The sequence below is a fragment of the Capricornis sumatraensis genome, chromosome 10, assembly GCF_032405125.1.
Source record: "Capricornis sumatraensis isolate serow.1 chromosome 10, serow.2, whole genome shotgun sequence".
Classification (NCBI taxonomy): Eukaryota; Metazoa; Chordata; class Mammalia; order Artiodactyla; family Bovidae; genus Capricornis; species Capricornis sumatraensis.
Window position 1 is genome coordinate 4,060,380 of NC_091078.1, and position 102,965 is coordinate 4,163,344.

At 47.1% G+C, this 102,965-nt stretch overlaps 5 protein-coding genes across 5 annotated transcripts; 2 read left to right on the forward strand and 3 right to left on the reverse strand.

Annotated features, from left to right (window-relative positions):
• Positions 1 to 1,716: 1,716 nt before the first annotated feature.
• Positions 1,717 to 40,508, forward strand: GLUD1 (glutamate dehydrogenase 1). The gene is made up of 13 exons (XM_068983183.1): positions 1,717 to 2,170; positions 15,804 to 15,884; positions 16,436 to 16,491; positions 17,374 to 17,437; positions 21,296 to 21,390; positions 27,390 to 27,569; positions 29,618 to 29,755; positions 31,262 to 31,399; positions 31,650 to 31,730; positions 32,346 to 32,469; positions 33,571 to 33,662; positions 36,907 to 36,969; positions 39,131 to 40,508. Exons 1-13 carry the CDS (start codon positions 1,717 to 1,719, stop codon positions 39,248 to 39,250), a joined length of 1,686 nt encoding a protein of 561 aa, XP_068839284.1. The 3' UTR covers positions 39,251 to 40,508.
• Positions 40,509 to 56,301: 15,793 nt separating this feature from the next.
• Positions 56,302 to 59,012, reverse strand: FAM25A (family with sequence similarity 25 member A). The gene is made up of 3 exons (XM_068981728.1): positions 58,940 to 59,012; positions 57,506 to 57,568; positions 56,302 to 56,435 (listed from the first exon to the last, which is right to left on the reverse strand). Exons 1-3 carry the CDS (start codon positions 59,010 to 59,012, stop codon positions 56,302 to 56,304), a joined length of 270 nt encoding a protein of 89 aa, XP_068837829.1.
• Positions 59,013 to 66,496: 7,484 nt separating this feature from the next.
• On the reverse strand, positions 66,497 to 68,629 carry ADIRF (adipogenesis regulatory factor). Its single transcript, XM_068983188.1, has 3 exons — positions 68,532 to 68,629; positions 66,815 to 66,877; positions 66,497 to 66,611 (listed from the first exon to the last, which is right to left on the reverse strand). Exons 1-3 carry the CDS (start codon positions 68,590 to 68,592, stop codon positions 66,505 to 66,507), a joined length of 231 nt encoding a protein of 76 aa, XP_068839289.1. The 5' UTR covers positions 68,593 to 68,629; the 3' UTR covers positions 66,497 to 66,504.
• Positions 68,630 to 74,526: 5,897 nt separating this feature from the next.
• Positions 74,527 to 79,198, reverse strand: SNCG (synuclein gamma). The gene is made up of 5 exons (XM_068982906.1): positions 78,953 to 79,198; positions 78,122 to 78,163; positions 77,675 to 77,802; positions 75,000 to 75,071; positions 74,527 to 74,758 (listed from the first exon to the last, which is right to left on the reverse strand). The coding sequence occupies exons 1-5, from the start codon at positions 79,071 to 79,073 to the stop codon at positions 74,738 to 74,740; spliced, it is 384 nt and encodes a 127-aa protein (XP_068839007.1). The 5' UTR covers positions 79,074 to 79,198; the 3' UTR covers positions 74,527 to 74,737.
• A 1,004-nt stretch (positions 79,199 to 80,202) lies between these two features.
• Positions 80,203 to 101,968, forward strand: MMRN2 (multimerin 2). The gene is made up of 7 exons (XM_068982725.1): positions 80,203 to 80,381; positions 87,833 to 87,961; positions 88,048 to 88,154; positions 88,254 to 88,334; positions 89,050 to 89,214; positions 89,384 to 91,165; positions 94,159 to 101,968. Exons 1-7 carry the CDS (start codon positions 80,218 to 80,220, stop codon positions 94,542 to 94,544), a joined length of 2,814 nt encoding a protein of 937 aa, XP_068838826.1. The 5' UTR covers positions 80,203 to 80,217; the 3' UTR covers positions 94,545 to 101,968.
• Positions 101,969 to 102,965: the final 997 nt, after the last annotated feature.

The window sequence follows — 102,965 nt, forward strand, 5'->3', positions numbered from 1 at the left end:
TATTTTTCTGAAAGCTGTCGTTATCAAGAAGGAGATAGAGAAGTGCAATAAAACTAAGCTTTTAAAACACTTTCTTCAAACCATACCTAAGAATTTAATCTGAATTTCGATGTTTACTGATTCTAATCATTTTATTCTGATACTTTTTAAGGTTTTTGGTTGTTGTTGTTTTTGCAATATACAATAACACTAACCAGTGAAAAGGAAACTTGATACCTTAATCCTTTGACCAACAAGACAAATTCAGGATTCAGTCCAGAGAACAGTTACCACTGAAAACACAATACAAATATAAATGACTATTAACTGTCTAGCAAATAAGATAAAACATAAGCTCCACCTTTTTTTGTTTTGACAGTACACTGAATAGATGAAAGTAATTTAACTGATCTAGGCTCTCACCTTATACTTCACAGAAAATTGTAAGAATTGAAACATTCTCTTCCATATGCTAATTAACAGATGAATAAAGTGAATGTCAGGAGGCAAAGTCGTTTTGCAGGTCAAAAAGGTACTATTTTAAAATCACCAACCTACACTGGAACCACTTAAGTTGGTAATGTGGCCTTTGATAGCTTGTCTTAAAAACTGAGTCATCAGACTTTTACAAGCATCTAACTGTACCCATAGAAGTCTATTAACTAGCATTTCTCATCAAGTTTGTGTAAGTACATAATTAAACCCTGATGTCTTTTAACCTTTACAAATGCTATTCTGGACTATTAGTACATTTACTACTGAGAAAGAATATCCTGGAGTATTACTGCAGTTCTATAGTGTTGTTTTTTTAACTATTTCGAGAACATATCTCTGAAATGCGGAAACACTCAGTAAATTTCAGAAAGATAAACAACAATGATTCACATAACTATCTCAACCTCACGCAGTGGTTGAATGGGACAAAATTTAAAACTTAAAGCGGTGAAAACCAATAGACAAGGGAGTCCCCAGCTCCCAAGCCTTCTCCCTTCCATTTCTTGCAAGACACTTCAAAACTCCAACTCCAAAGACCAAAGTGCGTCTCAGTCCCAGCGGATAAAGACCAGCTCTTAGCCCAACCTCCAAACGGTGCTTCTCCCTGCCACCCGAAGACAGGCGCAGGGGTGACAGGATGGCCGCCCCGCCCGAGAGCGCGCGGGCGGAAAGGAGGGACACCCATGACTCACCCACCCTGGGCCCACCGCCAGGCCGCCCGCGGGCTTGGGACCAGACTCTTAGCGCCCCCACGAGGCGGGTAGGCCTCTCCCACGGAGGGCCTCCCCCCCCACCCCAGTCAAAACCCCTCCCCGGGAGAGGCCCGGGCTGCGCACAGACCTGCGGCTCCGGCTCTTCCCCGCAGATCCCAGCCCCGTGCGGGAGCCCTCGCCCCGCCCCCCCCCTGCGAGCATGCGCGTCCGGCCCGACCGCGACTGCGCGCCCCCGAGCGTCCCCGCCGGCTCACGCCGCCGCCGGGGAGGCCGGGCGAGGCCGCGGCGGAGGCGGAGGCCCGGCTCCCTGGGCGGTGCGCGCCCCCCGCCCTGCCATTCACAGGCGACGTTGGCCCGTGGCACCCAGAGTCCGTCCTCCCCGTTAGGCGGCTAGCGCCGGAGGGGAGGGGATAGCCAGGAAGGCAGGAAGCTGTGGCTTAAAAGGGCAGCCCGCGCCGGGCCCTTCCTCCCTCCGTCCGTCTCCGGGCCTGTGAGCGCGCCTCTCCTCCGTGGCCTCCGTCCCGCCGCCATGTACCGGTGCCTGGGTGAAGCGCTGCTGCTGTCCCGCGTCGGGCCCGCCGCCCTGGGCTCCGTGGCTGCCGACTCGGCCGTGCTGCTGGGCCGGGCCCGCGGGCAGGCTGCCGCAGCCGTCGCCGCCCCGCAGCCAGGGCCCGTGCCACCCGCTCGGCGACACTACAGCGAGGCGGCGGCCGACCGCGAGGACGACCCCAACTTCTTCAAGATGGTGGAGGGCTTCTTTGACCGCGGTGCCAGCATCGTGGAGGACAAGCTGGTGGAGGACCTCAAGACCCGGGAGACCGAGGAGCAGAAGCGGAACCGGGTGCGTGGCATCCTGCGGATCATCAAGCCCTGCAACCATGTGCTGAGCCTGTCCTTCCCCATCCGGCGCGACGACGGCTCCTGGGAAGTCATCGAGGGCTACCGGGCCCAGCACAGCCAGCACCGCACGCCCTGCAAGGGAGGTGAGCCCCTTGTGTCCTGCCCCGCCCCGCCTGGCCTGCAGCCTCGGGGGTTCACCGCTCAGCCCAGCCCGGGCTGGTACCGCCGCCCTCCCACGCTGTCCCCGTTCCCCCAAGTCCCGGCCTCAGCCGTGTCAGGCTCCGATGGATAGTGAATTTTCTGCTCCATCACCACCCCGTAGTTGGTCCTCCCCCCGCGAGCTTGATGCTGTATGCAGAAGACACTACATTGCTCTTTTGATCCTAGGCACTGTGACAAGCAGTGTGGGTCTTGACCAAGAGCACTTGTAGAAAAGAAAATGACAGCCCCATCTGTCTGCCTCTGCAAGATTTTGTGATCTTCTATGACTCAAGCGAATGCAAAGCATGAAATAATTGTTCTCGGATTTTTTCACTCTTCCACAGTAGTGACAGATGATACAGGAACACAACAAAATGAATCGAAATCTACAGTCTTACTAACTAAATGAATTTATTAATTATAGTCGAGCTTTTAAATTATTTTCCTGCTGTGGCAGCTTTGCGCACACACACAAAATGGTAATACATGAACAGTGTAACATCAGACTAACACCGAGGGTAGATCTGAAGGGTGTAGACTGCAAGACCGCCTGCCAGCCAATGGAATGAAGTAGCTGTGGGGGTGTGTACTGGTCCAGGCTAGCACCACGTTTGAGTTTGAGGGGGAAAAGTACTTGAAGAAAGGGGTTGAATCGGCTAGAATTTGATAGTCACCGGGTTTGTAGTAGTTTTTGAGTGTCTGTAGATTTGGCTTCTGCAGTCAGATTGCTTTTTTTGAGCAAAAAAGAAAAAAGGCTCCCCTCTCTTTTTTACTCCTTAAAATCGCACAGTGCATTTTTAATCGTGCTTAACAGTGGCAAAACCACTTTTTTCTACTAAAAAAATGTGTAGAATAAAGAACTCGGGGAGGTAGAATCCAGCTGGGGATTGCCTAATAAGCACAGAGGATGTTGGGCTGGACCCTTTGTCTCAGTAAATCAGGTCCAGTGTTCTGTTAATACTGCCTGACTTCTAAGGATGATTTTTAGAAATCTCTCTAGGAGGAAAGTTTGCGCTCTGCTGGCATTCTTAGCCCAGGAACAAAGGTTGCTTCAGACTGCTTAATGATTTACTTTTACTTCTTGCTAAATTTGCATTGACCCCACCCACTTCTAGGACTTAACCTTTAGAGCTTAATTATCCTCTAGCTCTCAATTTCCTCTTTTAAAACCAACTTTTGAACTTCTTTGATCTCTGATTTCCCATTGCAGCCCCAATGCTATATAAAACACACTCTGTCCATCTACATCGCCTGCCTTCTTTCTGTCCACTCCCTTCTTCTCAAAACCAGCAATTCACATTCCGGCTCCCTAGAGAAGCAAAGATGTTAGAAGAGGCCAAGTTAGCAAATATTAAACTGTAGTTGCTTCTGAAGAGTGGACATCACGTTTATGTGCCTTGTTGACGTTATTTTGCAGTTGCTTAAGAGATACGCAGCTAAGCCAGTATATTTGTTTTCCTGCAGGATCTGAGTCCATTTCTTTGAAGTTCTTTATATTCTGTTTCTTTATGCCATGTCCTCTCCTATGATGAGTCACAGCTCCACAAACTCACGAAAGCAACTGAAGTTTGCCCTAGTTTGTTAGTCCTCTTCATTTTGCCATAGTTTTTAATACCAAAACATGAATAAATTGCATCAGCTATAGAAAGCACTGTTATTGTAGCGCTTGCTTCTACTAGGTTCTAGTAACTGGAATGTTAAGATACAATTCTCTGTTCTTTTTATCCTGTTTACAAGAAGGTTTGCTACTGAAAGCACTGCTAAATCCCAGCATATAAACAGAAACTGGATTGCACCTAATAAGTAGTAGCAACCATTGCAAGATAATACAAAAGAAAATCAGCGTGTATAAACTGATGAGTATATTATCTTAAGGAATACAGAGGGAGCGGGATTGGGAAGGATTATGTAGCTATGAAGGCTCTTCAGCATATTTTAGATTGCTTAAGATAATGAACAGGATACTAAATAGATGATCTGCAAAACAGATGTACTATAGACATCCATACTTTGCTTTCATGACACTCTGGAATCTTCCTACCCATTTATCATCCCCATCTTATTGCAGAGAATGTATATTCCAAGAAGGACTTATTTTCACTGGGTTTTTCTTTTTCACTTCTAATTAAATACTACAAGGAAGTTATTAACTATTTTTAGAAATACAACATGTATTAGGTGATTGAGACTTTTTAAATGCTTTGGATTAGCCATGTGAATTTACCCTCCTAAGCACGCTTCTCTCCCCATCTTCACTCAACCGCCTTCTCAACCAGCTTGTTTGAGTTGGGGAGGACCCTTGTCTGCTCTTCATCGTCATTCTCTCCAATCCTCAGCTTTCTAATCTTTCTTCAAGAGCAACCTTACACCTGAGTTTTCCAACATAAAATTCTTAAGGTTGAAACAAAACAACAATCTAATTTATAATCTCTGTAAGGGAAACAAGTAGTTTTAAGAACTGAGGGTGGCTAATGTGTACCAAGTAAATATTTAATAATACAAATGTTTTTATGCTTCTCTTTTCCCACATACCATATTTAAAGGAAGCCAGTAGGTTTGCATCTGTTAAGGATTTGCAAAAGAGTGTGCTTCATGCTCTGACAGAAAGTTTCAAGAGAGGCCTGAGATATTTTCAGCGAAGATTAATCTTGTGTAATTTGCTTTGAGAAGACTCTTTCAAACGTGCTGAAAACATTCATTATCAGTGATTATTCCTATTAACTTTCTCAGAATAAACCCTCTGTGTTGTATTGGCTATGGTTCTACCTGAGATTAATGTACCTTTTTAGGAGAAAAATCATTTAACTCATTGGAGAGAAGCAGAGAGATTGATGAGAGCAGTTCATGGATGCAAGAGTCAATTTGCTTTCTCTCCTCTCCAGTCCTCCCATCCCCCACTCCTTTTAGTCCTCAGGCTAAAAATGTTGAGTCCAAATTCCTGTGACTGACTTTTCCTCTCAGAACTTTCTAAAATTATCATTTAAATAAAGCTGATGTAATTCTGATACATTGTCTTATTCAGCTGCAAATGTCGGCACCCAAAAAAAGTGTATATTAACCCATTGGCTGACTTTTTAAGAACCAAAATGCAAAAAAGAAACAGTAGGAGGTAGATGGTCTTTGTTGTTGTCTTCGGGCAGCTGAATGTAGGGGGTGGGGCAGGGAAGCCCTATAAGGGTTGGAGTTAATACAGTATTGAAGCCCCCTTCAGCCTTTGGGATCTGATTTTGTGGTAAATAGTAGTACTTTGGGGAAAACTGTAGAAAGTACTGATACTGTTTCAAAATGAGACTTCCTCTGCTTACACTGAAAAAAAAAAAGTTTCAGATTTATTTCTCTTAGGCTGAATTGACAACGGTCAAAACATAGGTAAGTTTGAATAAATTCACACTGGGTAGTATGTTTAGAGTGAGTCTGTGTCTATATATTTAACTCAGTCTGAAAGGTCATTTAGAGCACAGGTAGCTTATATGTCTTCTGCCCTCTAGCCCTTAGCCCTGTGGTAGTAGCCCTGTTGTTCTTTTTAATATTGTTTAGTTAAATATGAATTGGTGTTGCTGTTATAAGAGTCTTTTTTATTTCATGGAGCCAGATGCTTTCCCCAGAAATACTAGGGAATGAAAAGCCCTGATAATGGAGGAGACCTATACAAGAGACCTGACTGTCCTTCCGTCTTCCTGTCGCTTGGTGTGAATTCCTCTGGCTAGTTTGCTTTGGCAGTAAAAACCCTATATGCAGAAAGACAAACACTTACTACTTACTCATTATGCAAAGGACACGTTGCAGGAATTGGGGCATCAAAAATTTGAGGACAAACATCAATAGTATGTATCAAACTCCAGTAAAACTGACATGTAAATTGCTAAGTGTAGAGAATTACTTAGACTTTATAATTTATATAGTGGGAGGAAATTGGCTTTAGCGCTGTTGGTGATAATTTAGATTGCTTAATAAAATTGTTTCTTTTCCAGTTATGTTAAAGATAACTGAGGAATAAAGCCTAAAATATCAACTTCTGGATGTTGAAAATTCCTAGGCTATATAGTCTCTGACATGAGACTTTTTTTTTCCTGATTATTTTGCATAATAATTAGATTGTTATAAATAATGAAGGGAAAAACCTTTAAATAGCACTTTAATGAAGCATGTTGATTCATAAATGGGCCCATAACTGCTCCACCCTACAAATCCCTGTTAAAATACAAATGTTCTAATAATTTGTGAACATTTGTGAATAATTGTGAATAATTTTTGTGAATATTTGTGAAAGTTATAAAATGAAGCAGCTCTATTCCCAGTCCTTTCCTACAAGATAACCGTGAACAGTCTTCAGACCACAACTGTTATCTAAAACTGACCTAGCTATCCAGATGAATCAATGTTTTTGCCTTTCCAGAGGCAGAAATTAATGCAGATTGCACTACACACTAACAAAACTGAAGTGTTAATACTATTAATAAAGGCAGGAAAGGTTTTCTGAAGGGCAAGAAGACAGTCTGGGAGAGGGCTGCTCAGAATATTTCTGATTACCTTTCAAAAGGCAACTGTACCCGGGAGAGTCTGCTTTCACAAAGGTCAGCTGGCAAAACAAGGGGCTAGACTTTGTTGAGTCTTACACCATTCATTTCACTAAGAGCGTTTCATACATCACTGCTTTGATTTCTCAAAACCATGAATGCACTGTTGACCCAGATTTCCTGATGCAGATACCAAGGTGAAAGAATGTCTTCTTTGGGGGGAGTTCACGGCAGTAAGTAGTAGGCTTCAGTTCAGGTTCTAGCCATATGATTCCGGCACCCACCTTCTGAGTCTTTACTGTCTGGGTTTATTCATGTAAAAAGTTAAAAATTGAATCATGTAAGAGTTAATCAAAATTTGTTACTAGTCAGTGCAATAATTTTTAAAATAGCTTTCTTCTGGGTGTCTCTTCTATAAACTAAGCAAACTTGATCGTGAATCACTATTACTTCTCTTGACTGTTCCTGGTGAAAGTCTCTCAGACCCTCTACTTTTGCTGAATTGCTTCTTGCCTAGTTGAAAATGTGAAAGATGACACAAATGAAAATTATAAAGGCTGATTTTCCTTTCCTAAAAAGCGTTAGCTGTTCAGTCGTGTCCGACTCTGCAGCCCCATGGACAGTAGTCCACCAGGCTCCTCTGTGCATGGAATTCTCCAGGCAAGAATTCTGGAGTGGTTAGCCATTCCCTTCTCCAAGGGATCTTCCCAACCCAGGGATGGAACCCTGGTCTCCTGCATTGCAGGCGGATTCTAGTGACACAGTTGAAAACACTCTGAATAATATGTTGCTGCAGTAGGAGTTCAAGGAAGATGCCAGAGAAAAACTGTCTAGAGGTAGGTAAAGCTGGATAGGACTTAGATTGGGAAAAGGTCATTTCAGATACAGAGATGTCAAAGAGGAGGTGACCAGAGGTCTAGCAGGAGGCAGGACTGTGTGTGTTGGGGCCGTGAGGACAGACTGTGTTTGTCAATAGTGAAAAGTAGGGTTTTATAGCATAAATATTCATTTGATTACTAATACAGAAATTTTAAAACCCGTGTAATTTCCTGAGTGATAGGGGTTCTGAGCGTGCCCATTGTTTCAATATTTGGCCTTCGACTCTAGTTGCTAACACAGAGCCCCTGAAATCCTTGTAATTTCCAGAGTTATGGGGGATGGCAGGAGCATCCTATACAGAGTTCCTAAAGCCCTTAGAATTTCCTGGGTGAATAAGAGCACCTTTTGTTCTGATGAACCAATTATTGGCTCCTTGATAGCTTCAGGATTCCCCTGCAGGTAGGGTGCATGGAATGGAGAGTCAAAGATAACTCGGTTTTCTCCTCTGAGACACTGATAGAAAAACTGGTATTAGGGAAAGAAGTGTTACAAGGAAAGAGGATTGGACTTTGAAAATAAAGGAAATCTGGTGTAAAATGGTCCTTAGGAAAAAAACACAGGCATGTATTTTTCTCAGCTTTATCCTTGCAAAGTATAGTCTCTGTGGCACCTGTCCCTACCTTGCCTCCAATATCCCCATAATTCTCTTCCTCTCTTAAGATCCCTCTCAGAGATCTCCTAGACTTGTAAATAATAGATATGAAACTAGATATCTGAAAATGTGAGCCTTTACCTCTTTGAACCTTTTTATAACAAACTGTCTTTTACTAAATGTTACCTACTGTATCTTCACAAGTCTTACTAGCATCATTCCCAAGACCTATTTGGTATGAAGGTGTGACTAAGTTTAGTATTATCATCAGAGTAAGGAATCAGTAAAACAAAAATTAACAGAATCTTCCCTCCCCCCCTTAATGCAGATTCTTTCCTCCATCCGTTGGGCAGTAAGTTAAATACTTAAGCATAAAACAGAGCTATGTGTTCTATAGATATGCATGTACATAAATGCAGGGAAATGACTTGGGAGGATACATATACATCTAAGTTGCTAAGAATATTCACCCCTGAAGAATGAGGTCATAAGTGGTAATCAGGAGACATCTGCTTTTCCGTATTTGAATTTTGATGAAGACAGGCATATATGTTATATAATTTTGAAATTTCAATGGAAAGAAATACATTTTCCATTCCATTTTTTCAGCATCTGTTAGACATTCACTTCCAGAAGGCTTAGATTTATCTCTCCAAAGTGCTTAAAATAAAAATTTTGATAATAGGTTAAAACTGTGAAGTGTTCGCTGCCTTCTTACATGGATAATTTCAAAAGCAGTCCTTAGCTCCTGAACTAAATACTCCTTCCTGAGGCTGAAGGAATTTTTGTGACACTTTGGGTATTTTGTATGGCCATTACTTGCTGGTGGGTAGCTACTGGTTTCTCACTGGTTCTTTGCCTTCTCTCCTCATTTTAAATTAAGTTATGTTCTTTCATTGCGAATTAGGGGATTATATTATTCAGAAAATAGATTCTAATGAGTAAATGGCAAGTGTGGTAGTGCGTGAACATTAGTAAGAGTTGTAAGTCCTCTTTGCCTTTATAGGTTTCTATTTTTGTGATAGAACTCTTGGTTATTGAGTATAGTTTCTGAAAAGACAAAATACAGATGGGAATCGAATTTCTAATCCATAAATCAAACCCTATTAAAAGATCCAGGTTCAAGTGACATTTAAAACCATTTGAATTTACATGAATGTATTATTTAGTTAATGATTCATCATAAAAAAAACAAAGCTTCCTCAGTCGCTAAGAGCTTTTTGTATGTTTTGATTCTGAGTCAGCTAGGAAAAGGAAGAAAAATTCAAGCTACTCGGCAGTGGTTTTCGCTGCATCTTTTTTAGCGTAATCAGCTGGTGTGTTTTCTTTATCACCATAGCAACGTAGCCAGTTTTTGCTTTCGATTTTTTTCCTTCTAGAAAAACTTACTGTACACCAATCTTAGGCCTTGAAGGTAGTAAGGAAAATCTTTGAGAATTAAGTTAAAAGGCTGAGAAACATTTTGTGCTGTGTATGGTTTGCAGATGTCTGCATTTCACTGATGTTCTTTTCAAACATCTGGATACTAGTTAGCTCAAAATAAGTATATATTAGGTTAACTTCTCTGGAGAATCAAAGGAGTGATTACAAAGTTCTATTACCAACCCTTCCTCCAATGTTACTAAGTTTGATAAATAATAAACATTGTCCTGGGTGGTGTTTCTTTAGTCTACTCTGGTGAATTGAAAGCACAGATTACTGTGAGCCATAGTCCTTGACTTCAGACCCCCTTTCTTTCTCTTTTTTTAATTTTCGTTTTATATTGCAGTATAGTTGATTTGCAATGTTAGTTTCAGGTGTACAGCATAGTGATTGAGTTATACATATGTTTACTTCTATTTTCAGATTCTTTCCCACAGAAGTTATTGCAGAGTACTGAGTAGGATTCCTGTACAGTAGACCTACCTATACAGTAGGTCCTTGTCCGTCTGTTTTATATAGTGTGCATATGTTAATCCCAACCTTCTAATTTATTCCTTTCCCCACACCCCATTTCTTATGACGTTAGACCTGTGGTCCACACCTCCGTAATCACCCAGTTCCCTTTCTCGTGCACCCAGCGGTGGAGTTAGGCTTTCCATTGGAAGCATCTACCTCCATTATTACATCTGTTGTTCAAAGACCCAATTGCTCTCTTCGCAAACACTAGTGGTGCTAATGTCAGCGTAGGCTCTGAGACTTCAGGATACCCAAAAACTAACGAACTTTCCTCCATTTCTCTAATAAGATTTGTTCCTTTTAGTTTCTGTCCCTGTACCCCATCCACTCTGTTGGTCTTGCTTACCTTTAGCCTTCTCTGCCACAGAAAAGAGGGAAAGAAAGCCTTGGTTCTATAAAAAAAAATGAGAATATTCATACTGAAAATAAGGTCCTTCTTGCTTCATTTTGGTTTAAAATGTTTTAAGTTTTTCTGATTTTCTTTTATGCATGTGGGTATTTGGCTTTATGCGTAACTTTGTCTTAATATAGTATCTCCCAATCCACTGAACTTACAAATTTAGTGGAAATATTCTTCTTTGCAGTCATATTCTTAAACATCAGTTAGAATATGATGAAGAATTTGTCAGGTGGCAGTATATTTTTACTAATTTTCTTTGATTTGGAATCCCAAAGGAAGAAGAGTAACCAACTATCCCTTGGGTGTAGGTAATTTCCTGTATTACTGGAGTTTGTTAACCTGTTATCTCAAGTGTTTAGTGCGGAGTACTTGTTGAGGTTGTTTTTTTCCCCCTCAGATTAATAGTGTGAGTCACTCTGTACTAGTATATCTGCTGATTTCCAGAATTAAAAACATTCATGTATTACTAATTAGAAAGTTAAAATAAAAGCATGTGTCTTCTTTAGCCCAGGCACCCCTACACTGGTTTCTAGGTTCCTCTCTGTGTCTACCCTTATCTGTTCCAAGGCTTATTCCCCTGACTCCACTACTTTCCTTGTAGTCATCCCTTGCCTCAATTCACTGGAAGTCGTCATTGGTTCCTAGCCTGCAGAAAATGCGTGTGGAATGAGAGGGAATTTATGTAACTACTGTTCTTCAGTGTCTTGGAGCTGAACTCTGTAAATGGGTGTGGCTAGGAAAGAAAATTTCACTTTACAAACAGGAATTCCTGGGTGCCATCCAGTGGAAACATGTTTTTTCTTACATGCACAGTTTCTGACTCATCATTCCACGACTTCTGCAATAAAATAGACGTTTTGTTTACACCATGTAGAAAGAAGGATCTGGTTTCCAATGAGCATGTAAGTCTAGAACTTAAATTTCTGTATGATTTCTGAATGTTAATATTTCAAGCTGTTTTTCGTTGAAGGCACTAGTTATAAGCACTAGGAAGGGAAAGTATAACTTTTTCCCCACTTAAGAAAGGAAGGGGGGCTTCCCTGGTGGTCCAGCAATTAAGACTTCCCCTTCTAATGCAGGGGGTGCTGGTTTGATCCCTGATTGGGAAGCTAAGATCTCACATGCCTCCTGGTGAAAACACTAAAACACACAACAGAAACAATATTATAACAAATTCAATAAAAAAAAGTTCACATTTTAAAAAAATCTTTTAGAAAAAAGAAGTTCATATAATTTAGTGACTACTTGCACAGACTCATATATTTAACTTACATGCAGAGTACATCATGAGAAACGCTGGGCTGGAAGAAGCATAAGCTGGAATCAAGATTGCCGGAAGAAATATCAATAACCTCAGATATGCAGATGACACCACCCTTATGGCAGAAAGGGAAGAGGAACTAAAAAGCCTGTTGATGAAAGTGAAAGAGGAGAGTGAAAAAGTTGGCTTAAAGCTCAACATTCAGAAAACTAAGATCATGGCATCTGGTCCCATCACTTCATGGGAAATAGATGGGGAAACACTGTCAGACTTTATTTTTTGGGCGGCTCCAAAATCACCACAGATGGTGACTGCAGCCATGAAGTTAAAAGACGCTTACTCCTTGGAAGAAAAGTTATGACCAGCCTAGATAGCATATTCAAAAGCAGAGATATTACTTTGCCAACAAAGGTCCATCTAGTCAGGCTATGATTTTTCCAGTGGTCATGTATGGATGTGAGAGTTTGACTGTGAAGAAAGCTGAGCACCGAAGAATTGATGCTTTTGAACTGTGGTGTTGGAGAAGACTCTTGAGAGTCCCTTGGACTGCAAGGAGATCCAACCAGTCCATCCTAAAGGAGATCAGCCCTGGGTGTTCATTGGAAGGACTGATGCTGAGGCTGAAACTCCAGGACTTTGGCCACCTCTTGTGAAGAGATGACTCATTGGAAAAGACCCTGATGCTGGGAGGGACTGGGGGCAGGAGGAGAAGGGGACGACAGAGGATGAGATGGCTGGATGGCATTACCGACTCAATGGACCTGAGTTTGGGTGAACTCCAGGAGTTAGTGATGGACAGGGAGGCCTGGCGTGCTGCGATACATGGAGTCGCAAAGAGTCAGACACAACTGAGCGACTGAACTGAACTGCACAGACTCTAAAAGCACACTGATAAAAGGGCTTTATATATAATGAGAAAAATGCTGGTTCTTAATAGTGCACTACTTTACCACCCATAATGAATTTATCTTGAGAAGTTCAAGTCAAAATTCACTGAACTGCTTAAAATGCTATCCATTTAGACTTTTGAAATGTACATTTCTTTGCTATTTGCCACTACTTTGTAGTACTTATTATGGAAGTGAAACTAGTTGAGAGTGAAGTGTTGACCACATGCAGACACCGCGCCAGCTGCCTCATACACATTATCCCAAGCAATTCTGGCGTGAAGCCTAAGAGCATTGCTTATACCTCATTGCTCAACCAGGTGAGCAGGTGTAGACATCCATTGCAGTTGCTGTTTGGGTGGGGATTCACTTGTTAGAAAATGATGGGCACTGCACCCAACCCAGATTCCTGGCCTAGCTTAGTTTCCACTAAATGATATGCCTGCTGCTTAGTCATTTCAGTGACGTCCAACTCTGTGCAGCCTGCCAGGCTCCTCTGTCTATGCGATTCTCTAGGCAAGAGTCCTAGAGTGGGTTGTCATACCCTCCTCCAGGGTATCTTCCCAAGCCAGGGATCAAACCCATGTCTCCTGCATTGCACACAGACTACTGCTGAGCCACCAGGGAAACCCCATTAACATGCCTAAGTAATGCCTATTCATTCGGTTCAGTCGCTCAGTCATGTCCAACTCTTTGCGACCCCATGAATCGCAGCACGCCAGGCCTCCCTGTCCATCACCAACTCCCAGAGTTCACCCAAACTCATGTCCATCGAGTCGGTGATGCCATCCAGCCATCTCCTCCTGCCCCCAATCCCTCCCAGCATCAGAGTCTTTTCCAATGAGTCAACTCTTCGCATGAGGTGGCCAAGGTATTGGAGTTTCAGCTTCAGCATCAGTCCTTCCTATTCATTAATTTGTATAAACACATTTTAGTATTTAAGCAATTTTTTAGCTTAACCAAGGAGATAAAAGATCTAAGATGTTTGTGAAGGAAATTGAAGATAAAAAGAAGTGGAAAATATCCTATGTTCATAGATTGGAAGAATTCATATTAAAATGTCCATAATACCCAAAGTAATCAATGTGTTTAATGCAACCCCTATCAAAATCTCATAACAGTTTTTCAAAGAACTAGAAAAAAATAATCCTAAAATTTGTATGGAACCACAGAAGATCTTGTATAGCCAAAACAGTCTGGAGAAAAAAGAATAAAGCTGGTGGTATCATGCTCCCTGACTTCAGACTATACTACAAAGTTACAGCAATCAAAACAGTGTATTTCTGACACACAAAAGACACATAGATCAATGGGACAGAATAGAGAGCCCATAAATAAGCCCACACACTTACAGTCAATTCAGTTAAGTTCAGTTCAGTCACTCAGTCGTGTCCAACTCTTTATGACCCCATGAATTGCAGCACCCCAGGCCTCCCTATCCATCACCAACTCCCAGAGTTCACTCAAACTCACGTCCATCGAATCGGTGATGCCATCCAGCCCATCTCCTCCTGCCCTCAATCCCTCCCAGCATCAGAGTCTTTTCCAATGAGTCAGCTCTTCGCATGAGGTGTCCAAAGTGCTGGAGCTTCAGCTTTAGCATCATTCCTTCCAAAGAAATCCCAGGGCTGATCTCCTTCAGAATGGACTGGTTGGATCTTGCAGTCCAAGGGACCCTCAAAAGTCTTCAATTAATCTACCTAAAAGGAGGCAAGACTATACAATTGTGAAAAGATACAAAAATAAACTCAAAACTTAAAGACCTAAAGGTAAGATCGGAAACCATAAGACTTTTAGAGAAAAACAAAGGCAGAACACTCTGACATAAATCATAGCAATATTTTTTTGGGGTCTGTCTCCTAAGGCAAAGGAGACCAGCAACAAAGTGAAAAGACATTATCTACTGTCTGGGAGAAAACATTTGGGTTAAACATCTAAAGTGTATAAACAGCTCCTACAACTCCATACTAAAAAGACAATCTAATTTAAAAATAGAAGACCACAAATAGCAAATGTTGGTGAGGAACCAGAGGAAAGGGAACACGGTAGAGCTGGTGGGAGTGTTAATTGGTGCAGCCAATCTTTGGAAAACTGGAGGTTCCTCAAGAAAAATAAAGACAGAACTATCATATGATTTAGCTGTTCCACTTCTGGGAATGTATATGAAAAAAATGAAAATAACTAATTTCAAAAAGATACACGCACCTCAGTGTTTAGAGCAGCATTATTTGTAATAGCCAAAATATGGAAGCACTCGAAGTGTCCAACCGATGAGCAGATAAAGATGTGGTGTGCATGTATTTTCTATATTCTATCCATTTGAATATCTATATGTTGCTATTCAGTTGCTAAGTCATGTCTGACTCTTTGTGACCCCATGGACTGCAGCACATCAGGCTCCTCTGTCCTCCACTATCTCCCAGAATTAGCTCAAATTTATGTCCATTGAGTCAGTGATGCCATCAAACCATCTTATCCTCTGTCGCCCCCTTCTCCTCCTGCCCTCAGTCTTTCCCAGCATCAGGATCTTTTCCAATGGGTCAGCTTTCTGTATTGTTGGCCAAAATATTGGAGCTTCAGCATCAATCCTTGCAATGAATTTTCAGGGTTGATTTCCTTTAGGATTGATTGATTTGATCTCCTTGCTATCCAAGGGGCTTAAGTCATCTCCAGCACCACAATTCTAAAGCATCAGTTCTTTGGTGCCCAGCCTTTTCTATGGTCCAACTCTCATATCCATACATGACTGCTGGAAAAACCATAGCTTTGACTATACAGACCTTTGTGGGCAAATCTTTTTCTCTAAAATATCAGAATACTTGAATCAAATCCAGTGCTTATTCTGTTGGGGCATACAGGATCTTAGTTCTCTGACTAGGGATCAAACCTGTACCTCTTGCATTGGAAGGCAAAGTCTTAACCACTGGGACACCAGGGAACTCCATCCGTTACTGACTCTTTAGTTACAAGCTACTTTGATTTTTCTTTAAAAAGTGTGGACATTTTTAAGTTCTTGTATTTTTTTTTAACATGCTGGAAGGATGTTCTAAATACATCCCCTCTTTCTCACCCCATCTTTTTTTTTAAAAAAAAACAACCAGGTATCCGTTACAGCACCGATGTGAGTGTAGACGAAGTTAAAGCTCTGGCTTCTTTGATGACGTATAAGTGTGCAGTGGTTGGTAAGTGATCTCCTTTGTTGCTGCCTAATAAGAACTCTGGGAAAATATGTTTGCATACAAGGTTACTTTTAAGATGTTAGAGAAATATACCTTAGGAGAAGTGTTTGGTGTTTGTTTTGCTTTTTTTTTTTTAGGTTGTGAAAGACTTACATCATTTTTTTCTATAAGTCTTGGTTTACCTTTTTCTAAATGGGAAACTTTTTATAGGAATTAACTGAATTTTCCTAAAGTGTAGATATTTGTTTAAATCCCTTTCTATACTCTGAATAAGACCAAACATAGTCTTATTCATACTATACTTTTCATAATACAAGAAAAATACTTTGTTACATTTTAGAAGTAAGGCACTCTGATTAGATATGCACTGTAATTTGCATCCTCTTAGAATTTATATCACATCATTTGAGGAGAGATCATTGCGGGCTTATTTACTGAACTTTCCGAAACTAAAGCTAAAAGCATCATACTGTTATAGTGTTACATAGTGCTTTCTGCCTTTTTAATTCTTTTATCCTTTATATGGAATAACGGCTTTCAAACTTCTCTTTCAGATGTGCCATTTGGGGGTGCCAAAGCTGGTGTTAAGATCAATCCCAAGAACTATACTGTAAGTATCAAAATGACGTTAGTGCACATGGCACGTTCATCAAGGGCTTGAAATCACTGTGCTTCTGTGCATCCCTTACACCAGTGAGATTAGTGGTTCCCTAGCTTTGAAAAGCAATGGACAAACAAGTAGACAACTAGCGCCGTAAATGTTCTGCCAGATAAAGCTCGCCTGCTCACAGCAGTGTCCTGTTTCATTTTCCAACTTGGTTAAAAGGTAGTAAGTATACATTCATATTCTTAGGCATTTGTGTACATGTTTATCATATATGGCTGTAATGTAAATACACTATATATAAATATATCATATACTAATACAGCTATGATCTGAGGTTTTTATGTTGGGATCTCAAGGTTCTAGTGATATGTAATTTGGTAAAAATTTTATTTATCCTATCAATTCCAAGTTAATGTTACTAGTTAGCCTCTGTATTACGTTTAATAGATTATATGAATTAATATCTGCATACAAACAACATACATGTTTTTTAAATTGTGATTAAATGGAAAGAAACCATGAGGATTGCTCACAGGCTCCTATATCAGTGCAAGAGGGACCAGTGTGAGCACTGTGCTCCTCTGTTGCTTGCTATTCAGTCACTAGGTCTTGTCCAGCTCTGCGGCCCCGTGGACTGCGGCATGCTAGACTTCCCCGTCCTTCTTAGGTAACCTAATTTTTGGTCTCAGAAATGTAAATTTTAATTTCCATTTAGGATGGAAATGCCTACTTTAGGAGTTGTTTTTCTGAAGATTATACAAGATAATATGAAAATGTTCTATAAGTAGAAAATAGGATGCTTCTGTTAGTTACTTCCTCTAGTGGTTTTCCTATCAAAAATTATTTTTTCATTGTTGTCTATGTTTTCACCTTTCTCCTTGCCAGGATAACGAATTGGAAAAGATCACAAGGAGGTTCACCATGGAGCTGGCAAAGAAGGGCTTTATTGGTATGTATTGCCATGTAGGTTTCCACAGTGTGGGAACATCTAAAAAGTAGTTGTCATGATTTTAAACTCCTGCTTTTGTCTGTATATGGATACAGACGTGGATGGACTTGTCCTTTTCCTTTGAGAACTTGGGTTCTGTGTGAAACATGGTGAGCACACCAGAGCACGTTCGTGACTCCGCTCTAATAGAAAAGTTCGCGTTCTCAGTATACAGTGTGGACAGCGGCGGAGGTCGCTTGCACCTCTTCTCCTTGTACAGACATAACATTATAAGATTTTTGATCACTGTAATAGCATTGAACCACAGGCACAGTCACAATTGTGACATCCCTAAAGATTTTAGGAACTAAATAATACCTTCATCATAAATAATTTTTAATATGCGAAAAGGAGTTTTGCAATAGTAATCCTGTTCGGAAAGCAGTGAGAAAACATGCTATTTGGAATCGGAGGCTGAAGCAGGCCTTTCCCTTCAGAGAAGTGGGCGCAGGCTGGGAGGTGTGGAGGCTCATTCTCATGACTCACTCTGCCATCACTGGCTGATTCCTGGGGCTCCTACTGTTTGTTACTAGGAGTTTTTGCCGGTCAGACTAAATTTCTGAGGGTACTGATACTCATTTCTTTATGTTTTTGTATCATAGTATTATGTGTATCATACATTATTTTGTGTGAGATGTGAATATTCTTTGATCTATAATTATTCTTTAATCTGTTTAAGTTTCAAGCAAATTAAACCTGTTTATTGTCCCGAAAGATTGATTTGTGGTAAAAAATAAATAAATAAATAAATAAAATGGTTTGATAGAATTTTGCTACCGTAGTTTAACATAGTAAACTCAGAAAACTAAGCAGGGAAGAAAAGCTCCTTTTTCTGTTTTCCTGACCCTCTGTTTTTCTTTCTGAGTATTCTTCTCACCGTTGACAAGTTCCTGTTGACTTAATGTATTCCTATTTTGCAGTTCCCCTTCTAGTAACACGAGAACTTTACTAGGTTTGTCCTGTCTTTCATAATTTAAAAGGCATTTGGCTCCTTGGCACGTCCTCCCTGGCCCTGCTGTGGGCTTTGCTTGCAGTCATTGTACAGGGGACCCACTAATGAGGTGGCAGAGTGGCTACCAATTCTGGTAGCCTTTGTAATTTTTTACATCATAGCTTAGCTTAAACCTCAAACATATTTAATAGTCTTGAGTGGTATCAGACTGTATTCAGTTGTATTTATTGCCCGTATATAGAGTATATACAACTTAATTTTCTCTATATTGATAACCCTGTAATTTCAAAGGTTAAAAAGGGATTCATTAAAACACTGAAAGCTTAAATATTAGCAATTTAACTTTTTTTGTTTATGTATAAAAGCTTTACTAAGCCACTCTGCAACTAAGCTGACATCTGGGCCCAGAAAGCTTTGTAGCCTAAGAGGGAGGCAGTTGGCTTTCTTTTCCTCTCTCTAGCGCACAGAATTAGTCCTGAGCAAACCTTTGGAACTGACATCATTTCAGTTATTTTCTGACTTGCCTTTCCACAGAGTTTCAGATTATGAGTTAGACCTGAGTCTGGCTCCTAGCCCTGTCATATTGAATGAGTTTAAGGTCAGCTTTTCAATTTGTGCAAAAAAAAAAAATGTTGTCGCCTGGGGTTTTGGTAGGGATGCTGTGAATCTGTTGACTTATCTGTAGTGTGTTGCCATCTTAACCATACTGAGTCTTCCCGTCCATGAGTACTGAATGTCTTTCCATTTGTTTAATCATATTTTACAGTTTTCTAGGTACAAGTTTTGTGCTACTTGTTGTTAAGTTTATTCATAAGTATTTTATTTTTTCTGATACTGTTCTAAGAGATACTGGTCTTCAGTATTCTTATGAAGTCTTTCATATGAAGATAATACTGGCCTCATAGAATGAATTGAGAAGTAGTCTCATTTTTCTTTTTCTTTACTTTGTGGAAGGGTGTTAATTCTGTTATGTGCATTTGGATATTGTCTTTTAAACTGTGGAGCTCCCTTTTCATCCCCCTATATCTCTGTGCCCCAAAATTACCTGTTTAGCTTTACCTGTATGCTCCTGCAAAAGCAGTTGCTTTTTTCAGTCAACTTTTTATCTTATTTTACTGTTAGAGGATTGAGTGTTAAAAGGCTAGACTTTCACACCTGTACTTTGTAAGGTATTTGAGAATTTACCTGTAACTCGGGAATTATTTGTAATCTGTGTATCCCTATACATTGACTTTGTATGAAGTAGTAATAATACTTTGTAGTTTTACTTTGGGTGGTGATGGTAACAGTCTCTGAGTCATGTGACTCTTTTGCAACCCCATAGACTGTATGTAGCCTTTCCTGCTCCTCTGTCCGTGGGATTTCTCAGGCAAGAATACTGGAGTGGGTTGCCATTTCCTTCTCCAGGGGATCTTCCCGATCTAGGGATCGAACCATGTTTACTGCATTGCAGGTGAATTCTTTACTACTGAGCCATCTGGGAACCTCTAAAACGATGCAGGAGCAATCGCTCATTTTAAAGGTCTGGTTTTCTTTTTATAAAGGCAATGAGTTTGTATTTTACAGTTGAAGCAATATAGAAAGCTATAAACAAGACTGAACTCTAAATACAGTGAAAAGGTTTACCTTTCTAAACCTCTGCATACATTTATATGGAAATAAGTATAGTTATTACACATGGGTATATATAGAGAAGGACTTCTCTAGTGGTTCACCGGTAAAGAATATGCCTCCCAAACTTGCAGGAGATGCAAGTTTGATCCCTAGGTTGGGAAGATTTCCCAAAGAAGGAAATAGCAGCTTACTCCAGTATTCTAGCCTGGAAAATTCCATGGACAAAGGAATCTGTCAGGCTACAATCTATGGGCTTGCAGAGAGTCTGACACAACTTAGTGACTAAACAATAACAAATGTATAAAGAAAGAAAAATTTATATGAATGGGAACTTGGACTTGCTATACAAAACCTGCTTTTTTCTCCACATGTACGTTTTAATGATGATTCCAAGTCATTTACATGGGTGCACATCATTCTTTGTAACTGCTGAATAGTATTTCTTTGCATGATATACTGTATTTTAGTTAACTGATCCACTAAACAGGTTGTTTTGTATTCTTACTTACCATTTTGATGAGTATATTTCTATATATTCCTGCCTTTACAGATTTAAGTGGGCACCATTTAATACATTTCCATCTGAGATCTCATAGGACAGCAGCATTAAGACTGTCATTGTTACTTGTCACTGCCTGTGGGCTAACTTCTTGTTACCTTCAAACCATGTAATTTGCTGCTCTGAGGAACTGAAAGCCAAGGTCTAAAACTTTCTGTACAGAGTAAGCTTGTAATAATAGGTCAAAGCAGGATTCTGTCACAGGTAAAAGTATTATGGGCTTAACACAGTTGCCTCAGCACTGTGTGTTTTTGCTTTTTCTACTTGGTGAGGAGGGCTTACATCCCCAGGAAGCAGGTATGTCATTGTGCTGTGTCATACACATAAACTTTCTAGCTGCAGCCTCCGTATGCCACTGTAATCTCTAAGTGCAGTTTAAGGAACTGAGGTCAAGAGAGGTTAGACTGGTTTGCCCATGCTTGCACATTCGGAAGTCTGTTGAGTGGTGCATCTCATGTACGGAGCTAATTTCCAAACTCGGAGCGAGTGAACACTACTGGGAGAAGTTATGTAACACTGTGTGTGTCAACTTTGTAATGGAACATTTACTATTTCTATGATTTGAATTAGTAACCTAGATGAAATCTGAAGTTTTCTAGCCATGGTAGCTTTGTTATTATAGAGAACTGCAAGGGTGTGTTTGAGATGCATTTGTCTTAAACATTGGTGCCGTGCCCTTTCTCTGTGTCCCCAGGTCCTGGCATTGACGTGCCCGCCCCAGACATGAGCACAGGCGAGCGGGAGATGTCCTGGATTGCGGACACCTACGCTAGCACCATAGGGCACTATGTGAGTACCCACCGAGGCCCTGAAGGCTCCGTTTGTTATCTGTCAGAAGTGACAGTGCGAATGATGGTGCATATAAGGGGAAAATTCATCGAGTTTGTCTCCTCTCCTTGAATTATGCCTCGTTTTATATATTATTTTACTTCCTGTCCGTCTTACATCATGAGCTTCCCTGGTGGCTCAGTGGTAAAGAATCTGCCTGCCAATGCAGGAGATGCAGGTTCAATCCCTCGGTCAGGAAGATCCCCTAGAGAAGGAAATGGCAGCCCACTCCAGTATTCTTCCCTGGGAAATCCCACTGATAGAGGAGCCTGGCAGGCTGCAGTCTGCAGGGTTGCAAAAGAGTCAGACACAAGTTAGTGACTAAACAACAATCTTACATCATAAATGTAGTGAACTTGGGTTAGGCTTTTTACTCACATGCAATCCTGTTCTCAACACTGGGATGGGACCCTCAAAGATCACCTACCAGGGCAGGATTCCTTACAAGACAGTAGATGGGAAATAAAGAAGCGTTCAATTCGGGCTTTTCCCTCAAAGAAACTGAGACACATTAAGCAGATAAGGCATGGAGATAGTGTGATTGCAGGGTGGGAGAGTTTCTGAAGGCAGGCTTCCTGGAAGGAGGTATTTGGTCAGGGCTAGACCTTAAAATTTCTCCCGGCAGTCTTGATTCCAGCTTGTGATTCTTCCAGCCCAGCGCTTCTCATGATGTACTCTGCATAGAAGTTAAATATGCAGGGTGACAGTATACAGCCTTGATGGACTCCTTTTCCTGTTTGGAACCAGTCTGTTGTTCCGTGTCCAGTTCTGACTGTTGCTTCCTGACCTGCATATAGGTGATGGACAGGGAGGCCTGCCGTGCTGCGATTCATGGGGTCGCAAAGAGTCGGACACAACTGAGCGACTGGACTGAACTGAACTGAGACCTTGAAAATGGATAGAATTCAAATGTGGGGATTTGGGGAATAGGCAGAGAAGCTGTAGAGCTCGGATTGCCTGAAGACAAGGCACATTTAGAAAGGTAACAGAATGAAGAAGTACATGAAAGAATAAGAAAATACTCAAGTCCCGGTGTCTTTGTTTTACTTGCTCGTCAGCGGGGAGCCTTTGATGCTGACTCTTCCTTAGGGGAGAGGGGCTGGCCGCAGTGCTAGGCTAGAGCAGAGAGACGGCCTCCACAGTGTCAGCATCCGCCTTCCCAGCCTGGGAGCCGCGTGGCTAGGGAGAAGCACTGGCTCAGAGGTAGACTCAGCAGCACCGGGCTGCACGTGTGGGACCAAGGCGAAGGACAAGGTCGAGTCAGAGGGCACCAGGAGGACTTGAGTCTCTGGGCTACGTGGAAGTAGTGCCGCTGACGCAGAACACAAGGACCGTTGACGCTCTGTCCTTGAAGGGGTGGAGCCTGGAAAACCACTTAGGGATAGGAAGAGAAAGTCACTGAAGAAAGACACTTTGTGACCCAAAACCTGGATTCACCTGGATGGGTGTTAGGCCAAGACATGACCAGACTGAAGATGGGCTAGGTTTACCAGTCAGCACTAGGGATCTTTCCCAAAGCAGCGTCTCCCCGAACAGCAAGAGCGGGAGCCTGTTAAGCTAAGGGTACATGCATATTCATGGAGGGGCTTGGGTGGTTGGCAGAGTCCAAGCTTTAGGTGACTGAACTTACTAAGAGCAGAAGAGGCCAGCATCTTCCTTTGGATTTCAGCTGATCTGATGGTTGAGTGCTGAGACCTGTCCAAGTACAAGCACTGTGGGCAGGCTCAGGTAACAGAATGGCTTTTCTTTGGTGAGGAAGGCTGTTCCTGATTCTCTTCCTCTAAGAACTCCATACCCTAACTGCTCACAATTCTAAAAATATAGAGAGATCACTTACTACATGCGAGGCTTATAAAGTACAAGCAAGGTGGGAGGGGGGTTCAGGATGGGGGACACATGTGCACCCATGGCCGATTCATGTCAATGTATGGCAGAAACCACTACAATATTGTAAAGTAATTAGCCTCCAATTAAAATAAATAAATTAATTTTTTTTTAATTGGAGAATGAAAATAATAAAGTACAAGCAAGGTGTTCAATACAATTGGGGTAAAGGCTAGAAGGAAGCGTTTTGATGGCATGAAAAGAGTACTGGGAACCTAACCACGTCTCTGGAGTAGGATCAGAAAAGCCTCCTTGAGATGTAACCTTTGGTCTACACTCTGAAAGAGGAGTACTTATCAACCAGGGGAAGTGGTGCTAGCCAAGGGTTAGAGGCAGAAGGAAGCACCTGGGTCCTTATGTGAAAAGAAGCGAACCCGAGAGGCTGAGGGAAGACTGTGGTAGCCAGAGTCGAGAGGGCATGAGAGAGGCCCGCAGAAGAGAGTCAGACCAGATTCCTACCTTGTAGGCGACAGCAAGGACTTTGGTCTTTGTCCTGAAAACAGAGGGAAGCCAGTGAGGTGCTAAGTGAGCAGGTGTGTGCCACAGGAAGCTTCACTGTGCGTGCAGCAGAAAATGGGATTGCTGGGGAGAGAAGGCTACCCAGGAGCCCCAGAGCGCTACTGGCCTGCCATAGAATCGAGAGGAATGGACAGACTGCAGAGTGCTTGCGGGGTGGAGGGGGACGCAATTAGTTACAAAAGAATGAGAAGTACCAAGAGCTCTGCATTGTGGATGCTGGGGGTGGCTCTGAGGAGACGCCAGTTGAGCAGCTAGGCTGGAATGGCGAGGATGGAGCCAGACTCCGGGGGGGCCGTGGAGAGTGAAGTAGGGCATGAACAGTAGCCTTCGCTTAAGAAAAGCGGCGCTGGCTAGAAGGCAACTGGAAAGGTGCCTGTTTTCCAAAGAGAAAGGTTTTGTTGTTTGGCATGTCGATTGGCTGTGGGCCGCGGCTTCATCTTTTAAGGGCCTGAGTGGAAAATCAGCCTTAGAAGAGGAGGAATATTGTTTCCTGGGAAAGAGAGGAAGGTGGCCACAGCATCTAGTGGAGAAATTTAGACTTGTCTCGTTTCCTGAGGTGACGCAGTATGTGTGTAGTCGGGAGCACGGGTAAACACCCTGGGTTCTAGAACGGGCTCCTTCACGTGCCAGCTCTGTGACCTGCGGCAAGTGCCTTAAGCTCTGTCTCGCATTCCTCTTCTAGAAAATGACAGTAGCACCTACTTCATGTGATAGCCATTAGGATTAGGTGAGTCAGAGAATAATGTGGCTCTTGGTAACCACAAAAAGTAAGTATAAATACTACACCAGGCAAATTCTGCAAATCCCCTAAAACAGGAGCAGTCTGAGGCACTTCAAAGAATTTTGGTTTTGACTGCCATTCCCAAAAGGTTGCTTTTCTATGTTACCTTCTTACGTTAAATGAGCTCTGGGTATGGTCTTTTTAAGCAAAGCATTAGACTGAATAGGACAAAGCAGTGGGCAGTACATTGTTATTTCCTAGCTCATTCCCAAAGGTGACAAAAGAAAGTCTCGTGAGGCTTTGCCAACTAAACCTTAAACTAAACGCTGGTAAAAGACTGTCCTTAAAGTGATAGGAAATCCAAAATCAGGGCCAGGCCTCAGATAAGAAGCCATAGTTTTTGTTACTTGTGTTCAGATGTGAGGGCACTGGAAAGCAAGCAAGTTCTCCACCCTGGCCCAGGCTTTCCAGAACAATTAGGTATGCGGGGCAGCTCACAGCCAGCCGGCACAGTGCCTGACCTCAGAGAGGATCACTGTCAGCTCCAACATTTGCATTTTCTCTGTTCAAAAGCATTTGGCACCTGGTTTGTAATTCTGTATTCATAAGCATTAACTATTCATGAAGGAAAACTGTGGGAAAACTACTAATACCATAAATCACTTAACTGGACGATTTTGGTTTTTTTATTTTATCCTCTTTGTTGGTAATGATACAGCTAACACAATCCTAAACTCTCTCTGTAAAAGTATTTATAGTCATTTTTTAACTTCTCCAGCTAGAACATTGGAGGGTAAGGGATATGGTATGAAATAAGGCACTTTATCTTATTTCATACGGGTGACAAATTGCCTCAGTTTATTAAACTGTACATACTTTAGCCACTGACGTAAAATGCTTCTTGTATTTTATATTGACTTCCTATATATATTAAGACTGTTTTCTCATGTCCCACCCATCGATTTATCTACTGCACACTGTTCTGGTTGCTACAATTTTCAGTTCAGTTCAGTTCAATCACTCAGTTGTGTCTGACACTTTTTGACCCCATGGACTGCAGCTCGCAAAGCTTCGCTGTCCATCACCAACTCCCAGAGCTCACTCAGACTCATGTCCATTGAGTCAGTGATGCCATCCAACCATCTCATCCTCTGTTGTCCCTTTCACCTCCCCCCTTCAATCTTTCCCAGTATCAGGGTCTTTTCAGATGAGTTAGTTCTTCGCATCAGGTGGCCAAAGTGTTGGAGTTTCAGCTTCAGCAGCAGTCCTTCCAATGAATATTCAGGACTGGTCTCCTTTAGGATGGACTGGTTGGATCTCCTTGCAGTCCAAGGGACTCTCAAGAGTCTTCTCCAACACCACAGTTCAAAAGCTTCCATTCTTTGACGTTCAGCTTTCTTTCTAGTCCAACTCTCACATCCATACATGACTATTGCAAAAACCATAGCTTTGACTAGACAGACCTTTGTTGGCAACGTAATGTCTCTGCTTTTTAATATGCTGTCTAGGTTGGTCATAACTTTTCTTCGAAGGAGCAAGCATCTTTTAATTTCATGGCTGCAGTCACCATCTGCAGTGATTTTTGGAGCCCAAGAAAATGAAGTCTGTCACTGTTTCCCCATCTATTTCCCATGAAGTGATGGGACCAGATGCCATGATCTTAGTTTTCTGAATGTTGAGCTTTAAGCCAACTTTTTCACTCTCCACTTTCACTTTCATCAAGAGGCTCTTTAGTTCACTTTCTGCCATAAGGGTGGTATCATCTGCACATCTGAGGTTATTGATATTTTCTCCCAGCAATCTTGATTCCAGCTTGTGCATCATCCAGGCCAGCATTTCTCATGATGTACTCTGCATATAAGTTAAATAAGCAGGGTGACAATATACAGCCTTGACGTACTCCTTTCCCAATTTGGAACCAGTCTGTTGTTCCATGTCCAGTTCTAACTGTTGCTTCTTGACCTGCATACAGATTTCTCAGGAGGCAGGTGAGGTGGTCTGGTATTCCCATCTCTTGACGAATTTTCTACAGTTTGTTGTGATCCACACAGTCAAAGGCTTTGGCATAGTCAATCAAGCAGAAATAGATGTTTTTCTGGAACTCTCTTGCTTTTTTGTTGATCCAGTGGATGTTGGCAATTTGATCTCTGGTTCCTCTGCCTTTTCTAATACCAGCTTGAACACCTGGAATTTCAGTTTATGAGCATTACTTTTTTTCTTTTTTTTTGAGCATTACTTTACTAGCATGTGAGATGAGTGCAATTGTGAGGTAGTTTGAGCATTCTTTGGCATTGCCTTCCTTTGGGATTGGAATGAAAACTGACCTTTTCCAGTCCTGTGGCCACTGCTGAGTTTTCCAAATTTGCTGGCATATTGAGTGCAGCACTTTCACAGCATCATCTTTCAGGATTTGAAAGAGCTCAACTGGAATTCCATCACCTCCACTAGCTTTGTTCGTAGTGATGCTTTCTAAGGCCCACTTGACTTCACATTCCAGGATGTCTGGCTCTAGGTGAGTGATCACACCATCGTGATTATCTGGGTCATGAAGATCTTTTTTGTACAGTTCTTCTGTGTATTCTTGCCACCTCTTCTTAATATCTTCTGCTTCTGTTAGGTCCATACCATTTCTGTCCTTTACTGTCCTTACTTTATGTTAAATTCCTGGAAACCCTGTTTCTCCCGTCAGAAAGTACAATATACTCTATTATATATTTTCTAGGAACAAGAATCTGAAAAAGTAAGATTTATCTCTGTTGATGAAAGTATACCTTAAAGACACACTCACTTCTGATGAGTATAATTTTAAGTTTTGTGCCTTTTTTTTTTTTTACAGGATATTAATGCCCACGCCTGTGTTACTGGTAAGCCCATCAGTCAGGGTGGAATCCATGGACGGATCTCTGCTACTGGCCGGGGAGTTTTCCATGGGATTGAAAACTTCATCAATGAGGCTTCTTACATGAGTATTTTAGGAATGACACCAGGATTTGGAGATAAAACATTTGCAGTTCAGGTAAAAATGTTTGTTGCTCTCTTAAGGAATGACTGATAAATAGGCCGTGAGTTTTTCAGTGTTTGTAGATTTGCAAGGTTTAACAATTCTGCTGGAGTACGGTTGACTTGCCGTGCTGTGTTAGTTTCTGTCATGCAGCAGTGATTCAGGTATACATGTATGTAGATTCTTTTCCATTATGCTTTGTCACAGAATAGTGAGTACGTTTTCCTGTGATATACAGTAGGACCTTGCTTTTTACCCGTCTCATATTCACATCTGCCAATCCCAGACTCCCAGCCCATTCCTCCTTCGCCCCCTCCCCCTTGCCCACTACACGGCTGTTCTCTGTCTGTGAGTAGAAGCAATGGTCTCCTGTGGTCTTAGAGGACTGTTTTTCGTGTGGGTGCATCCCTATGTAGCCTGCGTGGGTGTAGTGTTGTTTCGTGCGAGGGCCGTCTGTAGTGTGGATGCCTGCTGCCTCTTTCCTCAGTGTATGCTACCCGTTATCCCCTGGATAGGAAGTGTGACTGGGGTTGTGACCAAAGCCTGCACTGGATATTCAGCGAGGCCACCCCTTTGCTATGCACGGCCCAAGGGCTCAGCTCTGATTTCAGCCCCTCTCTGTGCATGGGAAATTTGCTGGTGCCAGCTCCAAGAGCCCAGCAAGAGGGCAGCAGGGTGCGTGTTCCCAGTGCCTGCAGAGAAAGAGGGTGCTGTGGCAGCCCTGCCCCTCGCTTCAGATGCCCTTAACAGTGGCACATCCTTATACTGCTGTGTCTATGGCAGGGCCAGGCTTCTTCACACACACTCTGTTGCAGCCATACCACACTCACTCTGTCTCCATGCAGCCAACAGCAGTCCTCCCCTAGGTCTGTCCTCTCAGCTCCGAGTTTCAGCACTCACCCCCACCTCTACCAGCAGACGTGTATTTCAGGCTAGGTGTGCTGGGTGGTGGCATGGGCAGTCTGTGCAGCTCTCTTCTCTGCCCTGCCTGCCACAGAACAGTTGTGCTCCCTTCTGAGCCTCTAAACCCCTTTCCTGATCTCCCCCACCTGCGAGGCGGCTTCCCAGGATACAGGACCCTCTGCCCTTCTGTAGCTCCCTTCCAGGGCTTCCCTGGGGGTCCAGACAGTAAAGAATCCACCTATAGTGCAAGAGACCCGGCTTCACTCCCTGGGCCGGAGAGGACTCCCTGGAGAGGGGAATGGCTACCTACTCCAGTATGCTTGCCTGGAGAATTCCATGGACAGAGGGGCCTGACAGGCCACAGTCCATGGGGTCACAAAGAGTCGGACACAACTGAGTGATTAACACTTTTACACTTTAATTGCAGGGACACAGGTCCCATTCCACTTCCCTTTTTTTTTTTTTCTTTCATCCTAAAGATCTATTAATGGAAAGATCTAAACTAATAGATCTTTCTTGTCCTTTCAGGTGTTTGAGGCCTTGTGATTAGTAGGTATTCTGTGAAAATTGTTCCATTCGTAGAGCTATTTTTCATGTATTTCTGGGAAGAGGCGAGTTCCACATGCTCTCCGTTGGAGCCTCTAGATTTGCAGTTTTTAAAATTTGATCCTTTGGATCTCTTAAGGTTTAAAATGGACATTTGCAGGGTAATACATCCTCTTAAACTATTATGTGTATACACGGTGATCCAGATTTCAGCTTTTGATTGATGTTTGATTAGTTTGCTTAGAAGAATCGAAATTAAGTTGAATGCTACTTTAAAATAAGACTCATATTCCTCCCAGTTAGTGACTTATCTTTTCATGACCATAGGACATCTGGCCATCAGGGCCTGAGGTCCTAGGTAGTTGCCATTTCTTTATAAGTCAGCAAGCTGCTCATAACTGAATGTCTTCAGGACTCACTAGCACAAATTACAAAGGGTTGAGTTCTGAATTCCAAAACACAGAAATTTATTATTGAAGAGAGACGTGGATTCTTTTGTCAAAAGAATTTTGAGGATTACTTCTAAACTAATAGACTGTGTACTGGTCAGAATATGACTTAACCGTCTGTGCTGGGACTTTGATCTTTGTCTCATGCACAACTGTTGTTCACAGGGATTTGGCAATGTGGGCCTACACTCTATGAGATATTTGCATCGTTTTGGTGCTAAATGTGTTGCTGTTGGTGAGTCTGATGGCAGCATATGGAATCCAGATGGTATTGACCCAAAGGAACTGGAAGACTTCAAATTGGTATGTTATTCGAATATCTGAGGAGTTTGACCACCTGGGTGTTATCAAGTTGAAATAAGCATTGTTGAAATCTGTTTCCATTGCTCTTTTTAGATTAATTTTTATTGGGGTTTAGCTGATTTACAATGTTGCATTAGTTTCTACTGTACAGTGAAGTGAATCAGTTATACATATATCCACGTTTTGGGTTCTAGCCCAGGTAGGTCATTTACAGGGTATTGAGTGGAGTTCCCTGGGCCATACAGTAGGTTCTTCCTGGTTATCTGTTTTTATATGTAGCAGTCTGTCAGTCCCCATCTCTCGATTTATCCCTGCCCCCCTTTCCCCCTGGGTAACCATAAGTTGACTTTCTGCACCTGTGACTCTGTCTGTGTTCTGTAGACAGGTTCGTTATGCCCCTGTTTAGATTCCACATACAAGCAATGTCACGCGTTTGTCTTTCTCTGTCTGACGTTCCTCACTCAGGAGGACAGTCTCTAGGCCCATTCGCGTCACTGCCAGCGGCATTGCTTCGTGCTGTTCTTCTGGCTGAGTGGCACCCCACTGTGTATATGTGCCGTCTCTTCTCTGCCCGTCCCTCTGTCAGTGGACATTTGTGTTGCTTCTATGCCCTGGCTACTCACATCTGTCTTTGAATCATAGTTTTCTCCAGATACATGCCCAGGAGTGGGATTGCTGAATCCTACTGTAGCTCTGTTTGTAGGCACCTCCATACTATGCTTCATATTGGCTATGCCCATTTACGTTCCCACCAACAGTATAGGTGGGTTCCCTTTTCTCCACAACCTCTCCAGCATTTATTGTTTGTAGATTTCTTGTTGATGGCCATTCTGACCAGGGTAAGGTGGTACTTCATTGTACAGCTGTTTTGCTTTTAATACTTTATTTATTTATGGGCTGTGCTGCATTTTCATTGCTGTGCTTTAGTTGCGGTGAGAGGAGGCTACTCCCTAGTTGCCACGCAGGGACTCCTCATTGCAGGAGTTTCTCTTGTGGCAGCACAGGCTGTAGGGCACGAGAGCCTCAGCCGTTGCCACTCCTGGGCTCTGGGGCGCAGGCTCAGTAGTTGAAGTGCACAGACTTAGTTGCCCCAAGGCATGGGGACTGTTCCCGGATCAGGGGTCAAACTGGTGTCCCCTGCATTGCAAGGTGAATTCTTAACCACTGAACCACCAGGGAAGCCCTTCACTGTAGTTTTGATATGCATTTTTCTAATAACTAGTGATGCTGAGCATCTTTTCATGTGCCTCTTGGCCATCTGTATGTCTTCTTTGGAGAAATATCTATTTAGGTCTTCCATTCATTCTTTTGTTTGTTTTTTTAATGAGCTGCATGCGTATATTTTGGAGATTAATCCCTTGTTGGTCTCTTCATTTGCAAATATTTTCTCTCTTCTGTGTGTTGTCTTTTCACTTTGTTTGCTTATGAGACTTCATGTTATAGGCACTGAACATAAACATTTAAACTCTGTTGCAGCCATTAATTCTGATTTTTAATCAATCATAGCAACATGGAACAATCCTGGGCTTCCCCAAAGCAAAGATCTATGAAGGGAGCATCTTGGAGGTCGACTGTGACATACTGATCCCTGCCGCCAGCGAGAAGCAGCTGACCAGGTCCAACGCGCCCAGAGTCAAAGCCAAGGTGACATGCTGGCGGGCCCAGCCTTACTGATGGGACTGAAGGTCGCAGAAAGGCTCCAGTGGGCTTCTTCTTTAAAAAAAAAATAGCTTTACTGGGGTATAATTCACATATAGTTCCCCAGCATGCAGTTTAAAGGGGAGTTTTTTGTCCCTCTCACAGCCCTCTCCCGTGCACACATATCTCTGAGGCTCAGCTGGAGGGGATTTCACAGTGTTGTCAGCATTTCTCTATGTTTCTAACTTTCTTGCAGATCATTGCTGAAGGTGCCAACGGACCAACAACTCCGGAAGCTGATAAGATTTTCCTAGAGAGGAACATCATGGTTATCCCAGTAAGTAGACTATGTTTGCCAGGTTTTATATGTACTCAGAGTCATAATTGTTTTTTTGCAAGGAATTGTGGGGAGAGGATTGTTAGCTTCCCAAGCCTTAGTGAATTTTTCATCTTTATTTTGCTTTCAAGAAAATAAAGTGGAAGTGTGGTTAATATAATAAGCCTGTCCAAAAAAAAAAAGATAGTTCACTTGGACCTGAACATTTTCTTTCAACTTCAGGCTCTTTCTTGAGTATGTATTTAAACTTCTTAAATCCAGCTATATAAATGTTAAATGTGCTAGAAATACTACTGTAACTTGCAAATGTTCCTCGCTACTTTCACTCAGAAAGCTAATGTGAGTAACACGTGCTTAAGTTTTCAGCGGTTAAGCATGGGGTCTGTAGCAAAAGGCCATTAGAAGTTAGTGTTGACTTGCGATGCATTTTGAAGAATTCCTTTTGCTGCAGGCACTTTAAAAAAATTTCAGTTAAAGTGAATTTCTTAAGGACAAAATTTCTGCCCCTGTCTGAGATATATATGGGAAGTCTGAAATTTAATCTGCTTTCACACCGAGCTCTAATGTTCACGGTAAGCTTTTACTAAAGCCGTCATCTCGTTTCTTTGTCTCTAGGACCTCTACTTGAATGCTGGGGGAGTGACAGTGTCCTACTTTGAGTGGCTGAAGAATCTGAATCACGTCAGCTACGGTCGCTTGACCTTCAAATATGAAAGGGATTCTAACTACCACTTGCTTAGTGAGTTCTGATTATTGTATTCTCTAAGAGTAATCTTTTGGACCATCTAAAAGGTTGGGGAAAGCTTGTGTTTAATAAAAGGACTAATTTCTTTTTTTTTTCTTTTTTCCCCCCAAAAAATTCCAAGATGATTCTGATATGCATCTGGGTTTTAAAAATTACAGGTTTTTCTATTAAGTGGTAGTTTTGGTGATATAGAATTCTGTTATTTTTCTGTTGACCAATAATGATACAGTGGTATTAAGTGAGTAATAGTTACATAATTAGATGTTTTTTTCTTTTAGTTTTTAAAAAATTTTTTTAAACTGGAGGATAATTGCTTTACAATATTGTGTTGGTCTCTGCCATACATCAACATGAATCAGCCATAGGTATACGTAAGTCCCCTCCCTCTGGAACCTTCCTCCCTCCCTTCTTGTTTAATCTCAGAATAGGAAACCATTCTGTCTCATGAGTCTTAGACCAAAACTATACAATTCCTTTAGAGGTATTCAATATATGAACTCTCTAGAATGTGTTTATATTCCAATGTTTATTCTGCAAGTGTTCCCAGAACATAATCTGTAAGTTAGTAGTATATAAAGAGTATCATTTTAAACCCTGTTGATATTCATCCATTTCTTTCTCAGGTTGCTCTTGGTAAAGACCTATCTAGTGTCAAGAATTTTTTTGCATCTTCTGATAAGAATACTGTTTGTCTTTGACTAGAGTAGGCTTCAGAGTTAACACTAGTATTTTCCTCAAGCTAAAATAAGACCAAGACCTCCAGCTGAGCTTTACTGAGCCCACTGAGAATCTGGGTGAAGTTTTCCATCAATTTCTGTTCCTTTTTCTTTTTAAAAGAGCCAAGGAAAACCCTGGTAATGGGTGTTATGGAAACAGATCGGTGACCTGAATTCACACTTACATAGGAATTTGGCAAAGTGCTTTATTCTTTTTAGCTCAGTTTTAAATGAGTAACCCTTTTATGTCATTAGCGTTGAAGGTTTCTAAAACTTCTCAGTTTAGGATTGTGAATATAGTTTGGGATTACTTTTGGTTGTATTTCATTTGTTTTCTCCTACTAGCAAAATTTTATCTTCATTTCTCGGCTTTTTATAGTGTCTGTTCAAGAGAGTTTGGAAAGGAAATTTGGAAAACATGGTGGAACTATTCCCATTGTACCCACAGCAGAGTTCCAAGACAGGATATCGGTGAGTGTGCTCGTGACAGTATTTTCCATACACGGCCTGCTCTCTTCTTTAGATGAGGCGAGGCAGGTTAAATGGGCTTGAGGGGTGGTGATCAACATGACAATTACATGACTTCCCTTTTTATTATGTTCTAAAAATGGAGTATCTTAGTGTGAAATAATTCATGGTTCTACTGCTTTTGATACTTTCACAATATAGATGACTCAACGAGAGATTCTAACACGATTGTGAAGAATTATTGTGTACTCTGACTCTCAAGCTTTAGAGAAATAGAACTGAAAAGTAAATATTAGATTAACTTATATAAAGATGGAAATTGTAACATGGACACATTAAGAAAATAGATGAGAACAGATGTTTTATGTTACTTAGCTCTCAATAGAATATATTGATACACATCATAAAGAGAATCTCTTTACCAGTAAATGGCAGACATCATGGAAAAAAATCACAGGAAATAGGCGTAGAAGAAATGTTTAACCTCATTGTTAAAGAAATACAAATTAAAGTAAGGATCCTTTAATGTATTAAACTAGCATAACCAATGGATCTTATACTCACCATGTGTGTGGTGAAGCAGTTGTACCTTTATTCTGATGACAGTGCAAAAATGTTATTAAAGTGTTCCTGCTCTTTGACACTATAATAACATCCCTTCTGGGAATTAATCCTACAGAAACAGTTATAAAAACAGGAGAGGAATGATTCTGTGCATGATGTCACTGAACTGTGTGTGTAGTCATTTTCAAAATTAGGTTTGATTTAACATTCTGGTGGTGGGGGAGGGCCAGAAAATGGCTAAATTATATATCTTATGAAATAGTCCATCATAGAAAATAATTTAAGACTGTTACCACATGGGGAAATGTTAAGGGCTTTGTTTTGAACGAGACAATGTTTTTTTCCACTCTGGATACTAACTGTTCTCTTCAAAGAACCTTCCTCTTCTCCACAACTGTGTATCCCTTAGTTTTGGTCCCTCCTTCTGGAATACCCAGACCCACGCCCTGCTCGAGTATCATCACATCTCTGTTCCCTGGAAGTTCCCTCTGTGTGCCAGCATGTCACCTGTCCTTCCATCCCAGGGGAGTCACGTGCGTTCCCAGCTCCCGCCGCTGCAGCAGCTCGCCCCATGTCTCAGCACATGGCCTGCCACGTAGCAGCCAGTGTATCGGCCTTGCAACTTTCAGATGCTTTCAGTGCTTCCAATTTTCAACTTTAAGGCTGTTTCTCACCTCTTATTGACTTATTTATTACAGGAGTTTTGTAATAAGTTTTAGCTGAAAAACAAGTTTTTGCCCCCAGCTCCTTTCCTCTAGGCTCCCCCTCCCCAGCCATGATCTGGCCCTGCCAGGACCTGTATCATTGACCTGATCATCTTTTCACTGTCCCTCATTACCCCTATCTTCACTTAAATTCCGTTCACCATCATTGCAGTCACTCCCTGGTCTTGTTTTGCTTCATCGCACCCCCTTGTTAACACCAGAACCTGATGAAATTCCGTGCTCTGCCTCCTCCGTTCCTTCCCTGTAGCAGGAGGCCCCAGTGACTCTTCAAACTCTAACTTCAAGTAGGCTCTCAGCTCCCCAGCAATTGAGTTACTTTCCCTGTCCCACTCATCTTCTCACTTTCCTAGTGATTGCATCGTAGTTTCTCCTTTTCCCCTTCCCTGCGCTCCAGCTCATGTCCTGGGATCTGTTCACAGAAGAGTGAAGCATCAGGGAACCTCTGCGCAGCTTCTGGTGTCTGTGCCCTGTTGCTGTTACAGAGCAACGCTGTGCGCTTCCATCTCAGCCCGCACCTTGTTCTGGGCAACCAGATGACCTGCTTTCAACTTCCAGCAAACCTTTGCCTCTTTTGTACCGTCAGTTTTCCCTCTTCAATCTTTGCTATCAATGTAACAAATGCTTTCTTAAGAAAATATAAATCTTTCAATCACACTTGCCCTTCCAGGTCTTGTCATTTTTACTTCCTGTATAGCAAGGGCCTCCAGCCCCTGGGTACCATCCGTGGCCTATTAGGAACCAGCTGCACAGCGGGAGGTGAGCAGCAGGCAAATAAGTGAAGCCTCATCTGTAGTTACAGCCACCGCCCATTGCTGGCAGCACCGCCTGAGCTCCGCCTCGCAGGCCCTACCGTGACTTGCACGTGCCCCACAGCGTTCAGCGCCTGCTGATGTGAGGTGGGGCTGAGGCAGTAGCGCTAGCACTGTGGAGCAGCTGCAGACGCAGGTCATCAACAGACCTGCCTGCACAGAGGCCGCAGTGCATCAGTTGCTTGCAGCTCATATCAGAACGCTGTCAGCGAGTGGGAAATGATGGGGAGCTGTATTCTTCATCCTATACCACAGTGTGATAATAGAAATAAAGTGCACAGTGAATGTGCTTGAGTCGCCCCAGAACCGTCCTTCCTCCCCAGTCCATGGGAAGACTGTCTTCCCCAAAACCCGTCCCCGGTGCCAAAAGTAGGGGCCGCTGCTAATCAGCATACCTCCATAAGAGGCGCACGTGCTCTGTTCTCAGTTCTGTATCCACGCCTCCTATTCTGCCCAGCACGCCACCAAAGCTCTTCTTGTCCAGGTAACCGCTTTGGCAGCATCGCCAAGCTGGCATTTGCCACGTTGTCATTGTCCAGTCCTCAGCTACTTCGCTGCTCACAGGTGATCACCCCCCCGTGGAAATGCGTCTAAGCTCCCAGGGCGCTGCATCCTCCTGGATTTCTCCCTGCTTCACTCGCCGGCCCTTCTGCTGAGGCCTGCCATCACTCTGCCCTGTTAACAGTGGAAGCCCTCGGGCCCTGAGCCATTCTCAGTCTGCATTCAAAATTCTGGTGATCTTAGCGGCCTGGTTTTTAAGTGTGTATGCCGTTTCCTCTGCTAGAATCTAAACTATGAGAAGAGAGAAGTTCCATTGTTTTGTTTTCTGCTGTGTCCCCAATACCTAGAAGAGTTCCTAGCACATAGTATATATACAATATTTGAATGAATGAGTGCGTGAGTGAAAGGCATAGCAGTATTCCACTTGTAGAGCAAGTGTTTCCTAATTTGGTAGAACAGGTTTGGAATAAGGTTTAACTCATGTTTCTTAATTGATACAAATGTTATACAAATGTTTTAAATTAAGTATATCTTGCCTGAAAGAAAACAATTCTATCTCGCTGTATATTGACTTAAGAATCCTTTGCGCTCTGACAGGTGAAGCATGTCTTTGTATAGTTTTGGTTAAACTCTTCTTTTTCCTAACAGGGTGCCTCTGAGAAAGACATCGTGCACTCTGGTTTAGCTTACACCATGGAGCGCTCTGCCAGGGTACGTATACAGATGCCGTTGGTGTTTCTGCTGGCTGCATGAAGTGCAGCTCAGCTGCGGCACCTCAGCTGCCCGACTGTGTGAGCAGTGACAGGAAATATCAGTCTGTTTAAATGTTCCAGAACGTGTGCTTTTTCATTCTTAAATGATGAGCGTTGTTTCTAGGGTCCTCAATACGTTTTCCAGACTTTGAAATAAATAATGCCAAGTTAGGAGGAGTGATGTTTAGCTTAGTCAGCCAAACTGGATTGCAGCTCAGTGCACATTACTCTGTCACAGCTATAGGAAGCTACCTTACTGCATAGAATTTGGTCTATATGAAAGTTTTCTTGACAACTTGATCATTATTGCAAAGCCTTTCAAGCACAGTTTGTAGTCCAGTTTTCTTTCTTTTTTTATTATTTTTTAATATATATTTATTTTAATTGGAGGCTAATTACTTTACAGTATTGTATTGGTTTTGCCATACATTAGCATGAATCCACCACGGGTGTACACGTGTTCCCCATCCTGAACCCCCCTCCCACCTCCCTCCCCACACCATCCCTCTGGGTCATCTGAGTGCACCAGCCCCAAGCATCCTGTATCCTGCATCGAACCTGGACTGGCGATCCATTTCACATGTGATATTATACATGTTTCAATGCCATTCTCCCAAATCATCCCACCCTCGCCCTCTCCCGCAGAGTCCAAAAGACTGTTCTATACATCTGTGTCTCTTTTGCTGTCTTGCATACAGGGTTATCATTACCATCTTTCTAAATTCCATATATGTGGGTTAGTATACTGTATTGGTGTTTTTCTTTCTGGCTTACTTCACTCTGTATAATAGGCTCCAGTTTCATCCACCTCATTAGAACTGATTCAAATGTTTTCTTTTTAATGGCTGAGTAATATTCCATTGTGTATATGTACCACAGCTTTCTTATCCATTCGTCTGCTGATGGACATCTAGGTTGCTTCCATGTCCTGGCTATTATAAACAGTGCTGCGATGAACATTGGGGTAGATGTGTCTCTTTCAATTCTGGATCCCTTGGTGTGCATGCCCAGCAGTGGGATTGCTGGGTCATAAGGCAGTTCTCTTTCCAGTTTTTTATGGAATCTCCACACTGTTCTCCATAGTGGGTGTACTAGTTTGCATTCCCACCAACAGTGTAAGAGGGCTCCCTTTTCTCCACACCCTCTCCATCATTTATTGCTTGCAGACTTTTGGATCGCAGCCATTCTGACTGGTGTGAAATGGTACCTCATTGTGGTCTTGATTTGGATTCCTCTGATAATGAGTGATGTTGAGCGTCTTTTCATGTGTTTGTTAGCCATCTGTATGTCTTCTTTGGAGAAATGTTTGTTTAGTTCTTTGGCGCATTTTTTGATTGGGTCATTTATTTTTCTGGAATTGAGCTGCAGGAGTTGCTTATGTATTTTTGAGATTGTCAGTTGCTTCGTTTGCTATTATTTTCTCCCATTCTGAAGGCTGTCTTTTCACCTTGCTTATAGTTTCCTTTGTTGTGCAGAAGCTTTTAATTTTAATTAGGTCCCATTTGTTTATTTTTGCTTTTATTTCCAGAATTCTGGGAGGTGGGTCATAGAGGATCCTGCTGTGATTTATGTCGGAGAGTGTTAATTTCTTCTCAAGTTCAGATTCTATCCACTTGGTATTAAGTTGAAATAGCAGAGCAGATATTGATCATGGTGTTTGCCGTTAATTTTTTGAGATAACTAGCATACCGTAAATTCACCCTTTTAAAATATATAACAAAACAGCCTTTAAGTGTATTCACAAAGCTGTGTAGCCATCACCACTAACTCCAGAACATTTCTATCACCCCATCCTTAGTTCATTTACATTATTAGTGTATATCATACTTGCTTCAGATTACTAGATGTCTAAGGGGCCTAGAGATAGCTCACATCTTAAATCTTGAAGAGTAGAGTAGCACCTTCTTGTTGCCTAAACAATAGTCTGTATCAATTCCAGAGAATTAATCCTTCCCAACTGGAAGTTGGTCTACCGCCTATGCAGTTTCTCTTTGGCTATACAAATCCAGCTCTAAAGTGGCACCCAGGCAAGCTGTACCAGGCTCACATCCACCTTGTGTGTTCACGGATTGGCTGCTTGAGTCGGGGCAATAATCACTGCCTTTTCTCCTTCATCTCAGCAAATCATGCGCACAGCCATGAAGTATAACCTGGGACTGGACCTGAGAACGGCCGCCTACGTCAACGCCATCGAGAAAGTCTTCAAGGTGTACAATGAAGCTGGTGTGACCTTCACCTAGACCGGGCTGTGGCTGACATCCTCACTGCCCTTTCACCTCTTCATCTGCAGACCTATCACAAGTTTACATGTAACCACAGAAATCTCTCTCTCATGACATAATAGATAACGGACACCATTCACAGCAAGTCAATCCAAATCAGCCCTTTAAGAAAAAGAAATTAAGGTTAGGGGATCATATATAAGCTAATAGGTGATCGTAGAAATCAGCTGCTCCAGAGAGTCGTTTGGGCATTTTGCCTTTAACTAAGGGTTCTCCGTCTGCCTGTGCTGCCTCCCTCCATGGCTGCTTCCAGCACGGTCAGCTGTGGCCCTAGGAAAGCCCCTCTCGGCCAAGACCAGTCAGTCACTCGCCGCTTCAGCTCTGAACACGTCTGTCAGGTGCTTTGACACATGTAAGAAGCAGGTATATGGCATTTTCAGGAGGCAGCATGGTTCTCAAGTGAGTTACTGGTATTTTACATCAGCAAAATAACTCGATTTTATAGGTTACAAACAACAACAAAAAAAAAACAAAACTGTCTCTCTTTATGTATTTTATTCTTTTAGAAAAAGTACATGCTGCTGTAAGAAAATTGCCTTTAATCATTTAACAAGCCTAACCTTGACTCAAGCAGTGAATGCCTATAAACGTAATAAATGAAAAAAGCTAGTATTTTTATAACATAAAACAGTATCATTTATAGCTTGTCAATTGCATACTGTCATCCAGCAAAAATAAAAAGCCCAGTAGAGAATTAAGTTATCTTCATACCTGCAAATGATGGAGGCTATTTTTGTTAAGGCTGTCGGAATTTGCTAACCACAATTATGATATATAGTCCAAAGAATGTAGTGACCTCCTTATCATGTTAATCAATTGTTCTCTTTTGAAGATCTGTTGCATTGACTAATTGAACGATAATTCAAGTAGACTATCCCAGAAAAAACCACGTGGGCTCCCTCTTCGGAGTCTGGCTGGCAGCACTGCCAATGGCCCCAACTCGCCCTGACTTGGTGTGCTCGTTTAGAGGCCTCATCTTTGCGCACAGCTTCGTCCCTAGTGGGCTGGAAGCAACTCGGGGTTCTGTTTTGTTGGGAGTTGTTTGGCCAGGGCCTTTGAACAGTAGTGCCCCAATGAAGTACTAGAGAGTATTTATGTAAGAATGAGCTTTTCTTTTTTTTTTTTTTTAACAATAATATCCTTTTAGAAATTTCTAACTACTTTGTAACTGCATGACTTAACCTGGTGATAAAACAGTTATTAAAAAGACTACCTTTTCCAAAGCTTATGTTTCATTTCTGTGTTTTTATATTTGATATGTTTGCCTCTTTCAGTACATGATAAAACTATAATTGGGTTTCTGAAATTTTTGAAACAAACACATACATAATGTATCTTTGGATTATATTGAGCAGCCCAAATTTGATTCTTGGATTCTTTTGTGTTTTATTCTATGAAACATTATCAGTGGCTGTTCTCAGGGAAGAGGTTCTAGGGCTTAAAACTGATGTGCCAACATAATTTATATACCTTTTTTTATATATAAGTAGTTTTTAACAAAGGGAGGTTTTGTTGATTATGGTTTTGTTTCTAATAATTTAGTCAAAGGATATAACAAGACAGAATACTAATAATCATAGTATTCATATGATTGATAGTAATCATAGTATCTGTAATCAACAACTGGATTCCAGACCTGAGTCCACTAGCTTATATAGCTGGCAAATCTGGAACATAACTGTCAGCTGAACTTAGTGTCTGTTTTGTACTGAGTCTGTCTCTCCATGGTTCTGAGCATCTGGGCAAGGAGTAAATAAGCCCATGGCCCTGTGGTCATGGCAGGCCCTTCCCAATGTCTATTTGCATTCTAAATGGAACATCAAAATAGGGATGGGGCGGCAGGGAAAGATGTGAAAACAAGTTCCAGATTATTTGGAACAATACCAGGTAGGTGAGTAGAGTTCAGGTCATGTGAGAGTGGGGTGATAAATCTTAGTGTGGTCTTTGGCTGACATATTGGGAGCATTTATATAGTCATGCTGTGTCTCCGGCATTGCAGGCAGATTGTTTACCGCTGAGCCACCAGGGAAGCCCGAACACCTATGAGGTTAGTATTATCCTTACACCAAAGCCAGGCAAAAGCAAGAAAATGACACGCCAATATCCCGTGTGTGTGTGGGTCTGGGTCTGTGTCTGTGTGTGTGTGTGTGTGTGTGTGTGTGTGTGTGTGTGTGTGTGTGTGTACCTGTGCTTCCCAGGTGGCTCAGCGCCGTGCAGTGAAAATCAGCTGCCATGCAGGAGACAGGTTCAGTCCCTGGGTCAGGAAGATCCGCTGCAGAAGGAAATGAAAACCCACTCTAGTCTTATCACCAGGAAAATCCCATGGACAGAGAAACCTGGTGGGCTACAGTCCATGGGGTGCAAAAAAGTCAGACACAGTGTGGCAACCAAACAGTATATGAGATATATATATATATAGATGATATTCAATATCCTGTAATATGAGTCAGAACTGCCATCATTTAAAAGTCTACAAATAATAAATGTTGGAGAGTATGTTGGGAAAAGGAAACCATCTTACCCTGTTAATGGGATTATAAATTGCTACAGACATTATAGAAAACAGTGTGGAAGTTACTAAAAAAAAAAAAACTAGAGGTACCATATGGTCCAGAAATCTGTCTCTCGGGCATGTCTCCAGACAAATCTCTAGTCCAAAATGATACCTGGATCCCTATGTTCAGAGCAGCATAACAGAATAGCCAGGACCTGGAGACAACCTCAATGCGCACTGACAGATGAATGGATAAAGAAGCTGCGGTGCCTACAATGGAACATCACTCAGCCACACAGAAGAATGAAATACCGCAGCTTGCAGCAACAGGGATGAGCCTTGCAATCACCATAGCAAGCGGAGTACATCAGGAGACAAGTACCAGATCACATCACTCAGACGTGGAATCTAAAACATGTCAAACGCACAGACCTGCCAAACAAGACTCAGAGAGCAGACCTGTGGTTGCCAAGGGAGAGGGAAGTAGGGGAGGGAAGGACCGGGAGTTTCGGATTAGCATGTGTGATTGAGCATACAGGATGGATAAACAAGGCCCTACTGTATAACACGGGCCTATATTCATTATCCTATAATAAACCATAATGAAAAGGCATATGTGTAACTGAACCACTTTGCTGTATACCAGGAACTAACGGCACTATAAGTCAATTATTCCTCAATTTTAAAAAATACCCCTTAGTAACAAAGACACGAAAGTATTCAGAAACCATATGCAATGGCACATAAGTATATACATCATGGAGAAGGCAATGGCGCCCCACTCCAGCACTCTTGCCGGGAAAATCCCATGGACGGAGGAGCCTGGTGGGCTGCAGTCCATGGGGTCGCTAGGAGTCGGACACGACTGAGCAACTTCACTTTCACTTTTCACCTTCACGCATTGGAGAAGGAAATGGCAACCCACTCCAGTATTCTTGCCTGGAGAATCCCAGGGATGGGGGGCCTGGTGGGCTGCCATCTATGGGGTCGCACAGAGTCGAACACGACTGAAGCGACTTAGCAGCATATACATCATACATACGTCATGATCATGTAGGATTTATCCCAGGAATGCAAGGATGGATCAACATAAGGAATCAATCTGAAACCTTTTTTATGAATGAAGATGGCGCCAAAGGTTCTCCACCGAAGCTGCTGCCCTCTCAAAGCCAAAGCTACAGTAAAGGCTTTGGAAAGCCAACAAAGCAGTGTTCAAAGGCATCCACAGCCACAAAAAAAGGAGACCTGGACATCGCACATGTTCTGACAGCCCAAAACACTGTGACTCGAGGCAGCCGAATATCCTTAGAAGAGCACCCGGAACAGAAACAGGTTTGACCGCTATGCCATCATCAAGCTCCCCCTCCCCGCTGAGTCAGCCCCGAAGGAAACAGACAACACACTGGTATTCATTGCAGATGGCAAGGCCAACAGCACTAGATTAAACGTGCAGTGAAAAAGCACTATGATGTTGACATGGCTAAGGTCAGCACCCTGATCAGACCTGAGGAAGGCATGTGTTTAACTGGCTCCTAACTACAATACTTTAGATATTGCAAACAAAACTGGGATCGTCTAAAATGAGTCCAACTGGCTAATTCTAAATATAAAAGTTTTCACTGTATGAAAATGAAGAAATCAATCTAATAAACCCCATTAACTGAACAAAGTGGAGAGGGGACACATAATCTCACTTGCTGTGGAAAAAGTACTTGACAAAATTCAAGGCCATTTCTACACATAAACAACGTTTGTGAAAAACCTACAGCTAATATTATACTCATCGGTGAAAAATAGAAAGCTTTCCTTGAAGAACAATGTCCTTGCCTTCACCCTGTTATTCTACATGATACTGGAAGTCCCAGCCAGAGTAATTAGGCAAAAAAAAAAAAAAAAAAAGCCATCTGAATTGGAAAACAAGAGAAACTGTTTACAGATGACACGATTCTATATACAGAAAATCCCATAGAACATACACACACACACACACACGCTCTACTGGAACTAATAAACTAAGCAAAGTTACAGGGCACAAGACCAACACTCAAATATCAGTTTTCCTATGCATCAGCAAAAAGCAGTCTGTAAAGGAAATTAAGAAAACAATTTCATTTACAATAGCATCCAGATGAATAAAATGTCTGGGAGGAAATAAATTTAACTAAGGAGGTGAAAGCCTTATAAAGCTACAGACCAATGGAATAGAATTGAGAGTCCAGAAACGTCTATGGTTAACTGATTTTTTTTTTAACAGTGCCAACATCATTTGTATCAGTTTCCCAAGGCTGACTTAAAGTACCACAAACTGGATGGCTTAAAACCACAGAACTTTGGGGACTTCCCTGGTGGTCCAGTGGTTAAGAATCCACCTTCCAAAGCAGGGGACATGGGTTTGATCCTTGGTTGGGGATTAAAACTACTCAGTAGTAGTTTTTGGATCACAACTACTGAGCCACGTGCTGCAGCTAGCAAAGCCTGCATGCCACAACAGAAGATCACACGTACTTTAACGAAGATCCCATGTACCACGGCAACTAAGACCCAACAGAGCCAAAGACAAATAGCTAAACAAACATTTTTTAAAAAACACATGGAACTTTACTGTCTTGTAGTTTGGGCTGCAATAAGCTAAGGTGTCAGCAGGACCATGCTTTCCCTGAAGCCCAAAGGGAAGAACTTCTTACCTTTTTCTGGCTTTTAGTGGTGGCCATCAAGTCGTGGCTGGAAAAGTGAAGTGGAGTGAAGTGAAGTCACTCAGTTGTGTCCGACTCTTTGCGACCCCATGGACTGTAGCCCACCAGGCTCCTCTGTCCATGGGATTCTCCAGGCAAGAATACCGGAGTGGGTTACCATTTCCTTCTCCAGGGGATCTTCCCGACCCAGGGATTGAACCCGGGTCTCCCGCATTGGAGGCAGACGCTTTAACCTCTGAGCCACCAGGGAAATGGCAAGCCACACTGGTGCTCTCGCCTAATTCTAACAGTCAGTGTTCTTTGTTGCACGTAGCCACTGAAATTTCTCCTCAGTTAGCTTAGTGGTCAGCTAATGACTGGACAGAGATTTCTTCCAGGACCTAGAATCAGTAGGTCTCCTGTCTTTGCCAAGACTCTGTGCATGCTGGGCCTCACCTTCAACACTAAGCCAGGCAGTTTACATGTTGGCCTTGGTTCTCACATCCTGCTTGCACAAATCCTCAGGGTTAAAGATGACAGCCGAACCTCAGGCCTTCTCAGGTCTTTACTGAACTATGGCCTCACACATGTTCATGGCCTATATTCCCAGCAGTGTATTGGGAATCTTCAAAATAAGTTGGGAATTTTCAAAGCCCCGAAAGGACATTTTAGCCCCCAGTTTTTCCTTTTAAACTGATTTTTTTTTAAATTTGCTTAAACTGTTATTTACCACCTCATACTGCCTCAAGTCCAAGGGAGCCCCTAAGCCTTCTCATTCACCAGACGGTTTCTTTCTTTCTGCCAGTAAGAGGCTCTCTTCTTTTAGGGTTTTCCTGTGTTTTCGTGTAGAGCCCCCTAGAGGGGCCCCGGTGGCGACTCACTGACAGAAATAGTGGCTTTGTTTTGCATCTTTTCCTCTGTTGTTCCTTGTTGAACACTTTAAAAGCAACATCTACAGATTAAAAAGCGTTCATTCCAAATATCTAATCTTTGCAACTTTCTCACAATATCTGAGGTACGTTGCCCCCACCCCTACAAAAACATCAAATTTGCCATTCTAATGTTTTCAGGGGCCTTGGGATCTGCATTAGTGTGACATCTATAAACCTGACAAGTTCTTTCTAAAAATTCAGAGAGGTCTTCATCTGTTTTGCTGAATTGTTTGAAACTCTTTTTGCTTTGGTTCTCCTTTATAAAGTTTTGCCAAGATGCATTTATTTTCTAATAAGGGCATTCTTCCTTCATTGGGGTCCCAATTTGGTTCAGCTCAGGGTACTGCCAAGTGGGCTTTGGGTGTGGAAGATCCTCCCTATTGAGGAAGGTTGCAATCTCTCCAATTAAATAACTGAGAAACCCAGTGGGCTGATCATTTGCACTTAGGTTCCCTAAGAGATTAGGCTTCCCTGGTGGCTCAGACAGTAAAGCGTCTGCCTGCAACGCCAGAGACCTGGGTTCGATCCCTGGGTCGGGAAGATTCCCTGGAGAAGGAAATGGCAACCCTACTCAATTACTCTTGCCTGAAAAATGCCATGGACAGAGGAGCCTGGTAGGCTACAGTCCATGAGGTCGCAAAGAGTCAGACATGACTGAGCAACTTCACTTTCACTTTCCCTATGAGATAATGAGGAAGGGAAACTGTCTTCCCCTGGGAGTGGCTTCTGGCCCAAACTGAGTGCCCTGTCAGATCTTACATGATACCAGACCAAGTACTTGTGCCCCAAAACCTAACACGGGATTTTCTAATTGACCTCTATTAGGAAGGGAAGTCGTGAGCCCCAGTGTCAGAAATTGGGGCTGTGTAGGAATGATAGATGTTGCTGCTGCTGCTGCTGCTGCTAAGTCGCTTCAGTCGTGTCTGATTCTGTGCGACCCCATGGACAGCAGCCCACCAGGCTCCCCCGTCCCTGGGATTCTCCAGGCAAGAACACTGGAGTGGGTTGCCATTTCCTTCTCCAATGCATGAAAGTGAAAAGTGAAAGTGAAGTCGCTCAGTCGTGTCCGACTAGTAGTGACCCCATGGACTGCAGCCTACCAGGCTCCTCCATCCATGGGATTTTCCTGACAAGAGTACTGGAGTGGGGTGCCATTGCCTTCTCCTGATAGGCGCTAGAGGGTTGGATATAGTTGGCATAATGGCCAGAATGGCTGGGACTGCTAGCTCAGCCAGAGGAGTTAAGGTTTCAAGCAACATAGCCTCGCTCTCATCTCCTTCATTTCCCAATGTAATAGCACAAATGCTTGCTCACAAAGTATTTCATCCCTCTTCCCCACTTCTTCACAAAATAGCTATAGAGTCATTCAAAAGTCACTGTGCAGAGAAAGTAAGAGATGAGGGTTCAAGCCCTGGGTCGGGAAGATGCCCTGGATGAGGGTATGGCCACCAGCTCCACTATTCTTGCCTAGAGAAACCCATGGACAGAGAAGTCTGGCAGGCTACAGTTCATGGTGTCACAAAGAATCAGACACAATTGAGGTGACTTAGTACACACTCACGCACACACCAGAATTTTAGGAGCTCCATATAATTTCTAGAACATGTAGGTTAATCATTTTTACACACGATGTAAATGTGGTGGTTTTTTTTCCCAACATCACCATGCTTATTCATTAAGGAGTTCCGAGAAAAAAATTGTCCAAAGTACTGCTGTGGACCTCATTTACATATGATACACTGCAAGGATTTTTATCACCCCTTATTTGACAATGCTTCCCACATAATTTAACATACCAAATAAGCCTAATTAGTTTAATATTCCTCTGAGACAAAAAGAAAACAAATAATTTGAGATGTTACAACCCCCAGGAAAACTTCAAAGTTAACTAGCTTCAAATGAACTTCATTTAGAATTTGATCTTTAGGAAGTTTATCAAAAGTATCAAAAGTTTTAACCAGTGATAAAAGATCTCAAAAAAAAAGAAAAGATCTCAGTAGCAAATACAGATCACTTAAAGAAACAATTACCAAAAGCATTTTAATATTTTTAGAAAACTTTGTCCTCTTAGAGAACCAAATTCAGGTTTTGCACCACTTTACCTTTAAACTCTGCTTTCTTAAATTCAATCTTAGCTAATCCCAATCACACACAAAAAACTTTCAGTGTTCTGCCTCCAAAAACCTTACACAATTTTCTATATGCATATTAATCTGTCCCTCACTTTTTCCATTCAGAACAAGCTCTAGAACAAAATCACATTTTTCCCTTTAACAAAATACATTTTCATGCCTCATACCTTCTTTGCTAAAGAAACACACACACTACATCTTGCATACTGAAATACTCTCCTTACAATTCTTAACCTTAAAACTTTAATCTCCAGTGAAAACCCAAGAAGTAATTTTGAAACTGTCAAATCAGCATTTCCTGATTGACACACTTATGCTTTAGTCTTCCTCTTCTAAGAAGGCAGAAGTTGGTAAATTTAGACATGCCTGCAGTGGCCCCCCACTCCAGTGCTCTTGCCTGGAAAATCCCATGGATGGAGGAGCCTGGTAGGCTGCAGTCCATGGGGTCGCTACTAGTCAGACACAACAGAGCGACGTCACTTTCACTTTTCACCTTCATGCATTGGAGAAGGAAATGGCAACCCACTCCAGTGTTCTCGCCGGGAGAATCCCAGGGACGGGGAGCCTGGTGGGCTGCCGTCTATGGGGTCACACAGAGTCGGACACGACTGAAGTGACTTAGCAGCAGCAGCAGCAATTAATGTTCTAATATTTTATCCTATTTGAAATGAGCTACATAGTCAGTGATTCTCTTCATTTAACTTAGTTTCAAGTTACAAAAATCTAGAGAGACTATTTCAGATAGACATTCCCCAAATATAATTATTCCTATGTGCTGTGCTGTGCGTGCTAAGGCGCCTCAGTCGTGTTCGACTCTTCATGACCCCATGGACTGTAGCTTTCCCGGCTCCTCTTCCATGGGATTGTCCAGGCAAGAATACTGGAGTGGGTTGCCATGCCCTGCTCCAGAGGATCTTCGCAACCCAGGGATTGAACCCACGTCTCTTACGTCTCCTACATAGGCAGGCGGGTTCTTTACCACTAGCGCTGCTTGGGAAGCCCAATTATTCCTATAGAATTTACCTAAATTTTACTTCATATACCTCTATTTTATTTACTTAAAAGCTTTGTCATTTGTTATTTTTCTTGCTGAGAAACTTTGTAGCAAGAACAGGTCTTCTTTGATTTCTAATAAACTTAGGTACAATAAAAGTAATACACTTAATGTTGACGACCCTAAGCACAAATCCGTATAAATCAAACCAACAAGCTTATACAAACTTTCATACCAGATATTAATTTAATAATGAATATTTCCTAGATCACATGAACACAAAATTCATTCTAGCTAGAGTCTTTTATATTTGAGTATTTATATAAGTGCTTAATTTCCTTCAAGCTAATTCAATAGATGAACTCCCCAGGTTGGTATGTGCCCAATATGTTAATGGAGATCAGTGGAGAAATAACTTCAGAAAAAATGAAGGGATGGAGCCAAAGCAAAAACAACACCCAGTTGTGGATGGGACTGATGATAGAAGCAAGTTTTGATGCTGTAAAGAGCAATATTGCATAGGAACCTGGAATGTTAGGTCCATGAATCAAGGCAAATTGGAAGTGGTCAAACAGGAGAAGGCAAGAGTGAACATCGACATTCTAGGAATCAGCGAACTAAGATGGACTGGAATGGGTGAATTTAACTCAGATGACCATTATATCTACACTACTGTGGGCAGAATCCCTTAGAAGAAATGGAGTAGCCATCATGGTCAACAAAAGAGTCTGAAATGCAGTACTTGGATGCAATCTCAAAAATGACAGAATGATCTCTGTTCGTTTCCAGGGCAAACCATTCAATATCACGGTAATCCAAGTCTATGCCCCGACCAGTAACGCTGAAGAAGATGAAAGGTTCTATGAAGACCTACAAGACCTTCTAGACCTAACACCCAAAAAAGACGTCCTTTTCATTATAGGGGACTGGAATGCAAAAGCAGGAAGTCAAGAAACACCTGGAGTAACAGGCAAACTTGGCCTTGGAATGCGGAATGAAGCAGGGCAAAGGGTAATAGAGTCTTGCCAAGAGAACACACTGGTCATAGCAAACACCCTCTTCCAACAACAGAAGAGAAGACTCTACACATGGACATCACCAGATGGTCAACACCGAAATCAGATTGATTATATTCTTTGCAGCCAAAGATGGAAAAGCTCTAAAGTCAGCAAAAGCAAGACTGGCACCTGACTGTGGCTCAGATCATGAACTCCTTATTGCCAAATTCAGACTTAAATTGAAGGAAGTAGGGAAAACCATTAGACCATTCAGGTATGACCTAAATCAAATCCCTTATGATTATACAGTGGAAGTGAGAAATAGATTCAAGGGACTAGATCTGGTAGACAGTGCCTGATGAACTATGGAATGAGGTTCGTGACATTGTACAGAAGACAGGGATCAAGACCATCCCCATGGAAAAGAAATGCAAAAAAGCAAAATGGCTGTCTGAGGACGACTTACAAATAGCTGTGAAAAGAAGAGAAGTGAAAAGCAAAGGAGAAAAGGAAAGATATACTGTCTGAATGGAGAGTTCCACAGAATAGCAAGGAGAGATAAGAAGGCCTTCCTCAGAGATCAATGCAAAGAAATAGAGGAAAACAATAGAACAGAAAAGACTAGAGATCTCTTCAAGAAAATCAGAGATACCATGGGAACATTTCATGCAAAGATGGGCTCAATAAAGGAGAGAAGTGGTAGGGATCTAACAGAAGCAGAAGATATTAAGAAGAGGTGGCAAGAATACACAGAAGAACTGTACAAAAAAGATCTTCATGACCCAGACAATCACGATGGTGTGATCACTCACCTAGAGCCAGACATCCTGGAATGTGAAGTCAAGTGGGCCTTAGGAAGCATCACTACGAACAAAGCTAGTGGAGGTGATGGAATTCCAGTGGAGCTGTTTCAAATCCTGAAAGATGATGCTGTGAAAGTGCTGCACTCAATATGCCAGCAAATTTGGAAAACTCAGCAGTGGCCACAGCACTAGAAAAAGTCAGTTTTCATTCCAATCCCAAAGAAAGGCAATGCCAAAGAATGCTCAAACTACCACACAATTGCACTCATCTCACACGCTAATAAAGTAATGCTCAAAATTCTCCAAGCCAGGCTTCAGCAATACGTGAACCATGAACTTCCAGATGTTCAAGCTGGTATTAGAAAAGGCAAAAGAACCAGAGATCAAATTGCCAGCATCCACTGGATCATCAAAAAAGCAAGAGAGTTCCAGAAAAACATCTATTTCTGCTTTACTGACTATGCCAAAGCCTTTGACTGTGGATCACAATAAACTGTGGAAAATTCTGAAAGAGATAGGAACATCAGACCACCTGACCTGCCTCTTGAGAAACCTGTATGCAGGTCAGGAAGCAACAGTTAGAACTGGACATGGAACAGCAGACTGGTTCCAAATAGGAAAAGGAGTACGTCAAGGCTGTATATTGTCACCCTGCTTATTTAACTTAAATGCAGAGTACATCATGAGAAACGATGGGCTGGAAGAAGCACAAGCTGGAATCAAGATTGCCGGGAGAAATATTAAGCACCTCAGATATGCAGATGACACCACCCTTATGGCAGAAAGTGAAGAAGAACTAAAGAGCCTCTTGATGAAAGTGAAAGTGGAGAGTGAAAAAGTTGCCTTAAAGCTCAACATTCAGAAAACTAAGATCATGGCATCTGGTCCCATCACTTCATGGCAAATAGATGGGGAAACAGTGCAAACAGTGGCTGACTTTATTTTTGGGGGCTCCAAAATCACTGCAGATGGTGATTGCAGCCATGAAATTAAAAGACACTTACTGCTTGGAAGGTAAGTTATGACTAACCTAGACAGCATATTAAAAAGCAGAGACGTTAATTTGTCAACAAAGGTCTGTCTAGTCAAGGCTATGATTTTTCCAGTGGTCATGTATGGTTGTGAGAGTTGGACTATAAAGAAAGCTGAGCACCGAAGAATTGATGCTTTTGAACTGTGGTGTTGTAGAAGACTCTTGAGAGTCCCTTGGACTGCAAGGAGATCCAACCAGTCCATCCTAAAGGAGATCAGTCCTGGGTGTTCATTGGAAGGACTGATATTGAAGCTGAAACTCCAATACTTTGGTCACCTGATGCGAAGAGCTGACTCATTTGAAAAGACCCTGATGCTGGGAAAGATTGAAGGCAGGAGGAGAAGGGGATGACAGAGGATGAGGATGGTTGGATGGCATCACCAACCCAATGGACATGGGTTTGTGTGGACTTTGGGAGTTGGTAATGGACAGGGAGGCCTGGAGTGCTGCAATTCATGGGGTCGCAAAGAGTCAGACATGACTGAGCGACTGAACTGAACTGAATTCAATAGAGCTGTTTTACTAAGTAATCCTGGCATTTCTACAATCTATAACATATACAAACATACACACACACACACCAGGACCTCACAGTTCCCACTCCAGAATTTCAGCCCTGAATCAGGTACAACAACGTAAAAACCTATCAGTTACAAAAGAGGTTGGGTTTTGGCAAATGGGGCAAATCAAGATCACTGGTCTAGATGACTAAACACTTTTTATAAATATTTATTTTACTTCTATTTGTAACTTTTGGTGATTTTAGAAATGAAGTGGAACCTTTTCTTCCTCAGAATGTCCCACTTTTAGACAAGAGGAGACAGAGTTTTTGTTTTTTTTTCCTATTCCTTTCCTCCATTTGACATCATTAAAAGTTTCAAATATCACAAAACTGATTTGGCTATACCAAACAAAATGAAATGACAAACCCAAAGGACAAACAGAAAATCCTAAACAAACCCTCAAGTTTGGTCTTGGGGATGTTACATACGCCAACAACATGCTGCTGATGCTAAGTCACTTCAGTCGTGTCCAACTCTGTGCGACCCCATAGATGGCAGCCCACCAGGCTCCCCCATCCCTGGGATTCTCCAGGCAAGAACACTGGAGTGGGTTGCCATTTACTTCTCCAGTGCATGAAAGTGAAAAGTGAAAGTGAAGTCACTCAGTCGTGTCTGACTCTTAGCGACCCTATGGACTGCAGCACACCAGGCTCCTCCATCCATGAGATTTTCCAAGCAAGAGCACAGGAGTGGGGTGCCATCGCCTTCTCTGATGCCAACAACATAGAAGACCATAAATGAAGTACTTAACACAGCAAGGACAGCAGGACATGGTGCACAAGGTCCCATGATAACCCTGCCTAAATCCCTTGCAGGGATCCTAACAGGTACTGTGCTCACACATTGTTATCAGTACAATAAAACAGCATCTTCCTCTCACCCAGGGTTCATAGCTATAATCAGATGACTTATCCAAAATAAGCTTCAGAGAACTTTCTTTAGGGTTAATTCAAACAGTCTCCATTTTTTTTTCTTTCAATCTTGCAATTACATATTTTTGTATTTATTTTTAAAATCAATTTATTTATTTTAATTGGAGGCTAATTACTTTACAATATTGTGGTGGTTTTTGCCATACTTCAACACGTGTCAGCCACTGGTGTACACGTGTTCCCCTGTCCTGAACCCCCCCACCTCCCTCCCTACCCCATCCCTCTGGGTTGTCCCAGATCACCAGCTTTGCGTGCCCTGATCCATGCATCGAACTTGCACACTGAAACATCCATATTACCATATGTAAAATATTCCCCATTTTTAAAGACAGAAACTCAAGACAAACAAAACACAAACCTCACGCACAATGCTAGCGTCCAAAGCAGCAAAGGAAGTGGTCACGTGTCTAGTAAAAGCCCAACACCTCTACGCTTTGCAGCAGGGCACTCCACTCAAATAGAAAACAAGTTGGCTTATTCCCAAGGAAAAGCCCCAAATGAAGAGAAAAGTCTCTGGCTGAACCCACCAGAGCAACTTACCCTGCTGTGTGGATGGAGCTTGTCAACTCCTAAATGTCGACTTGTTGCTCCAGTTGTCAAGTTCTGGGGAAGCTGGTGCTGCTTCGGGGAATTTTGAAGGCAAGATTCTCGGGTTAAGTGGCCCGGCAGTTGCTAGGGCCTTCCCCGAAAACTCCCCAACAAGGGCTGGCTAGCCATGAGTAGCAAATCTTGAACTCTAACAAATTTTGGTGCAGCTCATGCTGCTCCCCACACTGTAGGCCGATAAGTGGAGAAATGAGTTGTTAGGGCAAGGATTAACAACTTCATTCAGAAAGCCAGCACACAAGAAGATGGTGGCCTCACATTCCACAGAACCATCCTGCCTGAGGTTGGGTTCTTTCACACCAAAACGGGAAGGGGTAAAGTCAAACACTTCCTGGTTCCCATCAGCCTCCAGGAGAGATGTGTTCATTTCTCCCTCCCTGTCGTCATTCACAGGTGTGCCTGCTGCTGCTGCTGCTGCTGCTAAGTTGCTTCAGTCGTGTCCGACTCTGCGACCCCAGAGACGGCAGCCCACCAGGCTCCCCCGTCCCTGGGATTCTCCAGGCAAGAACACTGGAGTGGGGTGCCATTTCCTTCTCTAATGCATGAAAGTGAAAAGGGAAAGTGAAGCCGCTCAGTCGTGTCCGACTCTAGCAGGTATGCCTGGTCAGCATGTTTCCTGAGAGCTAAATAAAGGTATTTTAGCTTAATGCTCATTAGCTGGGAGGCAGGTTTTCCAGAGATGGGCCCTTACCTATAATTTAAGCTTACAGGAGATATCCTTTTAGTGATCAACTCACAATAGAATACAAAGGTACTTTCGTATTACACTGGTTTTCAAATATGAAACCAGCAAACTTTCAGAAGCACTTAACTAGGAAGCAGTCTTCAATAAGCTAGAATGTGGCCTCCATAACCACATTTCAAAATATATCTGTATTGGTTTTCTCTTAAATTCAAGCATCATTTACATTTATATAATAGAAAAAGTGAGGATTCCTCATGTTTCCAAAGAAACACACAGTTGAACATGGTTAATATTTTATATACATACAGACATGGTTAGCATTTGCTATATACATACACATATATATTCTACCAGTTTTCTTGTTTGCTTTGAAAAAAGTGAACTAGTTCTACATACATATTTCACACGTTACTAACTCATTTGTTCCCTAATGATATATGTACATTTTCCTCATTCTTAACAGCCACCAGGGAAGCCCAAGAATACTGCAGTGGGTAGCCTATCCCTTCTCCAGCAGATCTCCCCAAGTCAGGAATTGAACCAGGGTCTCCTGCTTTGCAGGTGGATTCTTTACCAGCTGAGATACCAGGGAAGTCCCTTAATAGCCACAGAGTATTCTGCACACAGGGATGGAGGAAGGGCATATATGAGACACGTGTATTTTCTCCTTTATCCATGAGTGTGAGCCTTGAGGTTACTACCACAGTGGTCCCTAACCTTTTTGGCACCAGGGACCAGTTCCGTGAAAGACAGTTTTCCCACAGATCGGCGGTGGGGGTTGGGAGGTGGGGGATGGCTTTGTGATGATTCAAGCACATTACATTTATTGTGTTTGAATAAATGTCTTGGAAGCCCAAGAATACCGCAGTGGGTAGCTTGTCCCTTCTCCAGCAGATCTCCCCAACCCAGGAATCAAACCAGGGTCTCCGGCTTTGCAGGTGGATTCTTTACCAGCTGAGATACGAGGGAAGTCCCTTAACAGCCACAGAGTATTCCATTTCATAGAAATGCAGTAATTGTTATCCAGTCCTTAGATGGCCATCTAAGCAAAAGTCCCATTTTTCATGCTAAGGCATTATAAATACTCTAGAAGTAATAAATGTCAGTTCTATAGTGTGTGTCAAACCTAACAAGCACAATTAAGCTTGCCAACCAAGTGATTTCTGATTGCCATTTTAGGGTGTTTCCGATCTCGTGTTATCACGAATATGTCAGGATGTATCCTCATCCTGTGGGCCTCTGTCTGTGTACCTGAAGAATAAAATAAACGCAGCTAAGAGGAACTGCCGTCCAAAGAGCCTGTTCTGATTGACACTAAAACTCACAAGTCACATCCTTTTGAGCTTGGGTCTGGATTGGGAGAATTCAGAAGTCATCAGAAACCAAACCAGCTGGACAGTAGCAAACGTTTCAAGCCAGGACACTGGATATTCCTGGGCCATTCAGAAACTTGTGAAGCCAATTCTGAAAGACCATCAGAAATATGGTGAGCAACTAACTCGTTCCACAAAACACCTTTTATGGTACTGATTCATTCATGGCAGGAAGGAGGGAAGGCCAGGCTTTCTTGCCTACTACAGCCAATTTAAGCCTAACGCACGTCTCTGAGCAGAGGCTTGACAGAGTCTCCAATGGGGGGCGGATTCAGTTTCTCCATGACAATCATGATTCTGTGACTGTCCAGAAGAAACAGTTCTCTAAAGCCTCTTTGAGAACCTGAAGCAGTCTGCCTGATCCTGCCCAGCTCAGTTGGCCTGTTATCTTCCCTGACTCCTGCAAGAACATTTCAAAGAAAACCCAAAGAACATGTAAGCTGAATTGTGGTCCTTTCTTGGGGTGTCCTGGAAGCACTGAGGTGTTTGAAAGCTTTGTATAGTTTCTGGGGAAATAGTCTTTTAGGAGAGGTAGCACAGACAGTAACAGTCCTCAAGAGCTCCTTGCTGACACGAAAGATCATAAACCTAGAGCGGCACATCTGATTAATCTCAGGGAACCGTGTGGCCCCCAGTGCGAGCCAAGGTGCTGGCCCCTTGTCACTGCAGAGGGCACACTCGGGACACAGCCAACGTTTCCATCCAAACAGGAACAAAGCCAGGGCTCAGCGTACACAGTTAATCACAGCCTTTTATTGTGATTCAGGAAGAGCCCGCTGGTGGCAGGCAAGCTCACTGTCCCAGTTTGCCCAGGCCTTCTGCTGCATGTGTGACAGCATTTGTGACTGTGTTGGTCACCGTCTCAGTGACTTCCTTTACCACTTTCTCCCCCGACTCGTGGGCCTTCTTTAAAGCATCAGCAATGGCTGTTGGGAAGGAAGACGAAGAATGTCCAGGTGAGCAAAGAAAACAATTCAAGTCGCTCGCTGGGCTGGTGTCGCCTGGAGTGTGCTGTGGGATGCGGCAGCCTCACTGGGTTGCGCCCTGCAGGTGTTGTGGGACAGAGCAGGGCGCAGCTCCTGGATGAAGGCATTTGCACTTGGTTTTATTTCTCCAAACAGCCTGCATTTCTCCAACTATTAGTGACATAGGGCATCTGCTTGTGGGTGTACTGCCTACTCAGGCTTCATTTTTCTGTGAACTGTTTATATCTTTTGGTCATTTTTATATTGGGTTATCATTTCTACTACAAATATTTTTGTTCAGTTTGTGGTTTTTCTTATCTTTGGCTTATGGTATTTTTTTTTTTTCACTATGGAAATTTTTTAAGTTTTATACCGTCCAATTTAGTAGAAGGAAATGGCAACCCACTCCAGTATTCTTGCCTGGAGAATCCCATGGACAAGAGGAGCCTGGTGGGCTATGGGCCATGGGGTCACAGAAAGTTGGACACGGTTGAAGTGACCTAGCACACACTGTCCAATTTACCTAATATTTCCTTTATGGCCTTTGGATCTTCTGTCGTCATTAAAAAGATCCTCCATTCTCTGAGATTATGCCAAAATCTATGTTCTTTTCTATGAATTTAATAATTTCATGTATTTATATTTAAGTCCTAATCCATCTGCAAACTACATTGTTATAAGGAGCGAGACATACACAAGCTTCATACACTGTGATACAGAAACATATAAACAAGTATATAAACATTTAAACGAATATGTACTTCTACAAATATATACTTTATGTCTCCAATGTTTTGTCCCAGCACACTGCCGCCTGATGTTTCGTGACACCATGCTATTAACATCCCACAGAGAGGACTACCTAGATGGTTCCTGCTGCAGCAAGTACAGTGTGAGATCTCAGCTGAGCGCAGGGAATGCACCCCAGCCGGAAGGAAGCAACCTCGGGGGCAGGGCTTGGCCTGGCTAGGCAACGAGCAGGTTGCCGCCAACATCCAGCTTCCCTCCTTCCCACCCGAACTTGGCCTTACCTTTCTCTCCAGCCTCCTTGGCATGGTCTATCACCTCCTTCACCACTCCCTCCACAACATGAACTGAAAAGACAAGACAAGCCCAGAGTGAGAGCGCAGTGTGAGCCGCCCATCCTCACGGCAGGGCCCAGACAGCCCTGGGTATCCCGAAAGGGCCGCCGGGATGCCACCCCCGCCAGGACAGGACAAGCTGCTCACCAAGAGCCCCCAGCTGGCTCCCTTCAGAGGCTGGAGTGGGACCTGGCTGCTAGCAGCCAGGCTGGCAGGGCACAGGGCTCTCCGTGTTCCTTGCCCAGCAAGGCCTGGAATGCTGACGAGCAGGCCTTCCTGTCGGCTGGGGACCTGGAGCCAAGGCTGGGCCTATTTCCCAGGTCACCACGCCTCTCAGGTGAGCTGCTCTTCTGCCTATGGCTGAATGGAGGCCGCAGCATTCAGGAGGCTGAGTGTCAAAGCTTCACCCCCACCACGGCCACTCCCCTCCCACGGCAACACCAAGTCCCCCAAAGCAGCTCCTCCAATAAGACAAAACTCTCTGCCCTCCTAGGGTGGTAACGTGCTAGAGCTGAAAGATGTTGGGCCAGAAGGACTATTTCAGATTCTAACTCCTAGAATTAACTCCACTGCTTGGGTTCCCTTGTCCTGGGAATAACACAGCGCTCAGAGAGCTGGTCAAGATGAAAGTAGGCGGTCAACAGCAGTTGCAAAGCTAAAATGAAACACAGACATGTTTGCAGCCATTTAGAAAGAGAACAGCAAACTTGGGCACAAGCTGTTTTTCACAAAATGTCAAACGGGTAGGGCTTGGATCAGCTTCTCTGCATCCAAGGGCTGATGTACAAAAAAGAGTTTCTGGGGACTTTGAAGAAACTGAAAATGTCCTTTGTGTAAACTCTAGGGGCTGACTTTGAACACAATCAGACTTGGTGATTCTTCAGCAAGAAATCTTTGATGCTTTAAAGTTATGGTAAAAAATTAAAATCCACCTTCCTTTTCCTGTAGCATCTATAGGATACTTAGAATAAGCTCTTTTAACATGAAAGCCTCCCCCACTGCCGGTTTCCAGAGGCAAGGAGTCAAGTCACCAGCTGCTCACCCAGCACCCTGGCTCCCCTCCTGCTACGAGGGGCCTCCGCTGAGCTGCCGCCTCCGTCCCACAGCCACAGACCCCAGGAACGTGTCAAGCCTAGGGGGTGGGGGGGAAAACAGGTCTAACCAGGCGGGTTGCTGGGGCAGTGGACCTCTCGTGACTCCTATTGGTTTAACTTCTACAGTCCCTACCTCCATGCCTGTGGAGCTGATCATCCTTGGTTCTCCATGGGGCCAAAGCCTGCCCCAATCCTGCTGGGATCAGCTTTTCACTGGCCCAGCCAAGTCTGTCCTGAGTCCCCCAGTGGGAGGAACATCGCAAGGGGAAAGGAGCCCCAGGGTCCTTACCAGCTTCCTCCGTGGCCTTCTCCGTGCGGTGGGCCAAGCCCTCGGCAGCTAGCTTCCCCAGGCCTCCCAGCATTGTGCGGCAACAGGTGGTAATCAAGCAGGATGCTGGGGCCTGGACCAGTCTGCTTTTATAGATGCCTCTGATACCTGGCCGGGCTCTGGGACATGAGCACTCACGCTGGTGGTGAGTCAGCACAGGCTCAGGAGGAAGAAGCTGGGTGGGGCCACCCCAGTGCTGTGCCTGGTGAAGTGCTCCTCCGGCAACATGAAACCCCCACACCCCATAACCTGAGACCCCAAGAGGGGCAGGGACCGGGAGCATGAGGCTGGACAGAGCTCGGTTCTGGGACATACCCCTCTCCCAAAGCAAAAGGCCTTAGTGTCCTGTAGGGTGAGAGGCATTTGGGGACCTCGGCCCTGCCAGTCCCCTGGACTCATGGCAGTCTGGGCACAGTTGTGTACCCAGACAAGGCCAAGAACTTCCAGCCTGCTGCCTACTATTCCTAGGGTGGCCTAGTCAGGGGTGGAGCATTTTGTAAGGCTGGGTACCTGCGCAGCCCCCAGGCCAGGAATACAAGTGGAGTGGAGGCCGCTGCCCTCCCTATTCCCAACAACTTAGCTCAGCAGAATGGCCTTTCAGCCTCCCCTGGACAGTTTGGGGGAGTAGAGAAAATGAGGGCCGTGCCTGGCCCAAGGCAGAGAAGGTTGCAACATTGACCAGAAGTCTAGTCATCCCTGACTTGCAGTTACCTGGTTCTCACTCACGGGAGCACCCGGGTGGCCCAGCACTTAGGCAGCCTGCAGGTAAGGGAACCCAGTCCTCCTCGCACTTTGGGGCCTGGCCTCTTAGGGAAGCCCTGTGAAGTCAGAAGTGCCCACCCAAGAGGTCCTATGGGAGTAAATGGAGGACCCTGCCACCAACTGGGGATGTGCTTCTGGCTGTAGCAAGAGTTCCCGGAAAGAAGCTCTACCAGTCCCTGAAACATTACATGCTTAGGGAGCCAGACTGCCTTCCAAGTTACTCAGGATGGAGAGAGATGCCTCAAGCCACGTATCACATGTTGCTTCCCTTAGTCACTAGCCCAGCTGAGCCTCAGTTTCTTCATCTATAAAATGGGGGCATCCATGCCTTCCTGGCCTTGTCACTGATAGTTGGTGGGGCCAGGCATGCAAACTCGTGGTAAACTTCCATTCCCACCCTCTTATCAGTGATGTGCTAGAGATGCTAGCTAGGTCCATGCTGCTTGGCAGTGAGCCCTGACCAATCAGTGGGTGGAACAAAGAGTGGCAGGGGTATAAAGCTGCCTCGGAGTGAGAGGGCTTGGAGATGAAACTCCCACTGGCTAGGGGTCATGGAGGGAAGGCCCTTTCAAGGACTTGCTCATAAAGTCCAGGCCTGGGGCAGGAGTGTGAGGCTGCTCCCCCCATACAGGCTCCCTTACCCCTCAGGGGAGTCCAGGAGGGAGTGGCAGGGTCTAATTAGTGTTTACCTGATACAGGCTTAAGGAGTCGAGGCCCTCCCACATTCCTGAGTGGTGCTGGGAGGCCCTGGGCAGTGGCCAACCGCCCTAGGGTGGGCAGTGGATGGTAGAGCCAGCAGGAACTCTGGGTCACAAGGCCATAGCCCCACACGTGCCATAAGCAGGAGCTGATCAGGTCTTAAACAATTTGGAGAGTCCCTTTAAGAAAAAGAATATTACTATCCATGTGAACACACACACACACACACACACACACACACGTTTGACCCTGTGGACTCAGAAGCGGCCATGAAAGTGAGGGCCCTGCAGTTTAAGGCCCTCCCTGTTACATCCACATCCCAGAGAGTTCTGCTCATGGTTTTGGACAACACTGCCAAGGGTGGGGGCGCTTCTGGGACATGGCCGTTGGGAACTGGCCTGAGAGACCCACAGGGACGCTCCCTGGGCCCATCAAAGCCCCCTGCCTGTTCCTTCTGAGGTTGCGTGTGTCCTCCACCCCTACATGGGTCCTCTCCGCTGGACCCCTTGACAGGATGGCGGTGTCAGCCACCAGCTCTGGGATGGCTTCCAGACCCCATGACCCCACTGCGCCAGTGCCCACCCTCGGGCACTCGTCACTGTGGCCCTCTCCTTGGGAGCTCACCAGCTCCTTGACAGGCCCATCAGGGCTCAGCCACTCAGCAGGACTCTGGGCCCAGAGCCAGCCAGGAGCCCTCTGGCTGCACTTTTCCTCCTCCCTGACAGACTGCTCTCACCTTCACTGCATCCCCCGGCCCAGGGGACCCTCTCCTCCTTAATGCATGGCCCTGGTGTGAGCACCCAGACTCCAGTGACAACATATCATGGCCCCAAATCTCCTGACAAGGCTGGGTTCAGGTACAGATCCCAAATGCAACAGGGAGAGGGAAGGCCTGGAGAGGCCAAGCTGCCCAAGACTGGATTTGGGCCCCAGACCTTGGTGCTCTGGCCCACTTCTAGTCCCACCAGCCTTCCCACTGTAGCTCTGACCAGCTCCCTGGCCTCTCAGCTCAGCCCAGCCCATCCGGGCTCCCTGAGGCTGGACTCCTTTCCAGCCCAAAGAACCTAGGACAGTCTCATACCCTCCTAAGAAGGCTTCTGGTCTAAGGGGTTGGGCTTGGGTTACTCCTACCTGGATGAGGTTGGGGTGATTCAGGTAGGAAACACCCCATCTGGGCAGAAGCCTGTCATGATGGGTCCCCACAGAGCAGGCCTTGAACACAGGCAGCCGAGTCAGCTTGTCCTGAGTCAGAAGGTCAAGTCCTACACTTGGGGCTTCAAGAACTGAGCTTTAACAAGAGTCAACTAATTATTCAAATGGAATCTGCTCAACAACCCAGTCTGGCAAAGGACTGGCAAAGGACTCCATCATCAAGTCAAGGAGAGCCAATTTTTCAAAAGCAATTTGCCAACTGAGCAATGAACAATTCTGGGGGAATCAGAAGTTTAACTATGCTTAAATACTTAGGGCTGTCTCACATCTGAAGCATGATAATTTTTTTTTTAATCCTGTGACTGCAAATGTCATGAACAGCAAGAGTTTTATAACTGTCATCCTGCCTATGCTTTCTCCTACTTCTGCTTCATGGATTTGAGCTCCCAGTACATACAGAGCCCATATATCTTATACATACAGACCCATTCCAGTCACAGGGGAGCCAAGAAGAGATTCCGGGAGACTTGGTTTGTCAGTCACCAAAAGAAGACTTCCCTAGCAACCCAGCTCTCATACACCCACGGGCAGAGGGCACATCAGAGGGGTAGCTGAGGAAATGGAGAGTTCACAAAGGTGTGGGCAGACTTAAGGGAGTCAATGAGAGATGGCAAGGCGGCCAGGGACTTGGAGCAATGGGGGACCCTTGGCCTGGAGGGGCTGTAGACCCTGATGCGAGCTCCAGCTATAGGGGAGGGTCAGCAGACAGGAGCTGCCACGGCCAGCGGAGGAACAAGGCCACTGCCCAGCCATGCCCGGCAAGAAGGGAGCGGGAGGCATAAACTCCTCTCTTCTCCATCTCCTACTGATATCCCCTGCAGCCAAACCCAACAAGTCCCGAAGGTAAGGGAGCCTGGGAAATGCGGTTCAAGAGGCAAGTTCCCAGGGCGAGGCCAGGGAGTAAACGGCACCGAATATGTGGATTCTCTATAAACAGAGAGCACCAGCTTAGCCTGCCAGACTTCCAGGTCTGGAAGCAACATGACAGCAGCTTAAACTCTAAGGAGTCCCATTTCCCCTTCCTGAAACTCCATGGGGCAACAAGGAACAACACAGCAACAAAGACCCAGCACAGCCATAAATAAATAAAAAGAAGAAATTCCAGTGAAATAGAAATCAGACTTACAGGAATTATTCAGTCTGTGGCAGAAGGCACTGCAGCCATTTCTAGAAGACACTCAAGGAAGAAAGTGTGAGCTGAACATTTTCAAACCCAGTTGAGGATAAAGTATAAAGGCTGCTGACTAACATTTCCACACACTTAAGAGCACAGAATATGGTTCACATGAGCTCTTCTTTCTTAATTTTTAACTTTTTAACCTTTTCAAAAATAGAAAATGCCACACACAAAAAACAGAACACCATGAACCCTCATGGACACACTGCTGTAACCCAAGGGGCCTAGCTCTAATAATTCTCAGTTCGCATCCCAGACGTCTTCTCAGTTCATCTGAAAATATTTCATTCTTGAGGAAACTTCTAGAGGACTAACTCCAACCAACCAAGAGATAATAGAAAACACTTCAGCAGACAATGGCAGGCTGCTTCTAGTATCTTCAGTTGCAGATCTAAGACAAAACAAAGGTGTGGAGGAATGGAATGTAAATGCTATGTATTTTCACAAAGGAGAAATGAGACAACCAACAACAACCGAAAACAAACGAGAAAGGGAGAGGAGGTGGAAAGCAGAAAACTCTGCCCTTCTCATCTGTAATTTGATGGGAATCAGAGCTAAAGTCCAATACGTGATGTTGGTGATTTTGCGTTTGGCTACTTGGGGAACTGGGATTTGGAGAACCAGGAACCACCTGAGGAGCTGCTAATGGGAGAATCATCTCTGGAGACCTGACCGAGACCCAGCAGGTGCAGTGGCCACGGCCTTCTTCTCCTCAGCCTGTCTGGGTTTCACTAACTTCATGAACCTCATGGAGACAGGCCTGGGCTCCTGCAGGCTCCCAGGGCTCCGTAGCACCACGTCCACCTTATCGCAGACATAGAGCCAAAGACAAGTCCAACCTGGCCACACCCCCAGGGCTCGGTGTTGGGGGAATCGAGGAATGCAGAGGCATCCGCACGGTGCGTGGGAGCATCCCATGCTCAGGGGCAGAGAGACGCGCAGGGGCTGCCCGGTAGAGTCGGCACTAGAGGGGACCTAGCATGGCGATTCTGTTTTCTGGGAGGAGAACCAGTGGACCATCAACCCTGCTTTCATTCGGCGGATGCTGCCAGAGCCCCACTCTAGGCACTGGGCACGCACTCATCAGCACAGGGGACTTGGCTGCAGCCTGTGGACAGCCATCAGAGCAAAGCACACAGGAGAGCCCCTCATTAGTCCATAAGTGGGGAAAGAAGCACACCGGCAGTGGCTGGACCCATTCTGTGTATGTTGGGGGCCGATCTGGGAAGCCGAGATCTGAAGGACAAAAGAGCAGAAGCCACCTAGACAAGGGTGATTTATGGGGAAGGATGGACAGCATTCCAAGTAGAAAAAAAAAGAAACAGCACACACACAGACGGAGGTGAGCTGACGCACGAGGGAAATGAACAGAGGTCAACAGGGCTGAAACTGAGAGGGCGGGATGTTGAGCAAGGAGGCTGAGGCGGCGAGGGAGGCTGCAAAGGAAGGACCCTACTGTCACTGAGCCAACATCAGGATTTTAGCTTTTCTTTGTAATAGAAACATACTTCACAGCAGCTTAAACGATGAGAAAACTGATCCTTTTGCCTACTGTGCAGGTGCAGGACTGGTTAAGTTAGGGACTCAATATAATAACTTGGGATATAGGTTCTCATACTTCTGCTCTGCCCGAATCAGCAAGTTGGCTTTCCTCTGGCTCCTTCCTCCTGAGGTTAGAAGTGGCTGCCAGAGTCCTAAGCATCATTTCCGGTCACAAAAATGTCCAGTGGAAGAGGAAGAAATGCTTCGTCTTTTCTTTGATGAAAAACCCTTTCCTAGAAGTTTCCTGGTCCTCAGACCCAACTCCTCCTCTCCTTGGTCTGAGATGGCTCACACACTCATTCCTAAAGCCAACACACTCAGAAGGAAAACAGGATTAAGAAAGATTGTTGGGCCAACTGGGATTTCTCCTGAGTCAGGCAGGGGAAGGTTGCCTACCAAAAAGGATCTGAAGGCTCTGACAGTTCAGCCCCACCCGCCTCTGGGTGTGGCCCCACGTGATCTCTCCCAACACTGGCATCCTCTTCTGGGGGCAGGGGCTCCTGGAGATGCTGGAAGCACCTCCACATTACTCCAGGTATCTCTTCCAGGACCTTCCCTTTAGGTCTTGGCCCATTTTGTAGACCAGGTGAGGCCTTCTTTGGGGAAGTCAGAAACAGGAACAAACCGTGAAACTGAGCTTGGCCCTGCGGTGAGGGTGACAGATACCAAGGATTAGGCAGGAAACCTATTGCTTCCCTGGGAGGGATCTCGGATTGGAGAAAGGAAAGGTCCCCTGGGCAGATGGTTACACACAGAAAGACTTGGGCTGGGGGTGTGACGGGGAGAGGTGCGGGGGTCGACGCGATGCTGCACCCTGCTGGCAGGTCGCCGAAAGCCTCTAGGAAAGCCGGTCTCTAGTATGAAGCAAAGACGACGCTTTTTTTCTATCAGTCTCCCCTGAACTGGAAGTGCCTTGTAGCTAGAGTTTAAACGGCATGACTATGTACGTACTCGTCCGGAAGAGAACAAGATCATACGGACGGAGGGAACAGTGTGTACAAAGGCGGGGAGGTGGGGAAAGGGAATGGGGCGTTACCAGCCAAGGTGCGGCAAGGGTTCTGATGAAGAGGGCCGCCAGCGCCCGGCGCCAGGGCTGGGCTTATCCTGTGGCAACGATGAGTCACCGACCAGCAGGGCTTACCCAGAGCTGGTATCGCGTGCATGAACACGTGGACACGTGCAGGGGAGGTTGGAGGGAATAAAGTTTGCGCGAACTCTAGACAGTCTTGGGGACCTGCCGGACAAAAACGCCGGTCTCCACCCTAAGCCAGAAGATACTGGCGCATCCGGAACGGAAGGGGTGTCAACGGGAGTGGTCTAGCGCGCGCACGCAATCTGCCGGGTGCCTGCGCTTCAGGCCCGTGTGCAACGCGCTCACGTGCACAGTCCTGTGCGCCGCAGGGCCCTCCCGGGGGGCGTGTCGTGGGCGGAGCTCTTGGCGGCCGCGCCAACCAAATCAATCGGGCGGGGCCCAGGTCTTCGGGGCGTGCCCTCGCCCTCCTGGTCCCGCCCGGTGACTCACCGCTGGGCACAAACACCGGACGGGCTGGTTAGAGTGGCTAGGGCCAGAACCACTCCCCTGCGTCCCCTGTCTTCCCCGAGAGTTCCTGCCGCCTGAAGTCCTCGCCGGCCCCCAGCTCTGGATTGCTTCGATGCTCCCAGCCTCCTGGCTCAGCTCGCTGGGAGAATTCCCGAGGCTGTGGCCGTTGGAACCTTTAGTCCCCCGCCCAGAGCTGAGCTTCCCAAGGATCTGGGGATCGAGTATGCCCTTTCTAGGAAGGGCCGGGTTCCTGGAGCTGGGAGAGCGGTTTTGGAATCGGGGGCGGGGAGAGGCACGTACCTAAATGGGGTTCGAACTTAAAATAAGGGAGAGTGGGGATACGCGGTTGAGAAAAGGAAAATGAGTTCTTGGACAATCAGTCTGGGTTTCCTCCGTATTTGGAATGGCAGGACTGTCTCTGGACTAGGGGCTGAGTTTCTGGGCTGAGGCTCTGCTCTAAGCGAGGGAGGGCTGGGCCTAGTGTAGGAGTCAAGAAGTGGGCCCAGGGTAGGAATATATGTTTTAATGAGGTGGCCCACCAAGAGCCTGCCAAAGCTCCGAGCCTCGAAGGGAGTCACTCATTTCTCCCTTCTGTCATTTCAGGAGGCCAAATTTTTTCCCGAAACCCGAGAAAGCCTCAGAGGCCTGGTTAGCAGTCTTGTCGATGGTTTCCTGGGTAGTCTTGGCAACCTGGTCCATGGCTGAGGAAGGAAGGAAAGAGAAGTTGAGGGCAGGATCCTGGGGAACCATAGCCATGCAGGGTTAGCCTCCCCTGGGGCTCCCTCCCCAGGAAGCAATGAGGATAGAGGGTCTGCAGAGGAGACAGTGTGTCTGGACAAGGGCTGGGTGGAGTATGGAGGTGTGCTGGGGCTATCCACCCTCTTGCCCACCAGCCCCACCAGACCTTTCTGCCCTGCTTCTGTGGCCTGATCCACCACTTGCTGAACTGCTGTTCCGGCCGAAGTCACTGGAACAGAGAGATATGGGCTTTAGCTCTTGAGATACCACTAACCACAAGGACTCCACCTTCCAACCCCATCTGTTCTCTAGAGTGGTCTGTCCTACATGCCCAAGGATGGATGCCATTGAGGTAAAGTCCTTTGACCAAGGCCACTCAGTCAGCAAGGGGCCTGAGCCCTTTCCATGACTCCAGGGTATTATTCTTGTTTATTTATAACTCTGGGCTCCTCCCCTCTGGCTTGCTTCCCTTGGGATCTTCAGGACTGCTGAGAAAATATCCAACAGAGGAAGGAAGGCAGGGCAGGGCCAGGCTGGAACTGGCATCTGGGCTGTGGCTGCTGCTGGGCATGGCCGAGGAAGAGCACTGCCCCCTTTAACAACTTCTCCCCTAGAAGCTTGGCCCAAATGCCTGAATTCCCACCACTGGGACTTCTACTTTGCAGAGCATTCTCACTACCTCCTCTCCCCAGAGGGCGCACAAGCAATGACTACCAGTTGCCTCTGTGGGCAGGCAGCTTAAGGCATTAGCAAATGAAGTGCAGGAAAGAGGTGAAACTTCCAAGGTCAGGCAATCTCCTCTATACCAGAGTTTATACCTGTGGAGAACAGGGTTTCCAGGAGCTCAGATGTGTCCCCCCTGCTGGGTAGGCAGACAGGTGCTCTGGCCTTCAGCGATCTGCTGAACAGTAAAGGGCCTACCTTACCCAGACCAGGGGCCAGGTGCACAGGGGTCAGGCAGGCCCTGGATCTGCTGCTCACAGAGGTCCCTGGGTTCCTTGTCTGACATAGCACAGTCAAGACCACAGGGAAGGAGCCTCTGCACTCAGCCTACAGATGGGAAAATTGAGGGCCAGAAGGAAGGGTGCTGTAAGCCGAGGCTTCCTGCTACCGTTTTGGCCTAGGGCAGCCACTGCTCGCTTTCCTAGGGCACTGATGAAGGATGGGGTGGGTTTAGGTGTTGTCTGCTGACTGGGATATGCATAGGACTGATTGGGAGCTGAAGTCCCAAGGGAGGCTGAGCCGGAACTGGAACAGGTGCTGCTGGTGCACCCAGAGTCTCCTCACATCCCCTACTCCCCAGCCCATCTTCACACCCCAGGTGTGTGACCTCAGGTCTGAGGAGGAAAGAGCTGGAGATGGAGACTAAGACTAGTGACCTGCCCTGGCCGCGAGAGGGTGGGAAGGGCCTCTGGGTGAGGACTAAAGGGGAAATTAGTACTGGGGGGAAGGGAGGAGTGCTCAAAACAAAGCCCAGTGGGAGCCTGGAGCTGCTTTCCTCATCCCATCCTGGTTCTATGGGCCTCTGGGACCCTGGCGGGCAGAGATCGCCTGGTGGCAGAGTCCGCTTTCCCGTGGACCTTCTTCACTGTCCCCTAAGGGTCGGGTGGGGCCACTCCCCGCCTTCGCAGCCTCCTCGGATTGGCTCTGGCAATGCCCAGTGCCTCACCCCGCCCAGGCACCGCTGTTCTCCCCCTTGCCTGAAGGCATCATTCCTGAACTGGTCGGGGTGGGCGTCCTGCCAGGTCCCTGCAGCTCCGGAGAGAGCCCTTCCTAGCCGGAGCCACCCCCACCCCCTCGACTTTCTGGCTGCACAGTGCACTGGCTTGCGCCCCCCAACCCCCGCGTCCATCGGGTGCGCCCGCGTCGCGCTCTGTTCTCACCCGCTTCCTGGGCCGCCCCTTCCACTTGCTGCTTCAGGTCCTTCAAGCCCTTGCTGGCCATGGCTGCGGGGGGTCTGCGAGTGGTTAGGGGTAGCCGCAGCGACGTTGGATCCTGCTCAAAGCGGCGACCCGAGGGCCAGCTCTGGTTTTTAAGGCGCCCCAGGGCCGGCCCCTCCCCGCACGAAGGGGGGTTGGAGGGGGCGCGGGGCGGTTCCCAGCACTCGGGCTCAGGGGAGTGACCGGGCCCTGCTCCAGTACCCGCCAGCCCGAAAGCACATCCTGGCCTCAGGCGGGCCGTGATGGGAAAGCGGGGAGGGCTGCCAACTAGTGTCTGAAGAGGGGCTCAGGGCTGCAGAGGGGCTGAATCGGGGATCGGGACAGTGGCTGGGGGCACAAGGGGGCGCACCAATCTTCCTCCACTGGGTGGGCTCGAGGATTCCCCAACCTGGGAGGGGTGAGGGAGGTGGGGATCAGCACCAGGTGGAGTTGTAATTAATAGCAGCTGCTTTTTATTAAGTATTTACTTTGTACCTGGCGCTGTGCAAACGCTTCCAGCCTCTTGTGTAACCTTTACAACAAGCTCTTGGAATGGGAGTTGTTAGCGGTTTATAGGAAGAAGATGAGGCACAGAGGGTGATTTAGGTCTCACCAAAATTCACATGGCAGGGACTCAAGTCTGAGTCGGTGGGCTGTAAACCCTAGGGCCCTGACCAAGGCCAAACCAGCAGATCCCACTCACTCAGCCTGGACACTGCAGACGGGCAGATGCCATCCGCCCAGCTGCTGCTGGGACAGGGGTAGGATGGGGGGTGCAGTGGAGAGACTGGAGTAAGTCCCTCCTTCCGTAGAGGCCAGTCACTGGCGACTCAAGTGACCCTTGAGTGACCCACAAGTGACTCCTCGCGCGGCCCTGACTGGGGACCACACAGCTCCAAGTAGAGGGGGAATACCAGAAACGGCCGTCCATGTGTGTCCAGCCGAGGCAAGGAAATCATTGTCGGTCACCAAAGCCCAAGACTCGGGTGGAAAGTACCCCAGACCACACTGTGAGTAAGGGAGCAGCCCAGCTGCAGGTTGCTCAAGTCAGTTTTCCTGGGACTGAGCATGAGGGGCTTAGGGATGGCCAGAGGGCCTCGGAGGAGGGAGGGTCATTAGTGACTTGCGTGTCAGTAGGGCAGCCAGGGATCCCAGGGACAACAAAACAACTCTTGAGGCACAACTTCCTGATGCTCAAGGCTGCTCTTTCACTCGAGTTGCCCATTGGAGCCTGGAGGCCACCCTCTCAGCCTGTGACTGGACCCTCTTTAAGGCTGCTCTCTGATTAACCCTTTCTGGGCCTGTCTCTGCACGTCTGTCGAGTCCCCCCTGTTTTGGAGCTGTGGGAAGTTCCCGCTTACTCAGGGCCACTCAACTGGGGCACATCCTGCCTCTAATAGATAGGGAGGCGTGACTAAGTCACGGAGGGTCAGCCTCTGATGTGGAGGTATCTGGAGAACACACACACATGAAAAATTGATTAACGGGGTTTCTGGGCCAGAGGAAGGGGCAGGCCCTGAGATCTGCTTAGGGGGAGGGAGATCTGGTGGGGGGAAGGGAAACCAAACACAGACTAACAAAGCAGCTGCCCCGCCTGCGCCTGCCCTCCCCGAATGCCCCCTCTCCGGGAGCCTGGTCCCGCCCTGAGTGCTGAGGGCTAAGGTGAGCCCACCTGACTCTTCCTTCAGGATTCTGGAGAGCCCCATCCAGCCCCAGCCCCAGCCCTCCTGAAAAACCACTGCTACCACTAATCCCTTTACCCAGGAAGACCTTTTACACTGCTCCAAGTTAGCTCATTGCTGAACTGCTGATGCTGTTTGGCTCCAGGCCCGGTGGGCAAAGAATGAGACAGACAACAGCCTCTATGGGAGGGACTACCAGGCCCAAGCAGGTGATAAGAGACAGCTGAGTGGTTCTGAAGCAGCAGGCACTGAAGTCAGACCCCTTGGGTTCAAATACCCACTAAAACAATTTCCTTCATCTCTCTCAGCCTCAGTGTCTCAAGGTTGAGACTCATCAAGCCTCAACCCTTGATGGTGGGGGGCACAATAACAGAGTCTCCCCCAGGTGTTATGGCGAGGATTAAATGGGCTGATGGACTCAGCTGAGGGTCCATGGTTGGGGAGGGTGGGAACGGCAGGCCCCTTAATCTTGCTAATTCTTACTCATCCTTCCAGTTTCATCAAAAAAATCACAACCAGGGAAGACTTCCCTATCACAGATTAGATGAAGTATCACAGATTAGATGAAGTATCCCAGTTTGGGCCTCGCAGCATCCTGTATTTCCCTAACAGGACACACACCATACTTCAGTGTTACGGCTTTTCAAAGTCTCTTTCCTCTGCAGGGAAGCAAGCTTTGCCACTCTAAAATGTCTCTCTGAAATGCAGGTTATTTCAAGCTGAAAACAATCAGGGCCCAAAAGACTCAGGAAGAAACTGTGACCTTTCCCCTTAGTTGCCTAAAGAATTACATTAGAGGGTCTATTACAGTAATAGAACTATCACCATGGATAACTAGAACATTAATGAGGCATGTAGACAGGCAGAAACTGAGAAGAGTCTATTTGCTAATATTCCTCTCTGTGTCCCATTGTCTGTACATGGCCCGGCAAACATTTGTTTACCGAACACTTGCTTTCCATCTTCACGTCAGCTGCCTTCCTCCCCAAAATCACTAGCCCCAACACCCTCTTTTGTCTTTAGCAAAAGACCATATTTAAGGTGACTGTTTCAGCCATTCTGATGAGTTACTCAGTCTTCCTGGGTCTCTCATGTATACATGCTGTTGAACTTTGGTTTTCTCCTGTCAGTTTAATTCTTTGACCAGCCAGAAGAACCTAGAAAGGTAAAGGAAAATTTATTCCTCCCCAGCACCTCCAAGATTCTGATCAATTGAAAAAACCATATCTAGTTTGCTTAGTTTGGTTCCTTAGAGTCAAACACCTTACCTGGTACATAGCAGATGATTGAAATATCTGTTGTAGCAAGGTCGGAGGAGGTCATCAAGAGGATGAAGCTACTACTGGTTGCCTCAAGGGCTGGACCTGAGCAATCAGAGGTTCCTCACCCGCTCTCCTGTCCTTGGAATGTATGTCCTGACTACAAATCCCATATTAGTGGCCATTTTTAGGACACAGCCTTGAGAGAGTAAGATGTTGTTGAAACCCTCTTGTATTGAATATATGACCGCATTCGTGTGTGCTAAGTTGCTTCAGTCGTGTCTGACTCTTTGCTACCCTATGGACTGTAGCCCTCCAGGCCCCTCTGTCCATGGGATTTCCCAGGCAAGGATGCTGCAGTGGGTTGCCCTTTCCTTCTCCAGGGGATCTTCCTGACCCAGGGATTGAACCTGTCTCTTGCATTGCAGGCAGGTTCTTTACCGATTTAGCCATCAGGGAAGCCCGAATATATGACTGACTCCAGTCAAGCCCTCTATTAACTTTTAAGATTCTGGCGGGTTGGGGCATAGATCTATTCATCTTGTGGCTGCCAAGATAAGTCTCATATGTATGTTCTCTTATTACAATTGCCACCTACCAAAAAAAGAAAAGAGGGACAGGTCACCTGGGGCTTCTTGGAGAAGGAGAGGGATGGGGCGAGATCAGTTACTCCTCTAGGGAAGTCAGGTACAGCCCCACAGAGCTCACAGCACATAATAGAGGGCTCCAAAATCCCTGCAGATGGTGACTGCAGCCATGAAATTAAAAGACGCTCACTCCTGGGAAGAAAAGTTACGACCAACCTAGATAGCATATTCAAAACCAGAGACATTACTTTGCTGACTAAGGTCCATGTAGTCAAGGCTATGGTTTTTCCAGTGGTCATGTATGGATGTGAAAGTTGGACTGTGAAGAAAGCTGAGCGCTGAAGAATTGATGCTTTTAAACTGTGGTGTTGGAGAAGACTCTTGAGAGTCCCTTGGACTGCAAGGAGATCCAACCAGTCCATTCTAAAGGAGATCAGCCCTGAGTGTTCTTTGGAAGGAATGATGCTAAAGCTGAAACTCCACCTCATGTGAAGAGTTGACTCATTGGAAAAGACTCTGATTCTGGGAGGGATTGGAGGCAGGAGGAAAAGGGGACGACAGAGGATGAGATGGCTGAATGGCATCACGGACTCTATGGCCGTGAGTTTGAGTGAACTCCAGGAGTTGGTGATGGACAGGGAGGCCTTGTGTGCTGTGATTCATGGGGTTGCAAAGAGTCAGACACGACTGAGCGACTGGACTGAACTGAAAAGTAAAGCGCACTGCGAGTGCTCATGGGATGGGGAAGAAGCTTCCTGGACCAGGCAACTTTGTTGTTTGATCACAGGAACAGGTTTTAAATATGTGTCTGGGGGTGGAGGTGGGAGTTGGGACAAGCAGCAGGGACCCTTCCACGTTCCTTCAATAGAGGCGAGGGTATTGGGACCCCAGGAGCCCAGTCTAGTACTTTCCTCCTGCAGTTACCTGAGAGGACCTGTCTCCTACGCTTTCTCTCAGGCACACCCAGCCCCTCGGGCCTTCTTCCTGGGGCATGCACAGGCCTGCTGATGAGCAGTCTGAACCTGGGAGCAGGAACACCCTTGACTGCCCTGTGCCTCTTCAAGACCCTTCACTCCTCCCATGGTAGGGTTGGCACGGCTGGGAGACCAGCAGCTCACTACTCCTTTCTGCCTCCTCAGCAGTGGATGCCCATGATTGGCAAACTGGGATACAATGAAACTCAGCTGTTTGACTGGCTTTACAGCCCCTTGGTCAAGGGGCTGCCCTTGGGCTGCCCTTGACCTCTGCTCTCCACCGCAGAGGGAGGATGAGCAGGTGGTCTGGACTCAAGCTTCAGCGCCCCCACCCAAGGCTGGAGACCTGGGGCAAGCCACTTAGGTGCTTTGAGCCCAGACTGGGTGTTAAAGGGAAACGAACCCTGCAGCCACCTCTGAACGAGACTCCGGGGCATGATGCCCACAGCCTTTCATGTAGGACAACAGCCACTCGGGTGGGACGTTTTGAAACCTTGGAGATGGTGGCGTCTGCCGTAAGGCCAGTGCAGCCCACGCGGTCTGGGTGGACGAAGCAGAGCATGATGCGAATCAGCCGTGTGGCTCTGGGGTCAGGCCACCTGGCCGCCTGCCAGGCCCCAGCTTCCTAGCTCTGTGCCCTTGGGCAAGTTATTTAACCTCTCTGTTTCTTAGTTCAGTTTCGGTGAAACTGGGGACATACTAACAACGGGTTTTGAGGATTAAAGGAGTAAAGCACTTAGTACAGTGCCCCACACCTGGGAGGAGCTCAACAAATAATTTGACTCTTTTTCTCTCTAGGCGGATGCTTCCTCTCCTGCCTCTCAACCGCTGTGTTTTCTAATGATCCTTGACAGGACTCGGCTGAAGGAAGGGAAGGCCCAGCTCCAACCTGGTAGGGAGCTCAAGGCTGGGTGGGGACAGGAGGGAGGAACTCTGGGGTCATGTCCTTCTTTGCCAAGGAGGATGCTAAAAGTCCTCGCTATGAGTTTAGACTTCACATCTTTGAAAGTTACCATCTGCTTCAGGGAGGGGTGCTGTTCCCAGCAGGACAACTGGCTCCAAGGACATACCCCAGGGGCCCAGGAGGGCCCCTGTCATCAGTGGGGTCCATCCCTCGAGGGTGAGTCAAAGCTCAAAACCTGGGGCATTCTGGTCTCAAGCTCCAGCAGACGGCGTGTTCTCAAGGTTGTTCGCAGGAGCCAAAAAGCAGGGCTGCCACCTCCACGTTAAAAGGCAATGGTGGGGGTGGGGGAGTCTCTGAAGGCACTGCGTGCTTTCAGAAGGTGCTGGAAATGCCCAGTGTGTCCCTGTAGCATACCTGGCCCAGCTCCTGGCCCAGGGGGCATCTTCATGAACAAGGCAGAACAGAGAGAAGAATGAGCAGGTATGCAGTGGGGATTTGAGTTTTATTTGGAATCATTAAAATCATAAAAAAAAAAATTCACAGTAGCATCTGTGGGGGTCAGAAAGATCAGAGGGTGGTGGGCAGGGACAAGGCTAGGGAGGTGAAGGCAGTCGCGGTGATAGCACGGGAGGACGGCCTGTGGGGCGCTGGATGAGGGTGTGGGGAGCTGTGCAGCTCTGTGGGTCGTACTCCAGGACCAGACACCCCTGTGCCAAGAGGGGATGGCATGCTCCTCAGGGCCTCTTCAGATCACTGGCAGCCTTCTAATCTCCCCCACTCTTGGTCTGGAAGAGACAGTGACTTTCACACATGGGGCCCCACCCCTCAGTGGTTACCCTGGCATGGGGAGTGGGGAGGAAGGGTGTCATCTACGCCCCTCTGCCCTGAGGAGGTTATTCATGAGGGGATCTCACACTCAGGCTGAGGGGGCTGCAGGTCAGGAGGCTCCCCTGTGGGTTCTGGGGCCCTGAGAGGAAAGCAACTTGCCCAGGGACCCCTGTGTTACCCCAGGGATCCAGCTCCTACCTCCTCAGCCACTTGCTCTTCCGCTTTGGCTGCCTCATCCTCCTGTGAGGGGACAGGTTGCTTCAGGGCCTCCTGTGGAAAAGCAAAGGGGATGTGGGACCAGGTGGAGGGTGCAGAGCTTCACTACTCTGACCTCAAAGAAGAACAGAGGTCTTCATCACTACCTGGAGGGCTGGAGGGGAGGGAGGTGTGAGGGGCAGATTGGCCTTGGAGGTGATAGAATCTCATGTAAGGGTTCCCAGTGGGGGCTCTGTCTATGATGCCAAGGCCTTCTGGGAGTACCAAGTATCCTTGGGCCCAGCCTCACCCCCAGAAACCAGCAGTGAGTCCCTGACAGGCCCCGATTGGGCCTCCTCCAAGCCTAGTGACGTGGGCGGGGTGGGCAGTGGCCTCTGAAGCCCTGAGCCTGACCCCACCCTCAGTGTTCCTGAATCACATGACCATATACCCTTCTCCTACTGTGATCCTCAAAGACCCCTGGAAGGAAGGGCACGTTTCCACCGTTCACATGGGGGCCCCATGGCCAGAGAGGCCAGGTATTGAACTCAAGGCCTCAGAGCTCAAAGCCGTGGGGCTTACAGGGATCAGGTCTGCCTTGCTCCAGGCCTAGCCCTATCCCCAGTAGCACAAGTGCCTCCCTCTTTCCTTCTCCCTGCCCCCTGGATGGGCATGGGCTCAGGCTGGTCCCTCAGGTGGGACCAGCGGGGCTTATATAATCTTCTCCCACTTCCCGTCTCCTTCTACCTACCCACACCCAGCCAGACCCTTGCCTGAGATGGTGTCCTGCCTTGGGGTGGGCGTGTGATAACTGATAACTGGGGCGACTGGGTGATCAGCTTGGACCCTGGGCTCAGCACCGACCTCTGGAGGGTCTTGCCGCCTCAGGGCTACCATGGTGTCCTCCTGCCCTTTGGTGGACTGAGGCAGCCAGGATTGGGGCAGGCTCCTCAGACAAAGTGCAGGCGGCCAGGTACCTAGTCCTGCTGCCCCAGAGTGGGGGCATGAGGCCGGGGGCATGAGCAGTCAGACAGATGGGCATGGCTGCACCCTTCTGCAGTTCACTGGATGGTGAGTCATGGATGGTTTTGGGGTGTCACCAAGAAATATCTCCCTTGAGGTAGCCAAGGGCTCACCAGCCCTCCTCCAAAGTCAGAGAGGAGTGCCCAGGCTTCTGCTCAGAGGCCTAGGGGGCAGCCGGGCCCCATTCTAAGGCCTCTTTTGCTGGGGGGTGGGGAAGGGAGGGGCCTGGGGTCTCCTGGGGTACATTTGGGTCCTGCCTGGGGTCACTGATGATAACAGTGATACAGTCTCCTCCTTTGTTGGGTACTCGCCATAAGTGAGGTGAAGCTGCTTCATGGGGGTCTCTTTCCCTGTATCATCACAGCCCAGTGGGATGGATACTCAGCACACACCCCCAACAAGCATTTTACAGCCAAGAAATGCAGGCCCAGGGAAGTTGAGTAGCTTCCCAAGGTCACAGGCTAATAAGAGCTGGGACCTAAGGAAGGGGGCACCTGCCTGCTCCTAGAGTCTGGAGACCCTGTGACCTTGGTGTTATCCCCAGAGCCAGAGGCAGGGTCACTGCCTACCCTTCCACTAACCCACTCCAGGGATTCTTAGTGCTGGGTACCTAGGACTCCACTGGCCCCTAGGGGCCTGTGCCAGTTAGGGTGGAACTTTCTAAACACCATCTGCTTACACAACTGGAAACAGCTCATCTCTGGAATAGGAAAACTTCCTGCCCCATAAATGAACCGGCTCCCACCACAATCTCCTCCTGTCTCACTCAGAGTCTTCTTCAGAGCTTGGCTTTGGAGCCAGGCTTCCCCCTCGTCCCCCCCGAATTGCTCCTGTGCTTTCTGCTGCCCAGCACACACGCACGCAAACACTCAGGCCAGGCACGTAACACATGCTCACAGACAGAGGCAGAGGGTGTGGTCAGAACCTCACTGTCTTCCCGTCACCAGGGGGCGCTGCTTCACTGCACCTCCTCGCAGGAGGAGGCCCAGCCCACCACGGCTCTGGAGGGAGGCTGGTCACTGCGTAGGTGGTGACTTAGCAGCTCTGATCTGGTGTCCACTGCCGTGGGAGGCTGCCTGTCACGACGTGGGGCTCACAGGACCCTGCTTTCGCTAGTAAAATGTGGTGTCTCCTAAATGCTGAGCACCATCGGGTGGGTGTAGTTTTGAGCCTCACTTTCCAGTTGGGCCCCCCACTGCCCCTCACACAGGGGTGGTTGTGAGGTTCCCGGGATGTGAAAACACCAAGCACAAACCAGGGCCCCTAAGTCTCCATTCCCCTGTATGTTGCTGCTGCTGCTAAGTCACTTCAGTCGGGTCCGACTCTGCAACTCCATAGATGGCAGCCCACCAGGCTCCTCGGTCCCTGGGATTCTCCAAGCAAGAACACTGGAGTGGGTTGCCATTTCCTTCTCCAATGCATGAAAGTGAAAAGTGATAGTGAAGTCGCTCAGTCGTGTCCGACTCTTTGTGACCCCATGGACTGCAGCCCACCAGGCTCCTCCATCCATGGCATTTTCCAGGCAAGAGAACTGGAGTGGGGTGCCATTGCCTTCTCCACCCTGTATGTTAGTGGGGTGATGATGCTTCTTCCCCAGCTGGCCTCCCTGGGCCCAGGGGACAGGACAGGGCCCCGGGCTAGGGACTGGATCTCACCTTGCGCACCGCTCCAGAGGTGACTGCGATGTTCTCCACTTCCTCCACAGTCTTGGTGGCCACGGTGTTGACACTGGAGACCACGGCCTCACTCACGGCGTTGGCTTGCTCCTTGGTCTTCTCAGCCACTGTGGGAAGAATCTGGCAGGCTTTGGCCCTGATCCCACCCAGCCTGGCTCTGGCCTGCCCAAGTCATGCCAGAGCAGCCCTTTCCCTGGGCCCTCAAAACTCTGGCTCTACTGGAGACCTAGGCTGTCCTCTTTCTGACTCCCGGGAAGGTCTGACAATAACCAGGTGGTCCACCCTGGGCGTACCTCCAGCTTCTGGAGGTCTGGGTCCCAGTACAGCAAGGGGGAAAGAGGGCCCCAGGCTTGGGCCTTTAGTAGCCAGATGCAAAAGTCTCTTGATGTCCCACCCTCCATGTCCCCTGGTCCTGGGTCACCTCACCTGAAGTCACACTCTGCACAACACCCTCTTTAGTCTTGACTCCTGCGGAGGAAAGGGAGGCGTCAGCCCAAGCCCACTCCAGGTGTTGGGAGCGGAGTGGTCAGGGCAAGCACACCGCAGAACAGCTGGGCAAGCTGCAGAGTCAGTGGGGAGTACGGATGGTGTCCAGGGGCCAGCCATCCTTTCAAAGGCCACTTCCTGCTATGTCTGGAGGAAGGGGATGGATGGGAAGTGGACAGGACAGGATGCAGGGATGAGAGCGATCAGGCCTGAGGTAGGGTCTGGTGGGTGGACCTTGAGTGGGTGTGGCCTGGGCCTCGGAGCTGGGCTTCAGAGGGTCAACAAGAGCTGAGTCATCAGCTTGGCCTCCTCTTTGGAAGGAGCTGAAGGGGGAGGGGGCTTGGGAGGCTGGCCAGGATGCTGAGGGTCGATCTCATCTCTCTTGAGGCAGCCCTTCTTCCTGGGCAGGGTGGGGACCTACGGCCTGGCTGCTGAGTCCCTGCTTGCTCAGCCCAGGGCTCCAGTGTGGCTTCTTCTCTGAGTTGCGGGGCTGCGGGTGATGCTGGGGCTGCTGGTGTGTGGTGGTGTGTGCATCTGTGTGCGCACACAGGTGTGTCTGAGGGCTAAGTGCCTCTCCTGCCATCCTGCCCGAGACCCCTCAATCCCAAAGAGGCCCAGACAGACAGAGGTGTACAGGAGAGCGGGGGCCCTCGAGGCCCTCCTCATCCCTCCCGAACATGCCTCCCTGGGGTCAGGGGATGAAGCCCAGTCCAGGAACCTGAGCTACCACTGAGCTGCCCCACCCTGCCAGCTCCCCGCGCCCAGACTCACCCACATACAGGACGCCCTCCTTGGTCTTCTCCGCCGCCTCGGTCACTCCCTGCTTGGTCTTTTCCACAGCACCCACCACACCCTCCTTGGCGATAGAGAAGCCCTTCTTGAAGACGTCCATGGCGGTGGGCAGGGGTGGAAGTCTGCCTCCCCAGATGAGCTGTGACCGGAGCTGGCTCGAGCGCAGCTGCAGCCGCTGTCCCTGCGGCTGCCTCTTATTGACGCCGATGAAATATTGATGGTGCAGCAGCGGCTGATGGGAGCCCGGCCAGCCTGGGGTGGGGGCGGGGAAGGAGGCAGGGAGGGAGCAGGCTGCCCCCACCTTCTCCCAGCGTCCCCTGGGCCTCTGCTGGCTCGACCCTCCCCCTGTCCCCTGTGCCCCCAACAGGCCGTAGCAGGTTGGACACATCCTTATCCATCACTGCTCCTCACTCATTTGCCACCCTGGGCACCTACAGGGGCCACCCTGACTACGTGCTCCCAGGCCTGGGGCTGTTGTGTCTGTGTGCCTCTGGACAGAGAGGTGTTGCGGGGGCGGGGATCAACACGGAAAAGAAAGGCGCCTCTGCAACCAGTGTCCCGGGTAGGGCAGGGGTCAGATCAAGCTGGCCTGTCAGGCAAGAGTGGCCGACCTCCCGGAATGGCCTGGCCTGCCCAACTTCTACCCAGCACCGTGAATGCCCCAATCCTGGGGCTCGGGCAAGGCCAGGTGGAAGAACTGGGCCACAAAAGGCAAACCCGTGGCCCGGGCCCAGCACAGACTGTGTGATCCTAGGACAGCTCCTTCCTCCATCCGGGCCTCCGCCCACCTGCTGGCTCCCACAGCCCGGCGGTGAGAGATGCTGAGTAGGCACGAGTGCCCCCACGTCCTGGCCGCCGACATGGATGGGCAGCAGGTTCGCTGAGGCTCATCTGACCGCGTCCTCCTGACACGCTTCCTTCCACCTCAGTGCTGGCACCCTTCTTCTGACTCCCACGGGGACAGGCTCGGTGGGACCACCTCCCCCTGCGTCTCCCACACCCAGGGTCCCTGGCTGAGTCCTCCTCGGCCACAGGAACTGGCCTGCGTCGCTGGCTGCCCCCGTGGGGCCAGGCCGCGGGCGAGCGGGGCGGACGGGACTCACGGGGGGGCGCCGGCCCAGGCCACTTCCTCTCTTTGTTGTCTCTGTGCTTTTTTTCCCTTCTGAGACTTAACTTAAAGACAACGTCACCGGCACCGGCACTTTCTGGAGTCACTACAGAAGCTGAGTCTGCCCCAAGCCAGCATGATCCTGACATTGCTGTTTGGCCTGGGGGGGCCCCTGGGCTGGGGGATGCTGGGGACCTGGGCGCAGGCCCCTGGTGCCAGTTTCTCTGATCCACACCGCCCCCAGCCACCTGGGGTCTGGAGGGCAGAGGCGGAGGACTCCGGCGGGGACCCTGTCAGACGGTAAGGAGAGCCTGGACCTGGGGGAGGATGTGGCTCAGTCCCAGCTCAGCCAAAGCAGGGGCTCTCAGGACCTCAGCTACTTGTATGTGAAATAGGTTTATACCATCTATCTGCTGAACCAGCTGTGAAACTGAATGAGGCGCTAGGGGTCATTCTTGCCTTTAGAAGATCACCTCCAGCCAGTCTGGACTGGGCACCCCCAGTCCCCCAGGACCTAAGGACCACATGGAGTTCCCTGCCTGGCCCATGGCAGGGAATGGGACTGGAGGTCGGGCAGGGCGGGACAGGAGCACTTTATGCCATCAAACACCAGCATGGGAGATGCTGAGGGGCTGTGGTTGCAGAAGTTTCCAGCTGGCCTGGGAGTGGCTCCTGTTCTCGGAACTCAGTTCTGAAAGCCGAACCCAGCTGAGGCTGGCCTGGCCTAAGCCCTAGAAGACGGACGCTCCTGGGGACCGAACTTGGATCTGAGGGCCTGGGGAGGGGCACAGGCCCTCGGCCTGGCCCTAACAGCTGAGCAGTGGGCAGACAGGCGCCCTGCTCTATCTCCAGAACAAAAAGGAGGCTGCGGCATCCAGCGAGCTCTGCTTCAGCACCCTCTGGAGGTGGGCAGGATGGACTTAGGACTAGACTGGGACACCATTTTCTCGCCCTTTTATTTGTCCAGGGTCAGGGATCCTCCTGCTGACAAGGTGCTGGGAATGTGAGTCCCTCCTCAGGGGACCCCTCAGTCAGAGCAGCAGGTGCCATTTATCAAACCCATCTCTGGGCATCTTGCCAAGTGTCATCTGTTAATCCGCTCCCAGTTATAGGGGAGCGTGAGGCTCAGAGAGGCTAAGCAGCTGGCCCAAGGTCACACAGCTGAGGAGGACTGGAACCAAGATCTGAGTCTGACTCCAGAGATCATACTCTGGTTCCGGTCCCAGGGGTGTCTTTGCCCCTGCACCGCCCCCACCCTTCCCACCTCCTCACACAAACCAGGCTTGGTTGGGAGCATCCATGTGGATTTGGAGGGTGAGGGGTCCAGTGTACAGTCACCAGAGTCTCCTGGGCTGGCTGAGATTCACTGTCACGTAGGCCTGGCCCATATCTGCCCAGAGCTCTCATATAGCTCTGATGCTTCAGGGTGAAAGTGTTGGACACTTTCCCAAAAGCAGGCTGGACAGGGAGAGGCGGGAGGACCGGACAAGCGAGCGTGCGCTGCCCCTCAGTGATGGAAGGGCGGCCATGCGGGAGGAGAAGGAGAAGTTGGGCCTTGAGAGACCTCCTTCCTGCCCTATTCCCGCTTCCGCTCAGAGCTGGGAGCACAGGTGGCTCTCGGCAGGGGAACCCAGGCTCTGATTTCAGGACCAAGAATCCTGCCTGCCCTCCCCAAAGCCTTCAGCCCCTGTTCCTGGGCAGCTTACCTCCCCCTGATGAAAGAGAGTATGAAGGGCCCAAGAGGATGGGAAGGAGGGAGGGGATATCCTCTTTCTCCCCCAGTCTACACCCCGCCCCCCTCACCCGCACAGGGGCTGCTGGAAAGGTCTGCATTCCTTTAGTCCCAGGAAGGGTGGGTCTCTGGACTGCTCAAGGCCTGAGGGAGTCACTCAGCCATGGCCTGGTGGTCCCAGTGGGTGTACGTGTGTGCACAAGGGCGCTCTGGCCCAGGAATACCTAGGCAGGAGTCTGAGGGCATCCCTGATTCCAGACCCTCTGGGGGCTCCCAGCAGGCCTGCTGGTCTCCTGCCCACAACTCAGAAGCTGGAGGCCCCACAGGTCAAGCTGAGGTTGTCAAGGCCTCCGGAGGGGCTGGCGAGAAAGGAAGGAAGCTCAGCACAGCTTCCTCGGGCTGATTGCTTCCCGTGGTCCCACGAAGGGAGAGGCGGAAACGCAGCCCCAGCCCCTCTCCGGCCACAGGGGAAGGGGAGGCAGAACAGGCTTTCCACACTCAAGCAGGGACTCCACACCACCCAGCACAAGCCTGTGGCTCTTCCCTTACAGCTGCTGGAGCCAGTCTGCCCTGCATTTGTCCCTCCTGCCTCTATCTGGGGCCTGGGGGCCAGGGCAGGCATTGGACACAGACCCAGACCATTGCAAGGAGAAGCTTGAACAAACCAACCTGGTGCTGGATCCCAGGATGAAGGAGGAATGTGGTTGGTGTTTCCTAGGTACGCACGACCCTGTGGAGCTGGACCCAGTGAGCCAGCAACGTGGGCATTTGGACATTGTGAGGAAGAGGCTCTTTATTTGCTCCCAGGCTTTTGTAAAGCTAGGGAGAGCAAGAGGTTAGGATATGGGGTCCTCAGATACAGGGCCACTTCCCAGGCGGGACTGAGTCTGCTGAACCCCAGGTGCCCTCAGTTTTGTCCTGTTTTGTCTCCCCTAAGAGGCCTGGGAGTCTAGGAGATGCTCCTCCCAGCAGCCTCGCTGGGCTAGTCACCAGTATCAGTGAGACCCCAAGAAGTGTTTCCAAGTGTTGCAGCTGGGAGCTTGTGGCCCAGAGAAGTCATGCGTATCTCTGGAAGTCACACAGGAGCAGGGTGGAGCCCTGACTCTGGTCTCTGGGCTGTGGCTACCCCTTCTGCCCTTGTATCTGTTCTCCAAGGCCCAGGGCCCTGGGCACTAATAGGGAAGAGACTCCCTGGCATGAGCTATGCTCAAGGAATCCTGGCTCTGGCTGGACACCAAGTGGGCCTCGGGCTCCCCTGCTCAGGCCACTGTGCGGCTCAGAGACCAAGTCTGGCAAAATTCTCCCCTGGAGTCATCACATTCACAGCTGCATTCAGGGCCTCAGAAAGCAAGAATGTGGAGAACACAACGTCCTTCACAGACAGGCTTAAGGGGCAGTTGGATGTGGGTTTTACTGGCTGGTTAAGAAGCACTTAAGTGCCCCAAAGGGGCACAACAGCAGCATATTTATAATTCAGGAGGCTTTGGCTAACAGCCCTTTCCCTGCTTGAGGTTTTCTCTGCCTTCCTCAAGGCCTCCCCCTCCCCCCACCCACCCCCACCCCCAGGGAGGGGCTAGGAGTGGGAATCTTCTCCACATTTCCAGGATGGAGGAAGGGCCTTGCTCAAGGTCACCCTGAGTCCAAAGACAAGGAAGGGAGGCAAGTCTAGGACTCCCGGATCCAATTGAAAGCTCTAAGGGGGGCAGCAGACTCTCCTGCCTGGCGGGGGGCATCAGGTCAGGCCAGGTCAGAGGCCCAGGACAGGCCCAAACCAGGCTGGAGACCCCCCACACTCATTTCGAGGCTGGCACCTGCCTCTTGGTAGACCCCTGGGAGATGAGGGTGCCAAGAGGGCCCGGGCACCCAGCCAGGAGGCAAGGAGAACAATGCGGCACTCAGCGAGCAGGGCTTGGGGCTAAGTGGGCCAGCGGGAGACTGCCGAGAGCTGTAGGAAACCGAAGCAAAGGTCAGGAATGTTCCCAGGGCTTCTGGGCCAGCAGCCTGTACTGTGCCAAGGGCATGGAGCTGCCAAGGGAGGGGTGTATGGGCAGGGAGAACAGTGGCCACTGGAGCCTGAGGTTTGGGCAGGTCTGGAGAGAAAGTTCCTGGGCAGGAAGGGTGGGCAGCACTGCTTCCAGTTCTAGGAACCTGAGGTGGAAAGTCCCGGTCACTCCCAGCAGGCTGGCTGAGACCCGGTGCTCTCAGGGGGCAGGCCTTCTGGATCCTCTGTGTTCAGAGAGCACGTGAGAAGCAGAGCTTTGGTACAGCGGGCGTTTCTTAGCCTCCCACTATCGACATTTGGGGCTAGCTCTCTGTTGTGAGGGAAGGGGCTGTGGCCTCCTCCCACTAGAGGCCAGGAGCATTCCCGCCCCCAGAGCTGTGTCAGCCCATGTGTGCTCTGCTCAGTTGCTCAGTCACATCCGACTCAGCCCTCCAGGCTCCTCCATCCAAGGATCCCTAGACAAGAATCCTGGAGTGGGTTGCCATTCCCTTCTCCAAGGGGTCTTCTTGACCCAGGGGCTGAACCTGTGTCTCCTGCATTGGCAGGCAGATTCTTTACAATTGTGCCTCGTTGCCAGATTCAAGTGGAGCGGACCACTTCTCCTCCCAACCCATGTCCCATTGAGAACAGCTGGTTTACAGAAATACTTCTCCCTAGATCTGAGTATGCTCCAGGAACTTCCATGGGGCCTTAAACGGGAGGCTTTGACAGCCGACCACCTTACTTCAACAAGGTCCTAACCTCTGGGCCCAGCTCTCTCACAGTGCACAGCTCCTGTGTTGAGTGTGTACCTTGCTTCCGTCCTGATTGTCGTGTGCCCCTTCTACCATTTAATAGTCCCCTGGGGATGTGCAGGCCCCTTCCGGGTCTTTGATGTATCTTGTGCCAACATCCCACTGTTTTCTGAATTGATTTTATTTTATTGGTTGCACTGCAAGGCTTGTGAGACTTTAGTTCCCTGACCAGGGTTCAAACTCCTGGCCTTGGCATTAAAAACATGGAGTCTTAACCGCTGGACCACTGGGGAATTCACACCCCACTGTTTTTATTCCTTGACATTAGAGTCGGTCATGACAGTTAGAGAAGACTCTCCTCACTCGTCTTCCAAGACGGCCTTACCTGTTCACCTGCATTTTGTCTTCCAGGCGGAAATTATTTTATTGTTTGTTTTTTGTTTGTTTTTAGTGATATACACCCATAAGCAAGACTTAGAAAACTCTGGAATGGTGGGTCAAATCTGGGCCCCCACCTGTTTTGTTAATAAAGTTTTATTGGAATGCAGCCATGCCTGTTTATTTACGTACTGTCAATATCCACTTTCCTGCTACGGCCAAATTGAGTAGATGCGACAGAGTCTGCATGTCCTGGAAAGCCTACGCGTCCTTCCCCTCCACCCCTGCACAATTTTCGTTTTTCCTGAAATAAGCAATTATCTTCATTTGTGTTCAGTTCTGTCCTTGTGCTTCGCTTTCTGCGTCTTTGTAGTCACTCGGTTCCAAACTCTTGCCGGCCGGCCGCGTCTGCCCTTCACTCATTCCTGCCAGGTGTTTGGCCGCTTGTGTTCTCTTGGGAGGCCTCTCTCTCTCAGCCTCCAGCCGTGATCTAGGCTGGACCACTGCCCACGCACCCCCTGCCTGTCGTGTCCCGGGGCCTCCCTTCTCATTTCTGTGCCGGAACTCCCCCTTCCTGCTGCTGTTCTCCTGTTTCTTGGCGTTCCCTCTTGCTTTGGTGAAACACTTCTGGCAGAGCGGTCCTCAGTCCGGGACTGTGCCTTAGAATGACCCACAGAGCTTTAAAGTGGGGATGCCCAGGCCTTAATCCCAGAGAATTTCCTGTAACTGGCCTGAAGAGGGGCTTGTGGGGTCCTTGTTTTCAAGTGCAAAAGGATGCTTCTGATGTGAAGATTTGATGGCAAGATTGCAAGCTACTGGTCTCGTAGCTCCCTGATGAGGGTCCTGGGGCAGGGGGAGTGCTTTAAAATCTGGCTTGTGGAAGCTGTCTTCATTTTGTGCTCCTTAAACTGATAGTTAGGCTGAGCATAGGATTCTAAACTGGGAATAATTTTCCTTCAGTATTTTGAAGGTGATTCTTTACTATCTTTTAGCGTCTTGTATTGCTGTTGAGTAGAGAAGGCAATGGCAACCCACTCCAGTATTCTTGCTTGGAGAATCCCATGGACAGAGGAGCCTGGCAGGCTACAGTCCATGGGGTTGCAGAGTCAGACACGACTGAGTGGCTAACACACACACATTGATTGCTGAGAGGTTCAAGGCTGTTCTAATTACCGATGTGTATGGGGGTGGGGTGGAGGGGGGCTTGGAAAGTGTAGAATCATTCTCAGTCCTAGAGTTCCAAAATTTCACAATGATGTGCTTTGCTGTGCATTTATTTTCATTGTGTTGTGGATAACTGGTGGGCCCTTTGAATTTAAAATTCCAAGTCCTTCTCTTCTGGAATATTCCTTTGGTTGTTTTCTGTTTTCATCAATGATTCCCTCCTTCTGTTCTTTCTGGAACTCCTATTGTTTGGATGTTGGGTTCCCAACATGGGTTCTCTATTTTTCTGATCTTTTCTATCCTATTTTCCATCTCTCTGTTTGCTCTTCTTTTAGGGAAATGTCTTTAACTTTATCCTCTAACTTGTCTATCAAATTTCTTTTGCTTTTCTACCATTACACTTTTAATTTCAAGGGTTCTTTTTTGGGTGAGGGGGAGCTCTCAGTGTTCTGCCCCCATTTTTAAAGTAGCTTCCTATTCTTGTTTCTTGGATGCAATAAGTTCTTTTGTCAGTCTGGGAATATTAATGCAGATTTGGGGGAAGTTCTTTTCTCCCTGCACAGTTCTGGTTTTCTTCAAGTTGATTTTCTTCCACTTGCTTGTTTTGAGCTCCCTCTTTTGGAAGAGGTTTTCCTCAAGGGTCATTCTTGGCTGTCTGCCCACTGAAGAGTTAGAGAGGTCAGGTAACTGACTGGAAGCTGGGTGGATGGGTGGGGCTTTGTGATCTGTTTTGATAGAGGATGCTCTGCTGGGCTAGCTCATTGGGGGAAACCCCTGGTGTCAGTCTCTTTAGATTTTTCCCCTCAACTGGGGGTCATTTTCCTGACAAGCCTTTTCAGTCTGCAGCCGAGAGAGTACAGGCTGGCTGCAAGGCTTCGGAGAGTCAGGTGGGAAAGCAGGCTGCGTGGTCTCAGCCCTCCAAATCAATATGGTCACCCCATCCCCCTACGCACCAAGGGCCCTGATGTAGCCACCTATGTCTCGCCCCCTGCCACCCTTCTGCACCCAGGAACCAGGGTGGCTCTTTAATGTGACTTCCTGTTTAAGCTCCTCCATGGTCCCCATGCCTTCAGGACAGAGCCTTGTCCTCAGCTGGCACTCAAAGCCTCGCCCGTCTGGCCTCTCCTGAGCAGCCCTTGCCGCATTCCCACAGCCAGATCTCCAGTGAGGAACACTGTCAGCGGCAATGGGGATGGCGGCCGGTTGCCAGGGCTGCCAGAAGGTGGCGGGACAGCAGTGTTCACTAGGCAGCTGGGAGGTGGCAGGCACTTGGTACTCACTGGAGGAGGGTATTACGATCTCCATCCCATGATGGGAAACAAAAACTCCCTAAGTGCCTCCCTCAAGGTCACACAACCAGAAAGTGTGAAGGGTGGAAACCCAGGAGCAGCGCCACACTGCTTCCCTGGCACCAGCAGAAACAGACTCTGCGGGTGACTCCATGATGCGGGGAGAGGCTCCTGCACCCCCTGTGTGGACCTGGGAATTGGGGTGCTTCCTGGGAGGCAACGGAGCAGGTGCCCTTGCAGGCAGGATCCACAGGGCTTTTGCTCTGAGGCCGCAGGATGAATAGTGCAGAGCACTCCCTTCTCAGGCTAATGGGTTCCAGAATCTGGGACTGAGCGGAGCACAGAGGCAGGGGCCGGGCGCTCCGCACTGGCTCCCTGCTGCCTCTAGGGAGTGAGGAGGCCTGGCTGTGCTCAGCAGCCCTCTCTTCTGGCTTTTTTTTTTTTTTTTCCAGTAACTGGTGCCCCTACCAGAAGTCCAGACTGGTCACCTTCGTAGCTGCTTGCAAAACCGAGAAATTCCTCGTCCACTCACAGCAGCCATGTCCGCAGGGGGCTCCGAACTGCCAGAAGGTCAAAGTCATGTGAGTGCGGTGTAGCAGGGTGGGCTATTCGTCCAGGTTCTGTGCCGGCTCACCCTAGAGTCTCTGAGCTAGCCCTCTTCCCCCAGGTACCGTGTGGCCCACAAGCCGGTGTACCAGGTCAAGCAGAAGGTGCTGGCCTCTGTGGCCTGGAGATGCTGCCCGGGCTTTGCGGGCCCCGACTGCCAGCACCACGGTAGGGTTCCCTGTGGTCTCCCTCCCCCTTCGACCTCTGACCCAAGAGGTCATGCAGCCCCTCTAACCTCTGGAGTTAATATCTGATGTTTCTCTGCAGATCCCATGGCAATCCCTGAGCCTGAAGATCCAGGTGATAGCCTCCAGGAGGCTTGGGATGGACCAGTAGACTTCGAATCTGGTATGTTGCTTTCCTGGAAGGTGCAGGAGGGACACGTAGGAAGAACTCATGTGCCCAAGCCCACTGTCCTCTGATAGGGCAGTGCCATTTCAGGGAAGCTTTGTCCCCAGAACTGGCAGGGGCTCCTCTGTGGCCCTGTGTCACCTCGCCCTCACACCAAAGCGGCAAGGTTCACAGGGCCCTGAGTTACCTGCCTGCTGGCCAAGCACACGTAGCCTTTCCCTTGACCCTATTTTCTAGGACGCTCCCTGCCCCCTGAATCGCATCAGCCCCCAGGGTCTGGAAGAAGCCTCCCTCCAGCCCCCCTAACCAGGACCAGGAGGCCATGTTGTCCCTGGTCTTGAGTCAGCACAGCAGAACCACCGAGGGACACCATTTGTGAGGCCTTTCAAGGCTGGGCCATGGATGGGGATGTTTCATCATGTGGTGAACGCCTGTCTATTGACAAGGGCTGCCTAGAATGATGTGGAGAAGCTGTGTCCCTAACACCGAAGCGGAAAGTGTGTCTTGATGGATCAGTCATGTTTGCTGGTGGTGCAGCAGTCAGGGTGAGGGCTCACTTGCCGTGCGTCTGTCCTTCTAGAGTTAAAGGCTTCTAAGCTCCTGCTCAGAGGATATCAGGACACACCTCCCTGCTTTCAATCCCCAACTTTCCTCTCTGCACCTCATGTTCTGCTCAGGCCAGGGAAGTCTGACACTTGTCATGTGTATTCAGGTCATCCAGCTGCAGAGATCCGCAACACAGTGGAGCAGCAGGAACGCCGACTGGGAGATCTCCAGAATGACATCCATCAGATGGCAGACAGCCTCCCAGGCCTGTGGGAAGCCTGGGCAAGCAACCTCACGGTGGCAACAACTGAGGCAAATCAAACAGAGCTTGGTGAGTGGCAGGTTCCCGGGGCTGAGGAAGAGCCTGGCCATGTCCTAGGGGATGAGCGGATGGGGAGGCAGGAGGGCCCAAGCTTCAGAGCCCCCCCGCCCACTCAGTCACTCCCTGGGGAGGGTGCCTGCTCCTGCAGGGCTTGTATGAACACATGCATCTGTTGCAGAGTTTCCAGGCAGATCCTTGGAGCAAGCGCTATTGCCCCACATCAACACCTTCCTGCAAGGACATCTCAGCCCCATGTGGAGAAGCTTCAACCAAAGCCTGCACAGCCTCTCCCAAGTCATAAGAAACTTATCTCTTGACGTGGAGGCCAACCGACAGGCCCTCAAGAGGGTCCAGGAGACCTCTGTGGCCAGAGCTGACTTCCAGGAGCTTGGTACCAAATTTGAGACCAAGGTCCAGGAGAACGCCCAGAGGGTGGGCCAGCTGAGGCAGGACGTGGAGGGCCGCCTGCACGCCCAACGCCTGTCCCTGCACCAGTCCCTCTCAGAGGTCCAGACCGACGTGGACATCAAGTTGAAGAAGCTCCTCAAAGCCCAGGAGTCTGTGGGGATCAATAGCAGCCTGGTCTTGGCAGCAGCAGGGGCAGCAGCAAGGCCAGAGCCGGAGAGCCTGAACGCCAGGCTGGGCCAGCTGCAGAGGAACCTGTCTGCCCTGCATGTGGCCACTGCCCACAGGGAAGAGGCGTTACAGAGCACCCTGGCAGACATGAAGGCCACTCTGGCCCGGCACGTGGATGAGATCAAAGAGCTGTACTCGGAATCTGATGACACCTTCGATGAGATCAGCAAGGTGCAGCGGCAGGTGCAGGAGCTGGAGGTGAACCACACGGCGCTGCGAGAGCTGCGGGTGATCCTGATGGAGAAGTCACTGATCATGGAGGAGAACAAGGAGGACATGGAGCGGCAGCTCCTGGAGCTCAACCTCACCCTCCAGCACCTACAGGGCGCCCACGCGGACCTCATCAAGTACGTCAAGGACTGCAACTGCCAGAAGCTCTACTTTGACCTGGATGTCATCCGGGAGGACCAGAGGGACACCACGCGAGCCCTGGAGGAGACCCAGGTGAGCCTGGACGAGCGGCGCCAGCAGGACGGCTCCTCCCTGCAGGCTCTGAGCGACACGGTGGCCTCCCTGTCGCTGGCCGTGAACACGCAGCAGGCAGAGGGTGAGCGGGCACAGGCTGAGGCGGCACGGCTCCGGAGCCAGCTGCGTGCCCTGGGCGGCGAGGTGAGCGCGCTGCGGGCCGCTGAGACCGAGATCCGCAGTGAGATCCGCCAGCTGCACAGCTCCTTCTCCGCCCTGCTGGAGGACGCGCTGCGGCACGAGTCCGTGTTGGCCGCTCTTTTCGGGGAGGAGGTGATGGAGGAGATGTCCGAGGAAGAGCCTGGCACGCTTCCCCTGCGCTACGAACAGATCCGCGTCAGCCTGATGGACGCGGCCAGCGGGCTGCAGGAGCAGGCTTTAGGCTGGGATGCGCTGGCCGCCAGGGTGACTGCCTTGGAACAGTCCTTGGGGGCCCGCCGGCAAACCGCGCGTTTGGAGCCCAGCCGGGACGCTCCACCAGAGGAGGTGGGTGGGCTGGACCTGGCTGGGCTGGCGCAGGAGCTCCAGCGCCTGAGCTCGGACATGGAGAGTGTGGGTCGGTGCTGTGAGGCCTCCTGGGTCTCCTCCCTCAACAGCTCCCTCGAGGGCCTTCGCGGGGAGCTCTCCACGACTGAGCGCGGCTTGGAGAGGCACCAGCACCTCTTCCACAGCCTCTTTGGGAACTTCCAAGGGCTCGTGGCAGCCAACGTCAGCCTGGACCTGGAGAAGCTGCAGGCCATGCTGAATAGGAAAGGGAAGAAGCAGCAGAAAGGCCTGGAAGCTCCCAAGAGGAGGGATCGGAAGCAAGTGGTATCTTTAGAGGATGCGCGTGTCAAAGGACCAGCGCTTTGGGAGGCAGGTGAGTTCCTAGGCCTGAGAGGAGGGTGGGGTCTAGGATTGCTATCTGCCAACAGCTCTTCTGCCTCAGAGGGGGCAGGGGTGAAGGCGAGCAGAAGGACCATCAGTCACCACTACTCAGGGCGGGCCTTGCCTTCGACTTACCTTCCATTCAGAACTAGGAAGTATCAGGAGTATAAGCTACCTGGGGTATCAGGAGGTAGAAGTCACAGGACGGAACTATCAGCGAGAGGCACACTCCCCACCACAGAGACATCTGAGGCTCACTAAACACCCATGGCTGCTTGCCATTCCAACAGAGGGGCAGGGAGTTGGGGGTGCTTCTCTCCTCCACGAGTGAAAGTCGCTCAGTCGTGTCAGCTGTGACCCCGTGGACTGTAGCCTACCAGGCTCCTCTGTTCGTGGAATTCTCCAAGCCAGAATATTGGAGTGGGAAGCTGTTCCCGCCTCCAGGTTGATCTTCCCAACCCAGGGATCAAACCCAGGTCTCCTGCATTGCAGGCGGATTCTTTACTGTCTGAGCCACCAGGGAAGCCCTCTCCTCCATAACCACATCCTCAAATCCCTTAATCTCAGCCTTTCGCCCCATCCCACTGCACCCACCACGTCTTTAAACTTTCTATGTACAAGTGAGTGTTTGGATAAGGTATGGTGTCATCTGCCAGGGGGAGCACCCCACAAGTACAGGGGAAAGCTTTGGGATCCAAAAGGAGCTCATTCTGCTAACGTAGTGGACCCATGTTACAGCTCTGAGACAGGTCCCCTGCAGCGCCCTTCTTAGGCTTTGCCATGTTGAATCATCGCAACAGCTCAGCAATGCATTCTCACTGCCATCTTACCCGAAACTGAAGCTTTGTCAGGAAAGTGTCCCACTCACAGCTCGTAAGCGGCTCAGAGAAACCCAGTTGGGGTGTCTCTAGGGAGCTGGCTCTTCCCCTGTGAAAGGCCCTCAACGGGTCCCTACAGGGCCCTGAGAAACTTGGCTCTGAGGCTGAAGAGATGAGCAGCCAGCCTTCCTAGCCCCCCTGAGTGTGGCCCTGGGAAGTGGACCCCTACTCAAGTGACTCCCTTGCCAGAGAAGATGGCCTTCGGGCTACAGCTACCTCCTCACCTAAACAGAGGGGTAAGGACAAAGCTGCCGTTTGGGCTATGTATGCCTGGTGAGGCCTGGCCTGTGGGTAGTCTGAGGCTTCGTGGAGGACCGTACAAGCCTGCCCCGCTCCCACGCTCTCTCCACTTTGGCCCCACAAACCAGGGTCCCTGGGAGCAGTGGACATACACAGGTTCTAGCACCACTTATGTGTCTGTTTCCTCCCCTGTAAAAGGGAGACCCACCACCCACCTACCCACAAAGGGTTGTCGGGAGAACCAGCACATACATTGCCAAAACCCTAGCACGAGGCTTAACACTTGGCAGAAACATGTCAGTTTTCCCATTTCTCCAGTATTTTCACGGCTGTGGCTATGAGGCTACCCACCCTCCTGTGAGTAGTGCAAGGCCTCAAATTGCCTGATAGTTTAGGTATCTTGAGTTTACCACGGAAATATTTTGTTAAATTTTTTTTTCCTTAAAATTAGAAATTTCATATGGGGAGGCCATAGAGCTTGACCCTATGCTCTGCAGGGGGAAGTACACTGGGTTCACTTGCTGGCCAGCCCTTCCACTTCTAAGGAGCGCGTCCAGCCCGTGGCTGGCTCGGGCCTCCGGCAGAGGGCACGCTAGGCTGGCCTTCCTTCAGCGGGGCGAGTGCGCCTCCTCCTGGGTGCTGGGAGAACTGCAGAGCCTTCGGCAGCACACAGACGGGAAAATTCTCAACTAATTCTCAGAAAACCTTCCAGAACTAGAGAAAAGCAAAATTTTGTCATTTTGTCGCTGTTAGACCTAGAGGCCAAGTGCAGGGGCTGTTGTTCTGGGACTCAAGTCTTCTATGCAAATTCCTCCTGTTGGGCCTCGGTTTCATCCCAAGAAATGGGGAGCTTGGTCTCCACAGAGGTGTGGAGAGGGCAGAGAGCCCTTAGCTTAAGGGAACAACGAAGGAGCATGTGCGGAACACGACCTCATCAGCGCGGAGGCCAGGATGGGGGAGTCGAGGGGTACTGGGGAAATGAACACATTTTCAATAGGTTTCCCATATTTTTCTAATTTGCTTCTTTTTGTCCCCCTTCTCTACAAGGATGGTGTTTAAAAAATTAATGCACATTTAAGGCCCCCATCCACCGAGGCTTCCTCTGGCTCCAGGCCTCTTGTGTGTATTTTTTTACCCTCCTTAGACTGACTAACTTGGTTCTTCAAGTGGGAGAGCCCCAGAAGTCAGGAGACCCAGAGCTAGCTCATCCCAGTTTGGCCGTTTATTAGCGTGTCATCTGGAGCAAGCCTTGCCTTTCTGGGCCTGTTTACCCTCCTCTGGGTTCGAGTGCAACATTTTGAAAATATTAACATGATTAGCTTGAAAGGACTTTTCTTGCCTGGACCCACCTGCTCTTTCCTTCTCTGTCAGCGGTTCTGTGCTAAACATCTATCTGTTAAGAACCACTCTTCATTCCTTCATGATCTCACCAGGGTTAGCATTTGAGGAGAGGTAATATTTTCTTTCCCCTGGGCATCTCAAGATCCCTTGAAGGTGGCAGCAATCTGGGGGTCAGAGACCTAGGTTCCAGATCCAGTCTGTCACTGACAAAGCCTTGGATGCACTCACTCAGCTTCCTCATTCTGGGTACTTTTCTCTCAAGTATGTTGCAAAGAAGGATCAAACAAGAGCGAGCTCTGTTAAAATATATGCCAGTACAGAAAACAGACTTGCATGTTCCTGTCAACTAGTGAAATGCTGAGAATTAGCCAGTTGACTCCCAAGATACAATGCTATTGGGAATACCTGGATTATCTAAAAATAGTGATCTTTCTCATGTTAAGAAGGTGAGGAAGGTAGGGCTCGGTATAATGTCCCCCAAGGGAGCAAGGGGCTGAATGATCGATGCTTTCCTCCTGTATTCCAGGCTACCCTGTGGCCTTCTATGCCAGCTTTTCAGAAGGGACCACTGCTCTGCAGACAGTGAAGTTCAACACTGCTTACATCAACGTCGGCAGCAGCTACTTCCCTGAACACGGCTATTTCCGAGCCCCTGAGCGTGGGGTCTATCTGTTTGCAGTGAGCATTGAATTTGGCCCAGGGCCAGGCACCGGGCAGCTGGTGTTTGGAGGTCACCATCGGACCCCTGTCTATACCACTGAGGAGCAGAGGGGTGGGAGCCCAGCAACAACCTTTGCTATGGCTGAGCTGCAAAAGGGTGAGAGAGTGTGGTTTGAGCTAACCCAGGGATCGATAATGAAGAGAAGCCCGCCAGGCACTGCATTTGGGGGCTTCCTGATGTTCAAGACCTGAGTACCAAGCACAGCTCTGACCAGACACTGTGGACTTGTCCCGCTCTCCTTGGCCTGGGTTGGTCTGGAGACCATCCAGGTGGTCTAGCTTTTCCCCGGAAACCTTCTCCGAAGACAACATGGTATTTGTGGCCTCTCTCTAGACGCACTGGGTCTGGGTGTCTCTTAACAATGAGGAAGGCGGGGGCGCTCCTCTCCGGGCAGGGCCTGGGCCGGGGCGTGTGCTCCGGCTCGGCCTGCCTCTGAGGCAGCAGGGCTTCGGCTCTAGTTCTTGGCCCTACCCTACCCTGCGTTTGGCAGTGTTTTGGTGTCTTGCTCCTCCTGTGGTTGGAAACTTACATACAACACTTTAAACCTTTCTCCTGCTTCCTCTTCATCCTATGCTAGAAAATCATTCTTTCCCAAAAAGAATGTTTAAATGGAAGTGACGTTTGGGACAATACCGGAAGCTACTCTCTACCTACTGCGGTAGGAGGAAAGCAACTGCTTGGTGACTATCAGTCAAAAGGGGAGACAGAAGACCTGGCTGAGCTAACCAAGGGAGACACTGATTAGTACCACTGCCTTAGTTTCAGGCCTTCCTTGAATTTACCTTGTAACTTCACTCCCTTTTCTTCCTGCCTCATACAGGGTAAAGGCCAAGCCAGGACAAACATGAACTGAAAGTGTACAGCCTCTACTTTTGCTTTCTCCAATAGCTTATGACCACCCCGGTTCTTATTATCATTTCTCAACAGGAAGGTAGCTGAGAGAAGAGAAGGAAGATGGTAAAATCTCCCTCAATGAATTATCAGCTTTGGAATAAAGTGATGCCCTTCAGATCCAGCTGGTTTGCAAAACAAACCAGTATGGAGAATGAAAAATTTGGTGAAGTAGGTAGAAATGTGGGGCAAAGTCAAACTACTTGGGATGTGACTTCACTGAAACACTCAGAGGCTGCTGCAGTATCTGCAGAATGCTGAATTACACAGTGCAGCTTAGAGCTGTAACTATTCCTACAGTATCAATGCATGGTTTTCAGAAAGTTACAGACCCTGGAGAACAGGCTTGAGGAAACAGCATCTACGTGTCAGGAAACATTTTCACTTCGGTGGTAGCTGTTTGTTATTTGTTGGATATACCTTTGTCCATAAGAAAACCAGACTGGTCTAGGTGATGAAAAAGGACAGAGTTGCCTGTGAGAGTTAACAAGGTTCCTGGCCTCTCTCATTGTTTCCCAGGGATCCTGAATTCAAATAATTTGCCCCTCAGAATTTATTTGCCACTAAGCTTGGTGTGCTCAATGTGCTAAACTATCTGTGTTACAAGGAACAACATGCCAGGCTACCTTGGGGTAAATCACAAGCACTCTGGAACTTTTCCACCTGTGTATGAGGTGGTTGGTCTAACAACTCTAAACATGCTGGTGTTTTATTACCTCGAGCACAGGTTCAGCTCTCGACTCCTTTGCCCTTCCTTCTGGCCAGGGCCTCCTGCCTCCTGCCGCTCAGCCCTAAGAGTAATCCCGACTCCAGATATGACATATTTCAGCCACTCCTGGCCAAAGATGGAAAAGCCAGTACCAGGCCACCCTTGCTGCTGGAAGACCGGGCTGTGTCTTCTCTTCGCCAAGTCCTGCTGTTACTGGTCAGGCTGTGCTGACGACGAAGTGGGACATTTAGGGCAATACAGCCTTACCATTTAAGCCTTTCATTTGGAATTTACTGCATATAATAAGCAGAGTGAACTGATATCCTCTATAAGGGGCACATGTCCTTCAACCTGCGCATGGCTGGTGCTATTTAACAGGGAGGTCATAAATGAAAAGTGCTAACTGGTAAACTCTTCCAGAATCATGGATAAATCACTCCTGAAGTTCCTGGGGTAAGAACTGGAGACAACGGTTCTTTCAGATAGAGTGCTTTCCGTGCAAATTTCACAAAATCTTAATATCAAGTATAAATTTTCTGTTTAAATACTTCGGTAACTAGGACCTAAGACTATCAAGAATTCTGAAGTTCAATGAATCTATTTTCTTTTTATGATTTTTTTTTTTAATATGGAGCATCTTTAAAGTCTTTATTGAATTTGTTACAATACTGTTTCTGTTTTTTGGCCATGAGGCATGTGGGATCTTAGCTCCTCAACCAGGGACTGAACCTATACTCCTTGCTTTGGAAGGCAAAGTCTTAATCACTAGACTGCCAGGGAAGTCCCTGATGGACTTATTTCTTCCATTAATGTCTCTGGGTGGAGAGTCTGTTTGAGTGCCCCCAAAGAGACCCCCTGTTACCCAGACAAGTGTTAAAACACCCTTCACTTGTGGCATCCAGAACAAGACGATGACTCATGCACAGAGTGGTATTAAAACCTGATAGTAAAAAAAAATACACAAAAATACTCAAAAACATCATTGAAAAACAAGAATGGTACCATACACAGATCAGGAAATTTTAGTTCAGGAAGTACAAGGGAGCAACTACAAAATGAAATAGCAATAGGAAGTCATAACTCAAAACATTTGAGAGATGGGAGTGATTTCAGGGGATCCCTGAACTCAAACTCAGCCGTCCTTGGCCTGTGGAGGAGGGGCAGTCGCGGCAGCCAGAGCTAAACGAGCAGCTGGCAGCAGTGGCCTCTGTCTCGAGCTAGAGCAGTGCCTGTCAGTCCCGAGCACGGTCACAGGGCAGCTACTGACACTTAGAGGCAAGAACCTCCCACACCCAGAGGACACGTGTGACTTTATCACAGGCAAGACTTCTGCCACAACATGTCAAAATAACTCATTTCAGAAGCATCGTCAAGAGGACATATGGTCTATTAAAAATGTTTATTGAAACTCCCTTTTCCTCTCATACTCTGAAGCTCCTCTCCTCTCCTATGATGTTTATCTCAAAAACTCCTCTTCCAGCTTCAGACTGAGCATCATTCCTCCATGAGGAACGCTCCCCTAAACCCGGCCTCACAATGACAACCTCTTTTCTGCTTGTCGTGGCAAACAAGCAGAGGGGAGAAGAGAGGAAAGGATTACTTATTTTTGTTCTAACAGAAAGTTCCATCACTCCTTGATAAAGCAGGAACCCGAGGAACACAGAACTGGGTTTAGCAGGGATTCACAAATACACAGATGAGCAACTATCCCAAAGTGCTAAACATTTGTGGAAATCCAGTGTCCTGAACGAGAGGTTCCAAACTCAACAAACCTAAAACTTTGGAATATATAAATCTCCAGAAACAGTATAGGAAATTGGAAATTCAAATTGATTATTTGCCACCTAGATCCTGGTGTCTAAATATCCTCCTCCCTAAAAGGAAGCAAAGAGAAATGGCTAACTCAACGGCAGGGGCAAGGAAAACACCACATGAACCTGGAACATCTTCACGTGCCCGAAAGTAGAAAGTGCTCAAAAACGACGGGTACATGTCCAAAGGACTCAGGCGCCACCTTGATGAACTCACGGTAGCCAAGTTTGGGTCAATTTGGGCATCAAAACAAAAAATGACCTAACAGACTATAGCTTATTGAATTGAGAGTCCATACTGACAATAAAAAATAAACAAAAACAGGAGATTTATTCCTTGTAGCAGAATGCCAATTAGTAAGTGTAAAGGTAAAAATGGAATCAGAAAATCACCAGTCTGTAATCACTGGTTCATGCAGAAGTTATAAGTGGATGTTAAAATGCAGCCTCAAAGTATCTCTCATAACATGCTAAGTACAAAAGGAAAACAGGAACTTGATAGCTGGGAAACTAGGCGAGCAGCACCTTAAAAAGGGCTCGTCAATGACACCGTCAGTGAAACACCGACGCCATGGCATCCCGGTGGGATGCCTGAGGACACAAACGTCATGCCCACAGAATCGCTGACCTTTACTCTAGAAAAGCTTGGTGTCGCAAGACACAGAAGCTAGAGAACTATTTCAGATGAAGGAGACAGGACATTTAAATGCAATGCAAGATCTTAGGCAGCCTCTGGACCAGGAAAATGTGCTCAAGGACTTCACTGGAACAATTAGCAAAACCTGAATAAGGTCTGCAGGCTACGGTATTGCGGATAATCATTATGGTATAAATGCTAACTTTCGTGATTTTGAAAACTGTACATAATTGGCTATGTAACAGAGTTATCTCTGAAGGATTCCGGGGTTAACAGGCATGAGCTCTGTAATTTACTCCAAGTAGTTCAGAAGAAAGTATGTGTACGTGGACGTCTGTACACAGACACTCCAAGATGAGCCTTTGCAATTCTTGTATACATAAAGAATGGCAAAGCAGCCGTGACAAAATGTAAGGTTATAAATCCGGATGAAGTGTAAATGGCAACTTTACTTTGCAAAGTTACTTTTGCAACTTCTCTTGAAGTTTGAAATTTTTTCAAAATACAAATAAAGTTGAAGTAAAATTTGGCTGTTGAAATAAAAACACTCAGCTGGACAGCAAAGCAAAAGGCAGGATTAAACATATGAAAGAGATGTAAGAAATATGGAAGCAACATCCATGGGACCTATTGTTTGTGCAAAGCAGTTCTAGAAACAGGAAAGTGGAAGGGGAGGGAGAGCAGAGAAGGGAGGGAAGAAAAGCTCTGAAGGGAAGACTAACAGGACCCAATCAGTACTGAGAAGCAGAATGTATGTATCTAGACATGGCAAGTTTAAATTTCCAAACATTAAAAACAAAAATTAAATTGTGTTCCCTGAATGAAAGGGCTTAAGTTAAACCAAAAAGGACTGAATCAGACACGTATCAGACTTCTTACTGGCCACAGGGATATCTTGGAGACCACGCAGCAGAATCTTGCGAGGTAGACTCTCTCCTCAACCACACTACTAGCCACGTGTGAAGAGACAGTCCATTATTAATAACAGACACTGCTTTTAAAGTGCTTGATTGCAATGCTTTCCCCTATAGTGTTGGTCCTTTTTTTGCCACAGCTTTTCCATTCTTTCCTTTAGTGGTTTTCAACACTTACTTGGACTTTAGTTGCACAGGAGAGCAACAGAGAAAAACGGAGCAACAGCTGTGCTTCAACCTGATTCTAAAGCTGCTTTCCAAAAAGGCTTTCTCTACCATTAAAAAAAAAAAAAAAAGAGGCCCAAGTTCTTTCTTCCTCTTGCTTAAAAATACTTTGAATGTAAGAATTTCATATTGACTTTTAAAACAATGGTAACATTTCAGGCTCCCTGTATAAAATCTAGGTCATTAGTGAGGTGGGGGTAGGGGGCACTGGGGCATCTGGAATCATTCTGAATTTCACTCTGAGCAAATAACTGGACAACAACCAGGAAGGGAAAGTTCAGAGGAGTAGTAGGTAGGCCACACTTATTGCATCTAAAAAAGAGAGTAACAATTCAATAGCAATTCAAAAGGTAATTATGGATTAGCCTTTCGGCTCTAGTCTCTGCTTCTATTTGAAATACTGGTTTTCATGTACCTTTGTACTTGAACCAAGTTTTTGCTTCCTGATTCCCAGCTTCAGGGTGACCTCCCCATCTGCTCCTACCATGAGCTCAGTGTTTAACTCCCCATGGCTGCAACAGTAACACTGCCATTAGGTGGCCTCTGCCTGTACTTCTGGCCAGTCACCTGCAGTGAACTGTGTCCACTTTGGCTGTCCTGCTCCAAGGGCTGAAGTCAGGCTTTTTTTTAGGAATATGCATCTAACTGAAGTATGAAGTGCCAGAAATGGTTCATGTACTAGCAACAGGCAGGTAAATATATCTTCCAGAGAATGAAGACTTAATGACTGAATTTGTGTCTGCTTAAAACTACCTATAAGGATTAGGCTCTTCCAGAAGAACAGTGTCTAAAAACATTTGGCTGAGCGGGATCTAAGTTGAAGCATACAAGCTCGTAGTTGCACCATGTGGGATCTAGTTCCCTAACCAGGATCGAACCCAGGCCCCCTGTATTGGGGGCACAGCTGTGGCAACCGGACCAGCAGGGAAGTCCAAGTCAGCGTTCCAGAGACGGAAAGGAAGCTGGCGTGCTCTTGACAGGCCCCAGAAACCCCTGTTTCTTCTTTACCAAGCTGCACACCACACTATTATTTCAAGAAACTGTCTTACATTGACACTAAACGAGGATAAGGAGTCTATAATAGGGTATCTCCCAACATATATATATAGAGGTGGGGGGGCGACATCAATTAGTCCCAAATTTCTTATGAGGATTTAACATGTTCAAAGCCTCAGAAAAGGCATCACGAGGCACACTGACTGAATTTACACACAACTGAAAACAGCTCTGACAGGTGGTGAGACCAAGCGCAGGAGGGAAAATGATGCTGCTACAGAAGAGAAGAACACTTCCTTTACTTCCCTGAAGTTTCAGCTTTAAAAAAAGCATTTGTTGCAGCAGGAACACTAGGGTCAGATAAACGGAATCCACTACTCTTAAAAGAAGCTAGCTTCAGGCAAGAAACCAGGCACTCTACTAGCAGAAAGAGAAAAAACTTGCAAGAAATTACCTGGCTAGGTAGTGAAACATACACTCTTACAGTGCTCTTGGGAGTGTAAATGAGAAACCTTTTTGGACAGCAAGGTAGCAGTATTTATCAAGAATCTCAGTTTTGTTTTGTTTTTTCACCTCGAAGAACCTTTGAAAGTTCACATCCATTGTTTCCACTTTTAAGAGTGTAACCTAAGAAAATAAGTATATGAAGATTTCTATACAAGGATGTTCAAGACATTGATTATATTTTCTCAAACAATAAAAATAACCCAAATATTCATCAGGGAATTATAAAAACAAATTGTTCCATCTACTTAGTGGAATGCTATGCAGTCAATTTTTTAAAAGATTATATTTTCACTTGATACATAACAACACACTGTGATCTTAACATTGTAAACAATATGCAGCAGCAAAAAAGATTGAAAAGAAACATTCAAATGTAAGTAGTGGCACTATCTGGCAATAGGATTTTGAATGATTTCATTTGTTTCTTTCTTCTTTCCTAGGTTTTCTTAAATTTCTGTAATGTGTACATATTTTTAGAATTAGAAAAGAAATTTTAAGGAAAATAACCCTCAGCTATAATAGGCTTATAATTCATCTTATAATTTATCTACATAAAGGAAAGAGTGTGTGGTCACTTACCTGCCTGTGGCCCATACTGCGTTTCTGGTGGATGAAATGTGCATCTCAGGGACATCAGCACGCACACTAACTTAGTTGTTATTTCATCAGACACGAACTTCTAACACACAAGATAGTCAAAGCAGGGTTTCACAAAACACATCACTAAAGTATACTAAAATAAGGTTATTTACTTAGAAATGATACATTGTATGTAATCTATATATAGAACAAAGCAATCAATGGTAAACTTAATAAGGCACCTTTTAAACCAGATGCTGTACAAAATACATTTAGTGTATTACATATCAAAGATGAATCTATATTTTTGGTGTTTTACAATTGCATAATAAAATTGCCTGTTTTTAACCCTTTTCAGTGTTTATGTACAACTTTCCTAATTAAGCTATAATGATACTTTCATTTTATACAATATATACTACACTTTAGTTTTTAAAATGGGCAAGGACAACAGTCACCAAATGGGCTTAAATAATTCCATTGAAAGCATAGTACAGAGCACAAGCTAAAATTACAATATATTTAATCCTTTGCAAAAGCAGTATTCACATACTTTCCTTATGGGACAATCATTACACGAAACTTCATGTGACACTGCCCTAGATTTGATTTTTATGAATTTGTCAGCGCTCTCTGCAGTTTTCACTGGGACTCTCGTAACAGCACTGAGGCAAGGAGATGAACTGCTACGCTACTATTTTAACATCTGACCCAAGCAAACAATAAATATTACCCCTTTTAAACAGTACAAGAGCTGCAACAATCTTTTTAAAAAATTAACTCATATTTCTGCAGTCTAAATTATCTTAGATATTTAGAAACACTTCAAAACAACATGAAACACAGGTAATTTAATTTATAAAATCTTGCCTGGAATAAATTATTCGAATTTGATCTTGGGCCAACTTAGAGATGCATGATTCTTTAAACTGAATTGCATTTTTGTTCTAAACAAAAGCAAAGCATCTGGGGGAAAACAGATACCAAATTTTTTTTTATACAGTGAATAAATTAAAAATCTGGCACGTTCTAGGAAAACATCATTTCCAAAAACCTTAAGTCACTTTTTAAGGTCAAAAACACTCCTGAAATTGGAAAGGCAATTTAAAATGGTGATTGCAGTATCTTTTGTGAAAACAATTCCAGAGAAACCAGACTCAAATTTTATGCTTCAGAAACTTGTCCAATAAGAAACACAGGGAAAGCTTAGAATAGACACACTGAAGTCAGTCCTAGTATGCTTTTGATTCTAGAGATATTTACCAGCAGAAAGAGAATTCATAAGGAGACTTTTCCTTGAGGGAAGATTAAGTTTTGTTATATTCAGGTTGCTTTGGTTTTTT

Bases quoted from the DNA above. Each gene is read 5' to 3' on its own strand.
- GLUD1 (XM_068983183.1), top strand. From the start codon at position 1,717: ATGTACCGGTGCCTGGGTGAAGCGCTGCTGCTGTCCCGCGTCGGGCCC. The intron at 31,400-31,649 runs GTGACATGCTGG...ACTTTCTTGCAG, and splicing joins CGCCCAGAGTCAAAGCCAAG to ATCATTGCTGAAGGTGCCAA. The intron at 33,663-36,906 runs GTGAGTGTGCTC...TTTTCCTAACAG, and splicing joins AGTTCCAAGACAGGATATCG to GGTGCCTCTGAGAAAGACAT.
- SNCG (XM_068982906.1), bottom strand. From the start codon at position 79,073: ATGGACGTCTTCAAGAAGGGCTTCTCTATCGCCAAGGAGGGTGTGGTG. The intron at 75,072-77,674 runs GTGAGATCCAGT...GCTTTTCCACAG, and splicing joins CCTCTGGAGCGGTGCGCAAG to GAGGCCCTGAAGCAACCTGT. The intron at 74,759-74,999 runs GTAGGAGCTGGA...TGTCTCTTCCAG, and splicing joins AAGAGCAAGTGGCTGAGGAG to ACCAAGAGTGGGGGAGATTA.
- FAM25A (XM_068981728.1), bottom strand. From the start codon at position 59,012: ATGCTGGGAGGCCTGGGGAAGCTAGCTGCCGAGGGCTTGGCCCACCGC. The intron at 57,569-58,939 runs GTAAGGACCCTG...TTGTCTTTTCAG, and splicing joins GAAGGCCACGGAGGAAGCTG to TTCATGTTGTGGAGGGAGTG. The intron at 56,436-57,505 runs GTAAGGCCAAGT...CCTTCCCAACAG, and splicing joins CAAGGAGGCTGGAGAGAAAG to CCATTGCTGATGCTTTAAAG.
- MMRN2 (XM_068982725.1), top strand. From the start codon at position 80,218: ATGATCCTGACATTGCTGTTTGGCCTGGGGGGGCCCCTGGGCTGGGGG. The intron at 87,962-88,047 runs GTGAGTGCGGTG...CTCTTCCCCCAG, and splicing joins TGCCAGAAGGTCAAAGTCAT to GTACCGTGTGGCCCACAAGC. The intron at 88,155-88,253 runs GTAGGGTTCCCT...GTTTCTCTGCAG, and splicing joins CCCCGACTGCCAGCACCACG to ATCCCATGGCAATCCCTGAG.
- ADIRF (XM_068983188.1), bottom strand. From the start codon at position 68,592: ATGGCCAGCAAGGGCTTGAAGGACCTGAAGCAGCAAGTGGAAGGGGCG. The intron at 66,878-68,531 runs GTGAGAACAGAG...TCTCTGTTCCAG, and splicing joins AGGGGCGGCCCAGGAAGCGG to TGACTTCGGCCGGAACAGCA. The intron at 66,612-66,814 runs GTCTGGTGGGGC...TTCCTTCCTCAG, and splicing joins CACAGAAGCAGGGCAGAAAG to CCATGGACCAGGTTGCCAAG.